The sequence below is a fragment of the Neovison vison genome, chromosome 3, assembly GCF_020171115.1.
Source record: "Neovison vison isolate M4711 chromosome 3, ASM_NN_V1, whole genome shotgun sequence".
NCBI classification, from domain to species: domain Eukaryota; kingdom Metazoa; phylum Chordata; class Mammalia; order Carnivora; family Mustelidae; genus Neogale; species Neogale vison.
In genome coordinates, this window is record NC_058093.1 from 140,437,411 (window position 1) to 140,581,127 (window position 143,717).

General features: G+C 48.0%; 1 protein-coding gene across 1 annotated transcript; it reads left to right on the forward strand.

Moving 5' to 3' along the window:
- The first annotated feature begins 5,947 nt into the window (after positions 1-5,947).
- Positions 5,948-108,688, forward strand: ALPK2 (alpha kinase 2). The gene is made up of 12 exons (XM_044240982.1): positions 5,948-6,056; positions 9,256-9,373; positions 36,340-38,062; positions 69,699-72,891; positions 76,445-76,592; positions 79,892-80,019; positions 80,120-80,155; positions 84,745-85,019; positions 86,255-86,343; positions 89,968-90,185; positions 95,237-95,285; positions 108,103-108,688. Exons 1-12 carry the CDS (start codon positions 5,948-5,950, stop codon positions 108,329-108,331), a joined length of 6,315 nt encoding a protein of 2,104 aa, XP_044096917.1. The 3' UTR covers positions 108,332-108,688.
- Positions 108,689-143,717: the final 35,029 nt, after the last annotated feature.

A 143,717-nucleotide genomic window follows, 5' to 3' on the forward strand; every position in this document is an offset into this window, starting at 1 on the left:
CAGTGTTTACAACATGGTGCAGCCCTTTATGGATTGGATTGACATTGGAAGACTGTCTGCACTTATTACTAAGTAAGATAAGCCAACTGCCTGGGAAGTATACACAATTTAATGCCATGCATGCAACATACAGATGACTACACACATGCATGGGTAAAAATTGTATAGATATATTTGTGGATACATATATAAATATAATAGAATATAAATGTAAATACAAACATATATATATATATATATATAGAGAGAGAGAGAGAGAGAGAGATGATGATATACATACATGGATAGAAAAATGCCTAAAAGTCTAGGAGACCCTTCCTTTTGAGAAGGTACTGAGATGGAGGGAGGCTTTGCCTTTATATGTATTTTTACAAATACAAATGTATGCATTTATAATCTGTACAATTGAAAGTAAACCAGTTTTTTTTTTTTTTTAATGAAGCAGGTTTGGGGCACCTGGGTGGCTCAGTTGGTTAAGCATCTGCCTTCGGCTTAGGTCATGATCCCAGGGTCTTGAGATCAAACCCAACATTGGGATCCCTGCTCAGTGGGGAGCCTGCTTCTCTCTCTCTCCCTCTACTGCTTCCCCTGCCTGTGCTCTCCTCCTCTCTGTCAAATAAATAAATAAGTAAAATCTTAAAAAGAAAGAAAAAGGAAGCAGCTCGTTCTGGACCCCACAGTTTAAAAAAAAAATAAAACAAAAAACCACACACACAGAAATAAAATCATGCAAATCTTGCGTTCCTTCCAGTTAGCATGTTACCTCTCCATAGTGTCTCCACGGCCCCCTCTGGTCATATCAGTAATTCAGTACTGGTTGTCCACATCTAGCTGAGAATGATAAATCTGTCTTCAGGGGTTCTAACCTTCAGAGAAGCCACGAAACATGAACCACAGCCTGACTTAACTGTCCTCTCTCCTTTACAGTCAGCACGGCGCTGGTGACTGAACCGTCTCGATGAGTCAAATAGCCTGTTTGTCAGTGTTGTAACCTGTGGGACTTCACTGTCAGGAAGCAGTCACCTGGGGAGGAGTCAGAGATGACACATAAGGTCCCCAGTGTCACCCCAGCTCTTCTTGGCAGTTTGACTTGTCCTTTCTTCCCTTTCCATCCCTAGCAGTGGACCCTGGGCATGGGAATGGGAGAAGCCGTGTCTTAAGATTATTATTACAGGTGAATGTTCCACGAGGAGAGATTTTTAGACATCTAATTGGTATATCACTTAAAAAAGTTATTGTGGTAACCCACAGCAGGAAAGGAAATTGATGAAACCAAGTGACGTCTTTCCCTAAAGCCTACTGATTATCACCTCAGAAACCAATTATGTAGCAGATTCTCCCTGGGCCATTTCCATAAGGATTATTCTAATCTTTAGAATATTAGCATTATCTCCTTTTGCAGATGAAGAACTTTGACCAGGTAAGTGGCAGAGTTCGATGCAGATTTGTCCCTGACCAGTGACAAAGCCTGGGTTGGATGGGTCCTCAGTTCTATGATGCTTACCGATGAGGAGAGTTTTCTGGACTCTGGGGCCCTTCCTCTGCTGCCCTCCTGGTTGTCTGAGTAAGTGTCCTAGGAATGTGGAGAGCCAGGGGAGTCACACACTTCTGCCCCGACAGCTGCTCCGAAGAAGGGTTGCAGAATGGTGTAAAAAGGACTGAATACTGACCTGTGCTACACCACGGAAGAACCTTGGAAATGTACGAAGAGAAAGAAGCCGGTCACAAAGGACCACGTAGCGTGTGGTTCGATTTACCCGAAATGTCCAGAATAGGCAAATCCACAGAGACAGAAAGTAGATTAGTGGGGCTGTGTGTGTGTGTTTGGGTGGAGGGACGGGAGGACCAGGACTCGAAAACTAAAGAGTGGGGGATTCTTTCTGGGAAACGAGAACGTTCTAAAATTGACTGTGGTGATGGTCGCACAACTCTAAATATATTGAAAGCCACTGAATTGCATACTGCAAATGACAGAATTATATGGTATGTGGATTACAGTTCATTAAAGCTGATAAAAGAAAAGTGTTGTAGAGCTCTCAGCCTCGCTGCCAGTTGTATGGGCTAGTTTTTTGGTTTTGTTTTTGTTTTTTTTAATAATCATCTGAGCACTTACATTTGTGCCTAGTGCTGTACTAAGAGCTCTACAGGCAATAACTCATTCGATCTTTATAACAACCTATGATGTATAGACCATTTTACAGATGAGGAAGCTGAGGCATGGAAGGGCTCTGACATGCTTATTGACAAGGCTAGTAAGGAGTGCAGCTGGAGTGTGAACCCAGGGTATCTGGCTCTGGAGCTCTTAACCCCCTGTGCAATGTTGCCTCTCAAATATGATAAATGGTTGTATTGGAACCAAAACTTCTGACTCTTACTCCACTGCCTTTCTTGAGTAGGAAAACCTACCCATGTGCCATGTCCAATCAATATACTAACTGGGGATATAAGATATGTAAATTGCATGCTTATCATCTTTGGGAAATTTACCAGACCAACAATAAATATCCCAAATATCCTTATTTGGAGGACAGTTCTAAATCTGACTCTCTATGCCTCTTTCTTTTGCCATTCTTCCTTCCTCCTTCCCCTCTTTCCTTGTTTCCTTTCCTTCTCTCTCTTCCCTTCCCTTGCCCTCCTTTCCTTTCCTTTCTTTCCTTTCTTTTTTTTTTTAAGATTTTATTTATTTATTTGACAGAGAGAGAGAGAGATCACAAGTAGGCAGAGAATCAGGCAGAGAGAGAGGGGGAAGCAGGCTCCCTGCTGAGCAGAGAGCCCGATGCGGGGCCCAATCCCAGGACCCTGAGACCATGACCTGAGCTGAAGGCAGAGGCTTAACCCACTGAGCCACCCAGGTACCCCTTTTCTTTTCTTTTTCCTTTCCTTTTCTTCTTTCTCTCTCTTTCTGAAGCTATACTTTTATGTGTCTGCCAATCCTTTCTCTGTATTTTATACTGAGTTAAACCAGTAGAGGAGGTCATGAATACAACTTGCACTTTCAGTTCTAAAATACCATAAAAAATTTAAAATTGGTCTTGGGTTCCATTCTTACTGCCTTATGCTTACATTTAGCCCTAACATTGTTTGTTCAATAATACTGAGAAATATTAACTTTTATCTCAAGTCAAACCCACAGCTCTAGCTTCCATCACCTGCTCAAACCTCTGAAACGGATAAGCAGACACACGGGCATTAAGCAAAAAGCTGCTGCTTTCTGCACAGGTTTGTGGTGGGGGGTGGAGGGGCAGCATTTCCTTGGCAGTGAAAGGACAGCACGTTTCCATTCATTTTCCGGGTTCTCTGTGCACTGTGGGACCCGCACTCATTCTGGCTTAGCCATCTAGTCATACAGTAACTCAGCCACACTCACCACGTCTTCTCCAAATAGTGTTATCCTTGCGCAAGGTGGCTGCCATGACAGTTGTCCTTTGGAGTTATTTGGTTTTGAGACTTCTTTCAACCTAGGTGAGAGAGTTTTTCCATTAGGCATTTCTGTGATTGCTGAGTAAGTAGTAAGACATGTCAAATCTGGCCTTTTTATACAGATCGGAACCATCAACCATCAAATGTACTTATCACATAATCTGGAGTGCAGGTGTCTCTTTGCCATCTTGCAGATGGAGTTTCTTTCTGTTCTGTTCAACTAGATTACCATCTTTTTTTAAAATTTTATTTTATTTATTTATTTGTCAGAGAAATAGAGAGAGTACAGGCAGGCAGAGTGGCAGGCAGAGGCAGAGGGAGAAGCAGGATCACTGCGGAGCAAGGAGCCTGATGTGGGACTTGATCCCAGGACGCTGGGATCATGACCTGAGCCCAAGGCAGCTGCTTAACCAGCTGAGCCACCCAGGCACCCCACCAAATTACCATCTAGATCGAGAGGGGCTTATGATGCTTTTAAATATAACCCCTGTTAACCATAGTCCCCTCGGGTCCAGTCTCTGCACAGCTGAATTAAAATGCTCTATAACCAAAACCCACTGGAAATGCAATTTAAGTCTTTATTAAAGAGTGTCGAGAGGGTTCAATTACCAACCACAGAACAACAAAACTTCTTACAATCCTCCCTTCGGCCTCTCTGGCTCAATCTCCCACACTCCTCCCCACTACATCCCTGCAGCTCCTCAGGCTTCTCTCCCTGCCCTCGTGCTCTGTTCCAAACCCAAGCAGTCGTCTTCCGTTTTGATGCTAACATACTGCTTCTTCAGTTTTCTGGCTCTTTCTCCCCATTAGCTGAACCTTAGGTCAAAGCACAAGGTTGCTTCCTGTACAGGAAGAAAGGAAAGGAAGGAGAAAGGGAAGGGGGTGTATTCTCCTAAATTACATTTACCCTGATATTCAGAGAGCTTGCGTGTTTCAGTTTGGGAATTTTTTTGTTTGTTTCTTTGTTTGTTTTCAAGGAATAACCTTATTTCTAAACAAAATACTTAGAGATTAAGGAAATGCTGTGGAACATCAGAAGCTGCAGGACAGGCCTAAAGGGGAAGAAAGAGCTAGGGGTCATTCATGAGCTGAATGTTCCTGGGGCTGTGTCAACCAGGCAGGGCCGGCCTTGGGATCCCACAATGTGGGCCTTACACACTGATCCCCGCCCCCCGAAGGGCCCCCGTGCCCAGTTGTTGCCATCATTTTTGAACAGGGAACCCCTCCTTTTCATCTTGAACCAGGCCCTGCAACTTAGAACCAATTTCTAAACAGTTAAGAAACTGGTCCACTCATATGGAGAGAGGTCCCCCTCCTAGAATACAGTTGTAACCAGGAAGATCCAGCCTCCTCCACCCAGAGCTCCACTTGCTCCTGCTGTAGGACCTTCAGCATCCCTGGAATCACCATCTGCAGGTCTAAGTGCCCCTCTCCCGTCCACGCCAAACGGATCCTACTATGAAGGGGGCTGGCCTTCTCCTTAGCTTGGTGGCACATGACACTTGCTCACCAAGGTAAGGAGAAATGGGAACCTCCCATGTGGACGGTGTGAAATGTTATTTACAAGCATGGGGCTCTCCAGAGGATGGTTTGGGCAGAGCGGTGCTAGCACTGTACCCAGAGGATATTGTGGAAAGGATCCTCTGGGTTCAGACAGACCTGCCTTCTTAGGGGGTGTAAGTTGCACACTGCACAACTCTGGGGATGCCCTGTACACTGACAGTGTCAGCCGGCACTGCTGCGAAGGACGCTCAAGGGCAGCAGTCGCTTGAGCTGTGTGACCTTGAGCAAGTTGTCACATCTCTCTGGGCCTCCGCTTCCTCCTCGGTAAGGGGCAGGAGGTGCTAATCACCATTCAGGGAAATTAAAAGACATGAAATGAACTAACACACATGGTGACTAATCAGGTGTTAAATGCCTTCTTATATCCGGGAGCCCAGACTTGCCCAAAAATGCTAGGCAAAGGAGCAGTACTTTCCCCGTTTCAAAGTACCCCCTCTTTGAGATTCATCTGCATGCTATCAGCTCCTCTATTGTGGAGGCAAGTGTGGCTGTGTCCTTTTTGAGTCCAGTGAAAAGACTTTGAGGACAGGAAGAAAAGAGAAAGGAGACATGGCAGTGGCTGCAGGCTTAGGTGATTCTCTCTCAGTCTGGGCTCCAGCTGCCTGACCCTCCTCGAGGACCCATGGTTCTCCACTGGGGCTGCCCTCCCCAGGGAAACCGACGATGTCTGCAGACATTTTCAACGGTCACGACTTGGGGGAAGGGTGCTGGTGGCATCTGCTGGGTGGAAGCCAGGGGTGCTGCTGAGCACTAGAGAGGGCCCACGACAGCCCCCTGCAGTGAAGCATCTGGTCCTGAGAAAACCAGCCCATCTGCCCAAGTGCCAAGGTCCAGCCTTCTCCAAGCCAGGGAGTGGTGCTAGCTCCTTCCCTCCCAAAGAGCCACCAAGAAAGTCAGAGGTGTCCCGGAGCCACTGGTGTGATGTCAGGGATTTTTGTTTTTCAGATTCACGTGGCATGAAAGGATGACAGACTCGGGAGAGCCCCAGAGGCGCACACTTTGTTTTCTATCTACATTGCTTTCCCAGAAAGTTCCTGAGAAGTCAGATGCCGTGCTTCGCTGCATTATATCTGGTAACCGTCAGCGGCTAATTACCCTCTGAAATCTCCCTGTGGACTAGGGTTTTAGGGTCACAAAGAGGGCATTATTAAAACATCATTTGTGGGAAGGATCTGGGAAGTTTGGCCTGAGTGGCAGGCAGAACATCTAAACCTTCTATGACGATTTTTCTTTTCTGGAGGATTTCTTCGAGTAACTTCCTGGACACGTTTTAGTGTTCTTTTTCACTTCACATTGTGGTTCTTGGTGAGAAGACTCCCATACCGGTTATTTTTTCAAATAATACACTCTTCATTTCCTGTGTGCATAGGAATGGCATGAATAACTTTGCTTCAGACAACTTACTGAATTCTTCCATTGCTTGTTCCTTGATATCCCCAAGCTGGCTAGATGCATCTCCGGCTGCTTGCCATCTTCAGGTGGCCCAGTCAGCAGTACTGAGGCCACAGCCAAGGCAGAGGGTGCCCAGTGGAGGAAAAGCAGGGACCTGGAACTGGAACTCTCCCTGGACTGGAGAGTGCATAACCCAGACCCGAGTCCAAATAGGGACCCCCAGTGGTAAGAAGGATTTAGTATTAAAAGGAAATAGTAGAAGCAAAATAAAAGGATAGCGAAGTACCTTGTACCTTGTGAGCTGTTTTCCTTCTTGGATTCTGTCCCTACTTTCTGAAATGTAGAGGCACCAGTGGTCTTTCCTGAGGGTTCACAGAAAACTCTTCTCCCCTGAGATCCCTTTTTCTAGAGAAAAAAAGAGCCAGCTTCAGAAATGGCCAGGCTTCCTTAGCCAAAGTCATGATAAAATCTCATCTCTGGTCTGGGGGCTGGGGTATACAACTGTGTGCTCAGGCTCTTTGATGAGGGCAGAGCCAAGCTCCCCCCCACACACACTTCTTGGTGTTTGTCCACAGCCTATCGTAGGAGGGACAGGCACAAGTCCACCACTGGGCCTTCATACTCGGGCCTCCGCGGCTCCTCAGGAAGGCCCACTGCTTGGACATGCCCCAAACGTGGCCACCAATCCCCCCACACATTAGCCAGGTGCTTGTGAAACATTCTGGAGGTGGCTCTTAGTATGTGACCTGCAGGTGAGCGTAAGAAAACAAGGGTAGGAATTTTGGGTGAGGTTTCCAGCAAGCGGAGGGAGAGAAGAGAACCGCCCACAAGGTCTAAGATACCACTTCCCTGTGCCGGTCTCATTTATGGCTGATTATTCAGATCTATACTGCACAGAAGGAAAATACCAGTCAGCCATGAGAAACAAGGGGCATCAGCCAGTCCTGATCAGTCTGAATTAAAAAAATAAAAAATGGGAGTGCAAGTGATTAGAATGACTTTCTCAGGCCCAGTTACATACGTACTTTATTTACCTTCTTCTTCTTCTTTTTTTAAAAGATTTTATTTGTCAGAAAGAGAGAGAGAGCACAAGGATGGGGAGGGACAGGCAGAGGGAGAAGTGGGCTCCCCAGTGAGCAAGAATCCCAATGAGGGACTCGATTCCAGGACCCTGGGATCATGACCTGAGCCGAAGGCAGACATTTAACCGACTGAGCCACCCAGGTGCCCCTATATACCTTCTTTAAAAAAAAAAAAAAAAAGAGTCAATTATACACAAAAAAGGAGCAATTAGATGCTTCCTAAGGAGGAACCTAATCAAACTGACTGAAAGGGGGGACGCAAGGCTGATAAGAACAGGCGGAAATGAATTATGATCAGCAACGTCCTTGATGGTTTTTCAAGGAAGCTCATTTTTGGAGGTTTAGTCATTTGCCTGGAAGGGACTCAGCCAAGACACCGGTAAAGAAGGATGTGTCCTTGCACGCAGATCTGTCTGTTCCCGGTTCTGGGGACTGATGTGGCACCTAAATGGGTGGGGGCAAGGAGTAACAACCGCAGATGCCACCAAGCACATTTGTGGTGTTAGCACAGAGGTAGCCTAGCTGGGAGACCCCGAATCAGACAAGACACAGAGAGGGAGGCCGGGCTCTGAGCACACTCAGCTCCTGTCCACGGCCCAGGTCGCAGAAGCACATGGAGGGGCACCTGGGTGGCTCAGTGGGTTAAGCCTCTGCCTTCAGCTCAGGTCATGATCTCAGGGTCCTGGGATCGAGCCCTGCATCGGGCTCTCTGCTCGGCAGGGAGCCTGCTTCCTCCTCTCTCTCTGCCTGCCTCTCTGCCTACTCGTGATCTCTGTCTGTCAAATAAATAAATAAAAATAGTGGAAAAAAAGAAGCACATGGAGTTAGTTCTCTCAGTGGTCTCGGGGGCTGCTCACCAAATACGCTGAGATAAATCAAACTGAAACACAGGAAGGCTGGATGTAGAAAGTGTCTTGTTTCCCAATACTGGGCTTTCCTCCTACTCATATGGCACATTTTGATACATTTTCAATGATACAGAGGCTCGGGGGGTAGCTCCTTGAGACACACTGGAAACCTTCCTCCTCCTGTCACAAGGGGGAGGTGGGAATCCCAAGAGGTGACTGGAATTCCTGGGGTTTCACCAGATGAGTCCGCGAGCATCACAAGGGCCAGGCGAGCTGCTTCAGAGGGAGAAGGCATAGGGCAGTTCCCGTGACGACCTCACTCAGGTACGCACAGTCCCAGCCTGGGACACATACACCCCAGACTCCTTCACCCTCAGGAGGCCGCATTGACTCCTCCCGTCCGTTCTTCCCTCCACTGACCGTGCCATAACAGACGCTCTGCTCTGAGCACTGCTAAAGTATACTTTTCCAAAGGTTGAGGCACTTCCATGCAAATACGAAACAAACATTTCAGTGGTTTTGTTCAGTTCTTTAGTAAAGAGGGAACTGCACAGTGGGAAGTCCTGGTCAGAGGACATTTGAGGAATTAGGTATTTATAGGCAATTTAATAAAAAAATGTTAGAAGATTGCTGACCTAGGTAAACCCCTGGGTAATGTCCTGTAGGTCAATAAGTCATGACTTACAGAGTAATTTTTTTCTGCCAGGCAAAGATTACTTAGATCTCCGTTGGATAAAAATCGACCAGTTTACATGTAACTTTACTAAATCTGGGAATTTTAGTCAGTCATTGCTTAGCGAATGATGCATTTGAGTCAAGGGAAGGGAGATTTTCCGGTTCCCCGGCTGACATACTTTATCATGCTCACCCATTCTCGTTAGTGGCTTTATGATCTTCTTTCCTAAAAATACTTAATGTAATAAGAATATTCTTATTTTCTTCATTATCAGGTCAGCCCAAGCCAGAGGTCACTTGGTATAAGAATGGCCGAGCCATCGAGGAGTGTGGCATCGTTTCCAGCTACGAATTCTTCCAGAATCAGTATATTCACATGTTACACCTCTATCGGTGAGTCAGCGTGCCTCTGTGGACCATTTGCAAAGGTCCCTACATTCTGTCATTGTCATTCTGGGTGCTATCAGGTAAGGCCAAAAGATTGGCTCCTGTTTGCCTTTTTTTTTTTAACATATAATGTATTATTAGCCCCGGTGGTACGGGTTTCTGAATTGCCAGGTTTACACACTTCACAGCACTTGCCATAGTACATACCCTCCCCAATGTCCATAACCCCACCCCCCTCTCCTGACCCCCCTCCCCCTGGCAACCCTCAGTTTATTTTGTGAGATTAAGATTCTATTATGGTTTGTTTCCCTCCCGATCCCATTTTGTTTCATTTATTCTTTTCCTACCCCCACATTGCATCTCCACTTCTTCATATCAGGGAGATCATATGATAGTTGTCTTTCTCTGATTGACTTATTTCGCTAAGCACGATACCCTCTAGTTCCATCCACGTCGTCGCAAATGGCAAGATTTCATTTCTTTTGATGGCTGCATAGTATTCCATTGTATATATATACCACATCTTCTTGATCCATTCATCTGTTGATGGACATCTAGGTTCTTTCGATAGTTTGGCTATTGTGGACATTGCTGCTATAAACATCCGCGTACACGTGCTCCTTTGGATCACTACATTTTTATCTTTAGGGTAAATACCCGCTGTTTGCTTTTTATATCCTAATGTATGATGCTGTGAGCAGGTGACAGCCGGTGCACCCAGCTGAGCTCTGCCTGGCAACTGTTCCCACGCCTGTAAGTTGCTGCCGTTGATGGAATTACAACTTTATCTAGAATTGTATTCAAGGTGTCCAGCCTTTTTCATTCATTAAATGAGGTTTTCGTTTAATCTTGTTCTCTCCGGCAAGTCAAGAAATTCAACAGGGTTTGGGCGCTGTCATCCGGCCTTTCTTGCGAAAGGGTAGGAAGGAGGCGTGGCTGGCGGCGACCCCACGGCACACTGGCACTGGTGATGGTGGAGGGCTGGAAAGCAGGCCTTACGGCTTTATTTTAGGAAGTGGTCTGGTTCAGTGCAGTGGTGTCTATTCTTTTTCGTTTCCCCAAGAACTATTTGTTCGGATGAAATCAGGAAGCTCCGTGTGGAAGTAGAGAAGATGAGAACAGCTTTGGTTGAAGCTGGGTGGAGAGTCTGTGCTCTTGGGCCCCAGTGCTTCTGAACGGGTCACGATGCTCCTCCCGGGACTCTGAGGAGCCCGGGGTCTGCAGAGTGTGGCACGAAAGTGACTGGTAGGCACACACACGTGCCGATAGCCTTGGATCTGAGAATAACAAAGGTTAAGACGCGGGTGTGAATTCTGGCTCTAGTATTTTCTGGCCGGTGGCTGTAGCCAGCCTTTGAAACTCTCCAAAATGGAATTTCTTTATCTGCAAAATAAAAGGACTGCTGAGAGAGTCAAAGCGAAGTTCTTGCTATGTAGTGGTTGTTCAGTAAACAACCACTTTCTTATCTTCTCACCCACACTTTTGTATCAAAGTATAATCAGAGATCATTTTATCGTGGTTGAAGTGCTTGACTCAGCTGGCTTACAGAATATCTAACCTGATATTCAAGACATTCATTTATTCATCTTTAAAAAAAAAAGTATTTATTTATTTATATATGAGGGAGAGAGAAAGAGTGTGTGTGAGCAGGGAAAGGCGGAGAGAGAAGCAGAGTCTCAAGCAGACTCTGCTCTGAGCTCGGAGCCCGTTGCCGAGCTTGATCTTACAACCCTGAGATCGAAACTTGAGTCAAAACCCAGAGTCAGGCGTTGCACTGACTGAGTCACCCAGGTGCCCCCATCTACTACTTAATTCTTTAAACAATATTCATCAAACAACTATTACCTGGCAGGCATGTTACATAACGCTAGGGCTAGAAATGGACAACACAGATGTTGTCTCTGCCTTCACGAAACCTCAAGTCCAGCATAGAAGACCCAGGGTGAACAAATCGCATGCCGTTTTCCCCGTTGCTCCCCAGTATACTGGGCTCCAGACCAGTTGCCCCTTGCTGCCCCCCATCCATGGAGCAGACTTTCCTGCCTCTTCAGTTCAAATTTGCCAAGACCTTCCCCTCCCTCCTCTTCATCCTGTTCAACTCAGAATCCATCTGTATGGTTCACAGTGATTGTAGTTACCACGGCTCTGTCCAGGCTCAGACATTCTCTTCTCTTTTGCACAGACCCTCCCCTTGGTGCTTATTTATTGCTTCAGATTGACATAGTTCAGTAGACTCTGGGTTTTGGGGCAGGAACCTTCTCTGTTTCACACTAATGCATCGCCCAGGGCTTAGTACAGTGCAACATACGTATTTAGTAAGAGGATGGGTGGGTGGATGCTTTAAATATACCATAAATAGGCATGATGTTAATTTAGATCAGTGTTGGCAAACTTTTTCTATAAAGGGCCAGATAGTAAATATTTTAGGCTTCGAAAGCCAAATGGTCTCTGTCACAACTACTCAACTCCACCATTGTTGTGTAAAAACAGCCATAGGCTATATATATATATATATATATATATATATATGAACACAACCATGCTTAAAAAAAATATATATATAGCCTATATACATATATGTGTGTGTGTATATATATTTTTAAAAAAATATTAAAATCTTAAAATATATATAAATATATATATAAAATCTTAAAAAAATATATACACACACATATATGTATAGCCTATATACATATATACGTGTGTGTGTGTGTGTGTGTATATATATAGATAGATAGATAGATATAGATTTTTTTTTTTTAAAGCATGGTGGTGTTGTAATAAAACTCTGTTTACAGAAACAGGGAGGGGACCAGATTTGGTCTGTGGACTATAGTTTGTCAGTCCCTGGTCTAGATATAAGATCCTTGAGTAGCTACATACTGTACTTCTTTGTATGTTTTCCATTCTTGCCTTTGTCCCTCTGAGCACTCAGTCCATATTTCTTGATTAATTTTAGTCTCACACTAAGCTAAAATATTATACTCACTTTTTTTAACCAGAAGAGAGACCTAATGGGTGAGTATTCTTTTCCTGACGGAATGCCATTTAAGAATTGAGGTTTGTTATTTATGTTATTTGCTGTTGATACGGGACCGGAAATGTAGGCAAAACCAGTTTGTGGGTAAGGGAGCTAAGGGATGAAGGAATAGGAGGGCCGTGATGAAGCCCAGGGGCAGGTGGGCAGGTTAAAATGGGAAGAGAAATTTAGGAAGAGACCTTGAGCTGCAAACGGGGCACGGAGTCCTCGTTCTCGTCCTGGAAGTGCAGCAGGGCACTGGTTTACGGGAACAGCTGAAGATGTGAGATGACAGAATGTAGTCTTTCCAAACTCCTCTTTTGCCATCTTGAAAAGTAGCTGCCTTACTAGAAAAAGCATTCAGTCATGGTGCGAGGAGTATTGGTGGACAATATGATAATAGATGAGGTTGTACTTTTTCTGCTTAGTAGTCAGTGTGCTGGGTACTAATCATCTTTTGAAAGTTCTGACTTTTTGTACCTGTAAAGTTCTGAACCATAGCTGCCCATGTGCATCTCCCAGGGCAATTTTAAAACTCCCTAATGCTTGGCCTTCAACCTTGACTAGTTCAATCCGGACCCCAGGTGATTCCAGTGTAATTGCCCAAGGTGAAAAATTCTTGTTTATATATTTATGTATTTATGTACTTACTTATTTATTTATTTAATCTCTACACCCAATGTGGGGCTTGAACTCACAACCCCAAGATCAAGAGTTGCGTGTTCTTCCAATTGAACCAGCCAGGTTCCCCCGAGATGAAAAATTCTTTACATCCTAAAATACCTGCCAAGTCGTTTGACTTCTATGAGCGGTTAGGCAAATGAACGGTATTTTGTGCCAATGCCTTTCAAAGATTAAACGCTGGTTGTTCATTATAATATTAGTCTCAAATTTTCTTGCCATCATCAAATCACCATGAACCACAAGATTTAGTCATCATTCCCCTAAAGAAAAGTACTTTTGTTTTTAACCTCCCTGAGTTTAGTCTTTGGGTCATTACATCTCCACTCTTGGATGTTCCAAAGCTCCCATTCCTGTGTTTCCCAGGGTTTTTTGTTTGTTTGTTTGTTTTCTGGTTTGACAGACCTGGTCTGCATTTCCACTGTGGGGTCACGAGCTTATGAGTTGACCTCCCGATCTTCCCTCTTTCCTCACCAGGCATGGTCCTTCTCCGTCCTCCCTGGGTCCTCCTCCACATGCCCCTCTAATCTTGTCACACCACATACTTCTGACAAGTGAGACAGCTCGGGGGAGACTGGTCAGTGCTGTTGGGACCTTTGCATACCACAGGTCAAGTGTGCTTGGCAGGCAGAGGAGTGGAAAGTAGGGAGAGCATTCCAAGGGTGAGCGATATCAATAACAGCATGGTTTTCACTGTAGGATGAAAAAGAATTTTTTTTTTTTTTAAGAAGATGTGGAGGTTGGGAGGAGGGGAGGAAAATGCAACTAGATGTTTTCTACCTCATAGAAAGCAAGTTGCAAAGAGCGCGTACACAAACGAGGAATTGTGGTCTCTTCTGAACATGATATAAAGAAAGGCAGCTGAACAAGAGATAAAAATCTGTCCAGGAACCCACACCTAGAGAGCGACACCCCTCTTCTCAGCAAGGAGGCCTCTTAGCGGTCATGATCGTGTCCCGCAGCGCTGAGCACAATTACAAGAGAAGCAGAAGGGAGGGGGATGGTGGGGAGGGTGGACTGCGCCCCCCCGAAAGCCTGGAGCAGAAGGAGGGGTGAGGCGGCTCCTCCCGCCCTTCCTCAGCTCAGCCCCGGCCCCTGCAGAGGACCTGGTGGGGACCGTGGCCACGAGGCCTGCACAGTCACCGCGAGCCAGTCTACTTATGATGTGTGCGGGTTGAATGGTGTCCCCCCCCAAAATTCATGTTCACCTGGGATGTCAGGATGTGACTTTATTTGGAAAGAAGATGTTTTCAGCTGTAATTATTTTTTTTTTAAAGATTTTATTTATTTATTTGACAGAGAGAGATCACAAGTAGGCAGAGAGGCAGGCAGAGAGAGAGAGGAGGAAGCAGGCTCCCCGCTGAGCAGAGAGCCTGATGCGGGGCTCGATCCCAGGACCCTGAGATCATGACCTGAGCCGAAGGCAGCGGCTTAACCCACTGAGCCACCCAGGCGCCCCTCAGCTGTAATTATTTAAATGAAAGTGAGATCATGGTGGATTAATGTGGGTTTAATTCAATAACTGGTGTTTTCATAAAAAGCAAAAAGCAGACACAGAGGGGACATAGCCATGTGAAGATAAGCAGAGACCACAGGGACTCAGCTACAAGTCAGGAAGTGCTGAGGATTCCCTCCTCACTACCAGAAGCTAGGAAGGGGCAAGGAAAGAATCTTCCCTAGAACCAACCTTCAGAGAGAGAGCCTTGCCCACACCTTGATTTGGGACTTCTAACCTCCAGAACTGTGAAAGAATACATTTTTGTTGTTTTCTTGCTACCCTCTTTGTAGTACTATGTTACGGCAGCTCTAGGAAATGAGGACATGGTGTATCTGAACATTCTAGAAAAAACAGTGCTGCCGTTTGCCTACCCTGACTTAGGGCTGACCTTATCTGACAATGTAGTACTCCTTCCTCCCAGTACCAGCTGGGTTCATCTGGACCTCCTGGGAGGCATCTATGGGTCTGGAGCCAGGAACATTTTTCCAGTTATGCTTCATATTGGATATCGATTCCTCAAGAACTTGAAGGAAAAATCAGTATGAGGGTTTCTTGGGTCACTTGTGTTTTTTCTCCCAGGGGACATTCGGCCATGTCTGGAGATATTTTTTATTGTCTCTGCTGGAAAGGAATGCTGCTGGGATCCAGAGAGGAGAGGCCAAGGGTGTTGCTAGACATTAGACATGCCTGGGGCAACCCCCCACAACAAAGAACTATCCAGTCTACAATGTCAATGGCGTTGAGGCTGAGAAGCTATGTGATAAGCCACCACAAAACAGAGGGCCTTGAATCAGCACTGGCTTATTATTTCTCATGGTTCAGTGGGCCGGCTGTGGTTCTTCTGCCGGCTTGGCCCGGCTCACCCAATGCTCCCTCCGACCACTTGAGTCAGTTGGAAGATTGGTTGAGCTGGAAGGTCCAAGACAGCTTCACCAACAGGTCTGACCATTGACGCTCGCTGTTGACTGGGCCACCTCAGCTCTCCTCCATGTCCTCCAGTAGGCTAGAACCTCTTGAGCTCCACTGTAACGCCAATCCCAACACATCCCCGGTCAGAGCAAGACACCGGACCCAATTTCAACATCACGAAAGTAGGTGCCACCCCTTTAAGAGTGGAGTGGCGAAGTCAGAGTGCAGTAGGGACGGGAGGTAGTGGATGGGAGGAATTCACGGCAAACTGCGCAATCTACTACCCTCTCTATCCATCGAACACCTACCTAATTAATCTTTTAAAATCACCTACTTGCAGGCCTCTTTAACCTGCTTGAAAACAACTTTCTAAGCCTCCCTTTTTGCCTATAGAACAATTGTTATCATTCTTAATACATTTATTGATTCTGCAAACATCAAGGGTACCTTGTTGGTTCTCATCCCAGCCCGAGGTAGGAGGAAGCCTGGTGGTAAGAAAATGTCTCGCCCCTGTCTTCTGTGATCTCACAGTCCAGCGGGGGAAGCAGACACGTAAGAGGACAGTCAGCAGAATGAGTTGGGGTTTTTTCTCCTGACCCAAGCCAGTTCTGACACCAGCTGCCTATTGTTGAATCCTATTCCATTCTGACACCAAATACTCAGAGGGAGCATCTGACCCCATTGGTGTAAGACCTCACTCCCTCAAGACTGCCCTCCTACCCCCACTTCAGACACCAGATTACCCACATTTCTTTCTGACTGGCTACAGAGTCGGGGGGTTCCCACGATCTCCTCCCCCTCCTTCAGGTTCCATGGTTTGCCTGACCAACTCAGGACTCAGGGAAAACACTTGACTTACAATTACCATTTTTTAGAAAGGGTACAATTCAGGAACAGCCCAATAGAATCACTACGTAGGGCAGAGTGTGGGGTCAGGGTTGCCAGGCTTGGTGACCTCTCCAGCTATGTCACTGTCCCAGAACCTTGATACATTCACTGACCTGGACCCTTTCTGAACCTGGTCCTTTAGGGGGTTTTATGGGTCTTCCATTATGTAGATGTGACGGATTGCATCAGTGGCCCTTGGGATGAACACAGTCACGAGCTCCTCTCCCTCCCTGGAGGTCTGGGGTTGGGGCTGGAGGTTTGCCTTGGTCTTTCTGGGACCAGCCCCCTCCTGAAGCTACTTAGGGGTTCCCAGCCACCAGTCATCTCATTACCATGCAAAAGACATCACTCCCGAGATGTCAAGGGTTTTCGGAGCCATGTGCCAGGAACCTGGACAAAGACTGAATATTCGTCTTTATTTTACCACACCAAGCATGTGCTAAGACGGAGGGGAAGATGAAAGCATCCTGGAAGACCAGAGTCAAGGCAGTGAAGTCAGCCTCTCCCTGGTAGGGGTAAGTGAGGGCCCAGTGCGGATGCACTGGGAAGTTTTCTCCAAGGTTCCCCAGCACGAAGCCCTGAAGTGCCTGGAAATGTGGTTGGGAGGGAGGGGAGGACCATGCGAGCCCTGGGATGAGAAAAGCATGAGCAAAGGCACGAGGGCACGGCCTCCTGGGGTGACCGGGGTGCATTCAGTCTCTGGCCGGGATACTGGTAGGGCCTGGCGGGGGAGCAGCATGCAGGGAAGGACAGCCAGGAGGGCGGGCAGGTGCTGGACCGAGAACCTACGTGTCCTAGCTAAGCGGTTTGCACCCTTGTCCTGAAAATGATGTTCAGACTAGGAAGGAGTTTGTGGCAGCAGAGGGTCATGGGAACATTTGCATTTTTAAAAACCTCCCTCTGACTGGGACCCCTGAGGTCAGTCGGTTAAGCAACTGACCTTTGATTTCACCTCAGATCATGATCTCAGGGTTGTGAGATGGAGCCTGGCTTCCACTCTTTGTTGGAAGGCCAGCTCCTTGGGGCAGGGACTGGGATTTCTGTTATCCCTTATCCCTACAGCCTCGTGTGTTTGCAAATGATGACAAAATTCTCCAGGTCCTTCCCCAAAGTCCACACTTTTGCTGTTGCTGTGCTCTGCCGCTTATTAGTGGTGTGGCCTGGAGCAAGTCAATTAACTTCTCTGTACTTTGATGTCTTCATTAGACGATTTTTTGGAGATTATCCATGCAAAATGGTCAGCAAAGCATGTATTACGCATGCAACAAATATTAGTTATTAACTATTAGTTAATTAGCTATTAATTATTAGTTAGTAACCAGTATCATTTTACTGTTCACCCCCTAAAAGCAATGTGTTTCCATGGTTACCCTGTATCACTCTGCCCTAGCTTACAGGAGCTGTATTTAGAGCCAGGATACTTTGATGTGAATAGTTTTGAAAAGTGTTAGAATCAGTGGAGCATTTTCTTTCTTTTTATGTTTTTATTTTTAAAGATTTTATTTATTTGTTTGACAGACAGAGATCACACGTAGGCAGAGAGGCAGGCAGAGAGAGAGAAGGAAACAGCTCCCTGTTGAGCAGAGAGCCGGTTGTGGGGCTTGATCCCAGGACACTGAGATCATGACCTGAGCTGAAGGCCAAGGTTTAACCCACTGAGCCACCCAGCCGTACCCAGGGGAGTATTTTCAAAGACCGGAAACAACTGGACATTTAACAGGGGAGCTGGAACCCAGACCCCGGTTGAAGCTGCTTTTCTCATCCATATTTGTGCTCAAAACCCTGTTTGGTTTTAGATGGCACATTCTGTGATTTTAGCGATACCTTGGACTTTCTAGTTATTCCTCACACCTAGGTGGACAGATGGATGCCAGGAGCTTTGGGATACTGTTATATTCTCGAAGCCATTCTGGTTTGTAACAAAAAGTTTTTTACAAGTTTTTTTTGTCTGAGTTAAAGACTTTGGTTTCTGGAGGGCTCTTGCTGGACATGATCACCCAGAGAAACTCAAAGTCCTTCCAAACATTGAAGAAACTTGAGTTGTTGGTTGAGAGTGAGTCTGGGCAAGTGAGTATTAGGGAATTGGTTTAAAACCTCTCTATTCCAGCAAAAAACCCTTCTGGCACACATCCTGCTAACAGTAGAATTGTTACCATCAACTTTACTTACAAAGGACAGGAGGTTATTTCCACCATGTAAAGCAAAGATCTGAAGCTGGTTTGTCTGGATTGACTGATTATTTTTTTTTTTAAGATTTTATTTATTTATCCGAGAGAGAGAGAGAAAGAGACAGTGACTTGGGGGGAGAGGGAGAAGCAGGCTTCCTGCTGAGCAGGGAGCCTGACTCAGGGCTTGATCCCAGGACCCTGGAATCATGACCTGAACTGAAAGCAGACACTTAACCGACTGAGCCACCCAGGTGTCCCTGGGTTGTCTGAAGTAAATCCCAGATCTTATGCATTGTATCATCTTCTGCAAGTTATGCAGCCTCTCTGAGACTCAGTTTTCTCATCTGCAAGAAGGGGATATGATAGTACCGCTTTATGGGATTGGTATGGGGATTAAATCAAGATGTAAGATGAATTTAGTATGCTCTATAAATAATAGTTATCTTATGCTATCTCAACATGTCCCCACACTGAACTGTGATTTTGGAACTGATTACAAATAGGGCAACTTGGAGATAGGAAAGGTGACAAAGCTTGGCAGCATTTTCCCTCTGCTATTTCCCTCTTAGAGGATAAGATATAAATAATGTGTTTCATCAAGGAACCATCAGGTAGAGGGGTGCCTGGGCGGCTCAGTCAGTGAAGCATCTGCCTTTGGCTCAGGTCATGATCCCAGGGTCCTGGGATGGAGCCTCACATTAGGCTCCTAGCTCAGCAGGGAGCCTACTTCTCCCTCTGCCCCTCCCCCTTGCTCATGTTCTCTGTCTGTCTGTCTCTCTCTCTCTCTCACTCTCAAGTGAATAAATAAAATTAAAAAAAAAAGTGGGGGAGCCACTGGGTAGAAATAGGGATGACTGAATCTTGCTATGTCTTGACTAAGATAGAAAAGGCATTTCATCTGCAGTTGGAAAGCATTTTGTGAACTTCATGTTCCTGTGAGCTTAAGTAGGTGTAACAAGTCTTAAGGATGACTGGTCGAACTTTCAGCACCATGAAGGCCTCTGTGTTCCCAGGTCAGCATTCCTCCTGAATGAATTCAGCGTCGTGGTCATTCCTCAGACCACGCCTAGAGTATTTCTTGAATGAGTTTTGAGGGTCTGACGAGAAACTCCCATTTAGTCCCCAGGGTAATATGTCTGTGCTGAGAATCCGCGGCCTGTCCTCACATTCTGGTTTTGACTTTGGTTAGGTAAGTGTGTCGGAGGAGTGAATGGGACCCTCCTCTTTGGCTGGGGGCTGGACTTGGGCGGTTGGTCTCACTATGGTGTTGGCTCTCAGGGCACATTATGCTAATATGGGAACAGGTGACAGATTGATCCAGGAGCCCCTCCCAAGATGCTGGGATGGAGAAAGGAGCAGTAATCCCTGGAAATTGGACATGGGCTCCATGTCTTTGTAAATACCACTCCATCATCACCTTCTGAGGTGAACTTAGAGCAGATGGTAACATTAGGGAAGTTCTGGGCCAGTTGGGGTTCAGTCTTAATTTGTAATCACAGAACCTTGGTCCAGCACTTCTGATGATTGACAAGATGGGGAGGCTCACTGCTGTCGCAATCACAGCATTAGTCCTAGCGGTCATTTCACTGAGTTCTGTTTTAACGGTGAGCATCATAAAGAAGGTATTTGATGAGGGCAGACCTCTACTTGGTGGAAGAGCTGGAACCAAATCAGGCCCTGTGAGTCCCAGGATGGGCTTTGCTCCAACCCTGAAGGGAGGGGCTCAGGGCAGGGGGTTAGGGGTGGTAGGGGGGCAGGACTAAGAACAAAATTTGGTTTGGGAACATGTGTCCTTGTCCCGGCCAGCACAGCCTTATTTTCTCTCTCTCTCGTGCCCTCAGCCAAGGGCCTCCCATGAAATTTACCTCTATCTTTGCCCCATCATGCCTAGGAGCTTTCCATATCTCTGACTCTATCCCCCTCCTCCCCTTTTAGTTCCTTGTGAGCCTTGGACCCTGAGCCTTCTCTCTTCCTGCCTCCAGACTGCATCACTTCTGACTGCCTGATCTGCCCTCTCCCTTCTCCTGAGTCCTAAAAGTTCGGGCCAGTCCCAGCACCTCAACCTCTCAGTTCCTAAGACTAAATCCAAATGATTTCTCAGTGCTCCTTTGCAGTCCAGCCCTCTTCCCCTCTCTCCCACGCATCTTTACACAGCAACCTATCTGCCTTCTATCCCTGGTGACAGGTTTGTCTTTTCTATAATTTTATACAGATGAGATCATAGAGCATATTCTCTTTTGTATCTGGCTGCTTTTGCTTGCCATAATTATCTTCAGAATCATCTGCATCCTTTCTAGTGTCAGTAGTTCCTTCCTTCTGTCATTGAACAGTGTTCAGTGTTTCATTGTTTGGATCCACCAGAAGTTGTTATTCTGTTCACCTGTGGATGGACACTTGGGTTGTTGCCAGTCATGATGCATATTTATTTGTATTTGTGTTCATTGTGAGCATCCCCCAGCTGGAATGTAAATTCCACAGGAACAGAAATGTGTTCAGTATTCCCTGCTGTGTCTCCAGGGCCTGCTCTGTGCCTGGCTGTCATCAGACGTTCAGTGAGGATTTATGGGATAAATTACATAATGGATTCAAGAGCTTTTGTTGTAGTCTCCACAGTTTTGCCAAGAGAGTGGGAAATGCTGATAGGGTTCAGGCACACTTCCTCAAAATATGTCACCTTGGCATATTAAATAACTTAAACTGAAGGAATTATTAAAAATGGCAAGAGGAGGAAGGTCTGAGCCCTCTACCCCCTCCGCCAACTGTCCCCTCCCTGTTTCCCTGAAACAGGTCATGGAACTCCTGTGTGAAAGGTACATTCCTTGTGCCCGGAGGACAGAAACCATTTTTATCACCAGATACAGGGAATTTGGGGCGAGAGGAGATCTGTACAAACAGCCCTGGAAAACTCATTCTTACCTTCTAGTTACTTCTTCACCATTTGCTACCTCTAGCCCAAACCCCTTTGTCTTATCAACTCTTCACAAACTTATTATTTCTTTGCCTAAAAGGTATAAAAGCTTTCTGTTCTTGTCACTTCTTTGGGTCTTCATTCTCTTGTGAAAGCTCTCTTATACGTGTAAAAATTCAATAAAATGTGTATGATTTTCTCCTGCAAATCTGTCCTTGTCATTAAATTTTCAAACCTATCCAGGGACCCTAACAGGGTTGAAGAAATTTTTTCCTCCCCCGCAGAACCATTTCATGGTTCCTCCCCATGAACATGGGGACCTGATTTTAATTACTGTGTCTTGGTGGTCAGCTGACTATAACTTTAGAGACTGTGCAGCCTAAGGGGATCATTATATAATTATAAAAGACCTCCCCCACACCCCCAAGAGCTGTAGGAGCAGGCAACTATGTCAACAACCCCTGGGGCCATTTGAGCTCCAATGAGTCTGAACTTCTAATCATTATGTGGCTGCCCCCCTCTCTGTCCTTGTCATTTCCCACTCCCTGGATTGCCATGCCAGTGGGGCAGGGGTTCTTCCTCCTCCCAGCCTAGACCAGCTTTCCTACAACCTGGGGCTACTCCTCCCAGGTGCCTTGTGACTCCCTGCTTTCATGCTGGCTGCCAGGGGCCTCACCTACTCACCCACAAGGTCCCAGGACATAGGAGTGAGGCAGAGGCACACTGAGATGGCCCCAAAGAATGACAGAGAGGGACATCACCAGCACCAAGGATGCAGTGCAGCAGCAAAGAGAAGTGACCCAATTGTCCCGGTTTCTTGCCTCCCAGGCAGCTTTGGAGAGAGAAGTTCTCAGGTCTGGTTTTGTGCATTCCCCCTTCCTAGGGTACAGTGGTTGGTTTTCTAAAAAAGCACAACTAGCTCCAGCACCTACAGAGCTGCCTGCGAGGGAAGCCTGTCAGGTACTTATTGGGAACTCAGCTCAAAGTGAGCAGTGAGTCAAGTGACAGCTGATATTTTTCTAAGAATTCACTAAAGGGACTTTCACTCTTTAGAAACACTGGGGTCCTGAAGCTGGATGCGAACCTAAGACCATGCTCCTCAAAATTTATTTCAGAGCAGAAGCAGCAGCCACCACCCCCGGAGCTCATTAGAATGCCTGAGTCCTAGCCCCTACCCCTGCCAATCAGATTCTGCATTTTAACAAGGTCCCAGGGGATTCTGTGCACAGTGACACAAGGAAGCCCAGCTCTAAGGATTATCCCACTCCTGGCTCTCTGTTACACATGAAGAACTCTAAAAAATATGACACTCAGGTCCAGTACCTAAGAAGGGCAGAGGTGATTGGTCAAATCCCATTGATTTTTTTACTTTATAGATCACCTAAGGCCCAGAGAGGTCATGGGACTCATCCAAGTTCTTAACAACTGGTTAGGAACAAAGCCAGGATCAGAAGCCAAAAGTTCTGTCTCCCAGCACCCACAGGTCCTATTATATTACTCACTGCATTTCCCTCTACCAGAGCTATCCTCCAAAAACAAAACCTACTTACATGTGTGCTGCGGTATAACTCAAAAAGAAGTGATCATGAGAACTGACTTCAAAGATCAAAATTAATGGAGGGCCTCCTGTGTGCCAGAGCCATTTAAGACCCTGGGGACCCAGGAGGGAGCACAGTGAAGTCCTGATCTTATATCATATATAAGATCGCATATATTAGTCGCACCAGCAAAACCAGTAGTGTCAGGTGACAAAGAGTAGAGGAGGGCAGGGAAGGGATGGAGTCTCAGGAAAGAAGGTGTTTTCTGCTGAGGTTCCATAGCACAGGTGGGAAGGGTAAGAGTGGGACAGTGGGGGAGATTAACCTGTGGCAGAGTGTTCCCTTCAGAGGGACCAGAAGGGGCAGAAGGAAGCTGGAGGTGGGAGCATTCAAGGTCACTGTGGCTCCAGAGAAGACAGGGCAGAGTGAGGAAGACGCATAGGCAGCAATGCCATGATCCAGACAAGAGAGGAAGTGGCCCAGTCCATGGCTGTCCTGGAGCAGGTGGCAGGAAGCCACCAGGTTCTGGATCCATCTGCCAGGAGTTCCTGCTGGATTGGATGCAGAAGAGGAGTGAAAAATGGGACTCTGACGTGTGCCCCATGAACGATTAGTGGAACGGAAGGACGAATTTTTTTGAGACAAGAGCAGGTTTGGATAGGAAATTCCAGAGTGTGATTTGGGGAATGCTGGGTGTTTGATGAGTTAGCAGCCCTGGTCTTGCAGGATGTGAAGTTAGCTTGCTCTTACAAAAGAGCTCTGGGTCCTGCAGTGTCAGGAGGTGTGTTCTTGGTCCTGCGCTCAAGATGCCGTGTCTTTCATAGACAGATTTACAACTTAATATAGGAGTTTTTCTATTGTCACAATGTACCTTGAGATTTTTGGACACATTCTGGGCATTATGCTAGCCTGGTTGCGGGGTAGGGACTATTTCCAACCATCTTTCAGTTTTCTTTTGATAAGAGGGTTCCGTTGTCTATTAACTAAGCCTGATGGTAGTCATGCTATAATTGTTTGTTTGTTTGTTTGTTTTCCTTTCTGAAGTCAGTTGGCTTCTTTCTTATTTAAAGACTATCTGGGGGCGCCTGGGTGGCTCAGTGGGTTAAGCTGCTGCCTTCGGCTCAGGTCATGATCTCGGGGTCCTGGGATCGAGTCCTGCATCGGGCTCTCTGCTCAGCAGGGAGCCTGCTTCCTCCTCTCTCTCTGCCTGCCTCTCTGCCTACTTGTGATCTCTCTCTGTCAAATAAATAAATAAAATCTTTGGAAAAAAAAAAAAAAAAGACTATCTGGTCAGCCACCACTACACCCAAAGGCTCAAAATGCTGTCAAAAGCTTAGTGCTTTTATGCCAAAAAAGAGCCAAGAAATCACTCCTGATACACGCCAAGCACAGATCCTTCCTCTTCCATCAAGTTACCAGCTCCCCTACCTCTTTCACAACCACACATGCGCTAACATCCTTTTTAGCTCAATGCCTCTGAGCTCTGGCTCCCCTTTAGAGTCACCTAAGAAGTTTCGAAACCACCCGTGGTGAAACCCGTCACCTTTGAAATGCTGCTTAATTGCCTTTTTTTGGTAGAGCCCTGACCCTGGTATTTCTCCCCCTTTTAAAATATTTCACTCTTTAGAGCAGTTTTAGGTCCGGTGCAAAGCTGAGCAGAAAGCACAGTTTCCATAGCCACCCTTGACCCATCCCCATGCGCAGCCTCCCCCACCATCAACAACCCCCACTGGGGTAGTAGCGCCGTTACTCATCAGTGAGCCTACAGCAGCCACCATTATCACCCCGAGTCTGCGTCTTACGTTAGGACTCACTGTTGGTGTCGTACAGCCCCTGCTTTTTTTTTTTTTTTTTTCCAATTTATTTATTTTCAGAAAAACAGTATTCATTATTTTTTCACCACACCCAGTGCTCCATGCAAGCTGTGCCCTCTATAATACCCACCACCTGGTACCCCAGCCTCCCACCCCCCCGCCACTTCAAACCCCTCAGATTGTTTTTCAGAGTCCATAGTCTCTCATGGTTCATCTCCCCTTCCAATTTACCCAAAAGCACCAGCCCCTGCTTTTTGATGACCGCGTAATGACACGATTCAACATTATAGTAATCTACGGAGTGCTTCACTGCCCTAAAATGTCCTCTCGCCCTGGTACTTTTAGAAAGCACCCTTAGTGACTCTAACATCCAGCCAGCCCTGAGAGCTCCCAATTCCCAGCTTCCTGTGCACGGGGCCCTGCTGTAAGCCCTTCTAGGAATAACCTCCCTTCGTCCTCATGTCGTCCTCTGGTGTGCGTCCAGTTACAGTACTTTCGTAGCTTGTCCACGTTGCACAGTGAGTGGGCAGCGTGTGGACCCCGGTAGTCTTGCCACTAAGTCTGCCCCTTCACCCTTGTGCTGTACTGGCTTTGCAATCTGCCTCTCTTCTCTGCTCAGAATTACACTCGGGTGAAGGCGAAAAGTAGAATTTCCACTGCCGTTCACTCAGGCGCCATGCCCCTGAGCAGAACTCTGTGCCTTTCAGCCCCCAGCTCCTGTCCTTTAGGGCCCTCTCCCCACCAGCTCATTCCTTCACTGTCCCTCACACACGATCTGCTCCTTCCAGCTCTGGTACGTCTGCCAGGAATGCCCTCCCCACTTCCCCACCAGCCAAAATTTAATCCTTCCTACTACACTCAAGTTCCATGCTCCTGGCACGCTGTCTGAAGATCCGGGCCACCCTGACCTCTCCCCTCCTAGCACCAGAAATGCTCCCTGCCTCAACTGTGCTTTTTGGGATTCAATGACACTAGAGTTTGCAAATTGTGTATTGCTTCCCATATAACACCCGAAAGTCTTATCTCTCTGCAAAAAGCTCCCCTGGGGAAGGAGACAAGTCTTATGCTGTCAATTTCTCTCCCCTGGTTTCTGCCTGTGGTCTCGGTGTAAGTATTAATAGTGTCCCTTTTCATCCTCAAAACTGTTGTGTTTAAATAATAAATAACGAAAGTGGCCCTGCCTTTTAGCCCACTGTGCCCTCAGTCTCACCTTGAGGCTGTTTCTTCTGCCTGGAGTGATCAGCTCCCTTCCCGACCCCAGCCAGATACCGACTTCCCTGCCAAAATCCTACTGTGTATTTCGTAGGCCTGCTTCAGCATTTTTTTTTTTTAAGATTTTATGTATTTATTTGAGAGAGAGAGTGAGCAAAAGAGAGAGAGCACAAGCCAGGGGAGGGGCAGAGAGGCATACTCCTGCCTGATTCGAGACTCAATCTCAGGACTCTGGGATCATGACATGAGCCAAAGGCACTGGCTAAACCCACTGAACCATCCAGGCGCCCCTGCTTCAGCTTTTGAATATCCAGGAAACCTTCCCTCATTATCTTGCACCCCTGACTTGAATCTCCATAATTGATTGGATTTTTAATTGCCCTTACCACGTACCATCCTGTATTGTAGCCGTTGGTATATCTACATCATTTCTTATGGGCTGAGAAGCTCCTAGAAAGGGCCTAGGAATTTACCATCTTTATTGTCTACACAGAGCCTACTATAGTGCCTTACATGTCATAGTTGTTTCTTATAATTTTTTAACTGTGTTACATAAGACGCTCACATCTTCCCAGGGCCTCAGTTCCAACATCCATGAACTAAATCATCTCTCTATCTGTCAGGGTCTAACCAGGAAGACAAAAACTATCTTCGGGGCACCTGTGTGGCTCAGTCAGTTAAGCATCTGCCTTTAGCTTAGGTCATGATCCGAGGGTCCTGGGATGGAGCCCCACCTTGGGCTCCCTGTTCAGCCAGGAGCCTGCTTCCTCTCCCTCTGTCCCTCTCCCCACTCATTCTCTCTCTCTCTCTCTCTGTCAAATAAATAAATAAATAAATAAATATTTAAAAAAAAAAAAAAAACCCCAACTATTTTCGAACATTAAATGTGGGGTTGTACAGGTGAGTGATCCCAATGCGGGTCACCCAGAAGTGAGCACCTGTAGGAAGCCACCATTCCCTAGGCTGCTTGGGCGAGAGGAGGTGGTAAGGCAACTAGCTCTGGGTTACAAGGCAGAAGCTGGAACCCTGTGGGCCTGTCCTGTGGGAGCTGGAACTGCTGAAGAGGACAGAAGGAATGTCCTCCTAGAAATCCCACCTGTGGGTGACTTTTCCCTTCTCCCCCACTCTCCAACCTCCTGCCTCCCTGTAGTCCAATGCAGAAGGACGACAGTGGCCCCGGGAACCGGGGAGTCTGGGCCTAAAGGGTCAGCACCAGGAGACAGAACAGAGCAGGGAAAGGAGCAGGGGTTAGGGTAGGGAGGCAGGTGGGCCCAGGAGCCACACAGTTCCAAGTCCCCATTCAGTCTTCAGACTCGTGGTTCAATAAATCCATTGGATAAATGAGTAAATTGGGAAATGTATATGGAAACTCCTCATCGGTGTTGAAATGTATCTCACTGCTTATAGAAAATACGATCAAGAATTGTGTGTGTTGGGGACGCCTGGGTGGCTCAGTTGGTTGAGCGGCTGCCTTCGGCTCAGGTCAGGATCCCAGCGTCCTGGGATCGAGTCCCACATCGGGCTCCTTGCTCAGCAGGGAGTCTGCTTCTCCCTCTGCCTCTGCCTGCCACTCTGTCTGCCTGTGCTCACTCTCTCCCCACCTCCTCTGATAAATAAATAAAATCTTTAAAAAAAAAAAAGAATTGTGTGTGTTGCTAGTATTAGAATTCTTCTATCTCTACAACAAACTTAGCTTGAGGGCATGAAAAAACCCAAGCCTTTCTTATTCCTTTAGTCATTCTGAATAATTCAATCCATCAAATTGATAGTAGCAAGCAAGTAATAAGATACAGACAGTCGGTGTAAGAGAATATTTTGACCTTCACCTGGCGCTGTGATGGCGACAAGGACACGGATGTCATCGTGTATTTTCTGAGCCAGACACTCTCCCTGCTCCCTGCTGCACGGGCAGGCAAGGCTCAGAAAACCCACAGGGCGCGGAGGCCTCCAAAGTCCCCCCACCCCCCACATTCCTGGCTGCCCCGGTGAAGACATCGCTGACATTTTGTTCCCAGATACTGTTTTCCTCCCCTGGAAAGTGGCACAAAGTAAAACAGAACAACACCTGAAGCCCAGAAAGGATTTCGTGTCTTACCTTCAGCCAATAGCTTGAGCTCTGGCTCCTACAAACTCTGTCCTTGGGGCGTCTGGTCAGATGCAGGGTTTGTTCCAGCAATTTTAATCTTGTTGGGAGAGTTTTCTGGGGAGCAGAGGAATGACCTCCAGGAGACAAAAGGGAAAGAGAAGCAACTGAGCGGGGGAAACCCACTTTTCAGTCCACATGGGAGTAAGTCGTTTGTTTTATGTGTGTCAGTGGGGTGGGGAATGAAGAGGTAGATGACAGAGTGTGTGTGAAAACCCAACCCCCCAGGGGGGCAGTAAGGGTGGGGATTGGAATGTAGGGATTTCAAAGACGATCTGGACTGATAGGTCTGTCACCCCGGTAGCTAGAGGAAAAAAAAAATGATTCCTTCTCTTTTCGCACCTGTTACATTCTATTTCCCAACCCCCTATTTTCATATTCTTGCTTGTCCTGTGCTCTCAGTTCTCACTCACATTTATAATCCTTGTTCCCAAAGCACAAAACAGACCATCCTAAGTTGGCGAGATCCCAAGGAACTTCTAAGGTTGGCACCCTCCCTTCCACTCCTGGATTGATGGACCCAGCCTTCTGCCCCAAATTAAATCTTGGAGCCCCATGTACTAAACATTAAATCAGAATCTCTAAGGGGTAGTGGGACCCAGACATAGGTCTTCTTCCTCTTAGTAGATTAGGAAATTGAGGCCCAAAGAGAGGAAGTCATCTGCCCAAGAGAGCACCTAAGTGATTACAGTGAGCAAAATGTCAGCCCTCCATGCTGCTGCCCACTGCCAGAGTTCAAGAGCCCTCCTCTGCCAGCTATTTACTGTGAGAAAATTGCTGAGAGCATTTTAAAGCTTGGTGAATAGCTTTAATTAGTGGTTTTCAAAGTGTGGTCTATGGACCCATAGGGGTCCCAATGGCCTTTCAGAGAATCCAGCAGATCAAAACAATTATCACAAAAATACTGAAACATTATTTGTCTTTTTCACTGTGTTGACATATGGAGTGATGATAAAAAGCAAAGGATGGGAAAACTGTTGGTGGCTTAGCATGAATCTAGGCAGTGGTTCCAAATTATACTAGTTGTCCTAGAATTCTTCACTGCTGTACAGCTGTAGTTAAAAACAAACCAAAACCCAAAACATTTCACTTGATATGTTTCTGATGCATAAGTAAAAATTGTTAATTTTATTAAATCTTTTTTTTTAAAGATTTTATTTATTTACTTGACAGAGATCACAAGTAGGCAGAGAGGCAGGCAGAGAGAGGGGGAAGCAGACTCCCCGCTGAGCAGAGAGCCTGATGCGGGGCTTGATCCCAGGACCCTAGGACTGTGACCTGAGCCGAAGGCAGAGGCTTTAACCCACTTAGCCACCCAGGTGCCCCAATTTCATTAAATCTTGACAAAGCCCTTTAACTGCCCTGTAAGGAAATGAGAAATATGCTCAAAACATCTCTGCTAGAGGGGTGCCTGGGTGGCTCAGTAGGTTAAAGCCTCTGCCCTCAGCTCAGGTCATGATCCCAGGGTCTTGGGATCGAGCCCCACATCGGGCTCTCTTCTTAGCGAGGAGCCTGCTTCCCTTCTTCTCTCTCTGCCTGCCTCTCTGCCTACTTGTGATCTTTGTCAAGTAAATAAACAAAATCTTTAAAAAAAAATATCTGCTAGATTTCCTTGAGAGGATAGTCATCTCGAGGGAAAGCACCTGTATGATTGTTTAAGTTGCAAGCTGAACTAGCCGCTTTTTCATGGAGTATAATTTTTGCTCGAAAGAACAATGGACAAATGATTCTCAATCCTCAGATATGTGGTGAACATCGTCTTGAAAACAAACAAAGTAGACCTGCCACTTCAAGGAAAACTGAAAGTATTTGTTGCTAGTGATAAAAATCCAAAGTTTTTAAAAAGATACAAACTTCTAATTATAAAATAAGTAAGTCCTGAGGCATGGTGACTATAGTTAATAATGCTGTATTGTGTATTTGGAAGTTGCTAAAAGAGTAGATCTTTAAAGTTCTCATGACAAGAAAAAGAAATTTGTAGCTATGTGTGGTGATTGATGTTAACTAGATTTCCTGAGCTGATCATTTCACAATGTATGCAAACCTTGAATCATTATGTTGTACACCTGGAACTAATGTGGAGTTATATGTCAGTTATACCTCAGTTTAAAAAGAAATCCAAGTGTTCAAGCTATCACTGCAGTCCCTTCTCTGAACTATGAACTTCCACTTTCTTCAGATACTCTTTCTGCCTCTTTCATCTCCTTCTGGGATTCCCTTTATACATATGTTGTCTCTGAGATTCTGTCCACTTTTTTTCCATTCTTTTTTCCTTCTGCTCTGAAAACTGGGTAATCTCAATCCATCATCTTCAAGTTCATGGACTCACCTCTGCTCTTGAGCCCTCGAGTGAATTTTTCATGTCAGTCATTATACTTTTCAGCTTCGAAATTTCCAGGTAGTTCTTATTTACAATTTCTGTCTCTTTACTGAGACATTGTTCTCACATTTTCCTTTCATTGTTTAGACATAGCTTCTTTTAGTTCTTTGAACATACTTAAAATCGCTAACTAAAATCTCTATCTAGCATGTCCACAGATGGTTTCTATTATTTGCTTCTTCCCTGCCCCCCAACCCTGTATGGGCCATGCTTTATTCTTTCTTTGCATATCTCCAATTGTTTTGTAAAGACTGGACATTCTAAACAATATAATGTGGCCACTCTGGAAAGCAGATTCTCCCCCTTTCCCACCATTTGTTGTTGTTTGTTTAGTGACTTTTCTGAGCTAATTCTTTAAATCCGTATTCTTTGTTGTTTGTGATTGCTGAAGTCTCCGCTCGGTTAACTTCAAAGGAGATGTCCTTAGATACCTGGAACCAGTAAGTCTCCCACTTTTTGTTGAGGAGCTCTGTGCACATGGTGGGGCATGCCTTCAGCACTCAGCCAAGCAGTGGACAACTCTATCTTAGCCTTCACTTCCTGCTAGCACAGAGCCTTCAGGTCAATTAGAGTTGAGAGCTTAATGTCTTCTCAGGTCTGTCCTGAGCATGCATACAGCCCTGGACAAGCTCACAGCCATACACATGTGCACGGCCCTCTGGATTCCCAGAAACTTGCTGGAGATTTTCAATGCCCTCTGTGGACATCTCATTCCCTAGCCTTCCCTTTTAATCTTTTTGGTTAGCCTGTTGTTTGTCTCACCAGTTATCTCGTGCCTCAGGCAGCCGTGATGTTAAATAGTTGCCTCTGAATATTTTCCCAACAAATGTCTCAGGGAGAAGGTTTTTCCTGCTAGTTGAACTCTGAGTCTGAACACACAAAGACAGTCCTATGAGTGTGATTGTTCAGGGAGCCACCAGACAGGTCTGATGACAATTCCCTGGGAATGGGGCTTTGCAGTTGCCCCAACACTGTTCTGCCCCTTCTGGTGGCTGCCAGACTGATGATTTTTACCATGATTGTCAACACTTGGTTTACCAGACTCCATGGAGGTGGGGATAAAGGGTAGGACAGGGAAAGTGACACCACCAGAAAATTTGCTATTCTTCCTGAGATTCAGCCATTTTTCTTGAATAAATCCTCCTCAGATTTTTCAATTGACTTTCAGAATTCTGAAAAAGCTGATTCAGATACATTTTGCCAGCATTCTTATTATTTTTATGGAGGAGAAACGTTCAGAAGTTCTTTACTCTGCCCTTTTACTGATGTCCTCAGCCCTTCCACTGCTGCCAAGCAACTTAGCACAGAATTGACTTACATTGTTATGATCAGTTAATATTTGTATTATTTCCCTAACCAGAAATTTCAAAAACTTATATCCTTCATCAGAAGCTTGACAGTTTCCCAATACTTCCAAATTATCAGTAGGAATATTAATTAATGTGATTTAAAAAATGTATAATGAAGTGTGTTAATGTTTAGGAGATCTCATGAACCAAGTTCCTCCAATTGAACAATAATGTGATGTTACAAAATCACATCTGAGTAAAGATGTATGTAAAATGCAGTCAGAGCCAATGGATTTTACGTAACTTGCTGATAGGGTTTCAGATCCAACATTACAACCACTCTTGGTATAGTATCAAAGATTTTCTACAATCATATGAAAAGACTATTAAAGTACTTCTCCTTTTCCAACTACATAGCTGCGCAAGGCCAGGTTTTCTCCATATACTTCAACCAAAACAATGTATTATTACATCACAATGCAGAAGCAGATTTTTAAAAAAAAGCTATCATTTATTAAGCCAGATATTAGATGTGTGAAAAAAATATTAAAAAATGACTCTTGGGAAATTTAACTTTGTTTAGGAAAAATACAGGTATTTTCCTATACATATGCTATTATATATCATATATGCTGTTTATGCTAACAGTAATGAGCTTATTTGTGTTATTTTTAAATGAATAAACATTTTCAATTTTTCTGTTTTAACTTCCATATGGTAAATATTGATAGATATAACCCGTAAACAAGCATTCTTGGGAACCCTCTGTTATTTTTGAGAGTCTATAAAGAGTTCTTGCTGCTCAAATATTTAAGAACCTCTGGTTTAGACCAACCCATGGGGTTCAAGCCCAGAAGAAGCCCCATCCACTTAAGGTCACATGTTGCTCTTTTTCTTTAATATGGAAGTGATTAATTTAGAAAGAACCTAGAGGATTCCAGCAAGACTTTTATAGTAAGGTGGAGGAATGCTGCTGCTTCCTTCAGTCAAAAGGAAAGATCCACGAGGAGGGAACGCAAATAATTGTTCAGAGAATTTTTTCCGGGATGCTTCTGCATTCCTGTCAAATCACTGTGAGGCAACACAGGTCACTCTGCCAGCATCCTGCAGATTCTAAAGCCCAACCCTACTCATACCCCCACTGGAGTCCCCTCTTTGAGCTTCTCTTCTCTTCCAGTTGCCACCGGACGGCTCAGCGCAGAACTGACCTACAAGGTTCTCGCAGAAATTCAGATGATCTCCCCCAGTAAATTTTTAGTCATTTTAGGGCTGGACATGACGTGGTACGCATCTCCTTGACTCTGGTTTGGCACTCAACGTAATACTGGGCACCACAATGAACTCGTCACGAGTGTTGTCATTTGGCCAATGAAGATGAAAACTTAAGACAGAAACACTTTATTTGCAAAAATGATCTCTCTACATTGGCCACTTCCCTTTTCTGAATGTGAGTTTTTTAACATGACATACCGAGCCTGGCTTCAGAGTAGAAGGCTCTGGTTTCCTAGCCCCCTCCACCACTTACCAACTTGGTCACTTCGGGGAAATTACTCAACCCACCCCCCCGACCCTCTGTTTTGCACGCAGAGGAATGGCACACACATTGTTCACTAGTGGGGACATTCAACAAATGCCATGCTTGTGGCCGAGTTGCTCCCTCTCTTCTTTAAGATGCTTAGAGATAATGATCAAGGACATGTCAACCACAAATCATGTCTCTGAAAAGAGGTCATTAGCCAGTGAGAAGAATTCTACCTAATCAACTTCTGAGAGGTCAGTTATATTTTTCCTCTTAAGTAAATTAAGATGGTTTGTAAATCTTCTATCGGCTAAAACACATACTCCATAAAATAGTACATTACTAAATTCTAACATTCTCCCCTTCGCTTATTTAGTCCTTCAGAAGTGAAATATATTTAACTCAATCATTTTCTCCACATTTTTCCTAAAATTTCTTTAGTTTTCTCTCCTTGGTTCTTGAGAACCATCTCTGTTCCCCGCCTTTAATGCTTTCTTACCTGGTCCTCTGGCCTCTCTGTCTTATTTTCTTCTCTTCCCTTCTGTTTTTTCCATAAGTCTTGGTGCTTTCAGGGTGGGTGGTTTCTCTGGCACTGGGATCACGGTCTGGATAAATCAGGAAATTGGAATCACTTGGGATGTTCCAGTAGACCATGGTACTGTCCTATGCTCCTTTTAAGTCCAAAACTGAGGATAGGTCTCCAAGAGCTAAGGAAGAAGAGGCAAGATGGCAGTGGTGTGGGCCATGTGAATATCAAACAGAGGCTCCTTTCTCTTTATTCAGGTTGAATTCAGCTCGATTGAGATCTTTGTGTAAGTATGAGGACGAGGATGAGGCCGTCTCCAAGGGCAGGCCCAGGACAATTTGTAGCAGAATGTGTTTGGGATTTTTTTTTTTTTTTTTAAGATTCATTTATTTATTTGGGGCCCCTAGGTGGCTCAGTGGGTTAAAGCCTCTGCCTTTGGCTCGGGTCATGATCTCCAGGTCCTGGGATCGAACCCCATGTCGGGCTCTCTGCTCTGCGAGAAACCTGCTTCCTTCTCTCTCTCTGCCTGCCTCTCTGCCTACTTGTGATCTCTGTCTGTCAAATAAATAAATAAATAAATATTTTTTAAAGATTTATTTATTTATTTGAGGGGGGAGGCACAGAGGGACAGGGAGAAGCCGACTCCCTGCTGAGCACAGAGCCTAACATGGGGCTCGATCCCATGACCCTGAGATCACCACCCACGCTGAAATCAAGAGTCGGATGCTCAATTGACTGAGCCACCCTGGCACTCCTGTTTAGGGTCTTTAAAAGCAGATTCTTAGGCCTTTTACCCATGGGTTTCTGTTTCAAAAATTTTAAGCAGTTTCCTGATGATTCTTCTGCACACTTCTTGAGAACCCGAGGTAATCTGGCTTTAGAACTCTCACATCTTTTGTTTGTTTTGAGTTATAGTTGACATACAACATTGCGTCTGCTTTAAGGCGTGCAACATATTGATTTGATGCATTTACGATAGCCATAGCAGTGTCAGCTCCCGTCTCTATCCCATCGTGTAAATATCACTTATCACTTCCATGTTCTTATAGAATATATGTGGCATAAACTTTCTGCTTTGCCAAGCCCCTTCACATTGATTTTTCTCATGTGAACTTCAGCATAACCTTGTGAAGTCGACAGGAGGGGCAGGTACTATTTCCTCTAGAAAATCACCCTAAATTCCACTCTCCCCATGCTGTTGGCCAAGGCAAACCCAAAGATCAGCAGTGGCCAGCCTCACCCACCCCTGACTGGCTTCTACTTGGGAACCAGATTATTAAAGACCAAGATATTAACAAAATTGCAACTAATCTAGGATTTTTTAAAAATGAGGCATGTGTGAGCAGGTACCCAACTATTGAGGGCTCATGAGCACTTAGGAGCTTGGAGAGATGCAGGGAAGCAGACCTTCAGGGAGAAGACAGAGAATAAGACTCTTGCCATTGAGTCTCTAACACTGAGCCTTCTGGCTTAGATACTGGTGCACATTTTACACAGATCAGTCAATAAATATCTAAATATGACCTCTAAATCTGGCCAGACCCATAGCTGCCGCCTTCTGAAAATGCTGATTGACTTCTGAGCTGCATAATGCATGGAGTGAGACCAGCAATGTTACAGCTGCACTGAGGTCCAATGAGATAAATGAGTATAAATTATAACAAGTGTAACAAGTGTTTATCCGGACTGCAGAGCCTGAAGGGAGGCCCTAGTGGGAAAGGTCACCGAAGCCTGTTAGGTTGGAGTCAATAAAGGGAGGGGCCACGGGAGCACCGTCTCTCCTGGAGCAGGGAGAGCAGGCTCAGCATGATCTAGGATCCAGTTTCTTCCCTGCTGGGCCCAAGCCGAACGTCTGGCTTGGTCCAGGTAAGTCAGGATGGCATGTGGACACGAGTTTCCAGCCAGAGGGGCTCGTGGGGTGGGGTTTGGACTTCACAGTCATGTAAAATGTTGAGAAATGGCACCATTCTTCAAACACATAATCCCAGCCTGATACCTTTATAGCTTCCTGGCAGGAACCTTGCCTTCTCAGCACAGGCTTAAGAAGAGCAATGGCTTATGCTGGTCCACTGCATGAGGTCGAATTCTTCAGCTGTTTGTGTACAAGGTCTCCCTCCAGATAATATTTTTTTCAAATCCCCATAGCATAAAAAATACTTAAAATACAAGGAGAGAAGAAGAAAACTAGAATATCAGATGCTTCCCCATTCATCTGAATAATTCTCAGCATTTTTCAAGTTGGGGCAAGCATGTGGAAAGTTCTACGGGAAAGTGTGGAGCTTCCTGGATTCTCAGCGTGAGCGCAGCTGGAAGTCAGAAGCTGGTTTCCGGGGAGCTCACAAGCCCCTTTGCGGGGAGACCACAGATCCCCTTGAGGGTGCAGCAACAATCATGGGGGTTTTCTGGGTGCCATGACGTGAGAAAGGTTGGCATATCCATCCAAACACGGCAAACTTACCTGTGTATTCTCTTCATCCCAGCTGTAGCCCAGATGACGCTGCTGTTTACCAAATCTCGGCTAAAAATTCTTCTGGAATGATTTGCTGCTCTGCTTCTGTTGAAGTCAAGTGCTCAGCAGAGAACCCACAGCTCTCTCCTGACCCGAAAGATGGCGGGGGCACGGGATGGAGACATGCAACAGAGGCATGTGCGCAGGAGAAAACAGATCAGCTCGATGAGAAAGAACATCCTCGTGAGGGGGAGGAACATGTCTCCACAGGTACTGCCATGTCAGCTGATTCCCCCTCCTCCAAATTCAGCTGTTCCTGCTCACTGCAGGCCAGCAGTGACCCTCATGCCTCCAGCTCGGAAAATCCCTCGGATGTTAAAGGAACGAGGCCAACCAAAGAGGCTCGTGATCTGGGTGACGCCGAGGAAGTTGCAGACCGGCTGCTTTTTTCTAATTTAAGTCGTATTCCCACCAACCATAATGTATATTGCCATGGGACAATCCATTCCAAAGGATCGAGGCTAACGGATGCCTTACACAGTGATGGCCCTCAGGAGGGCGTCTCGGACTCTGGCCAAGCAGACCCCACAGGACAGAAATACATCAGCTTCAGTCTGCCGCTGTCGGAGGGGACTGCATCCGTCTGCTCAGGTGACAGGGCCGCGATCAAGCAGCAAGTCAGCCCACAGGTGTCCAGCGAAGACTCTGACAGTGACTATGAACTTTGCCCAGAGATAACCCTAACCTGCACCGAGGAGTTTTCAGATGATGACCTAGAGTATCTGGAATGTTCCGACGTTATGACGGATTACTCTAATGCAGTTTGGCAAAGGAACCTGCAGGGGACTGAGCATGTTTTTTTATTAGAAAGCGATGACGAAGAGATGGAATTCAGTGCGTCTTGCCTGGGTGGGTGTGAGCATCTCCTCGGTGAAATGGGTTGTGGGTCTCGGGTGTCGGATGACATCGGGCCTATGGAGGCCACCACTGGCCTCTGCGGTTATCACTCACACCCCCAAGAAGTGGGGGTGAGGAGCAGCCAAGCCTCCACCCACAGTCCCTCACCCCTGCAAACGGGGATGATTCTGACTTTGGGACCTCACTGGGACGCGACGTCTGCGGTGACAGACCTGGGGAGATATAAACCACCCGCTGCTTCCGAGGCCGCTGAAAATGATTATCCAGGAATTCGAAGAGAAACCAGAGACAGCCATCAGGCAGGAGAGGAATTCACCAGTGACAATCTGCTAAACACAGATAAAGCAGTGATCGAGACGGCGATGCAGCGCTGGTCTGGTGAGTTAGAAAAGCCAGGGGCGAGCCAGGGGTTGGAGATCGCAGCCGAGGGAAGAGTAGGGGATGAGGGTTCGTTGACCAAGAGGGGCTCAGAGAAACCTGCCAGGCTGAGGCGGCCCAGCATGAGAGGAAAACCCAAGAAACTGAGTCCCAACCTGAAATCGAGTACAACAGAAAGCACCTTTAATCTCTTCTATCCCAAAGAACCCGTTAAGCACCCACGAACCCAGAGTGATAAAAGAGACGGTTCTTGGGCCAGAGCAGAAGCTGACTGGAATTCCCAGTTCCCTGCAGGACAACGTGCTAGTCCAGTCCAAGCAGAGGGAGAAGGAAAAACCCCGCCAGCTCCCCCGGGCTCACTCCCCCAAGGAGGTTACTCAGGCTTCTCAGGAGAAGGGATGCCCGTCCAGAACCTGATTGAAACAGGTGGAGTTCCAGACTGGAGTGCTCATGCTCAGGTAAGACTCCTCTTTTTAAAAATTACCAGATGAAAGGTATTTGTGTGTGTGTGTGTGTGTTTCCCTTCCCTTCGTAGTCATGATCACTGTGCCACAGTGCAAATCAAAAGAAGTCTCCCAGTACCATGAGGGTGCTTGTGAATGACAGCTGCTGCTGCTGGGAAGGAAATCTGGTTTTGAAAAAAGGCCCAGATAAACCCTAAGCCATCCTAATTATAGCAAAAGACAGATAGGAGTAAGAGGCACTAATGGGATTCTGGACAGCTGGAAAGAGAAATTTGATATTTTGTCGACTGCATGTGTTTTACCAGGCAAGGTCCCTATTCAGAACGTTTTTCAAGCAAATGTTTTGGGTGAAGAGTTTAAAAGAAAAAACAATTCTCTTTAGTCATTTTTCAGGAGCGCTTTGAAAACGATAAGTGTTGGTTTTAATCAGAATTTATAGTAAATGAAAGATTTCGGTGCGTCTCATTGATGTGTGGAATCTGTTTCGCAGAGCTGGGGGAAGTGGACAGAGTCAGTTTTCTGTGCCCCAAAATCAAAGTAGATTTTTGAACGAATGTTTGTTTTGTTTTTCTTAGATCACAAAGTATTAGAGAGGCTAAGAAAATACTGCCAGGGAATAAATTTGTTTCACCCTATTACTGATTGGGGGGTATATTTGAAAGAGATGGAATTAAATTAATAGGAATAAGGCACAAAAGATATTGTGTTTCATATGTGAATTTCTTTAATTTCAAAGGGTCCCAAATGGGCTTTGGACTGATGTTGTGCTACATGGCCACGATTTTGTTTTTGTAACTAACCACCTAAGAAAAGTTACTCAATTGTTTTTACCACCTGTGTTCTCCCTCCTCCCCAAATTCATAATGGAACCTAGTGCTGTTTTTGCAAATGAGACAGATTCTAAAAAAAATTAAATATTCCCAAACCCATTCATAGTTACTGCACTCTAGCTATGAAAAAGTAAACATGTAATACATCGGTTTCTAAAGACCCAGTCCTGAGATAACCAAACTAAAAATCTCCAGATCTGAGGTAGCTTTTTCCTGACCAGATTGTCTGCTCCACCCGGCCAAACTTGCCACTTACAAATCACACTTATACTTTATTTTTTGCAGGAGAACCAGCTTTATGCTATTTGGTTGTTTAACACCTACCACTGGGGTGATCATATGCCAAGGCCCACAGATGGGGATGCCCAGGATAAGTTTATGGAGATGGTTTGGCCAAAGATTAATACAAAATGAAGTTGCAGTATTAATTTTTTCATGTCAGTAAACATAGCATTTTCTTTTCTATTCATAAAATGCTCTTCCTGGCTTAACTAAGTACCTTGTTAGCGTTGTTTCTCCACACTGAGCATTTCATTGGGCAGATTGTCTTCATGATGAAAGGTGACGGGGGTGAACGGGTAAAGCGACACTTGGAGAGGAGGCGGCTGGTGACAATGTTAGTGTGAGACCCACCACAGGGGGAGGCTCCGGGTCTGGGGTGGGTTTTGTGTTTTGTGGCGCGACTCCAGCAAGTACCTGAGACCCATAAAGGTGACTCTTCAGAGAGCTCGCATTCTGCAGGTGGTAAGACTGTCCCTGACTATGCTGTGCTCAGTAACCGGGCCAGCCTTGCACTCAAGGGCGACCAGAAACGTGAATGGAAGCTGTAGATGCAGGGGTGGTTCTGTGCAGCCTGAAGTTAGAGATGGGAGCTCTGTATCTGTGGCATTTTTTACCACCACCCCCCCCTTCGCTTAACAAAAGCAGAAAAATTCTTCCCCAGGGCCAGGGGCACAGTGAGAGCAGATTCTTTTATCCATGCAGAAAGTTACTTTCTAACTGTGGGAGATGCCCCAGTCCCATACATCCATACAAGATAGAAGCCAGATTTACAACAAAGGGCTAAATACCATTATAAATGTGACACAAAACCATGAGAAGGTCCCTGGGGGCTAAATCAGACATTTTAAAAATACTGCTGGAAAAAAAAAAATTGGTGGATTTTTTGATAAGTCAGTCAAAAAGACATTTTAAGTATTTATTCTCAGACACCTGAGGCTTTGGGAACTTAAAATTCGAAATGGTTAAAAATCCTTGGTTGGGGGTAATACTGATGGATCTCCCCACTCTTGACTCTTGGCTGATGCACTTACCTTTAGGTGCCCTTTTGTAGAAACAGTGACCGTCAGCTTATCTTTTAGTAGTTTGTCTCCATCTGTATATTGCTTTTTAGCATTCTGAGGAAAAGTCCATACCTCTCAGTCTGCATTTTAAGAACAAGGAAAGAACCAAATATTGGTTCTGCCTACACAGAGGTCTCCGGGAGTATTTACTTCCTGTCCTCCCCTCCTGCTTTTACAAGGTAAGGCCATCTTGTCCTGATTTGTGTGGAAACAGTATTTACCCAGGCTGGGATTGGAAAGCCCCCAGTTTCTCTCCATTTATGGAAGATTCCAAAGTTAATCCCAGTTTGGGAGTGGAAAACAGAGAGGGTATCCCGGGCTAACTTGAATCATCTTCAAGGATCACACCGCCAATCCCTCACCTTGGTTTGGGTCTTGTCTTACGATCCAACTCAGAGGCAAAGACCTGACGACCTGCCCGGCTTAGGTTTCCTTCTAGCCACACGGGGGTAAGATCATCCTCACTCTTAAACCAGAAGCACTGTGTCTGCCCTTCTCCATCGATGCCCAGATGCACCCCAGAGAGATTTGCATTTCTCTGTGGGGTCATGGGATCTCAAGTGTACAGTATGAAAGTACAATCTTCGGTTTTGAGAGTTAAGAATCTTCCTGATCAGGAGTGAGCACTAAGCACAGAAGGTGAGTGAGCTCCTTGAGGGCAGGGGGTTTTGGTCACTGTATTTCTTGCACGGAGAAGTCCCAAGTCCTTGGAATCATGCTGGCCACACAGTAGGCACTCAAGAATGGAAAGAATAAGTAGCCATATGGGACGAGATTTAATTCCATTAATTCTGTAATGATCACTGGTCTCAACCACTTTATGGCCTTTGATGTCATAAATATTTTCTTTGGTTCCCTTTACATACCAATTTTCCCATTACTAAACTGCTTCCCATTGCTCTTTGGGCCTGGCAATGGATTACTTTGTACTAAACTGTAAACACCTTGCCCTTGGGGTCCCTTTTGAATGCTGGCGGTTCACATATAACCTTGGCCTCGTCAGTGCCTTATTAGCTTTCCCAGACCACTGGCTAGACCCAGGAAGACCTTACCACATCCCCCTAGCATTCAAGACCCTCTACCATGTTGTTTCCATCTACCTCTGAGTGGCAAAGCAGACAAACACACTGGTTTCTTTATCTGAAAGACGAAGCATTCTCTTAGGCTTGTGGTGTTTCTTCTGTCTTCTTGCCTGGAATGCCCTCGCTTGGCTTGTTGCCAGCTCAGCTCCTCTCATCTTTCAAGGCCAAGATCCTGCAGGTACTTCAAGGGGCTCCACACCCCAGCAGCACAGTCCTCCTCCCTTGTTAGGATTTCTCTTTCCACCCAAACACAGCATTCTTACGCAAATAAGGTATAAGGTAGGGCAGCGGGCTCTGGACCTGAGTTTGGGTCCTGCCTTTCTACTTTCTGATTCTGTGACTCTGGGAAGAACTACTTAAGCTCTCCTAGGCCCAGTTTCCTTATCTAAAACAGAAATAAAAATAATAATAATGATAATAATAATAATAATAATGCCTCACAGAGTGTTGTGAGGATTAAAGTCTTACTAAAATGTTTATCACAGTACCTCTTATGCAGTTAGCATTTAATGAGTTACCATTTTTATTTTGCTTATTACTTACCTTTCATCTCTCTACGGAGCACGGGGCTCAAACTCACAAACCCAGGATCAAGAGTCCCACGCTCCAGTGACCGAGCCAGCCAGGCCTCCTATGGTTTACTTTCTTAATACGTATGTCCTTCGCCCCCCATATTAAAGGCATATCGAGGGCTGGCTGTGAGTGGTTTTATACCTTTTTAAATTGAAACTTGTTTTGAGATAATTGTACTTGCACACACAGTATCAGAAACAACACAAGGAATTCTCATACACTTAGCCCAGGTTTCTTGGACGGTAACATTTTATAACACTATAGCCCAAAATCACAACCAAGATATTGATATGGATACCATCCAGTGATCTTATGCAGACTTCCCAGTGTTTTTTTTTTTTTTTTAAAGATTTTATTTATTTATTTGACAGTGATCACAAGTAGGCAGAGAGGCAGGCAGAGAGAGAGGAAGAAGCAGGCTCCCCGCTGAGCAGAGAGCCTGATGCGGGGCTTGATTCCAGGACCCTGAGATCATGACCTGAGCCAAAGGCAGCGGCTTAACCCACTGAGCCACCCAGGCGCCCCAGACTTCCCAGTTTTGCTTGTGTGTGTGTGTGTGTGTGTGCATGAAGATCTCTCAAAATCAATCACTTGTGTGGGCTCATGTGATAAATGTGGTGTGAAACTTCATGCTAATCGGAGTTCAGACTAGTAGCTAGGCAGGCAGGTGGTACCGTAAAACAATTTATGGCAGCTTGAAGTGGGCATGGCCATCCCGTGACAGGCAGGACACATAGTAGGTCGGGGTATGTGTGTGTGTGTGTGTGTGTGTGTGTGTGTGTAGATTTAGATATATATTTTTTACATAGGAAAATATTAAGCAGATAATCTAAACCTCCTTGTAATGTAGTTTTCATCTCTGGGACAGAGCAACCTGAGGTTTGAATTCATCTGCATAATAAAATGCATCACCCCCATAACAACTGTTTAAAAGGGCCTCCAGAAAGCTGATAAGCCAGCTCTCTGCTGATGATAGGAAGGGCCGAAGTTTATAGTCGCTCATCTCTTAGCACGCGGCAGTCAGGCCTCTTGTCAACACCACTGCAGACGGGCAAGTAACACAAATATTTGTTTTGTTTTTAATCACGAAGCCTACTGTGCCACTTCTGCCAAACGCCATTACTGCTCCGCACCGGCAGGATCACCAGAGGCCTAGTTCCCGAAGTAATTGTACTCAAGGATTGTTAAATAATCCGCGGAAAGTCCTACAGCCTTGCTACTCCCAGCGTGGTCTGCAGACCGGCTTGTCCAAGTACATACCCTCCAACCCAGCCCCAGCCTCGCAAAATGTGCATTTTAACCTGATTCCTGGGAGATTCCTATACATACTGAAGTTCCGAACGCTCTTGTCTACAGGCGGGAGATCATGCTCAGATTAGAAAAGACCCAAGCAGGGACGCCTGGGTGGCTCCATTAAGCCTCTGCCTTTGGCTCAGGTCATGATCCCAAGATCCTGGGGTCGAGTCCTGCATCAGGCTCCTTGCTCAGTGGAGAGCCTGCTTCTCCCTCCCCCTGCCGTGCTCTCTCTGACAAAGAGATGAATAAAATCTTAAAAAATAAGTAAATAGGCCCTAAACAATTTACAAAAAAACAAGAACAAAAAACAAAAAACAAATCCTAAAGCAGAGGTCTGGTGGTGGACCTTAACATAGTCTGGTTCCTGAATCCAGCCCCGGGAGATTCGGATGCCCTTTGGTCCAAGCGTGCCTTGGGTGGTGGGGGTTTTAAAAGCTCTGGGTTGGTTCTCTGTACCTGTAAGGGCCTATTTATCTAGAGCAGCTCCATCCTGACCACCCCCCCCTTCAGGGAACTTACTTAAAAACAAGTCCCAGGGGCGCCTGGGTGGCTCAGTGGGTTAAAGCCTCTGCCTTCAGTTCGGGTCATGATCCCAGGGTCCTGGGATCGAGCCCCGCATCGGGCTCTCTGCTCAGCAGGGAGCTTCCCCCTCCCTCTCTCTCTGCCTGAATCTCTGCCTACTTGGGATCTCTGTCAAATAAATAAATAAAATATTTAAAAAAAAACAAAAACAAAAACAAAAACAAGTGCCAGAAACCAGTCCCAGGTAACAAAGCCTAAATACAAGGGCAGGTTAGGTCAGGTGGAGATAACAGCCGGAATGCAGGGATGAGTCAGGCCGGTGGAGACATCCAATCAGTGGGGCGTGCATACTGTCTCCCTAGCTATCAAGGAGTGTGGGCCCTGACTTTTCGGTGCCTTTTGGGCTCCAATTCTGACCAAAGTGATAGGCTAGTTCAAATAGCTACTACGGGGTGAACTGTAATTCAGTTGGCCACCCGTTTGTGACCTAGCATGACTGTGCAGCTTTCTCTGTGTGTTACAATCTCATTGGCCACCTGTGTGTAGCCAGGCCCAACCAATGGCCTTTGCTCTATAAAAGTTAGTCTGTGAGGCAGGGAGGGGTCTCCTCTTTGCAAGAGACAGCCCTGGCTGGTCAGTTTGACTCTCGATGCTTGGCGCGAAATAAATCTTTGCTTGACCTTCGCTTTGCATCAGTCTTGCTGCTTTGCCCATGGACCCAACAGGACCTACAAATCTGAGAATCTTAGCTGTGCTTTAGAACCATCCCTGTTACTCTCTAAATGTACAGATGCCTAGGCTCCACCCCCGGAAGTCCTGAGGTCAGTGGTCCTAGGGTTCTAGGGCTCAAGCTTGCAGACCTGCAGCCTTTAGGGGAATGGGAGGGTCCTCTTGGGAGGCTCAGGGTTGAAGCCCCGCAGAGTGAGGCCGCAGGGAGATAAAGGTTGTACAGCCCATGAAAGCACCGTCTCAGGGATTCCGGCGCCCCTTGTCCCTGACTTCTCTCCAGTCTCCGCTGAGGAGTCCGGCGCCGGGTTACTCGGGACTACCTTCCAAACAGGCAATGGGTGTTCTCCACCCCGAAGATCTGCTGCCCTCGGGCAGTGTGTGCATTCCTGCAACACCTCGTATTCTGTGAGAATCACACCCTCTCCACGATCAGGGCTTCTGGGGGAAAACAGCATTGCCTGCAGGTCGCTTCCTAAACAGGTCGTCAGAAAACCAGAGACAGAAGCAAAAAACTGTGCGTGGGAAGTTCCCTCAGACAGTGCAGGGGGGCGGCCCAGGTGGGCCGGTGGTCGCCGGGGCAGATATTAGAGACGCACAAGAGAACTGTGTGGACATGCTGGCAGCCCTCAGGTTAGGCAGGTGGGAAGGTGCTGAGGGTCGCGGGGACAGAAAAGGATCTCTGTGTCTGCGTGGCTGGGGGGCGAGTGCCACCGGCCTCGGGACACACCCCCCCCACCCCCTCCCCCCACTGCCTGCCAGCCTAGAGTGCTCCTCTCAGGAGACAGGAGTGCAGGACAGGCCTCTTTTTTTTTTTTTTTAAAGATTTTATCTATTTATTTGATAGAGATCACCAGTAGGCAGAGAGGCAGGCAGAGAGGAAGGGAAGCAGACTCCCTGCTGAGCAGAGAGCCCGATGTCGGGCTCAATCCCAGGGCTCTGGGATCCTGACCTGAGCCGAAGGCAGAGGCTTTAACCCACTGAGCCATCCAGGCGCCCCACAGGCCTCATTTTTAATTGTATTCAAAGACGCCTAGAGAGCGTCTCTGCTGCCAATGCAAAAGCTGAGCTGAAGGCTCTTCCCCGTCTGGCTGGAGATTCTCTACTAGACTCAGGCGCCTGGGGGTGGGGGTGGGGGGGTTGGCCTAGGACAGATCACGTGGGAACCAAGGCAGCACCTGGTCACACCCACGTCATTGTCCTACTCACCCATCGCAGAGGGGGGTCGAGTCACAGATCCTGTGTGTGGCCCAAAGGCGCCCGGGGCCCACGGTCTGCTTCTGCTCGGGGCTCAGGGCAGTGCGTCTCCACTGAGAGGGCCTGGATTACTGGCACCGGAGTCACCTGCGCGGTGATTTCAGATCTCTAAATCCTACTGGGCTCTCCGAACCAGCGCTGGGGGTGGTTCTCGTGGCAGAAAAATTCCAACCTTGGTCTTCATTAGACCGAGATCTCGAGGGACTACTACCCCTGGGGGCATTCCCAAAAGGAATCAGGGATTTTGGAAGCAACAGGAAGTTTCAGGCTTGTCAAGTGTAACCCTTTTGCCCTAAGAGGGGGGAAACCCCTCATGATTGGGATGTTTCTCTGCTTTCTAGTTGGCTGGGGCGGAGTGCAGCCTGTTCCTCACCTGGCCCACAACTGAAATGAATAGGGATCCTGATTTATTGTAACTAATCCAAAACAGGTGTGCTGTCTCCAGCTGAGCTTTATTTTAAGGAGTAGTTCAGGGACAGGAATTTGGGCGGCAGCAGTGGAGGCGGAGAGAGGAGGGTCCGTGGCTGCTTGGGTGGGTTTTGCTTGAAGCCAGTCTCTCTCCAAGGACTTGGATGGGAGCTGAGTGCCGGAGACATGCCTTGTTGGTGTTTGTTGGCTATGAGGGAAAATGAACTTGATAATGGGATAGGAAAACTGTTGGACTAACCATCCGTCTATCAATAGAAATGATAAAGCTGTGGCAGAAAAGAGTGGGTGCAGCCCCCACTAGATCAATAGGTAAATCAAACCAAGTAGAGAGTATAGAATCAGATCCAAGAATATATTGGAATTTGGTTTATGATGGAAATAGCACCTCAATTTTAGGAAAGAAACGTCTTCAATGCTGACACAATTAGCCATCTACGTGGAGACAAAAAAATAAGCCTTACAGTGGACCCCAAATAAATTCAAGATGGATCTTTGAGTTAAATATATATATTTTTAAAACCCAAAACTATTGAAAAAAATATTGAGAACTGTTTTTATGAACTTGAAAGCCATAAGATCTTCTTGGGACACAAAGGACAAAAAAGGAAGAAAACATTGATCATTTTGGTTACATCAAGTTAATTTCTATATAACAAAAAAAATGTCACAAACAAAGTTAAGTGAAAGTGACATACTGGAAGAAATATATAGGACAGCTGTAACCAATGAAGATTAATTTCACAAATTATATAAAAAGCAGATAAGAAACATTTCCCTAACAATTGAATTTTAAGCAAAAGTAAAAGTAAGTACGAAGCTCATAGAAGAGGATATACAAATGGTCACGAAACATGTGAGATGTTCAACTTCATGAGTAATTAGGAAAATATAAATGTTAAACATGTAATATCTCTCACCTATCAGGTAGGCAAAAAATTTACAGGATGGGAGATAATACCAAGGTGTTGAGACTATGAAGAAATGGGTACTCTGTCAGCGAGCGTGTAATTTGGTGATATCTTTTAAAACTTAAAGAGGGTATTACCCATCATCCTGCAGTTTCACGGGCCCAAGGAGACATGTACCATGATGTAGAGCAAGAAAGGTATATTACAAAATGATTCACACAACATGGTACCATGTACCCCCCTCCCCGAACCAACCCATAACCATACACGTCATTTGTACCTACACATGGGAGTACATAAAATATCTTTGTTAAGTGTAGAAGGATCCACACCAAAATGACAACCATGGCTACTCCAGGAGCGACACAGGAAGTTTGCATTGAGATAGGGGATTAGGAATGTTAGAGTTCTTAAGGAAATGACACTCGTTTCTTACTTGTATTATTGAAAACTACTATTTTTTTTTTTAGATTTTATTTTTTTAATTTTTATTTTTTTTTATTTGACAGAAAGAGATCACAAGTAGGCAGAGAGGCAGGAGGAAGCAGGCTCCCTGCTGAGCAGAGAGCCCTATGCGGGGCTCCATCCCAGGAGCCCGAGATCATGACCTGAGCCGAAGGCAGAGGCTTTAACCCACTGAGCCACCCAGGCGCCCCGAAAACTACTATTTTTTAAAAGGCAAATAAATGGAGGTCTAGGAATCTGTGATTTGGGTTCTGGTTCTGCCACTAACCAGTTTCGTGTCCCTGAGTTCATTTCTCCCCTTCTTTGGGCTTTTCCCCTCCGTTTTTCCTTAAACTGAAGAGGTTTGAACATGAGGGTCTCCAAGTTTCCAAGGTGGTTAAAGTCCTGTGAATCCCTAATTCCACTTCAGCTGCCAAAATAAATACCAAGTAGAGTGGAAGAAAACGTGGACCTTAAGGTGAGGAAATCCTTTCTAAGCACAAGGAGGAAAATTGGTAAATTCTGCATATGGAAAACCTTATAAACAGAATGTAAAAACAGATAAAAACTTAGAGATGTGTAGACAAAGAAAACAGCGTTAAGAAAGGATGAACAGCTTAATCCCAAACAGGCAAAGGAATCACAGTCAATTCATTAAAAAAAAATGTACGATTACATCATAAACTTATCAGCTGACTTCCTTCACACCCTCCGTTTTTAGTGATTGCTTTTAAAGTGATACTATCTCCAGCTGATAAGACTGTGAGGAAAGAGGCTTTCTTCTTCACTGCCGGCGGAAGTGCGAATTGGTATCATCATTCTGGGAGGCAGATCGGCAATATTCACTTCATACCTTTAAGATGCAGACTTTGGCCCAGTAACTCACCGTATGCAGTGATCAGAGCAGTTAAGACCTAGCAGGATGAGAACGTTCATTGCAGCGTGACTTGTAATCATGAACCTTTGGCCACAATCTAGATCTTTAATGGGGAAAGGGCTGCTTCAATGTGGTGGTACAAAATCCTTTGGAACACCACACAGCCATTACAAATCATGCTTTGAAAGCATTTAAGGAGATGAGAAAATGCTTGTCAACAAATGACAAAAACAACATATACGTACTCTCTTCCCCTGAAAAACTTGGTGTCCTGACGGAAAGCTCCAGCTATCCCCCTGCAGTCCCATGGAAAGCCCTGGGCACTCCTGTTCAGTGCCTTTACACCTTGCTCCAATTCTAGCATAAATGAGTCAGTCTCAAAATCACTCATTGATGGGTGGCTTTTAAAAGGAAATAGCCTCGGGGGCTCCTGAGTGGTGTGGTCAGCTAGGCCTCTGACTCCTGATTTTGTCTCGGGTCATGATCTTGGGGTCCTGAGATCGCGCCCCGTGTCAGGCTCTGTGCTCAACGGGGTGTCTGCCTGAGGTTCTCTCTCCCTTGGCTCCTCCCCACTCCCTGTGTGCTCACTCGCTCTATTTCTGAAAAATAAATAAAGAGAAAAAGAAATAGCCTCTCTTCTCTTCTCCCAGCTACTTTATAGTATAAATAAGCTCCATTCCATTTTTCTTGAAAAACACTTAATACTACAACTTTTCTCAGTCCCTTAAGAGGCTGCCCCAAATCTAGCAAGACAACCTTCCTCTTTGATCAGTGAAAATTAGTTCTCTTCGATGCTGAAAATTAGATGCTGAGTAGAGGCCCCAGCAGCATCCAAGGGGCTTGAAAATGAGTTAATATTGTTAAAAATAGAACCGATAAATAAGGATAAAATCGCCTTTCTTACCTTTTTCCTATAACCATATATGGTGAGACTATATTATGTGAGACGTCAGGTTTCCCCAGGAGGAAAGCTACTCTGTAATGGTAAGCAAGGTGTCCTGACTGTTTGCGAACCCTCCCCCACATTCATGTAGTAAAGCCCAGCTCCTACAGTGTTGGTATTTAGAAGTGGGACCTCTAGATCTAGAGCTCATGAGGGTGAAGCTCCCATGATGGGGGCTCAGGTCCTTATGGGAAGAGGAAGAGAGACCAGAGCTGGCTCTCCCTCCCCTCTCTCCCTCCTGCCCTCCCCCCACTTGGTATGTGTGCATATGCGTCTCTTTCCCTCTCCCTCCCCTTCTCTCTCCCTCTCCTCCTGTCTCCCTGTCTCTCCCTCCTTCTCTCTCTCTTTTCTTCCCTTCTCTGTCTCCCTCTGTGTATATATAATGTTTCTCTCCCTCCCTCCCCTTCTCTCTCTCTCCTTCTGTGTGTGTGTGTATTTATAGGTATTTCTTCTCTCTCCCTCCCTCTCCCTCCCTTCGCTCCCTCTGTGCCGCGCAAGGACACAGCGAGAAGGCAGACTTGGGCAAGCCAGGGAAGGAGTCCTCACCACGCTGGGCTCCAGAACTAGGAGAAACCCCTTTCTGTTGCTTGAGCCGCCCCGTCTGTGGCATGTTGTTAGAACAGCCCAAGCCGACTGAGACATCCGGTCACCCTCAGAGTTCAGAGCCCCAGGTAATGTGGGAGCCGTTCGGGGCACTGATGTAGTAAATTACTACAAAGCAAGCCTGGAGTCCCCAAGAGCTTTCATTTGTACCTAATTTAAATCAGAGGCTATTCACTGGGAGGTTGGACGTTCTTATAAATGATGGTTTGGGTGTTGTTCTGTTCATCGCATGACACAGGACGCTTTAGTAAGACATTTTTCTGAAACGGAATTTTTATTTACCAAAACCCAAGCAATGAGGCAGTCAGAGCAGGCAGGTGTGTCATTAGAAAGCGTGACGGAGAAGCTGTGGTGGGCGGGCACTTTCCGATCGTCATCTCAAGTTGCGTCCCTGTCACACTCTGCACCGGCTGCAGGGAGGAACAAGTGTTGTCTTCCGTAAAAATAGTAACCATTCATAGAGGGTTCGCATGTTCCCAGGACTATGCTAATGCCCTGCCTTCGGTAGTAATCCCTGTAATAAAGATGCGAGCTGGCCTACACAGCTCAAAGAGGTTAATTAACATGCCCGCGGTACATCTATTTTAAGGGACAAAACTGGAATTCACACTCACTAAGGAAATCCGATCAGCGCGGCACAAAGGGAGGCTGAGGGTTACGGGGCCAGTGCATTCTGACAGATGGCAGAGTCAGAATCGTTCAGGTCAGAGAACCCCAACTGAGGGACCCCAGCACCCGGGGGGTGTATGAAATTATCGGATTGTCCCCACGGCACTGTGCCCTATGGCTCCTCCGTCACTTATATTTCCCTACAGCTGCGGGTGAAGACCGTTTCTAGCTCCCCCTGCCCAAGGTCTTTCTTCACGGCCCGGAAGGTTTTCTGGCCACACAGGACAAGGTAGCTGGAAGGAGGAGACCTCATTTCCCCGTAGGATGATTCTAAGGCAGGGGCCACACAGTTTTGGACCGGTGCCCCATAGGGTCTGGTTCCTGTGTCCATACCCGCCACCTGTTTGGTCCCATGCAGTGTGAGTCACACTCCTCCTCTCCTGTGCTCCCTGAGGTCACCTCCTGATAGGCTCCCTACATCCCTGCTGTTGAATCAAGGTCAGCTTTTTGGAGGGGACTCCAATGAAGACCACTCCCTAAAGCTTCCCATTAAAGGTTGCGTCTTGCATCCCTATAACACCGAGGGAACTCCCTTTAAAGGCTTGACTGTGAAGGCATCTGGCTGATTCCTTAAGGCCCAGTGTTCAACGTCACTCATTTCGCAACACTTGCAGAATCCTAATGCCCCGCCTCACCGTCCTGCCCCGATGCTCTCCCTTCGCCCAGCCCTATGGCTCTTCGTTTCTCTGACTTTATGGCCTTTACTGCAAATGACACCAGATTAGATGGACAGTAAAACTGATCCATGATTCCTCACGGGCCAGGGGCGAGCCTTCTGGAACACACACAGGGCCTGAGAGTCAGAGATGCCCAATACATGCTGAGTTGAACTCTGACACGTGATCGGACAGGCCCGCCTGTGAGAGGGGATTTCAACTCAGCACATGGGACAAGACCTTCCGGGACTTTGTAAACCAGAGTCATAGGAGAAGATTTGAATTGTAATAATTCATTTCAAACCACATAACGGTATGACTGGAAAAGTAGCGTTTTAGTTTCCTAGGGTTACCGTAATAAAATACCATAGACTCGCTGGCTGAAAGAATGGAAATTTGCTTTCTCCCAGTTCTGGAGGCTGGATGTCCAAAGCCAAGGAGGTAGTTGGCCCAGTAGGTGTCTTCTTGGGCCTCCTTCTGTGGGATAAGGATGGCCACCTGCTCATTGCATGTGTCTGGTGTCTGTCTACGTCCTAATCTCCTTTCTTGTAAGGACATCAGTTATCTCAGGCCCCCCCGAATGACCTCATTTTACCCTAATTACCTCTTTCAAGGCTCTATCTACACACATCACGTCATTCTGAGGTACAGGGGTTAGGACTTCAACATATGAACTGGGACAGGGGGCACTTTTTAGCTCCTAATGAGTAGTCTGTAAATCTCTCCTAGACCATTTTGAGGGCATATGTCAATAGGAATGAAGATATGGAGAGTCAGTACTTAACTATCTAAACCAGGAAACTCCACCGTTCTGGAAAAGCAAACACGCCCGGTTCCATCTTATGGAATGAGGGTGACAGATGCTGGCTGGGGGGGGGGGGTACCCCAGCAGGTGGTCCAGGCCTGTGAGACGCTATAGGAGGCTGAACAATGCGTCTAAAGATGGAGATCTATGCCCCTGTCCCCAGTTCCTAGAACTTGTGACTATATTACCTTACGTGGTGAAAGGCACCTTGCAGCCAGAAGTCAAAGGTTTTGATTTGGGGATATTACCCTGGGTGGTCCAGTGACCCAGATGGAACCACAAGGGCCCTTCTGAGTGGGAGGGAGAGAAGAGGGTCAAAGTCTGAGAAAGATTTGAAGTCCCCACGCTGCTGGCTTTGAACCTGGAGGAAGAGGCCAGGAGTCTGGGATGGCAGGCAGCCTCCAAAAGCCTGAAAAGGCAAGGAGCTCTCTTCTGGAGCCTCTAGAAGGAATGCAGCTTTGCTGATACCATGATGTTAGCCCGGTGAGATCCATGTTGGACTTCTGACTGCAGAACTGTAAGGTCATAAATTTGCTGAGAAACTACTACGGACAGAAAGGGTAATTTTTTTTTTAAAGATTTTTATTTGTTTATTTGACAGATAAAGATCACAAGTAGGTAGAGAAGCAGGCAGAGAGAGAGAGAAAGGAGGAAGCAGGCTCCCCCCTGAGCAGAGAGCGCAATGTGGGGCTCAATCCCAAAATCCTGAGATCATGACCTGAGCTGAAGGCAGAGTCTTTAACCCACTGAGCCACCCAGGTGCCCCAGAAAGGGTAATTTAAAAACAGAGTACCTCAAAGCAAGTCTGGGGATATCTTTCTTCAGGTTTTTTGCTTCAGACATCAGAGAAGGAGCCCATTCATGACATAGACTTTGCAAATTCCAGTTGTCTTTGGCTTAGAAAATCTGATGTGGAAGAGAAAACAAGAAAAATGGCCATCTTTGCCCCGGAATTTGGCTTAATTTAAAATAACTATAACAGGGCAGCCTGAATGATGGGAGGCAAAAAACAAAACAAAACAAACAAACAAAAAACAACAACAACAACAACAAAAACCCAGGGTGCCTGGGTGGCTCAGTTGGTTAAGCATCTGCCCTTGGCTCAGGTCATGATCCCAGGATCCTGGGATCGAGTCCTGTGTCGGGTTCCTTGCTCAGCGGGGAACCTGCTTCTCCCTCTCCCTCTGTGCTCTCTAACTCTCTCTCACTCTCTCTCAAGTACATAAATAAAATCTTCAAAAATAAGTAAATAAAGTAAGTATAACATTTGGGAACTCAGGAAGACTCTGAGAGTAAGGACAGAGCCACGGACTCCACAGCTAAATTACTCGGGAATTCCTGGGTGCTGTCTGGACTCTGCCTGGAACATCTCCAGGTGCACTGACTCAGGTGTGCCGAGGAGCTGAGCACACAGGTGAGGGGGCTGGGCTCCAGAGAAGGCCACGCCCCTGTGCACCTTCTGACCTCAGGGCTGTGTAGGAGGCCGGGAACCCCTGAGCAGTCTCCAGGGCTGGGCTCTTCCAACCAGATGCCAGTGCATTTGGAGCCCCGATAGTTCTTTGTCACGGGCAACAGTCCTGCCCATCGTAGGGTGTGTAGGAGTGTCTCTGACCGTCTTACCCCACCTCACCCCTCTGGCTACTTCTCACCCCCACCCCAGCTGCCAACGAAGAATACCTCTAGACTTTCGTGAATATCCCCTGGGGGAGGGGCAAAAATGACCCGAAGTCCATTAGCTCTGGCTAAAGGCTGTACCCTCACCAGCGACAGGAGAGAACAGCGAGGCCCTCTAAATCCAGGCTGTGCAACAGAAACGTCACGCAAGCCACATACATAATTTTTTGCCTGTTCCCAAGTTGAGCAACCATCTCCACTCTTGGATTCCAGAATGTTCTCATCATCCTCAAAAGAAACCCTACCCATTAACAGTCATTTCCTCTTCTCTTCTCCCCCCAAGCACTTGGCAAACCCGAATTAATTTCTGTCTCTATAGATTTGCCTATTCCGGATATTTCGTAGAACCAGAATCATACAGAATTTGACTTCTGTGTGTCTGCCTTCTTTCGCTTAGAATAGGATTATCCAGGGTCATCCATGTTGGATCATCTACCCACACTTCGTTCCTTTTCACGGCTGAATAAGATCACACGGTATGGATAAACGTGGTATATCCATTCTTCATCCATTCATCAGCTGATGGACATCTGGGCTGTTTCCACTTTGTAGCTATTATGCATAATGCTGCTGTGAAAATTCATGTGCCAGGTTTATGTGTGGGCATATGTTTTCAGTTCCCCTGGGCGAATACCCAGGAGAGGAGTTGCGAGGTGACTTTCCATCTAACTTTTTGAGGAACCACCATTCTGGTTTTCCAAGCAGCTGAACCATTTGCATCTCTACCCATAGTACAGAGGAGTGAGCCACACACGTAAATTTAATTTTTTTGGAAGCTACGTTTTAAAGTTATAAGACAGGTGGAGTAAGCTTTAATTTTTTATTAACTGAGTAATTTAATTTTTATTAATGAAATATAACTGAAATATTATTTCAGTATATAATCCATATAAAAATGAATGAGATATTTTACTTTTTTTTCCTGGTATTAAGGTTTCAAAATTTTACACTTGTGTTGTCTTTCAGTTTGGATGCTAACTATTCACTGGAAAACACTTGATCTGTATTTAGCTTTCACAAAATTAACAATTGAAAGAATAGATTCATATACCCAGGACACCTGGGTGGCTCAGTGGGTTAAGCCGCTGCCTTCGGCTCAGGTCATGATCTCAGGGTCCTGGGATCGAGTCCCACATCGGACTCTCTGCTCAGCAGGGAGCCTGCTTCCCTTCCTCTCTCTCTGCCTGCCTCTCTGCCTACTTGTGATCTCTCTCTCTCTCTCTGTCAAATAAATAAATAAATAAATCTTAAAAAAAAAAAAAAAGATTCATATACCCAAATTGTTCCAAACTGCCTTACAAATTTTATTATAGATCTCGCACATGTCAGCTTTTGGACTTACATGTCACTTAATTAAAATTATATCAAATGAAAAGTTCAGTTCCATAGTTGCACTGGGAACATTTCAAGTGTTCTTTAGCGGCAAATGGCTATCTTCTGGATGGGACATCTCAGTTCTAAGTTATTTCCTTTATAATTGTGATTTTTTTTTTTTAAAGCATACTGCCCCAGGCCTCAACCTTGGTTTCTTTTTTTCCTCTCCTACAGCTGATTCAGTAACAAATTATCATTTTCTTTTTATTTTGAAAAATAGACTTTTTTTTTCAGAAGAGTTTTTGGCAAAATCGAGCAGGAGCCACAGACAGTTCCCATACGCTTCCTGCCCTGCATATGCACAGCCTCCCCCGTTACCAACATCCCCCACCAGCGTGGGTCATTGGTTATGACTGATGAACCTCCACTGACACACCATTATCACCCAGAGTCCACGGTTTATGACAGTGTTCACTCTTGGTGGTGTGCGTTCTGTGACTTTGGACAAATGTATAGTCACGTGCACCCACCATTATGGTATGTGGTTCTATTTTGTTTTTAAGAAAGGGAGTGAGGAGGAGAGAGAGCGAGCAGGAAGAGGCAGAAGGAGAGGGAGAGAACCTTAAGCAGGCTCCACACCCAGTACAAAGCCCCTGACTTGGGTCTCAATCCCACGACCCTGAGATCATGGCCTGAGTTGAAATCAAGAGTCGACTGAGCCACCCAGGTGCCCCTGTGCTTCCATTTTTAAAGGAAAGGGCTGTTTCCTGAATCCCATATATCTAGCTATGGTCTACCAGTTTGGACCAAGCGGCAAAGAGCTGCGATTGCCACCCTGTGAGCCCCTTCAGCCTCGCAGCCCTAACCCCGTGGAGCCTCTACGTTCAATACCAAGTTCCAACGTAGTCTCCCATGGCCAGGGCCTTCGTGTCCCAGATGGCATCCTGGCAGCCTCGCTGCTTGTCGGGCAGGCTCTTGTATCACTTTAAAAACAACAAGCCACCCCGCCCCTGAGCTGTCTATCAGGTTACTCAGGACAAAAGGGGACACTTCCCAGTTGTCTTTGAGGTCACAGGTTCCTGGGCTTGGGAAATCAGATGTGCAATTGAAGGCTGGAGCCGGGCTCGGGGGAGCGACTGCTTTCCCCTTGAAAGTGAGTTTTCATTGTAAGATGTCTAAGGACTTACGTCTGAAGGTCAAGGTTCAGCAGGAGCATCTGCCCAGGTCAGGGAATCTGTGGCCCACTCCCTCAAGGATTTGGGGCTCATATAGGATGGTGCTTCTCACGTTCTCGCCTGCACGCAGGTCACCTGAGAAGTTGTTGGAAAGCAGCTTCTGATTCACCAAGTCTAGGGCGGGGTCTGGGATCCTGCACGTCCAGTAAGTTCTAAGGGATTTCCAGTGACCGCACTTGGAGCAACCAAGGCTTTCCCCAGAAAGTGCTCGACGTGTCCTGCCTTTCCCTTCCACCCTCCGCCATCACACTCAACTGCCCAATAGCTAATATTAGCTCGTGCTGATGGAGTTCAAATATGTGCCAGGCACTGTGCTAGGATGTCGGTGGGTTAGCTTCCTGAATTACCTCGCAACCCAGCAAGATACATCCTGCGGCTGTCCGGGCTCTGGGTCGGAGCAGGGAGGGGGGATGGTAGGGTGCCTCCTGGCTTTAAACGGAGTCTGGCTGACTCCAGGGCCTCAGCCCTAACCACATTACATAGCCTCCCGATTCCGTGTTAGGTCTGAGCTCCTTAACTGTCTTTAGAATGAAAACAAACTCTGATAACTGCGAATGCCTCTGGTGACTGAGTGGGTAGCGGGGGTAGGAAGGGCACTTCCCGGTCATGCATGCCCATTCTCCGTGTACCTTGTGAATGTTGTACTGTGTGTGTGTGACCTACTGCGATAGAGTGATGAACACTTTGAAAAAAACTAAGCCTGTGGCCTCCATCGTCAGAGCCATATACCACTCGGGGGTCAGTATCAGACCGGTTCCCAGGGCAAGGGCATCAGATATCTTTCTCCAAACTGGGCATTCGCCATCACTGGTGAATTGACGAAGGTTCTTCAGGCTCTAGCCATAGCCTTCCCATCCTCTTCTAAGACCCTCCCCACATGCTACTGCAACAGTCTTCCTAAAACCTGGACCTGGGAATATCATTCCCTTGTTTAAATCGACAACACCTTCCTGGCTCCAGCCAAACCTTGGTGGACCCTCTCTCTACAGGACTAAATCTGAATGCTTTGAATGACACGTATGGATCTCCATATCCGGGTGGTAGGCTCTTGCCAAAGTCTCCCGGCTACCTTGCCCTTCCCATGAACCCCATATCCTAGTCATTCCAGATGAGGCAGGGAGGGGGACTTCCCTGCCCCAGCGTCTTATTCATGCTGTTTCCTTGACCTGCTCTCCCGAGGGCACACTGCCTGATCCCCTTCACCTTCTCTGCCTCCTTACATGGAAAGTAAATTCCAAGAAGACAGTCTTTGGCTGCTGATGTCCCCTTTCCAGCAGCTGTGATGAGGCCTGGCACACAGAGAGCTTTCTGTAAGTGTGTGTGGAATAAAGGAATGAAAAAATTAAGAAACATAAAGGCACAGGCAGCCCATAAATGGATTCTGGCTCTTTCCCTGATATGCTGGTCCTTTCCCCTCTCCCTGAAGGAGAATTCATTTCCCCCATAATGTTTTATTCCTACCTCTCTGCTAGCATTTACCTTACAGTACAGCTGTGTGTTCGTTCAACTGGGCCGCTACTGTGCAGAGCCGTGTGGAGGCAGACTCTGGGTCTGATTCATCTGTGAGTGCCCAGGACAAACACAGCGCTGAGTTAGATCTCATTCAAGAGGCAAGACAAACATGAACAATCATTTTCCCCCACCCCCTCCAATCTGCTGCCCCCACCGCATTTGCAGAGCTGAGGAGGGGGAAGGGGGCGGGCGGGTGGTAAAATTACAAATTCCGTAAGTTCCCCTTTCTGCTGATGCTTGAAAAATTATCTTTCTGAGTCAGCACAGGTATTTTGATATTGCCTTGAGATTTCAGGCGTGTGTGTGTGTTTTTTGTTTTTTTTTTTTAAGTGATGGCTTAAAAACAAGTGCTTTCACATTTACCATCAAACTGATGGTGTTGGGTGGGAAAAGAACCATCATGAGAACCGCTCCCTCCCTCATTGTTTACATGTCTAGCTCCGTCCGGGCCCAGCTCTGACAGTAAATGCAAGAACTCCCTAGTCACTGCCTGTCCATCAGCAGCTCGGAGAAGGTCCAGCTCAGGCCTGGCCTGGTCCCTGGAGGGACATTCTGAAGTGGCTGGCACTGATTACAGGGATCCAGAAGCCAGGCAGCAACCAGGGATAGACTCTTGGTTGTTCTGAATTCCACCCTCCTGACAGACCCCTTACCACGGAAGCAAGTGGGCCCCCTAGAAGAGAGCCAGCCTCCCTAGAGCAATCCTGTGGCTAGAACATCATTCTAGCAGGGGGCAAAGCATCACTGCTGAGCCAGCTGGAGACTGTGGGGGAGGGAAGGCCAACAGGACAGGCCCGGAAAGGAGTGGGTTGCTATAGCGGGTTGAAAATTGTCCTCTCAAATGTATGTCCACCTGGAACCTCAGAATGTGACTTATTTAGAAATGGGGCTTTTGCAGATGTAATTAAAGAGGAGGTCAAAAGACTGGAAGGAGGGGCGCCTGGGTGGCTCAGTGGGTTAAGCCGCTGCCTTCGGCTCAGGTCATGATCTCAGGGTCCTGGGATCGAGTCCCGCGTCGGGCTCTCTGCTCAGCAGGGAGCCTGCTTCCCTCTCTCTCTCTCTCTCTCTGCCTGCCTCTCCATCTGCTTGTGATTTCTCTCTGTCAAATAAATAAATAAAATCTTTAAAAAAAAAAAAAAAGACTGGAAGGATTCTTCCCTAGAGCTTTCAGAGAGAGCATGGCCCTGGGGACACCTTGATTTCGAGCTTCCGGCCTCCAGATCTGAGAGAGGAATGCGTGTTGTTCTAAGTCACCCACTTGGTGGTCATTTGTTTCCGTAACTCGAGGAAACTGATGCGGTCGCCAGGGGTGTGTCCAGGGATATGTCTGAAAGAAAAATTTCTGTTTTTCCATTTCTGCCTCTAGGACCCACTTCCAAAGTAGCTCAGGAGACAAGGGTTGCCTCAAGGGCGAGGTGAAAATGGTCAAAGGTTGTGCCGAGGAAAGCAAACAGCTGGAAAGAAAAAGGCATCTGTTCTTACTTTTGTTTAGGCGGGACAATGAGTTTTAGCTGGATTTTGTCGAGAGAGGAGTTTTCTAAATTCCTTTCTTCTCAGATTAGGGAGCCGTATGTCTGTACACACAGTGGGAGGGCGTGAGGGTTCGGACAAGTGTACACAGCCCTTGGAAGGTGCCCTCGGAGATGCTGGGACAAAAGGCTGACAGAGTCAGGGCCCGGAGGGACACGTTTGCCCAGACTTCACACCTCCTGGTATCAGGATTCTGCCTGCACCAGCTGAGGGAAACCATGAGCACGGATCTTTCCCCTGCTTCCATTTTGGGACATGGAGAGTAGTCTAGCACCCATATACCAGTGTGGAAAACTCTGACACCAGCTGCCACAGGGACAGGAGCAGAACCAGGCAGAACCAAGGACCCGGGAATTCCCTAAAACAATGTTCAAGTTATTGGATCGGAGGCAGGCCTAGGCAGAGAGAAAACTGTTACTCCCCATACAGTCCTCAGCTTCCTATGTGTGATGGAGAGCTCCAGAGGAAGACAAGATCAGTTCTAGAAAAACAACAACAACAAAAACCCAGGGCTTCCATGTACGCATGCTTCAGGGAAGAAATATATGAATTTTCAATCCACTGTCAGGACAAATATCAGCTCAGAATAGTTTCTGCTCTCCTGACTCGAATCACTGCACCGAATCCCAGACCTTGTCTTTCTTCCTTGGGTCTCCCAGCATTTCCCTAACAACTTCAGCTTCCTGAAACTTCTTTCTGAATCATTCTGTTTCCTCCCATCTACAGTGGGAGAGTTGACATTGGTGGCTCCCTGAATTTCCGGTCTAATCACCACATTCCTCTTTGCTCTCCCCCTGGCCTTTGATTTCCTTCATCTTTACCGTGCAGGGGTTTTCAACTTAACCCTTCAGCTGCACGTTCTCGCCGTACAACGCCGTGTCCGTAGTCACTTGGACATGGCCACCTTCAGTGCCTTGTGCCCACTGGAACAAGTGTGCTGATTCTTCTGGACACTCTTGTTTGGAACCTCAGTCGCTCACGGGAGAAACAAGAGGTGCTTCTCCCTCTCTCTACTCAAAAAAGAACGGATGGCTTCAGTTTAGATCTGAAGAAGACCAAGCCCAACCAAGCAACCAATTATTAGAGATGAAGACTTAATTTTAGTAGAATACGTGTTAACCAAAGCACAGGACCCTCGGCAGTTTTTCGAGTAGCAGATCAACATCTCAACAGAGAACGAGAAGAGACCCAGACTCCGAATATGCAAAACCTTCCTGGGTTGGCAAAGACACCCTGACCCAAGAACAGACTGGATGGATGTGACCTCTTTTATTTGACCTCTTTCCTGCACATCTGCTGTGGGCCTCGCACAAGGATGAGTAAGCCTACCTAGGAAATTTGGCCTCTGCTGAGCAAAGCTGTCTCTGAATCTAATCGGGTACCATGCTGCCTGCTGGGTATCTGTGCCCTTCTAGAACTGAACTCTCTGGGGAGACATTTTCTAACCAGAAGCCACACCTGGGCACAGATCTCTCCTGCTACTTACAAGAGACAGATGGCCGAGAAGGGAGTCTTCAAGCCCCATGCTTACATTTTCTCCTGATTTTTGGTAATGACTATCCAAGACAAGTGACCTGCCTATATTTACATTTATATTCAGATTTTCCATGTGCCCACTGCCATCTCAGCTGTGCCCCACGAAGCCAGGCTGAACAGACAAGATAGGAGTGTCATAACCATGACACGTATTTCCTGTTTCTAAAGTTTACAAGAACTTGCTTTGTACAGTGTATTATTTTCTGGGCAGTAACAGTAATTGCTACTATGTCGGTTTTGATTTTGCTCACAAATTGTAAAAACTGTAAAGAGAGAGACTGATTTGAAAATGCTCTCCTAGAACCCGACTAAGGGTTCATTGCCCCCCGCCCCCGCCCCGTGTTATTCCATCTGAAATCTACATAGACGTTTCGGGCTGTGGGAAGCAAACGGTGCCACACAACTCAACCCCCCGCTTACAACCAATAGCAGGAATTCAGTCTGAGGCTCCCGTGGGCCCCGGGGAGGAGACTGATGGGCTCAAGGGGGTCTGGAAACCCCTGCAATGATACACAGAACCGTGTAGGTAAAACAAGATTTGGGGGAAGAAGAAGAAGCCAAAACTTTTCTCAACCCCAAAAAGCATTAGCAGAGTTGGGGGCTCTACCATTTTGCTCTGTGGCTGTGAAGATTTTCATCAGCTTGGACTGGGACTGTGAGCCTCCAGAACTCTGTGGAGCAGCGCAGCCTACTGGAAGCACAGGCCCTTCACTTCACCCAGGAGGGAGAAGCCCCAACTCTAGAGGCAGGACAAGAATCAGGACATGGGGCCGTAAGGTGACCGGCCCACCGTCTTCTCCCTGGTCCTCTCTAGGGGGCCCACGGGCTTCTTCTGGATCAGGTTCGTAGGTATGACGGCAGGCTGTGTCTTCTGCTCTAACAGCTCTCCTAGCTCACGGAGAGGATTAGATCTGGAAGCTTGACGAGTCCAAGGGAAATCCAGCCCCGAGGAGAGGGTGAGGTTTAAGCCCCCTTTCAGTGTTTGTGATGTTTACAAGGCAGCGGGACATAGAACACCAGGGACATCCGAGTCAAGAGATACCCTCCAGCCTCTCAGTTTACTGTGGAAGAAACGGCCTCCGAGGGGTCGGTGACTTCTCCAAAGCCACTTTCCATGGCGCCGCAGATCCAGGACCCGAGCCGGGTTTCCGCACCGATTCCACTTTCCTTTAACCTTCTCACCCAATCGCCGCGTCCCCAAGACTGCAGAAAACCGAGAGACTCTTCAGAAAAGGAATTTGAGAAAAATCACAGCCCTTCCCAACTCTGTTTCCCTTAGGATTGCATAACTCCCCGCCGACCTCCAGACACACCGGGGCAAGGATGAAGGCTGCTTTTCTGACTCATTGTGTTTGGCAGCTGAATACAATGGAGGTCTTCTCGTGTGTTGCGATAGCTGGTATACTTGTCCTTAACCTTGCACAACCCCAAGTCCCAAAGGTGTACTTTTCTATGACATTTTACAGATGTTACCTGTATTAACATACGTAAAGGACTTAGCACAGTATCTGCCCCATTTTAAGGGCCACACAGGGCTGGGTGATTGGTAGCGAGGAGAGCACCTGCTTCCCACACCCGAGAGGCACGAGGAACAGGCGGATCTGACTCACACGTGATGTCCTTTGCTCACACCTTGTTTCCACCAAATGTACAAGAGGCCCTCGGCCCTAGGAAAGGACACATGTTATGGAAACCCAGTCCCTCCCAATAAAAAGATCCAACTGGCATTTTACCAACTCTACTGCTTTTCCAAGAAATCAGGATTGGAGCGCCAGCTTCTTCTGGATCAGGTTCGTAGGTATGACGGCAGGCTGTATCTTCTGCTCTAACAGCTCTCCTAGCTCCAGGCTGCAGATTCCTGGTCTCTGGGAGGGAATGGAATGCAGAGGAGCAGGTCGATTGACAGGGGTCACGTTTCGGGGTGAGGATTTCCGACAAGTGTCCTCCACATTCTTCTGTGTTATTTAACCGTTCAAAGCCTTTAAGTGATGCTCCTTTCTGGGCAACCCGGCAACTCCTAAAAATAAAGTCAAGTTCTGAAATACTCTAGCTTGCCCATTTCAGGGGCTATTTCAGGGGTGCCGCCCCAGGTGATGTGGATTCGCTCTACTGAATGACTGAAAGGCTGAATGTCGCTGTGCCCGCAGTGGGGGCTCAGCAGACACTGAGGAAAGGGGAGGCGCAGGGCGAGGCTGCAGCCGCCCCGGGTGGCCGGGAGAGGGGAAGGGCCCGTTAGACGGTTCCTGGAACCACGAGGAGGTAGAAATTGATGATGCGTGTACAACTGGGGAAGAACATCGTGCTATTTATGTCTAGGCCAGATAAGGAAGAAAGGGCATTTAAAGAACATTTTAAAAGAAGCAGGAGTTAGAGAAAGAAAATTATCCACCCCCCCAACACAACCCCCCAACCCCGCAACATCCCCCCTTTCCACCCACCCACCCCCGCCCCTGCAACCAGCACACATCAGCCTCTGGCAGTATTCCCAGCTGATGCAAGGATCCGAGTGGCTTGACCTTCCTGGCCCTGGGGGGTTGACCTTGGCCTTTAGAACCTTGGCCTCTCCTTTGATGATCCATCTTCTCACATTTCCCCATTCCCCTCCCCCACATCTTCAAGATCACTTTGCCTCGTGCCTTTTTGATCCCTTGGCACTTAGACCAGCCCCTCGAGTCCCCTTTCCAGGAGCCATACCCTTGCCCTTTGTGACATCAGCCATCATACTAATGTCTGCCCAAAGCCACCCACATGCCTCCAGAAGGTGTCCAAGGCCAACCTCACATGCCCTTTCCTTCATCCCTCAGCAATATATTTCCTTCTTGGGTCCATAGGAGGACTTTTAGCCACAGCAAACAGAATGGCCAACCCTGGCCTTATTCATGAGGACCTTTGCCATTCACTTCACTACAAGTGTGGGTAGAAGGTCTCACTGTTGTCTTAGTTGCTCAAGGACACCTGTGAGCTCCCAAGTCTTTTCTCTCATTCTGCTCCACTGGCCACAGCTTGTTGACTTTCATTTTTGTGCTGCTGTCCTGTTCCCGGCAAGAGGACAGCTCAACACCAGGCATCACCGCTTCATGACAGGAAGAAGGATGGGGGAGGCAAGGTACCTGCTCTGTCTGTGCCTTCTATAAGGAAAGCAAAAGCTCCTCTGTAGTCCCTTAGCAGAATGCCCCTTGTGTCTTGTTAGCAAGAACTGACCCCTTGGCCCTGTCTCCCTACGCATCTAGCTGTTTATGTGGTTTTCCAGCTTTTTTGGTTGGAGGTAGCAGGGGAGAAGGGGGTTGGGGATGCTGTTGAGTTAGTCAACCGCGATGCCTACACACCGCTCAGTAGAGAAGATACCCAAGACTGCAGAGAAATGTCCAAGAATCATCTGAGAGTTGATACAAGTAATATAAGGGTGCGACATCGGGGAGCGTCTGGGTGGCTCAGTAGGTGAAGAGTCTGACTCTTGATTTCCACTCGGGTCATGATCTCATGGGTCATGAGGTCGAGCCCACATCATGCTCGTGCTCAACAAGGAGTCTGCTTGAGATTCTTTCTCTCCCTCTCCCTCTTCCCCTCTCCCCCTCCCACATTCTCTCTCTCAAAAAAAAAAAAAAAAAAAAAGAGTGTGACATCTGGTCTTCACACGGCGGGACCGTATCCGTGGAGTTAGAGGAGGAGAGTTAGGTGGTGACCTTGTTTCCTCTCCTGCAGCAGCACCAATAGCTAAAATCTATCCATCTGGCTGTTGGCTTGACTTGTCATAATTGTTATTTATCTTTTCCACGTACATCTTGTCTCTTCAGCGGGATCATAAGCTCTTTGGGAGGAGGGATCTTATCTCTTACCACCTTCTATTGTTAGTGACTAAGTTAGTCTCATGGACTTGGTTGGCATTGAGGACACTCTCGTTGATGAAGACGAGTGTAACTCTGAACCTCACGAGGCAGATGAAGAGACGTCACAGCTTTCCTAAGGGATCCTCCTGGGGAGGCGACAGTTTTGAAAAGGCCGGCGAAGGAAGCAAGGCGTTTATAGAATGAGAGGGTGTTGCTAGAGAGGGGTCTGGAAAATGCGGTAGGAGCAGAGGGTAGGTTTTCAAGGGCAATACTGCTTTCAGGACGAGGTTTGAAGTGTTACTAAATTTGGTCCACCATTTTCTTTCCTTGTCTTCATTCATGTGTTTATTCAAGCAGCAAGTTAACGGAGCCCCTACTGTGGGCTAAGGTTCTGGAAATTCAGAAATGAATGACAGAGTCCCTGTCCTTAGGGCTTGTGAGGAAGCTGGCGAATGAACAAGGGGTCATGTTGCATAACAAGGACCATTACAGTCTTCTACCCAAAATGTCTCGGGACCCCAGGACTGCTAGCTTTCACATTAAGCAGGCGTTTCCAGCCTCTTGGAGGTGTTTGCATGAACTTCTCTTGTTAGAAAACCCAAGTTGGAAAGGGCTTTCCAGCCAGACAGACTTGGCTTTAAATCCTGGTTCTGTCATGGACGACGGGAGATTTCTAACCCGTGAATATCAGCGACCTCATGTGTCGGTTCTCAACGGACTGCCCCTCGGCTCGCCGTGCGCCCTTCCCTGCATGCTCACTGAGAAGGGAATTTCATGAACCATTTCTCTGTTCAGGGAAGCCCGGTGTGAAGCGTTCTCAGCAGAGGGCGCTGGAAGGACACTGCAGGAGGAAGACGGTGCTTTGGCATTTTCAGTATGGAGTGTGTGTGTGTGTGTGTGTGTGTGTGTGTTTTCACCCCACAGAGCTGGCCCAAGCACGGGGCTCAGAGCATGGCCCATCTGCTACCTTGTAGGCCTGCCCTAGGGAGGGTCTTCCTGCAGGCCACTCTCCTCGGGAGCCAGAGCTCTGCATGGCCCCCTCTTTGCACCAACATCCGGCCTCCTGTGGCCCCAAATACACGGGGCTGCCATTCCCGGTCTTTACTCCTGCCACATGTCGCCCACCCACTGTGAAGGCCCCAGCGCCTGCCCCTGCCAGGGCCTAGACCACCGCTGCCTGCCTCTGAGCTGAGCGCTGACTGCCTGCCCCCTGCCCACATGTGAACGGGTGGTCTGTGGCTCACAGCAGTTCCAGACCGACTCTGGTCTGGCTAACCCAGCGAAGTTCTCTGTCATCTGGTGGCCTGTTTCAGACCTTCTCCAGCGAGGTCTGAGTAACTAAAAAGCTGCCCTTCCTCGGTGCTTCCCCTCCCCTTAGAGCACAGTGGGGTCTCCCCTCCCCCTAGCTGCGGTTACTCTTCCATGCAACTAACAACTGTAGATTTCAACCTCCCTTCCTGGAGGTACTGTGTGGTTGCCGTCTCCTGACTGGACCCAGGCCGTTCACCTCATCTGTGAAGAAGACACGATAGCATCAGTCTTTCCGATTTACTTGACCACTGAAATGAGAAAACCTATGTAAAGTCCAGGGCTCACTACTCTGCTCACCAGGGCCGCTCAGTTTTCTCTCGGTCCTGGCCACTACTTTCTTTTCACAGACAACAAGGGAAGCTAATGTCAGCCAGAGTCAGGGATTCGACAGGATGGTGCCGACAAATGTATGGTTAGCCCTGGAGGAGGAGACTGAGGGTCAGAGAGGCTCAAGAGGTTACTTGGGGTCATATATACAATACTGTACTGAGCTGAACTCAGGTGCCCAGACCTCGGAGTCCACACTTCTCCCACTGCACTGGGTGTCCTCCTGGAACCCCAGACCCTCCCCATCTTTTCATCTGAGTGAGAACAGCTTTCTGGCCACCGACGCCTCTTGAGTTTCAACACTTACTCTGTAATGAGAACAGCCGAGCGGCAGGAGAATCACTTGCTGGGGTTCTTTCACAATGACCTCCCTGAGAGATCTCCTCCTAAAAGAAAGACCTGACTCATTTGAAAGGTGTGAGTCTGTGGTTTCCCTCTTTCTCTGAGTCAGTCTCTGAATGAGACCCAAGGAGCCTGCCCTTGGAACTGTGTCTCAGCCTTGACAAGCATACACTGGCCTGTTAAAAGCTCCACTTTGAGAAAATCCCATTGTTTCAAATAACATTTATGGAATTTCACATCAGCAGTGGACTGTTTGTGTGGCTTGTTGCCTGGACATAATTTCCAAAAGGCCTTTGTTAACAGCAGTCTTTGTTATGCTCACTGATGCTTCCCTGGTGCTTAGAAGAGAACTTGGAACGTAGTAGATGCTCAGTAAACGTTTGTCGAGTAGATGAATTTACACAGTCAAGGATTTGCCATACTTCTTTACCTATGTGGGGCTTCACTAGGCTATTTTAAAATGGGACTTTATTTTTAAAGCAAGAGAGGGGAGGAGAGAATATACATTAACAGGAACATGACTGTTCTGGAAATTAAGGCAAGATACCGTGGTTATGTGTCAATGACCAAACTCTCCCTGATCAAAACTTATTTGTCCTGTGACTCATTCACTCCAGACACCAGTGCCTTCTAGGTGTTAGCCTATAACTCTGGTTTTTGGGTTTTTTTTTGGGGGGGGGAGGGTAATAAGCAATAATGGGTGGTTAAAATCCCAGTAAGCAACATAGGGCTTTTTAGTGGGAGCCCTTTGGGAAAAAACTGTCCAGTGCCTGGCAGAGAGTTCTACACAAGGCAGCTACTCCATAAATGTCTATTGGCACTGAGGATAATGTGATGATGACAGAATCTTAAAATAAAGGACTGACACCGGTAGCAAAAATTCAGGCCAGGGAAGAAGGCTCAGGAAAGGGTCGTGGTGTTTTTAACTGGACAGTCTGCCTTCATTTCTCAAGTCATGACCAGGAAGCCACCCCAATTTTCTTTCTTCATATTTCAGTATATTTGTACTACATCTCATTATGAAAAAACTGAATGAAAAAGGCAAATGGAAAGAGCATAGAGGTTCAGGTATAGAGGTGAAACCATACACATCTTAAACTTCTTGATACTAAGAAGAAAAAAAAACAAAACAAAAACCCTTGCTTTGTGTTTCCCAGAAGTGATCTTCCTTGTTTTCTTTTTTCCATTTTAAGGTGATGGGGGATATAGAAAGAGAATAAGTACATTTTTCTTTTTAGAAACACCGGGATGTGATTCAGTAGTGCCCCAGCTTCTGGTTAAAAGACTTTTTAAAAATAGAGTTTTCCCAAAGTCAGGAGCAGACAGGAAGTCCAAAGCCCTTCAGCTTGTAGAGGTTTCATGGGTGATGTTGGCTTGAGCTCCCTGATCATGCGTGGTTCATTCATTTACTCCTTCTTTCAACAAGTGCTCGTGGTGCACCTGCCGGGTGCTAATTGCTGTAACTAACAGCCTCGAAGACCACATAGAATGCGAGCTCCTTCCCGACAACAGGGCAGATTGCCTGTGCTCTATGCACTACCAGGGACACTCCCTGATACGCTGCAGGCGGTCAAGAAACATTTGTTGAATCGAAGATGGTCCCAGCCCTCATGGAGTGTATAGCACAGGAAATGATATTGAGTTTCTTCTTGCTCCTGAGGCCCTTTTATGCCAATAAGTTCAGAATTAAATGAACGTCAGGGTGGGTTGAAGGAGGAGATGAGAGGGGAATCACTGGTGACAGCAGGCAGCCTTGGGGGAGTGTGGGGGGCGCTGTGGCTCTGCTGGTCTCTCTCCCACTGGTAGTACGTAAAGGGACTGACTGCAAGGCAGAAGACCCAGGATTCTCCCGTGTGGTTTCTGGGAGTGAGCCTTGGGACTTGGAGCCACACTGTGCCCAGAAACATTCCAGGTTGGCTTTGTTATGCCCTGGGAGACTCTGTCTCCTCTCCTTTATAAGCCCAGCTATCAGTTTCTGTACTATCAAAAGGGGTTGCTCTAAAGCGCGGTCCTGGAGGCAAAGACGGAGGTACTTGCCAAAATTTAGCAGCAATTCCCTTTTTGTTGCCTGGGCGTGATTTTGACGTGTGTTGAAATAATTGATGAAATTAAAGTTTTAAGAGATAAGAATGTAGTCTAAGATCTTGTTGCTTCCTTCAACAATAAACGATATCATACAACAGTCAGGGTTTACTCCTCACAAAGTGAGTTTCCTCTCTCCTTACCGCCCTCCCCTCCCTCCCTACCTCCCTTCCTTCCCTTCCTTCCTCCATCCTTCCCTTCCTCCCCTTCCCTTTTTCTTCCTTCTCCCTCCCTCTTTCCTCCCTCTCTCCCTCCCTTCCTTCTTTCCTTCTTTCCTTCCTCCATCCGTTTCTCTCTCTCTCTCTCTCTCTTCCCCTGAATCTTCTACTTCTCATGGGCATGGTCTGCCTGCCACGGGACATCTGTTTTAAAGTGGAAGAGACATTGTAGAATTCTATAACCTTCCTGGGGCAGAAATAATTGAAAGCGCTGGTGACCAGACATAACCCCGTTACTTCATTAGAAACAGGTTCAAAGGACAGGCCTTTCTCTGTTCTTTAGTAACATTATTAGCCAGCAAGCTACTGTCCTATTTTGGGGACAAAGTTTATTCATTGCTACTTTACAAGCCTTATATATTTCATTTGTTATGATCATGTGAAATGTATCTTTCTGGAGAGATGCACACAAGCTCTGGTGGCTTAACTTGATCAAAATAGTTTACATTCAATTTATTTCTGTCTTTCCTCCTGAGAGACAAGAAAGCATCATCTGACGACTGTCGGAAGGCTTTTTGTTTAAAAAGGGGAATTTGACCAAGGGTCCCCTGGAACACAGTTGCTTAAATGTGCATTTCTCCAGGAAGTCTCTAATAGCTAGAGAGGGTCTGGGGACCGGCGTTTAGATTTCAATCATTCCTGCTTCTTCTCTTGTCCATTATTACAGTCATCGAGGATGAACATTCTTGGGCTCGCAGGAATGCCCAATTGTGGGCTCTCCTAGGAACAAGTCTATTAATATCACTTTCATCTTCCTAGGTGCAAATTCGGGAAACAGTCAGGGAGAGCCTTTATAGCCAGCTGCCAGCTTTCTCAGATCCTGCTGGGGAAGAGTCTGCATTTACTGGGACCACAACAAATTCCTTCCCCAACGCAGGAGGGATCGATGAGGAAGACACATCGTTGGCCCGATACTTGGAGCTAGGAAGCTGTACTCAATGTCCACAACACGGAGAAAAGCAGGACAGAAAAGACCATGCACTTGGAGGTTCCTGGCCAGAACCAGGATATGAGCTGAGCATCCCAGATGCCCATAATGAAAATACATCCCCTGGGGAGCTGTCAGTGCTTCTCCCCCAAGAGGGCAGTGCTGACCCCTGGGAGCCCAAGGCTCTCTCTGTTGCTTCCCCTGAACCCGAAAAGCCCAGCCTCACCCTGGAAACTCCATGCGATGAGCCAGGGGGCAGGGAAGCAGCAAGCGTGTTGGAGCGTCTTGAAGCACGAGACCAAGGAACACGGGACACAATGGATTCTCCTGCTGGAGCCTCAGCTGATAGATATTTGCCTCCGGAAACTTGCTCCACGGACTTAGAGCCGGCAGAGATTCAAAGCAAAGTATCTGATTCACGTTCTCCTGATAACGAGACGCCGGGCATCCTCTCCCACACGCAGCATTCTGAGCTCCCCCAGCGCCCGTGCAGGAGCAGCAAGGGGGGAGACTCTGCCGCGCCGCCTCTTTTTACCAATACTTTTGCCTGGAACATTTCGCAGAAGGCCAGCGAAGGTGGCACAGGGGAAAATTTAGCAGAGACGGAGAACGTCACCTCCGCGCTGGTCTCCGCAGTCCAGCCTGGCCGGGAGAGGCCAAGCCCCGGCGGCTCCGGAGGGTTTGAGGAAAGACAGCCGCTGTGTTCCGACAACAGCTCTTCTGTGCAGTTTCCAGAAGGCGGTGACGAGAGCCCCAGGACCCGTGCCCCGGGCACTGCAGACACACCAGCCGGAAATGGTTCGGTGGTGATGTTTCCTCCTGAGAAGCCGGTGTCTTTAACTGCTAATCTTGAGGGTCTTCAGGTGACCAGGGAAAGTGGGGACACATCAACCGTTACTATGGCCACCAAAGTCCACCCAGCCAAATACCTCCCTGTTTCAATCGCGGAGGACAGTCACCCCAATGGTCCCAGGGAGAGTTCCCCTCAGGCTCCGGAAGGAAATACTTGCCAGCTTCCTTCCAATGCACAGTTGGGCCATATTTTTAATTATTCCACAACAGCATCTCTAGAAGAGCCCTTTGGCCTGGCTCCCGGGGGGCCAGAAGTCCACATGCACGTTCCTCAGCTCCCAGAAGGAGAGGGTTTCTGCCGCACTTGCCCTCTTCAGACTGATAACGATTCTGGAAATAAGAGCCCGGCCGTGGACGGAGCAGGCCGGAGGAGCCTCGAGGAGCATTTCCAAGACAAAGAAAGTGAAACAACACAGAGGATCCAGCCAGAGAGCTTACCCCCAAAGAGTTCTCCTCCTGAAGATGATCTCCAAGAAAGTTGGCCCAGGATGCCTGTTGCCCAAGGGCAGATAAACCCAGTGCCCTCGGACTGCTTATCAGCAAACTCCAGGGAGGAGAGAGGACAGAGCTCAGGCTCGGGGACTAGCGTGTGCGAGGCGGCTGAAGCCGCTGTGGAAGTTGGAGGTCAGGCTCCAAGCCACATTTCTCCTCTCTCTAATATCCCCCTGGAAGAGTCCGGAGGGAGCAGGCCAGGACTTTGGGAAACAGGAAGCAAGCTCAAGATTATAACTCTGGAAGCTTCCATTCCAGAAGTCTGGCCACCCAGACAACAGCCAGGTTCCGAGTCCAAGGAGCTGGAAGCGGGTCCTGACGTTCTCAAGGCTCACGGCCCTCAGGATGAGTCTGGCTCAGCACTTGCCATTGACAGAGAAACGCTCGTTAGTGGAAAATCAGCCGGTCGTGCATCCTGGAGGAGTCTTTCGTCCGAGTATTTGAGCCAACCCAGACTCCTAGAGTCATCAGTGGATCCTGTGGACGAAAAGGAATTAGATGTGGCAGATTTGCTATGCGAGCCTTCGAAAACTGGAAAGAGGGAAAACGTTGATGATGTGAGCCAAAACCGAAAGGGCAACCGAGTCCAGGCGGATCACGCTGCTTTCTTTAAACGGTTTCTGACCCGCCTGAAGGTCGTGGAGTCCTCTGTGGACCCCACGGATGCGGCAGGTGAGACGGTGTGTGCCCGGGCTGAGACGGCGGGGCCTCCCACGTCCTCCGTGTCTGTTGTCAGCGAGGACAGTGAACAGGATGCTGGGCCCATGGGCCGGAGACCGGCCGTCCGGCCCGCCGTCTTGCAAGTCCCGAGTCCTGACGAAGGTCGGGGAGCATGTCCCCGGGCTCATGGAATCGGCCAAATGCAAGTGGGCAGCGAGAGAAGCTCGGGGGAGGCTGAACGCAGTAAAAACGACAAAGCAGAGTCTGTTTTCCCCCCTTTACCTCTTTCTGATGGGCCTGCAGTGATGACTCACGCATGTGTTGGAGCGGACATTCGCGACTCCTCGGGTCAAATTCACGATGTCTCTGAGAAGGGTGTAGTAGGGCCCAGAAACCACCCCTACACATTTTCTGACTCAAAGGACAGAGGAGCCGTTGAGAGTGAATGTGGGAAACATCCACCGTCTCCCAGTGCTCTCCCTCGGTTGCCTTTTACCGCCTGTCCTGAAGGAAACATCACAAACTTTTCAGAAAGACACAAAATCCAGGAACCTACAGGGGAGGAGCCCTGCACCAGGGAAGGCACATCCACCGGCGCATCGGGCTTGCCTGCTGTGACCTTGGCCTCCACGGCAGGTGGATGTGTGTCGGAGAAAGCTCCCGAGATACTGCCGTCCTCATGCCAACAGGGCTCCAGCCTGGGCTCTGGGAAAAAACCCAGGGATGAGAAGCTCGGGCACATGGCCGCCCAGACCCTCGGCTTCCCCAAGTCCCCTGCAGCAGGGAGTGGCTCCGGGGAGGTCAAGAAGCAAGAGGCTTCAGGGAGAGGACCCATAGCCGAGGGCGTGAAGAAGAAACTTCTGTCCAGGGTGGCCGCCCTGAGGCTGCGTTTGGAGGAGAAGGAGAACGTCAGGCGGAGTTCAAGCCTTCTCAGAAGGATTCCTGCACCTGAACCACCGGCATCAGGCACAGATGAGAGACAAGATGCGGAGGAGCCGCCTTGCAGAAGAGAGGGAAAAGGTGAGGCTCCGTGGCTGTTGCTGTTAGCGTTTGGGCTGGCGAGCCGGAGGCCCAGCTCCTGTATGCAGATTGCCGGGCTCTACCTCCAGAGTTTTTTGATTCAAGTTTCGGGCTGCAGAAAGTGGCTTCTTTCTTTCTTTCTTTTTTTTTAAGATTTTATTTATTCATTAGAGAAAGAACACACAAGCAGGGGGAGAGGCAGAGGGAGAGAGAGAAGTAAGCTCCCCGCTGAGCTGGGAGCCCAATGCGGGGCTCCACCCCAGGACCTGGAGATCATGACCTGAGCCGAAGGCAGACGCCAACCATCCGAGCCACCCAGGTGCCCCGAGAAAGTGGTTTCTAACAGGTCTCCAGGTGATCTCGAGAGGGAACCGCTAGAAGAGGTTGCTTGGAGGTAGGTTTAACCAAGGGAGTGTGATTAAGATGACTTTCTGTTTAATTATCCTTTAAAAAATATTTTAAAAGATAAACAGAAGCATTCATCAGTGTAGCTAATTAGTATAATTAAATAGACCACACACTAAGCAGGATTTACAGAAATAAACATTTAGGTACAATTTGGGAGTCTCCTCTTTAATTGGTGATTTTCATTAAAAACAGCTTAATTGAATCCCGGATTTTCTTCCAAATGTGAACATAAAATTTCTTTCCAACTTACCCTCCTCTTTGTCTGAGTCTAAAGTGCCCTGGGGACTCCGTTCCAGGTTTCAAACCAACTGAGTCTCAAAGCGCTATAAATGCCGTCACCGTCACCGCTGCTTTGCAACGGCTCAACCCCAAACTCCACCCCTTAACCCGAATTTTAGCCTCTGTTATTTCAGAGCTCTTCTTTCCCTCCCCATGGGTGGGAGGAGTCAGAAGAGAAGACACCGCAGCCAGGGATGCCATCTGCGCATGCGGGATCTTGATGCTGGGGGCCCCCTTAACGCTAAGGGGGCTTTGCTCCTCCTGCCCGAGTGTTCAGACCTCCACACTGATGCTCCTTATTCCCGTGGACACCGCGGGCCCTCTGCACCTGCTGCAGGCAGGATTCAATACAAAACTCCCTTCAGAACGTTTGGGGGCATCCAGCCAGGTCTCTAGGAGACATGTGTTAAAACATTTAAAGTTGGGGCACCCAGGTGGCTCCGTCGGTTAAGTGTCTGCCTTCAGCTCACGTCATGATCCTGGGGTCCTGGGACCCAGTTCCAAGTTGGGAATCCCAAGTTGGGAATGCTCAGTGGTGAGTCTGCCCCTCTCCCTCTGCCCCTCCCCAGCTTGTGGCTCTCCTCTCTCAAATAAAGAAAATCTAAAAAAAAAAAAAACAAAAAAACACCAAAAACCCACATATTTAAAGAGGATGGAGCAGTATTTTATAAGATTTCTAAAGTGGTTTCAGCCCGAATGGAAATGTCTATTTGGAATCCTTGTCCATGGTTTTTCGAGTTTCTGTAGGAACAAGGACACTGCAGGTAAGTGCGGACTGGTGGAGCTTGTGCTGGGTGTCCCCAAGCCCCCCTGGGTCCACGCAGTGCTCTTCTGGGAGGGAGGCTGCGCTCTCAAACCACAGACCGGGCAGGGAAGGAGTTAATATGTGGGGGGTGTTGTGCCTCAAATGACTCAAAGAAATAAAACTGAGTAACCTTTCCTGGGGACATTCAAAGCTTTCTATTCTAGGCTTTCCACTCCACACTTGGCCAGAATACGCACAGAAGAAAAACCCAGCCACACCCCCAGGCTTCCCTGTAGCTCCTTCGTTTCCATCCCTCCCTTCCTCCCACCCAAAGAGAGGTCCTTTCGGAAGCCCCGAGACCTCTTGTCCAAGCCAGCTTTCTCGCTCTCCGGGACCCTCATTTTGTCCTGCTGCCCACTGTATGCCCTTCCCTCTGTCCCGCCAACTTTCTGTGTTCAGAACTCAGAATGCGCGGTGGACAGGGTTGGCTGCTTTAGGAACATTCAGGTACACACAAATCATCATGAAGGCTGCCCCTGCATAAGTGTTGGAAGGGCCCTTGAGGAATTAGGTCCCAGAGGAGGAGGCAGGCTGGGTCTGGACCGAGAGTTTGAGACCAATGGCCTCAGGACCTAGCCCAGCTAGCCCCATCGGCCATTTGCACTGAAATGGAGGTTGCCATCGATGAGCACTTGGTATGTTTTCTCTCTCCCATCATATTGTCAGTATCTTCAGCTACTTCCTAGTTGGGGGACTTATTCCCTGATCAGCCCATTATCACTTTCTGGGTAGAAAATAAGCTTTTAAATGTGCCTTCTGTTGCCCACATGTCTATTGGAGTCAAGGAGGGAAGAGAGGCACCTTTAATCCATTGGCGACTTCACAGTGGGATTCGCGGGAAAGGGGCAAACAAAGCGTCAGCATCGAGGACTTCTGGCTTGGCGGTGGATTACGTCATGTTCCGGGTTAGCACAGCTGCGGGGTTAGGGAAGTCGGTTTGCAGAAGATTGACACCAGGTTTCCAGTAACCTTATGGCCAAATCACTCTGCCCACCTGGCTGTGTCCGCCGTCCGTGTCCTATTCTAATGTCTGTCCTGCCGCCCAGTGGCTGGCCTGGGCAATGACACATTTCCCCATCGGGCAGCGCGCTCATCCCGGGTTTAATTTAAAAAGCGAACACTTTTGTAGCAACATGGACGGGACTGGAAGAGATTATGCTGAGTGAAATCAGTCAAGCAGAGAGAGTCAATTATCATATGGTTTCACTCATTTGTGGAGCATAACCAATAGCATGGAGGACAAGGGGCGTTAGAGAGTAGTAGGGAATTTGGGTAAATTGGAAGGGGAGGTGAACCATGAGAGACTATGGACTCTGAAAAACAGTCTGAGGGGTTTGAAGTGGCGGGGGGGTGGGAGGTTGGGGTACCAGGTGGTGGGTATTATAGAGGGCACAGCTTGCATGGAGCACTGGGTGTGGTGAAAAAATAATGAATACTGTTTTTCTGAAAATAAATAAATTGGGGGAAAAAAAAAAAGCGATGTTCAAAGAGCTCAGGCTAACCCCCGAATGGTTTCTTGCTCGCTCCTATTTCATTCAAGAAGATGCCTCTCTTTTGCTAATGAAATTGATGTCAGACATCACTGCACTCCGTTAGGATATTTTCAGCCAAGACAATTCAGAGATAACCCACCCATCTGGATTTTATTCTGCTCCTAATCCCCAGCTCGGATTTTGACCTGGACCATCTGGTGATCCTTTAAAAGCATTTCTATTTGGCCCAGGTTTATAGGCTAGGTATCCCCAGCCCCCCACCCTCTTCTTTAAAAAAAAAAAAAAGTCTCTCACATTTCACTTTGTGCATTACAGAGCTCACTCGTGGAGTGTTTTGTAATGAAAAAATGAGGTGGATTAGTTCATTTTTCTGACTGTTTAGGTATGCCACTTCTCCCCTCAGACACTTGGCTTCCTCATCCGTGAACGGAGGGTAATAATTATTATCCCTATTTTGGGGATTGTTGTTAGCATGACATATGACACAATGGCAAAGTCTCTTCCCCACCATGAAGTCTTTCTTTGCAACTGTTGTAAGAACACTGACCTGCAAATCTCTCCTTCACAGCTCCGATATTACTGAAAAAGATCCAAGCCGAGATGTACCCTGACCACTCCGGGAATATTAAATTAAGCTGCCAGTTTGCAGAAATTCATGAAGATTCTACTGTCTGGTGGACAAAAGATTCAAAGTCAATAGCCCAAGTGCAGAGAAGGTGCGCTATTTGCCCGGTCCCTTTTCACTGCTGTTGCATGTTTCACAACGTAGTTCTAGAAGAAAATTATTATAGGAAGTGAAAAGGGAAACTGAAGTCGAAACCCCACAACCCAAAGTATCCAAGACGAGTAAGTAACCGAAGATAGATGTCTAGAGAGAGGAAGCCATGGAGGGTTCTTAGCCGGGCTCTGCCATCCCTGAGTTTTGGGGCCTCAGAAAGTCAGGAAACTTTTCATGAGGTTTTTAGAATCAGGGAAACGGGTCAGATCATCTTCTAGTCGGAGGTTCTGTGGTCCCAAGAGTACAGAGCTCTCTTCTGCATGTCTGTGAATTTGGCTGTGTTCTCTGTGTCATAATTCCCATGAGCCTGACAAATTCCAATGCTGAAAAGGTGAACCCAAAGAAAGAAGAAAAGGAAAACTACCTCTCCACCATGAGGTCGTTGAAAGTAGCAGCTTGGAGGGTGATAAACAGCCCTTTCTGAGATGGGAAAAGCTGTTTGTTTCTGGGATGGAGAGGAGAAAGAGGAGGGAGAGAATCGTTGCCGAGAACTCCCGTGTGGAATGAACCTGGCGAACGGCTTCCTAGAACGCGGTGCTGCCAATACACGCTCGTTCGGGTGAACTGCGGACCTGGAGCTTCATCTGACACACTTGAGGGGGCGTGGCTGCTTCTTAAACAGATCGCTGGGCTCCGTGGAAACGACTGGCACTCCAACAGTCCTCAGGTGCTTTTAGTGCCAAAGGAGGTCCCTGTTCAGCTCCCTGAGTCTCGGAGGTTCCTACCCCCTTCATCTCGCCACAAGTCGCCTGAAAAAGGAAGCACAGCCGGAGAGCTTTCTGTCGAATGAAATCAAATGGGTCCGCTGGGAACCCATGTCCGGAAATTAGGTCCCAAATGCAACCACGGCAGATTTGAGCTACAGTTTCTTTGCCGTGACCTCACTCCAGAACATCTAACTGGGTTGTCATGGATGGAATCACATTTGCTGCCTAAAACGCTGCCCTCATCTCGCCTGTCTTATGTGTGGCTTCCGAAGAATTTTAATGGAGAATAAATGACTTGGTTTTAAAATCAAGGCCGCTCCCTAGAGCTTTATAGAAAGGAAGCACTCATTATTCATTTAAAAAACTTGCTGTCGTTGTGAGCCAAGGATAATTAACCAGTGGGGGTTTCTGCCATCTTGCTCTGAGCTTAGAATTGGCACCGGAATCCTTTGGGTCCCTTTTCCATTTTGAGATGTCTTTAGAAAACCCAGCTTCCCTCTGGGGAGCATTTGGCAACAGTAGGCTTGCCTGTACCGGCGACGCGGGGCCAAGCCTTTACGATCTTAGCCGCTCTGGCTTCCTTCCCTCTTGGCCACACTGGCTTAGGTGCACCCCTTGCCTCTTCTATGGTATATGGAGGATATTTGGGAGGCTTGCGTCCTCTGTATATCAAGAAATCATTTACATTAGTTCGAGTGGCTTTTTAAATGTTATCGAATTTCTTTCACCTTAATTCCAGTCCCTCCAAGAAGTATCTCACTGCCTTGTAAAACATCATTTCCCAGAAGCTAAAATCTCTCAAGCAAGTATAATATAAACACACAGCCAAGATCTCTTTCAGCTCATTAAATAATGAAGAACCAGGAAGATGGTAAAGCCATTCAAAGGAACATTTGAGGAATGGAGATTTATATAGTCTGTGGGGCAAATCCATAATACTTTTGCAAACAGGTACAAAACTGGTTAATATTTGACAGGTAATAAACACTGAGGGTTATCTTTTCTCCTAGACAGAACTTGTAAGTTGCAAGTTAAAAATGTCTCTGGGGGTTCTATTTAAACAGCAAAGTCAGGCACAGGAGCATTCTCCCATTATTAAATTCTCCTTGGGTGACATGTGAAGGGCAGGAAGAGGCCTCCAAGGTTCTCCGTCAGGTGTCAGAGGATCAGGGAATTTGGGTCAGAAGCCACAGAGAGAGACACCACCCCAGGCCTTCTGTGACTCAGCGTTTTGTAGCCCAACAGGAAATCTTCCGCTGGTGACTGGGACTGTCCACTTTCCACCATGCATTCAGGACGCGTTCAGAGGCTGTCTCGGTGGATGATGCATTATCATTTCATGGGCTTTTCTTTCAAGTCATTGGTGCATGAAACATGTGTAAATCAGAGACTTGATGTCCACTGAAAAACCAACCGAGCGTCTCTACTTCGGGGGCTAAGCAACTGAGACAGGATAAGTGGAATCTGGGTTTGAACTGTGAAATGACCCAAAACTGAAACAGACAAACCTGGTGAATGTTTAACAACATTCCGAACAAAACTACAACAATATTTAATGTAACTTTTTGGCTACAAAGTAAATTTTTAGTGTGAGACTTTGGAATGAAGATTGCAGCGTTAGCCATAATTCCCATCATCCCAGATTTGAGGGGAGTGATCCCAAATCACTTGAAGAGGCAGCGTCTTGAGATCAAGGTGAGGACTCCAGACTCAGGCTTTCTTTTTTTTTTTTCAGACTCAGGCTTTCTTGGTTCAAGTCCCAGCCCAACTCAGCTGTGGGAACTTAGGTCACGTGCTTGACCTCTGTCTGCCTCAGTTTTCTCATCTGTGAAGTGGGGATAGTAATACCACTTCTCTCATTACATTGATCTGTGTGTGACATGAAATAGATGTTTAAGTCATCAGTACGATGCCGGATGCATACCAAGTGCTAAGTACACGTTAGCTATCATCATCATCGTCACCACTGGTTTTTCTGTTCATAGCACGGTGCCTGGAACTTACAATGTTGAATGGGTGGGAAGGTGGATGGATGGCTGGTATTCAGTCTGGGGGTATCCTATTTAAAAAAAAAAAAAAAAACCTCAGCCACGTGTCCTTATTTACAGCAGAGACCTCCTTTCTCTTGTCCCCTATTGTGTCTGTGTTTAGATTTGGGTTTGGAATTTTCAGGTCTCCTTCAAGCACAGGGCACCTGGATTGGTAACATAATTGAGGTGAATTCTGAGCAGAAATGTTAATGACAGCCCCCAGAATCCACATTTCTGGTTCATTACTAGCAGCAGCCAAACCTCCCAAATGTTTCTGTCTTAATATTGCATGTTGGAGTGAGGATGTTAAGCCAAAATCGCGCTGATCGTCCCCTCAGATGAATGAAGGATTTGAACAGCTCATCGAGGTCTTGCTCTTTAGCCAACCCACTGGCCCAAAACATGAGGGCAGGGAAGCATGTTTCTTTCTCCGTAAGTGCATTAGAAACCTCCAATCTCAGGACGATGAAGCGTTCAAATATTCATGCCCCCTATTGCAGTGCGGGTGACAACTCCATTGTGTCCTTGGCCATCATGCAAGCTGGTCAGAAGGACCAGGGCACCTATGACTGCTGCATCAAGAACAGTTACGGAAAACTGACCACTGAGTTTAACCTCACGGCTGAAGGTAAGCCTCGGCGGCTCAGTTTCAGGCGAGCTCTAACTCCCCTGCCCCCCAGTTCAGAATGCCCATGCGTACTGAACACCCTCTCTGCCTTTTCTTCTAGTTCTGAAACAACTCACGAGTCACCAGGATCTGAAAGGTAAGCCAGTCTTCGGTTGTCCAAGGACATGGGCCCTCTGTAAAAGCGTGAAATAGCTCCCGGAATCAAGGGCAGAAGCAGTATTCCTGCTGACTCTTCCAACCAAGTAGGAGAGAGCACAGGAATGACTGAGACACGAAAGACAATTTCAAGCTAGTTGCAGGCCTACCATACGTGCGGGACGTGACGACTGTCCGGAAGTGTTAACGGAAGATCAGACTGCAGGTGCGGTGCTCCACGACACCTTGGTGGGCTTTGAGGGAAGAGTCCTCCCTGTAAGCCTCAGGCTGGCGTCCAGGCCCTCTGCAGGCTGTTTTCAGCCTCTGGCACTGTTGTAACCTGTTCTGCATCTTCAGTTTGCTTGGCAGTTTGACTAGCCCATCCGATTCCAAAGACAGCCCAGTGTCGAGGGGAATAACTTCGTTTGCATCTTAATGAAAATGAGAGATGGGTTTGGATGCTTTCCTTTGGCGTTTGGTGCTGGTATGGCACCAGCCAAACAGGGGGCTCCTGAGCAGTCACCTGCCGCTGGGCCACCTAGTGTAGCTTGGTGGAGTCCATGCTGGGCCTGTGTTTCCTCTTAGGGAAAATTCCCTGCCCCCGCACACATGCCCATCCCCACCCAGTGGCTGCTGGGAAATGTTTAACAACCTGCCCAGGGTGTGTGGGGGAGGGTGCACTGATTTGTTGAGTTTTCTCATTTCTGTGGTGTAAATACTATCACCATGGCCAATTTTTACTGCTCATGTGAGATGGAGAAAACACGGAGCCAGGAAGAGATGCCCACTGGCAGCGGGAGCGAGCTGGCTGCAACCCACCCATGCACACCCACCTGTGCACATCCACCCGTGCATGACCACCTGTGCACACCCACGTCACTGACCATAGCTTTTTGCACCTCGTAGGAGCTTTGGTGACTTTTAGAAGAGATGTGAGTAAAATGGATAACTCAGTTGATTCAGCCTCATAAAGTAATTTACCTTGTGGGCTGATTTTTAGACAAACAAGAACACCTGAAGACGGGGAGGTCTTTGTGGAAACAAGACAGTAAATGCGATTATGATGGAGGAACACCTAGTTCATAAAGGGCGAGGAGCTGGGATCCTGACTTAGAAATGGTCTAGCAGGGACGCCTGAGTGGTGCAGTGGGTTAAAGCCTCTGCCTTCGGCTCAGGTCATGATCTCAGGGTCTTGGGGTGGAGCCCCGCATCAGGCTCTCTGCTCAGTGGGGAGTCTGCTTCCCCCTGCCTCTCTGCCTACCTGTGATTTCTCTCTCTGTCAAATAAATAAATAAAATCTTTTAAAAAAATAAAAAAGGAAATGGTCTAGGAAACACGTATCATGATATTTATATCATGATATTTATCGGCAACAACAAAAAAGCTCTTTGCAAACCTATTCAAATGCTACGTACCTGTCTTTAGTGTGGAGTATGCTTGTATGATTTCAGATCCTTTTGCCATGTCTGCCCCCCTATCTCCCCAAAAGTCTAAATATGCAAAAGGATGTCCTTCCTCCTTATGCTTGAGAAAACAAAGTAACTTCCAGAAGAAGAGCTTCTCTGTGTCATCAGCTTAGCATTGCTGGGTGTTCACATGCCGGATACTTGCCACAACCTCGTTCATTTAGGTTCACATAAACTCATTTTTCTAGGTGTTTACCAGTTAGGAACTGGTAAAAGAGACCCCAGTGGGGATGAGCTGCTGGTCACCTTATGAAAACAGTGCTGATGTAGCCCTGTGACTCCAGCCAGAGCGTTTGGGTCTAGACCCAATGACATCACCTCCTCCCAGTGTCAGACCGCCCTGTGACTGGGGGGGTCCAGTGTCAGTGACTCACTGGAAAGTGAGGGGATCCCATACTTTCCTCCCCATCCCCTTGATCTTTCAGATAAAGAAGCCTCAAATGACTTCTTGATCACCTTTCTTGTTTGAGGGAGTCTCTCTCACATTTTATTAATTGAGTTCTCTAGAGGAGGAACAAATAATATTTTACAAGTTGGTCCCTAATTAAAAAACTAATAAAATCAAGCTCGTGGGAAGGCCCCAAATGAAAGATGGTCCAAATAAAACACAAGCAAGCACAATTTAATGATAGCACACAGGGCTTTCAAAGAAAAGTCCCAAGATTTATTTTTTCCCTTTCATTGTTTTATCTTTAAGTAGACATTTCTGTTGGAAATTATAGATGGAATTGTTAATTATACCTAATATAATACTATACAGAAAATGTCCCTTGTTATTTCTAAGCACATAGTCTGGACAACTTTTGTGTTAAATCTGATGCATTTCTAAGTACTTGGTACACACATTTCTGTTAAGAATAATTGAGTTTCAGGAATTTGGGGGGATTATGCAAGAAAACACAATGGGGAAATGCAGCTCATATTTATTGGGCTCTGATGTGTTCACACAAAACACGTCCTATGTTCACTAAATGGTATTAGGACCCAAACTGTTAACATGAACTTAATCATGTAACTAGAATTGAGATTTGGATTATATGTATTAAAAAAAAAACAAAACCCTTCTTCATTTTGTGATCCCATTTGAAAATTTAACTTAAGAAAAAACTATCCTCTTCTCCATAAATTAATTTCTTTTTCTGGTTCTTTCCCTAAGGTTGACATCTGTGATACAAGGATCTCCTTAAAAATCTGCCTGGGAGGCGTTTGGGTAGCCCAGTTGGTTGGGAGACCAACTGCTGGTTTCGGCTCGGGTCATGATCTCTGGGTCATGAGAAATATTTGCCTGGGACAATGTCCCATGGGCTTCCTGTTGCCCTACTTTTCCACCCCAGTTCTCTCTAGAGATCCAGGACAGGTTACTTGGCCAGAGGCTCCTGCTCGGCTTGGTGAAATCTTGGAGAGTCTTTCTGTCCACTCTCCACTGGCACCTTCAGCCCTTTTCCTATGTGAACCACTCCCTCCCCCCTCTTCTTTTTCTGTCAATAACTAGGCCTCTTCATTCATCCCCAGAGAGGGAGAGACGCAATCCCAAGCAGGCTCCACACCAGCAAGGGGGCTCCATCTCACGACCCCAAGATCATGACCTGAGTCGAAATCAGGAGCTGGACACCCAACTGTCTGAGTCCCCCAAGTGTCCCAAGAATAATTTTATCTCCTTATGCCTTTAATAGCTAGCTTCAGGCATAGACTGTTCTTAAAACACATGATCTGAAAATATTTTTAAAAGCAGAGAAAAAAATGTTTCTCTGTGCAGTCAAAGTAGAAATGTGAAGTGAGATTTTTCACACGACCCAGGATTTCTTTCTTCCTTAAACATTCAGAAAGATGTTAGTCTTTATCGACTTTGAGAATTGGAAGACATTTTTAAAAATCTAAACAAACTTACGTCACTGAAAGCCGTCTTCTTTTCTTCTGTTAGCCCATCAGAATGCTGACTGCTCGCCTCTAGTTTAAAAAGGAGCCTTCTGATTGCCTCCATTGTCACCTGAAACATGGAGAATCAAATCTGAAGAAAGCTGGTACTAGAAAAATAATTCTATTTATCTTTTTACAAATAAATCCAAAATGATTAGACTTTTTTTTTTTTCGGTATTTCTTCAGAGGCAGTTCCTTTTACTGTTTGGTTTTTGTCTGCCTCTTTCTTTCTTTCCTTTTTTTTAAAAGATTTTATTTATTTATTTGACACAGAGAGAGGGAGCACAAGCAGGGGGGAGCGGAGGTTGAGAGAGAGAAGCAGGCTCCCCACTGAGCAGGGAACCTGATGGGGCCTTGATCCCAGGACCCTGGCACCATGACCCAAGGTGAAGGCATGTGCTTAACCGACTGAGCCACCCAGCCGCCCCATCTGCCTATTTCTTTTGTCTACCACAGACATTCTCAACACAGGGAGGCAGTACTGCTCCCGAGAAGGCAAAAATTGCTTCTTAAGGAGGCAAAACAAAACAAAACCCTGTACTCCGATTGTGTGTGCAGCACAGATATACACATAGTATGTACACAGATAAACAGTACGAGTGTGGAATTAAAATTTCAGGGTAGGGGCAATTTGGAAAAAAGTCTAAAAAGACTCCTTTCAAAGGGCAATCATGAGAAGAAAGGTTGAGAAGCATCGATCTAACACATCTAATCACTGGTCCCTCCTCTGTTCTCCACCCTTCACCTGTCTTTTCAACTTGCTTTTAATGACCTTTCACGGTCCTTTCTGTATTTTCCAGGTCTGTCTAAACTGCTTTTCCTGGGGAGCCCAGGAAACATGAAATTAATCATGTAACTCGAATTGAGATTTGGGTTATATTAAAAACACCGCTTCTTCATTTTTGTGATCCAATTTTAAAATTTAACTTATAAAAAAAAACTGCACTGTTTCAACTTCTTTTCCTTGCCCCAACCAGTCTTCTCCCCTCTCCCTGGCTCCGCGGAGGCCTCGCACGGGCCTTCCCCCCACCCCTGGAGGGCTCACCCCCTTCCCCACCATCTCATCTCTGAGCTGGGCCTCCGTGGGGAGTGTGGTTTCCCGGTCCGGGCTCTGCGGGCCAGCCTTGCCCCCAGCCCTGTGTGGGAACACGCGTAGCCGAGAAGCAGCACTGGGGGGTCTGCTAACTAAAGGCGAGCTGTGTTTCAGGATGTGAAGAGATCGAATTCAGCCAGCTCATCTTCAGGGAAGACTTCCTTAGAGACAGCTACTTCGGGGACCAGCTGCGCGGTCAGATCGCCACAGAGGAGCTGCACTTCGGGGAAGGCGTGCACCGGAAGGCCTTCCGCAGCAAGGTGATGCGGGGGCTCACGCCCGTCTTCCAGCCCGGCCACGCCTGCGTGCTCAAAGTGCACAACGCTGTTGCCTACGGGACCAGAAACAACGACGAGCTCATCCAGAGGAACTACAAACTCGCTGCCCAGGTGGGTCCACCTGCCCGGAAGAGTCAGCCGGATGGGACTCAGCCCGAGTCTGGAGGTCCCTCCCTGGTGTCTGACCCCGCCTGGGATCCGTTCTGTTCCTAGGGTGCCCCATGAGGTCCTTGAAGGTTTGAGTCCACTTGGACACAGGACGTAAGCAAGCTACGCGGGCTGCCCGGATCCTCAAGCATCCCCAAGAGAGGAGTTTCTAGATTGCTTTGCTTTTTGGTTTGGTTTATGGAGGGGTGTGGGGTATAACCAGAAGGCCGAGGCTTCGTCCTGTTTCCTGCCTTTCTGAGTTTGAGCCGAGACTCCAGCCAAGTTCACGCATCCCTGTGTTACTGAGTCGCAGAATCCTGAGACAAGAATAGATCTGGGCTTCCCTCCCTGCCTCCCCTCCCGCTTGGGCCCATGTATTTCACGCTTGACGCCAGCTTTCGGGAGTGCTAAGACTAGCTCTGTCACAAGCGAGGTGCCCTGCTAACACTGTCCCCTGGAAAACAATTAGGTGAGACTTTGATGAATCTCCTGGGTCAAGCCACCCAGGATGGTCTCAGACATGCTGATGTCAGGTGGGACTTGCGGCTCATGAAGGCAGCCCCTCTTCTGAGGATAGGATTTTGCCAATTGTATTCCTTTCTCCCAATCAACCGTTCTTTTTTCTATTCTTTCACTTCATTCTCTTTCTGCCTCATGTACCCTCTGGTCCGGTCAGGGAAAAGCCCCAGCATCCAGACTCCCTCTTGGAGAGGCCCTACAGAGTAGAAAGCAGAATTCAGTTTGCTTTTCCAGGGCAAACAGTCTTGTCAAGGTGTTCACTACCCACAACCCTTGTCACACCCCTGAGGAAGACTTCAGATGGGAGAGCTCACAGGCTGCCCAGCAGGTCCCCCAAGCTTTACCTGACATCCTGCCCTGGGGCCAGTCCTCTTAGCCCAGGGTGAATTTCAGCCGTGCACGTTCTAGAACTTTTTTAGTTCAGGATGCCTGGCCCCAGAGACCGCTTGAACTTTACCTGGAGAGTTCCTGCAGGTCTCAGAGAGGCTCTTCCAGTGGACAGCTCTAGGTTGTAGCGATGCAGCGGTGTAGCAATCACTGTTACTTCTGGGCCCCCAACGAGGGGATGGCTGGGTTTGGGAATCCATTGGCTTGACCCACACCAGGAAACCTGATGGGCTTTACCGCAGCTCTGAATTTCCTCTAATCACTTGTCCTTCCCATGCGTGTGGGTGATGTAGGAATGCTACGTCCAAAACACCGCCAGACACTATGCCCAGATCTATGCTGCCGAAGCACAGCCTCTGGAGGGCTTTGGAGAAGTGCCGGAGTAAGTGTGTTTACCTGCTCTTGTGTTCTTACCTGGGATCTGTTGGGGACTTGGGGGGCTGGAGGGAGGAGAGGGTGAGAAGGACCAGCAGGACAAGCATTTCACCTGTCTGTCTGTCTGTCTGGGAGCTATGAAAGCACACGTGTGGGCTGCTGTCCTGCTCCCTACCAGTTGCCAGAGGCTTACAGAGAGATATTTGATACATATTCTTTAAATCAATGCACGTACGTATGTACGTGTATAAGGATAGATGGATGAAGGATGGGTAGATGGACGGAGAGATGGATTCAATAAGTGTATCATATTAAATAGAAAAGAATAGGGTAGGAAATGAATGGGATAAATGTATCGTGTTAAGCAGAAAAGAAAGAGTGTCTACTTCATGGATATTACAGTGTCTCAACAATAAGCCCGCCCAAGAGAACACGAGTCTATCACAAAGCAATTACCCTACGGTGAAAATAAAGTATGGTGCCGTGTCTAAGAAGAGTGGACTGGGGATCAGCAGTGTAGGAACGTACCACCCCTTTCCTGGAACCCTGCAGAGAGGAATCACACTGATTATTTTCATCTACTCATTGGCCAAATATGGACTGAACCAAGCAGATGTTTGGGGGTCTGGAACTTGTGGTTACTAGCCTGCTCCTCTGGTTGAGATCATGTGTGGGGGTTTAAGTGAAAAGAGAAAGAGGTATGCCAGGGCACATTGGAGATTTCAGATACAACAGCCATTTGTGTATCGGTAGAAACTTGGAGAGGAAGGAAGGAAGGAACCGTTGCCTTCATCGACCCTGTCAGCTCACAAAGGGGTAAACATACTCTCCCTGAGGTGGTGTATCGGGCTTAAAGTATAGAAAGCCCAGGGCTTTCTGCTCTTGGCCAGGAAATGCTTAGCGTACTTTTTGAGTTCATAGACATCTCTCAGCAACTTCAAGGAAAACTAACATAATGCAAAGAAAATACACAATTGCTTTCTGTTAAATCCCCTGAGACCGCAGTCTGGAGTGAGTGACGGCTCCGTGTCACGGGCCCTCGCACGTTCTCGCTCTTCTCTGGCCCCGGCCCAGTGTCTGCCCCCGTCAGTTCTCAAGGAGGAAGAGGGTCAGTTGTGTGAGCTGTCCGCAACGCACAAGACCGCGGCACCCTCGGGTGGGGCACACCCAAGTTTTGTGTGACTTGACACCAAAGTTTGGGGGCTTTCTAAAAAAAACAACACAAAATTATGGATATAAAGATCGGTGCAGGGACTTGAGAAGGGCTTATGCTCGCGAGGGACACGGGGCTGATGAGTGTCTCTGGCAGCCCCGCATATATGCCGCCGGCCTAAAGATAGATTGGGACATTTGGTGTGTAAACACCTGTCCCTTCCTTATGGGGGAAGAATTGGTGAGCGGATGAATGGTAACATATGGAAGGATGGGGGTCCTCGCAAAGGCATCTGCTCCTGATTCCCTGCTCACTGGACCAAAATCAGAGGATTGCGCACTGGGAAACACACACACACACACACACACGTACACACACACGCACACACGTGCACACACACGCACTCACACACAGACCTCTCCCCAGCGCTGTCCTTGCAAAGCAGGGGCTGTGCCTCTTCCGTGTTTGCTCTCCTGGTGAGTTTTCGAGATTCTGGCACAAGCTACTGGGGAGATGTTTACTGGGTGAAAAGAATAGGAGGGTGAGTCGCCAGTCACCACGGTGGGGCCGAGACAGAAGTCTGGGGCACGTGAGGAGTTCAGTTTGGGCTGGGTTCAATCTGAGATGCCATTTAGATGTGGATCGAAGAGAGCGTGAGTCAGGAACTCAGGGAAGAGGTCTGGACTGGGGATGGAAAGGTGGCAACTGTCGCCGTACGAACCGTCCTTCAAGCAAGGAGGTCACTAGCCGGTGTGGGCGGAGAGAGCAGAGCTCTCCCTAAAGGCTGGGGAGAAATGAGGCTCCAGAGAAGGAGACAGGAAGAATGTAGCCAGTGGAGCAAGAAGGAGACCAAGAGGAAGTGAGTTTCTGGAAGCAGCGGGAAGGTGCTTTGAGATCTCACTGTGTCCAGTGCCGCTGAGGGCACGTGAGACCCGGGCGCAGAGGAGACCGTTGGACTCGGCCACACGGGTGCTGCGGGGGCCCTCCGTTAGTGGGCTCGCCTCTGTGAGGGGGTTCCGGGGCGAATGGGAGGGGAGGGATCGCCCACCATGAGGCTAAACTGACCTGAGTTTGGGTGTCAGCGCTGAGTCAGGCGTCGAGGGGCGGAGAGCTGTCCCAGCGTGTCGCTGGGCCCCGGCAAGGATGCTTCTTAGACGGAAAAGCCGGTGGAGGAGGCGGGAGAACTTGCTGGCGAAACATCCCTGAGCGTTAGAGGGGTTGGCCAGACCCGGACACCAGTGGGAGAAGAGGCGTGGGGGGGTGGCGAGGAGGCGTCCTCCATCGTGGGGGGCGGGAGGGGGAAGCTCTCTTCTGAGTGTTTCAGTCTTCACAGTAAAACAGGAAGCGAGAGCGTGGCTGGGGAGGGGAGGAGCAGGTGTGAAATACCAACTAAGGTGCTCCAGCGAATGGGCTGTGCTGAAAACCGCAGTCGGGACGCATCCCTTCTCCCCCGGGGCCGCCGTCCCAGTTGTGCAGTGTGCCGCCTGATCTCCCTGCTCTGCCCTTGCCCCCGCACGGCCCCTTCTCTGCAGAGTGGCAGAGTCCTCCTGCCACAAGGATGTGTGATTGCGGCACTCCTCTGTCCAAGACCCTCCAGTGGCTTCTCATCCGAATGGTTTTTCAAATGGCCTCCAAGACCCCACAAGTTCTGGCTTCCCATTCGCCCCCTGTCCGCACCCACCTGCTCCCATCTCCCCTTTGCTGACCCTACTCCAGCCACACAGGCCCCTCCCTGCTCTTGGAACCCACCAAGAATGCTCCTGCACTGGTGCCTTTTCCCTTTGTTGCTCCTTCTACTTAGAATGCTTCTCCCATGGATACCCTCATGGCTCCCTACCCCGCCTTCCTACAGGTCTCTGCTCAAACGTTCTTTCTTAGCAAGGCCTCCTCTGCCCTCCCTCAGTAAAACAGCATCCCCCTCCCTGACCCCGGTGCTACCTAGCACCTTTCCACTGCTTTATTTTTTCACCTAGCCGCCCCTGGCACTATACATTGACTTGTTTATTGCCTGTCTCCCTCATTTAAATGTAAGATCCTTGAGCGCAGAGCCTCTGTGTTCTTTGCTGTTTTTTGGAACAGCTCAGAAGACTGAGATAGAAACCACTGAATGAGTATTTGCTGAATGAATGGAAGGAAGGAAGGAGGAAGGAGGGAGGGAAGGAAGGAAGGAAGGAGATTTGATGAATGGACACATGGCCAGTGGGTCACTGAGACAGGACTGCAATGCAAACATTCATTCCTATGTGGGCAGTCAAACTCCATCCCAAGGAGGGCTTTCTGACCAACTCGAGGCACAAATGAAAGACGGAAATATATCTTCCCTCCTGCTGAGCTGTCATTGTGGTCGGGGGTCTGCCTATATCTAGTACAGTCCAGGAATTTGTTCTGCACCTGCTTCCCCCAAGTGAAGACAGAATACCCTCAGTCTCCATTTCCAGGTGAGAACGTGATGTGTGGCCGTGCTGTCTTGCCTTCCAGGATAATTCCTATCTTCCTCATCCATCGCCCTGACAACAACATCCCGTACGCAACCGTGGAGGAGGAGCTGATCGGCGAGTTCGTGAAGTATTCCATCCGGGATGGGAAGGAGATCAACTTCTTGAGGAGAGACTCGGAGGCTGGTCAGAAGTGCTGTACCTTCCAGCACTGGGTATACCAGAAGACAGGTGGCTGCCTCTTGGTCACGGACATGCAGGGTGAGGAAAGCAGCCTGACCTGGCTTGCAGGGGTGCCGTGGGGCCTGGAATGTTCCTTGGGGTGTGGATGGGAGGAGAGGGAGCGGTCGGCCAGATGCCTTTAAGCATCTTTACCAGCAGGAGGTGCTACTAATGTCTCATCAGAAACAAGCCTGAAATGAGCAGCCAAACGGAGTAATAGAGGGCATTATAATAATTCACGCCAATAACACCTATTACCACAGGTGACCGAAGACTGGCTTGATTGCTCTGTCCTCTACAGGGGCAATTCAGAAATGTAGAGGAAAATCTGACTGTACCAAAAGATAAATTAAGACGTAATCGTTGGTTCTTAATAGGGCAGTTGCTTTAGATTTTCAAGTCCTGCTGGCTAGTTTGCACATTTTCAATTTATATGCAAATCGACGGGAGTGCATTTTTCCTATGAAGTGGGGCTTTGACAATTAGGGTACCCAGAGAGACTACCCTGAGACAAGCTGCAGTTTGAGGTTCCCCAAGACCTCCTTTTGTTTCAGCAATTTGCTGGAAGGACTCACAGAACTCAGAAAATCCTTTACACTCTTGGTTATGGTTTCTTACAGTGAAAGGGTACAGACTCAAATTAGCAAAAGGAAGAGACTCCTGGGGCAGAGACAGGGGGAGGCCCCGAGGGAACTTCCAGGTGTCCTGTCACAGTGGAGCGGCATAGACAGCACCAACGTCTCCCAGCAGTGATGTGTGTGGCCGCGTGCATGCTAACTGCCTTCCGGGGAAGTTCGCCCAAACCTCAGTGTTCAGAGATTTTACTGGGGATCCATCCCATTGGCATAACTCGTCCCAAGATGGACTTTGGTCTCTAGCCTCTTCAGAGGTCACACCACCGCCCCAGGTAGACAAAGACGGTCTTACCAGGCGGGTCATTCCAGGGCTTGGAGGTTACCTCTCAGGAGCCGGGTGGGGATTGAGCCTTTATTTGGGCAAGGTGAGTCCTTTCCTGCACACTCATGGTCAGGTACAAATATTAGGGAGGGGATCCCAGGCGACCCTGCTAGGAGAGAGGAGTATGACAGGCAGTGGACAGGCAGCCAATAGGGAGCCTTGGAACACAGCCAGTTCCCCGCTGCAGGTCACTAAAGGTCCTGCCTGCTGGAGAGACTCTGGGAGCTTGTGCAGAGCAGGCCGCTCAGAATTCTCTCACACAAGGAGGGAGGGAGCAGTGGTATTTATACACCAGTTGTCTTTCGCTACCAGTGGGCAGCTACTCCTGGTGCGGGTGTTAATGCCCCTGAACTTGCCACCTGCCCACGGACAAGCCAAGCTGAGCAAAGCGGCTCCCATGAGCTCAGGCAAAGAGATGCTGGTGGCACGGGGATGGGGGGGTAGCCAGAGTGCACGGAAGTGGTTAGGGTGAGGACAGTGGGTGGGGCACCAACAGTTTCTACCACAAAGGTTTTCCTTTTCCTCTTCCTTTCCAAATAATACTGTGAAGAAAAATCTGAGCTATAACCGTATGCCTGCCGTACGTCAGACCTTGTCGCAGGCGAGGATCTCCAGCCCTTGTTATAGCTGCTGGTAAAGAGCAACACGGCCTCCGGGGTCTGTTCCCACGGCTTCCTAGCTGTGAGCCTCGGGCAAGTTACTTCCCTCTCTGCGCCTCAGTCCTTTACCTGAGGGGTGAGGAGGTGGGGGGGGTATTGGGGGGCTCAAACAGGCTGGGAAGTCACGTAGCACAGCACTGCCACAGAGTGAGTGTTCCCCGATTTTTTAAACTTTTTATTTTGAAATAAACACAGACATAAGATGTTGCAAAAAGGTTCAAGGACATCCCCCTTTGCGTATGTACTCATTTTTTCCTATGATTTCTGTCTGATCTTCATAAGACAAAAGGAAGACATAGACGTAAGACAAACAGAAGACAGAAGTCTGAGAGGAAAACATTAGGACCCCATTTTACAGATGAGAAAACAGAGGCCTAGAGACAATGCTTTAATTGCCTGCTGTCACCCAGCTAATAAGCAGAGGAGTCTGAGACCCTACCCTGTGGCTTCGGACTCCAAAACCCAAGCTCTTTCCACTAAACCGCAAATTTACCAATTTGTGAGAGATTTCCAAGTATCTCCCGAAATTAGAGCATCCAGTGAGGGCCTTCTTGAGGGCCAGCTGGGAACTGCAAGGTCAGAGCCTTGCGGGTGGGGCCGATCTGCATATTGGAGGCTGCATACCCGCTCAGCTCCTTGGAGACTCCGCTGCCACACGTACACACACGCACGCACACGTACACATGCGCACGATCTTAATACACAGCTCTCTAGTTAGACTCCGGCTGTGTGGGTCTGGATTCCCCCCTCCATCTTTTCTCCCTCAGCGTTAATTTTGCAATAAGTATAGTTCTTCTGCTGAAAAGCAGCGCCCCGGAGCTCCGCGCAGGGTTCGTTTTGCTTCTAGGCACCTGCGAACAAGCTCCGTGGAATGTAACATCTCTCGGTGAACGGCGTGTGCGGTCCATGGCGCTGGCATGGTGTCTAACGGGGTGTTTTTACTCTCTGCTGCTGGGGGAAATCTCGTTACTGTCATCATCTTTGGGGAGGAGATAGCACATCCACTCTCTAGAGAACCCGTACATTTTCTAATTTGACTGACGAGATGCTGGCACTAGGATGAAAAAAAAAAAAAAAAAAGCCCAGACAAACCCAAACTCAACTATGACCTTCTCAGACTCTTAAAAGCAATCCCTTCCCTTGCTGCCGTAGCTGCTGTAGCTTGTTGACAGGATTGAGGGGGCTTCGGCAAGCTTGGGGATGAAAGCCCCGCGTGTGGTTGGGCCCTGAGATCCGCCCGTCGCTGAGACCACGAGGGTTCAGTCACCCCAAAGACCCAAAAACCCAAGTTCTGGAGAACAAATTCCTGATGCTGCCTACTTCCTTCCTTTCGCCAGAAACGACCCGCTATCCCCTGCTACCTCCCATGGCTGCACACTAGAATTACCTTTTGGAGATTTTGATTGAACTGCCAGCAAATTACTGAACTGAGACGTTTCCTTTTCAAAATTATATTCTCTTTTTCTCCACTGTGAGTGATAGCTGGTAATTGCGAGAGGCGGGAAAAGCGATCCACAAGTTCAAGGACATTTGCCAAATGACTTCTTGAAATTGGACTAAAATGCAGCTCAGAGCTGAGATTTTTAAATACAGAGCTCCACAAAAACAAGATGTCCGAAGAAGGCTTTTACAATTTGGTGCCCTTTTTCCTTTCTTTCTTTCTTTCTTTCTTTCTTTTTTTTTTTTTTTTTTAAAGCGCAGCCCCTGTAATAAAGGCTACATGAAGCACTTCTGCATACGTTCTAGTTGTTAGATTTGGGAGAATGAGGTGAATCAGTCGCCCACTGCAAAAGCGGCCTTTAAAATGCTCACTGGCCCTCCGAAGTGCCGGGTCTGATTAGCTCATAGGTGCACGCGGCAAAGCGGCTTCTGTCGGACCAGCCAGCCCGAAGAGCCGCATGGCCTGTGTTTTTGCCGTGCTCCGGGCAGAGGCTGCTGACTCAGAGCATTAACCCATTAGTGTTCCTCTCCTGGGCCTCTGAAAGCAGCGTTCCCAGCGTGGAGGCTCACGGAGCTTGGCGGCCATCACGTCTGACCTCGGGGGGGCCTTGGGAGAGAGAGGACGCTGGTTCCTTGGTCCACACCCCAGACCGGTTTCTGTGCTGCCAGGCCCCTCAGAGAGCGGGCCACCCGCAGGCCATGGGAAATACAGTGACCACAGGCCTGGGGGGGACAAGACGTAGGGGCGAGAGAGGAGGAGGCAAGCCAGGCAGACTGGTGGGGAGCACCGTGGACCCCATGCTCCGCCACGGAGGGCCTGTCACGAGACTGTAGGAGCGCCCTTGAGGCGGAGGCCCACTGAGCTGGAGCCCGTGCCCATGGCCACCACCCTAGAGAGACAGGAGCCGAGCTGCTCCCGGGTCTGGCAAGGAGAGTCTGGAGAGGCCCGGGGCCATCCACACTCTGGGCGTCGGAAAGACTTGTCTTCCTCCAGATCTGGAAGAGGTCAGGGATGCGGAGTAAGACGGGGACAGGGTGAGGGCCTGGCTCTTCTCTGTGGCCCCAGGTGACAGCGACTCTTGCCCTTCCCCTCCCTGCAAGACAGAAGGATTTTCTGTTTTCTTTATGTCCCTGGTTCCTCAGCCACTCTCTCGACTGCTACTGCTGGAGAAGCAGAGGTGAAAAGCCTTCTGTGTTCTTATGTTTCCATCAGGGATATTGTGGCTTTTTGCTGAACCAGAGTGGGACGCTCAGGCAGCCGTGTGGATGGCTGTGGTGTTGGTAACCGCCCCCACAGGGTTTAATGGGTAGAGGTTGGGATGAGTCAAAGGGTCAGACCATGGGTCACAGTGGCCAGCATCTCCAGGCCAGTTGTGACAAGTCTCCATGTATAACTCAGGAGTGCGTCCCTGGGCCTAGAGCCAAGCCTGAGAATCTTCCCTCCTTGATTGGGAAACCATCATTATGGAGATGGGAAATGGCTTGGGACAGTTCCTGTGCCATCTGCAACTCTCTCACGGCCGACCTCACCCCCCACCCGCCGCACACATGCACGCCACCTGCCACTGCGGTGACCCAGTGATGCAGACAGTCCCCCGTCGGAGCTCTTCTAGGGAGAGAGCTTGCGGGGCAAGCAGCGAGCTTCAGAGCCACTCGTAGGGCTGCTGGCCTGCCTCCTCCTGGAGCAGGGATGGGCCAGGCACACAGGGGGCATCGCTGCCCAAGCTACAAAGGGCAGAGGGTGGCGGTGGGTGGCAGGCCCCACCATTGGATCCCGTGAGACACAACTCCCCTAAGCTGCTGTCCGAGGGCTGCCGTCCCCCCATTATTATCCTGCCAAGCTGGTTGTATGTCCAAAAGACTGTCAGTGTCGACAGAAAGAGGCCTCTACCGCTGAAACAAGGAGGAATGTGTGTTTATGTAGGAAAGGAAGGCAGGGGGGGCTGTCACTACCCCTTCCCCGGGAAACCATGGCCGGTCCTTTCCCAGGAGCCCCGGGTAACACAAATCCCATTTCTGCTCTCTCTTCCATAGGTGTAGGAATGAAGTTAACGGACGTTGGCATAGCAACACTGGCTACAGGGTGAGTAGAAAAAACCCCAGCACATCTCATTCGATTCTGAGCTTCCAAAGCCCTGCCGGGCACACGCTGGGGAACTGACGGGGCCAAGTCGATTTCTTGTCCTAACTGCGGATGACAAATGTTCCTGGGATGAATTCAATTCGCTTCTCTCACGTACATAAAATATTTATGGGCTTTGTTCTCCCAGAGAAACACATTTGTTTTCTAACTTTGCAACAAACAAACAAACAAAAAAAGAACTCTAGGAAAACAAGGCAGGAAGAATCGCTTCCAGGAGAGCGGGGTCGGCGTTGGGGGGAGGTGGTGGTCAACGCCAACATGACTGGAATTTCTTTAAATCATGAACGTTCCATCTTTCTGCCTTTGATAGCTTCACTATTAGAAACTTCTTAAATTTCTTCTTTGCATTTGAGCGCAGTGAATTCAATTTGCGTATTTTTAATGTGTTCCCCACCCCCATCCCAAAAAGTCCTTCCTGAGGCTCCCACACTTCCCTGGAGGTGGTTTCAGGAGCAAATGGCAAGGGAAGAGCTGTGATGAGTTACTCTGGTGTTTGCGTGGCTTTGTTTCCCAGTTTAGTGTAGGGCACTGCTTGGTGCCCTGTGGGCTACGCCCAGACAGCCCTGTAACATCTTACTGGCGTATCTCTTGTACACCTGTGCCTTCTGTCTGCTTTGCTGGACCACCATTGAGAAAGCAGGCGATTTGTGGTTCTTAGTGAACATGAAGTTCTGAGTTGGACCCATGTCCTAAGACAGTCTGTCACAAGGACGAAATAGAGGGACAGATGACGTTTAGAAGCGGTGGATGGCTTTTGCATTATTACTGTTCAGGTATGGGGAGGCCAGTCCTTTTCTGGATGGAAAAGGAGACAACAACCACCAAGAAGGGTTTGTTGCTCATGGTCCCCAAGAGGGCTGGACCATGGTGTTCACACAGGGAAGCACCAGGCTCGGTTGGGAGGCAGAGGGAGTGTGGGGAAAGCATGAGCAACGACTTTGATTTGGTTTCCAAGGGAAGGAATGGGTGAGGCAGGGAAAGAAGGCTTGGGATTGGCCGGTGAAATATGTTAGTGGGCTCTAGGATGGGGTGGGGGGAGCGGGCTGTACTTGTCTGGCCCTGGGGCCATGAATAAAGCTGTGAGACCCCAGGAGAGAGGTGGTGAGAACAGGGCTTGAGATGGGCTAGTTTGCATAGGAAAGTTGTTCTCGGAGGCCAGTGATCTACTATCTCTAGGAACTGGCTAGCCCTGGGAAGGGCAGTCTCTCCACGGTAACAAGACCCCAGATGTCAAAGCATCAGAAGCAGAGTAAACAGAATGGTCCGAGTAGAGCTTACTCTCTTACAGCTGCTAAGTACTTAACCAAAGAACTTTCTGGTTATTTCCGCCCATCGACATCAGTGGAGCTTCAACAAGTAAACCCGTCTTCAACCTTAGTGAAGGGCAGAGAACAGTGGAGGGATGGGGGGTTAAAAGAGAGACTTTTTTAACCTCCAGATCATTGACTCTGACGCACTAAGTTCTCACTGACGACACAGAGCTTCTGACATGGGTTTAGAACTAAGGTACAGTTTGGGTTATTTTCCTTCCCAAGAGCGGCTCAGGAGAAGCCAGTTTTGTGTGGGGATTCTCTCCATGCTGCATCCCCAGGGCCGACTAGGGCCCTGAACGGCAGACAAATCTAGAAACTTGGTTGTAGCCTTGTGCATGTGAGGAGAGTGTGGAGGGAGGGGTACAGTACAGTTGGGAGAAGGAGGGTTTTAGAGAGAGATGGGTTAAAATCGTGATCACGCCATTTACTTGTGACTCTCCCAGTGGCAATCTCGCTTCTTCTTGCGTTATGGGAGTCTGTCTGGCCCGTGGTGTGGGCGTCCAGGCATCCTGCGTGTGCATGGGACAGGGCTATCTCGTGCCCGCCGTCCTCCCACTCACGGATTTAGACCTTTGTTCTGGACAATCTCCCCCACTGCGAGAAGAAAACATATGGTGCTGCTATTTATGAAGGGATTTTTCTGGACCTCAGAAGCATTGCCCAAGTAAAGCAGATTCCGCACTCTCTGTGGGACCCTGCAAATTCAGTCCAGCACGCACACCTGGTTTGAATGCTGGTTCTTATCTTACTGGCTATGTGGTCAGGTGATTTTTTATTTAAAAAATATTTTCAAGATTTTATTTATTTATTTATTTATTTACTTGAGAAAGAGAGAAATGGTGAAAGCAAGCGTGTAAGTGGGGTGGGGGAGGGGTGGCGGAGGAGGGAAATGGGCAAGCCAACTCCACACTGAGTGTAGACGCCGTCGTGGGGCTTGATCCCATAACCCGAGATCATGACCCCAGCGGAAACCAAGAGTTGGGAGCCTAACTGACTGAGCCACCCGGACATCCCTGGTCATGTGACTTTAAGTTCTAGAAGCCACTGATCTACAGGATGTGGACACAGAGGGTTGTCACGAGGAACCCCTCCTCCTGTTAATCCGCATCCGGGCCCAGAAGCTCAGTACACATGTGATCAATATCGGTTTCCTCTCTCCCTCTTGCCTCAGCCGGATGCCAGGGTAGGCAAATTTCATACCATTCTTTAGAACAACTTTCCACCAAAACGAAGCAGAAACCTGCCCAAGAAGTTTCAAAAACTAAGACAAGCTTAAGAGCATGATTACTTAAGACATCTTTTAAAAGCATCTTAACAGTTTCTGGGAATTCGTACATTTTGGTCCTCATTTAAAAAGAAATCCAATCCCTTGGTCTTGTTCTCAGCTTTAATGTGACTTATCTGGCTTGGGACAAGTGCCCAATATCCATTAGAAGAGCTGATGGATGGAGCCCAGGGCAAAATGTTGTCTCTAAAATGTTACTTATGGCCTTCCCTCCCCAGGAGTGGTCAGGGAGGAGACGGGAGAAAAGGAAGTTCTGAAGCATCTGAGAGCTTTGGAAGGGATATGAGATCATCTTGTCCATTGTTTTTTATAAACTTTTCCTTAAACTTTCCCTAAGTCCCAACCTTTTTTACCCCAAAGAAATGTTTCTTAGAAGCCCAGTTTTAAAAACTGGTAAAAGGAGGACCCTCAATTGGAGATCTCTTCAGAGGCCCCTGGGAACCCCTCTGCTCTGGACTGAGAACCAACAATTGGGACCAGCCTTCTTACTTCCCAGCTGAGGAGCAGGAGGTGCAGGGAAAGGCAGGCTGCTGGCAGGCACCCCAAGGAAAAGGGTCAGATCCTCAATATCGGAGCTGAGATTTGACTGAAGAGACTCTCCAGGGAAAGCCAGAGCTGCAGCATGGAGCGCAGAAGGCAGAACCCATAAGGTTCTCATTCAAAGGCAGCTCCAAGACAGGCTAAGGAGACTCCAGGGGGAAGGGTCGCAAGCCCAGGAAGAGGCTGGGGGGCACTGCAGATGCCAGACGGCCTCCGGAGAGCAGGAGAGAGGACTGACGGCTGAGGGTCATTATGCACTTTCTCTTGATCCTTAGTAAACACGCTGAGGGGCTGAGTTCATCCCTGCTGGAAAAGGAGGTGCCTGGGGAATGGGCACCATCCCAAGAAGCAGTGTTCCTGTAGGCAACATTACACGTGGTCTCTTAAGCACATTAGAAAGATACAAAGCATGAATGGGAGAAGCATGGGGAGGCTAGTCTAACTTACTTTACTAATCATTAATACAATCATAATAATAAACAGGGACATCTGGCTGTCTCAGTCCGAAGAGCATGTGACTTTTGATCTTGGGGTCGTGAGTTTGGGCCCCAGGTTGGTCTAGAGATTACTGAAAAAAATAAACTTAGGAAAAAACATTTTTACATAATAAGTGATACACTTGTGGTTTTTTTAAAAGAGCAAGAAAGAGGTCTCCCAAGTTTAGGCCCCACCCTTTTCTGGCCAGCAGTAGTTAAGATCTTTGGCACGAACAGAAGCCATTGTGTCATTTAAAGAAAATAGTCCCTTCCGTATCAATCTGCACTCTGTATTTGGGTGCTGACCTCCCGGGAAGTGCAACCTGTCTTGTCCTCCTATTGAGTGAAGGCAGAGGGAATGCGACGATTTTGAAGGCGGTTATTTGCCATCTCATAAAATAGAATGGGAACAGTCATGGCTTATTTGTTTGAGGCTGCTTTACCTCCTAGAACGATCCTTAAGGCAAAAGTATGTCCTGTCTCTCCTGGGAGCCAGAGAGAGGAAGCTTCTGGAAACCCATCACCTGTACCTCAGTACCCATGTCTTCCAGCAGTGGTGAGCGCGAAAACTTCAGAGCACAAAGAGTGGCCAACAGCACCGTCACCACATCTAATAACCCATGTTCTCTGCACACCCAAGATACTGACTGGACAGTCGAGTATTTTCCCCATTTGAAACTGCTCGGCGGTGGAGAGTTCTTGGAACGGGAAAAGGGAAAACACCTAATTCTATAACTAGAGATGGAGACATTTAACTTCACCAAATCAAAACCTGCGTAAAGCACGGGCAGGGGAGCCGACCCGCGCGTGTCCCAGTAGGTCCTGCAAACACGCGCCCCTCCCCCGCCGAGCCGGGGAATTTCTGGGGCGATGACATGATGGCGATTCGCCACCAGAGGGCACCAGAGCCAATATGTTTTCTCTTTATAGTCTCCAAAATAAAAGACCTGAGTTTACGCGGGATTAAAGAAAAACAAGAAGAGTGCGCTGGGCAGATTTCTTTCCAGTCAGTAAGCACTGGACCACTTCGGTCTGATAGGAGGGGCCCCAAAGGACAGTCCTCAGGCTGGCCAGCATCCAGTATCTCAGATTTCTACACTTGAAAGAAAGAAGAAGCCATGAGACGCATGGCAATGTCTAGTGTCCCTTCCACAGAAACCAAATTCAGGGGACCCCGCGGGAGAACAGACAAGAGGTGATGGGGAACCCCGTGTCAAGGCAGGAGCCTGATAAGGACAATGGTTCCAATAAAGCGGGCTCTGCTGGTGTCGGTATGTCCAGCTTACGTCCTACCAGCCCTGAAGAAGACGAAGGACTAAGACAGACTCCCACGGTTAGTCCAGCTGAGCTCCAGAAAAAGGCTCTGCCCTCACTGCCAAGAGCAGCCCACCGGGGAGTCTTGTGTGCCCACCGGCAGCCACCAGTCTGCAACCCTGGAGAGAACCTGGAGAGGAAGGACAACACAAGCTCGGGGGTGCAAAGAAATAGGATTTGTATTTGAGAGATGCAGCCCTACGATAGGTTTGTGCATGTGGTATGTGTGTGTGTGTGTGTGTGTGTGTGTGTGTGTGTGTGTACACGTGTGTGGTGACTCCAGGAAGACCACTAATGCATGAATCTGCAGGAGGGGAGGAAACAAAGGGACCTGAGGACAGAATTTCCTGACATCCCGTAAGTGCTTCTCACAGCAGGGCTGTGTCCCCACAGAACCCACACAGTCAAGCTGAGTTGCCAACGCAGGCTTTGGAGGACCGTCTCTCAGGTCCTGAGAGAGACACCTTACCCCATAACGATCTTCTTTCCCCCACGGCCCCCACTGTCATCTACTCTGGAGGGCAGTCTGCACCTTGTTTTAATCTGATCAAGCCTTTGGCCAGTAGAGCGTGTTGGCCAATGGCTGGTTTGTTTGGCCAGTCTTGGCCATCAAGGAGGCCTGGAGGCCCACGAACAGAACATTTACCTTTTTCACAATTTTGGCAAGGCTGGCACTACGAGCAATGCTGTTGGTGTACGTTCCGGGTCTCCTGGATCCCAGAGTCAGCAAGGATGTACCGTTCCCCGGAGTGGGGATAGCATGGCGGTCTCCTGGTCTTTGCCCAAAAGTCTTGCAAAGGACAGCTTGTTGAAGTGACTGAAGTTGGACCTGTGGTGTTCTCCCGCTTCGTTGGCACTAACCCCCAGCCCGGCCATCCCCAGGACTGGAGGGACCTGCAGCCAGGCTCCTTGTCATGAGCCATCCAGCTTCAGAGGCAAGTCTGAGCAGACAGAACATCTGAAGAGCTGGGTGGGATTGAGTTGGGCTCTGCGGGGCAGTCTGGGAGACAGGAGGGGGGAAATGGCAGGTGAGGAGGCACGGAGGGCCACAAGGGTCAGGGTTCACAAAAGTCTGGATGAAGACCGGACTGTGGAGAGAGAAGTTCTCGGAGCCTTCAGGAAGGTCCTAGCAAAGTGCCAGGTTACAGGGATGGAAGAGGGAACGTGCTGCAGAGATGCCACCAATGCAAGTGTGTCCGCAGAAGACTCGAAAATTTCTAGAAGGTAGCTAGAAAAAGGATTGGGGTGTGTGTGTGTGTGTGTGTGTGTGTGTGTGCGTGCCCCATAAAGAATGAGAGACTCACTGTGGAGTGATGTTCCAAAGGAGCTGAAGCTCCTCCCTGAGGCTTTCAGAGCCCGTCACCTACAGAAGGGGCGGCGGTCAGCGCCACCCCACCCTGAGCACACTGGCAGTGTGGCCTCCACCAGCAGCCCATGCCCGGATGCTCTCTGAGGGGACACTTGAGTGGGAATGCTGATGTCCTGTCATCTCAACTGCTGGGCCCTATGCCCTAAAGGGGCCGCCCTCTCTGCAGCTAAGATTTGAGGTTATGAGTGGCGCTTTGGGAATCATAGCTCTGAGACGGAAGACAGCGGATGCCCCTCAGACTGCCTCCATCAGAGCTGTCTGCTCTCCAGGATCCCCTCCGTGGCCCTCCGTGTCTTGACTCGAGTGTGGGTTTCGGATATGAAGGAAAGTTCTTCCTGCTTCCGGTGTGTCTGTGGGGACGGGACTCGTGGTCACAAGAACGGGGACCGTGGTGGATGCTTGGTTCTCCCTCACCTCCCCAGGGCCTCCCTCCTGCTCTCACTCCCTGGGGCTCCCAGCACAGAACCCCTCCTGGTTTGGTGGGGGAGGGGGTCCTCCAGCAGCAAGGGAGCAGGAACCATGCAAGACTGCAAGGCTTCTAGGATGCCCTTGCCAGCAGGACCAGAGAACCAGACTCGTGGGTCGCCTTTGCTTTCCTCTCTTGACGATTCCGCTTTTGTCCCCAGCCTGGGCGGATGTCAGGGAAGAAAGCGCCAGGGCTGGTTTCCATGGAGGCTTCCCAGGCTGCTGCTGAGCCTGGGGCCTGAGGGAGGAACCGAGAGGAAGCGGCAGGGCAAGACACTGGGCAGGCGAGGGCAGGGCAGGCGAGGGCAGGGCGGGCTGTCAGTCAAGCAGCGGAGCCTGGACAGCTTCTCAGGGACAGGGAACCCCTTGAGCAGCTGTGTGCACCCATGATCTGGCTGACCCTGGGGGTGGTGTGGGAGATGGCCCAACAGGGCCAGCAGCAAGGACAGTCCCCGGGGGGCTCCGGTCAGAGTCTGGGTGAGGTGCTGGGCCAGGGTTCCCATGGTGCCTGTGGGGTGGGGTGCCAAGGTCCCCTCTCCAAAGGGAGGAAGATCCCACAACTGGTGCAGAAAACACAAATTCGGTTACCTCACAGCATCCCCTCCCCCAAAGAGCTCCGTGACTCTTACAGAAGCATTTCTGAAAGGGATTGTGTGAAAACAAGATTCCTGTTGTCAAATAATCTTGGGAAACCCTGGGTGGGATAAATGTAGGTGTCTCTTCAGTGTGAGACTTTGTACAGTGTTTAAAGAGCCAGTGGGTGATCTCGAGGCCCAAGGGCGCAGGGAGAGAGATTACAGAGCGTTAATTGCGGTGCTCACACCACAGGATGAAATTTTACTTCAGAGCATCTTGTGGGATTATTGCTCCTTGGAACATATTTCGGGAAATGCCGACCCGCGGAACAATTACATAGCATGGGTCCCGAAGCCTTCCACGAACATCCTCTGGCCTCATCCCTCCTCAGAAGACCTGCGCTTGCCCAGAACATCCTCCGAATCTTTGCCCATGCCGTTCCCTCTGCCAGATAAACCCCCAGCTCTCCCTCCTGTGTGACTCCTGCCAGGACCCCCCTTGCAGTAGGGAAAGCGCCGTCTCCCAGGTTCCTGTAGTTGTTTATCACATACAATGTGATTGTTTGTGTGTTTGTCTTCCCTACAAGATGCCCAGCTTCTGGAAAAGGGCGGCGCACCTTATCAATCCTTATGAACCCCTCCCCCTTCATGTCGGCCATCTAGCTGGTGCCTCATGAAGGAACCGACGAAGAAATAGAGGGTGTTGGCAGAACTGTAGGAATTACCAGATGGTCCCAGAGTGAGGGCCTGGCCTGGGCCCCTCCTTTCGTACATGTAGATCTGTTCTATTTACTCATAAATCCAGCCCTGGCTTTGTTGTACACACGCCCCCCCCAAACCAGAGTTTTATTTCAATTGCTCACCCCTATCCTCAACCTGAATTCTGGGTCCTTGTAGTCATTCTCTGTAAATTAAAAGTTTCTTCAGAAAGGATATCAAACTAAAACCTCCGTTATAAATGGCCTCTGGCTTGCTTCTAAAAGGATTGCCCAAAGTATGGGGATTCTCTATTGCTGCTTCTGGCCCCGCAAAGTTTTCTTTAACAGGCCCCTCAGTAAGCCAGACAAAAACCTTAATTCGTTCGACAGAGCCAGAGCTGGGAGTCTCTGCCGCTTGTCTCCATCCACTTCCCCCTCTCCAGGTGTGTTTGGAGGTGATCCATGGCACAGGGAAGTCATGATGAGCCAAGAGAGAGAGAGAGAGAGAGAGAGAGAGAGAAGCCAGCCATGCCTTCAACTGGTGATTTTCGTATGAGTCTCATTAACAAGATGAGAGGAAAGAGGAAGAGTTGTTCAGCAAGAAATCGGTCTAGCATGACTGCCAATACGTAGCGACTGCCATGCTGAGTTGGGGCAGCCTTGTGGAAACAGGATGTTCCTAGAATGTCGTAGGACACAACTTTCCGAACAAACCATATGCCTGTGTTCCAATCTAAATAGAAAAGTGTCTCCAAGGTGCAGTAGGGGTGACTTGACGCCATCACACTTCACTTCATCTCCTGCCTCCTCCAGGTGGGGTTTCTGGACCAGCGGCATCAGCATCCCCCACCCCCCACCCCAGAGCTCCTTAGAAATGCAAGATCCCAGACCCCAGTCCAGACCTACTGAGCCCAAACCAGCATTTTAACAAGATCCCTGGGTAATTTGTATGCTCCACTCCCATCCCAGGGGAAACATAAATTAAGCAAAGTCCCCATTGGGTAATGTTCGGCGGAATGAATGTAGGTCCTATTTACAGAGGTCATGAGGGAGGACAGACTGATAGACATAAAGTGATGGGCTAGAAAATCATACCAATTTGAGGTTAAGGATAAAAAGATCCAGTTAGTAAAATTCCCCAGAGCTAAGCTTTCTATGGAAACGTGTGAAAAAGTTCAGCAAGGTCCTCTTTAAACCATTGTATTAGATTCCTGGGGACACCACAACAAATGACCACAGACTAGTGGCTTAAAACAACAGAAATATATTCTCTCACATTCTGGAAGCCAGAAGTCTGAAGTTCGGGCAGGTGTCTGCAGAGTAGGTTCCTTCTGGAGCTTGTGAGGGAGAATGTGCCCCACACTTCTCTCCTGGCTTCCCAAGCTGGCTGTCAATTGTCAGCCTTCCCAGGCTTGTATATTTCCCACTCGAGTCTCTGCCCTCCATCATCACGTGGTATCTCTGGTGTGCCTGTATCTTTTTTCCCCTTCTGGCTTAGACACCAGTAACATTGGCTTAAAGGCCGACTCTCCTCCAGGGTGAGTTCATTTTGATTACATCTATAATAACACTCTTTCCAAATAAGACCATGCTCTGAGGTTCCAGGAAGGATACGCCTCTTGGAGGAACCAAGTTCAACCTGGTGTCTCCATCTAACAAGAACAATAGAGGTGAATACCGTGGGGGTCAAGTTGGAGAGATGTCAGCCTACTTGAGATTCAGGGTCTCCTCTACTCCTGTTGGTGGCAGATGGCACATGGGGCTTGCAATGGGGACCAGAGGCAGGAGAACCTGTATTCCCCATTGCTTGGTAGAATGGGAAGCTTTGTGTCCTTTGAAACACTCTGAGTTAATTGATCTTGGAACGCAAAGGATGTTGGCCTGTTTTTTTCCTAAGGCATCGGCCATGGCTGTGAGTTTGAGAGATGAGGAAGTCATGGCATAAGTCCAGCATCCTTACTGAGACTAAAACTAAACTGAGAAAGGAGAAAGATTTTTAATTCTGCAGATGTTATATACCAGAAAAGATCTACAACTGAGCTAGGGAAGGGATGGAAGTTCATTATTGCATGACATGCCAAGTTGAAGGTCCAAAATTAGACCCAGAGAGAAAGAAAAGTTCAGAAATGTGGTCTGGAGACCCTCTGGGCCGAGGTGAGGCAGCTCTGGGGATGGGGCTGATGTCCATTTTTTTCCCTTGACCTTTACTGAAAAGCCTTCCCTGGACAGGTATGTTGGGAATCAGGTAGTGTCCTAGGAGAGATCACAGCCTGTGCAGAGATGTGAGGCATTCCTTGACTTCTGAGAAGTGGATGTAATTCTCCTAAAGATACAGGGAGGACAGAGATGTTTCTTCCCATAGTGAGGATAGGGTCAGGGAGGGCTCCACTGAAATGCACTTGAGGTGGGGGCTGAGAAAGGGGCTCCTAGACCAAGCAAAACAGCCTTCTCTCTCTAGGACCTTCACAGGTTCATGGCCATCTATAGTAAAAACCAGCCTCAGTCCCTGCTCCTCTGGTTTTCCGTGAGGACTCGAGAGAGGGATCTAAAGGAAAAGAAGGGGCCCGATTTCCAGGAACAGCTCTGGGCTCCTAGGGGCTGGTCGTGAAGGCAGCTGGGCTGCCAGGAAGTCCTGCTGCTCTGCCCACACTCAGCCTTTCTCATTCCAGAGCCCGGGAACCATTACGTCAGGGCTCCCTTGTTGCCCAGCATCACACACTCAGCGGCCAGACAGTGCTTAAGGAGTGACTCTCAAATTCTCTGGGAGGCACAAGTATGAATTAGTGATTTTTCTCTGTAGAGACTAGATGTTGTCTGAATGTTTAAAAGCCTCAAGGCCACCTGAGACAGGTGACCGTGACTTGTGTGACAAGTGCACTTAGACAGGGAGGCTGCCCCAGCCCATGACCTTCCTAGTGTGTATGAGGAGGGAAGCCTCCCTCGAGCAGGACGGGGTTGGGTTTCCCATCACGTCTGACAAGCACAGGCTGAGAGGCAGACTCGCGTCCTGCCTGGGTCCTGCCGGGGAGCGCTCAGGCACCAGAGGGATGCAGGGGGCTGACATTTCAGCCCTTCTTGCGGGGTCTTCCAGAAGATAGAGGCGTAAAGATGACGTGGTTGGCAGTGGAACTGTTTCTGCCCTGCTGGATTCAACTCCCGTCTCCAGACTTTTCCTTCAATGAGGGAGCTTGGCTTTTAGGAGCCAAGCCATTTTTTCACAAGCAAATGGACTGCGGGCTCGAGGGGGACAGGGCAGTCCTTCACAGCAGGGAGAGGCAGGGAGAAGGCTGGATTTGTAACAAACTTGTCAAGATAGAGCTGCTTCCTGATGTTCTGGACCCAGAGATGAAGGAAAGGAACGTTTTACTCCCTTAACAGCTTCAAACCCACTCGGATTTCATAGGGAAACGTGTACCATCCTGGTCCCCATTCATTCCATGTTCGCTCACCTTTGTGGTTCCTACCAGCTGATGGAACAGTGTGGATTTCTTGTTTGTCCTATTAATTAGGTGTGGCCAGAGCTCTCTCCCACCCAGGGGGCCTGGTTTTGGGGACATGCTCTCTGTGTGGTCTGGCGGGACCTGCTCCCGGAAGGACCCTGGGCTTCGTTGAACGCATGCTCCACTGTTGTCTCAAATGTCTTCCTAATTTTTGAACATGGTGCTATGGTTTCACTTTGTATGGGGCCTTACAAATTATGTCAATCATTCCATATACCATATACCATATACCATATACCTGCTCCCCCATTTACCTCCCTCACCCTTCAATCTTGGCTTCCACATCTCTTCCACAGGATAAAATGTTATCATACTGATCATCAAATAACTCGACCAACATTAACTGAATCGGTACAGCACGTCATGTGTTGAGCTGGGGGGTGGTCTGTGTGGATTTTCTCATTTGATCCCCTCAACGGCCCATCAAATGGCTTTCTTGGTGGGTGGGGAGATTGCAGGCCTGGAGATTTGTCCCCTCAAGGAGGACACTAACCTTCTGTGATTGGGATGTGAAAAAACAGTCATGTATAGTTTGAGTATCAAATGTCCCAACCCAAAGGAGGAACCCCTGAGACTACTCCGAGGCAGGTCAGGATGGTCCCTTCTAGAACCCACCAGTGACAAAGACCCATTTTCTTCTCCTGCTGGGGAGCCGGGCAGGGGGTGAAACAGGACAGAGCTCTGCTCTAGAAGGAAGACTGAGGGCAGCACCCTCCCTTGGCTTTTGTACCAACTTGCTTTGTTTTCTTGGCTGGTGCCAGAAACTCTGGGCCTAAATTCCTTTAACTATGAATCGAAAGGTCTAAACTAATTTCTTCCAGCCCCATATATAATTCCAGCCCCATGTATAATTTTTTATTCAGATCCTCTGAATAAGGATGGGGTGGCTTTTAGACCACCAAGACACCTAAATTTTGGCAAGATGGTCCGGCCCTCGTCACTACGACTAAAAGAAAAGGAGCAACAGCAGGCTATTTCAGTGGGGCCGTAAGCTCTAGAACACTTGTGCAATCCCAGGCCTTGGGTCTGTACTGTGCATGCCAGCGGGTCTCTGCCTTTATTCCATCCTACAGGGTTGGTTTCTCCTGCCGATGGTTGTGGCAAACATGCGCTCGCCTAGAGCAGGAATCAGTATATTTTCCATGTGCATTAGTCTCCCCTGTTAAAGCTGGTGGGATGTCCTGTTTTTAAAAAGAACGTGTCCTTCTACCCAAATTCACAGGTACAAAGGATTTAAAGGCAACTGCTCTATGACCTTCATCGATCAGTTCAAAGCGCTGCACCAGTGTAACAAGTATTGTAAAATGCTGGGGCTGAAGTCACTTCAGAACAACAGCCAGAAACAGAAGAAGCCAAGCGTCAGTAGAAGCAAGACTCAGCCCAACTCTACCCCCATCAGGAAGGTGGCACCAGGGACCCCAGCCGAAAAGAAAACCTCTCGTCCCCTATGAACTGCCAGCCACCCGGCAGTGGTCACACACAGTCTCGTGGGCGGAAATCTGAGAACACTCGAGAGAGAACGTGTAGCCTGCATCACACACAGCGGTGTGACCGTCCCATTTCTGGCTGCGCCGGTGCCACCCTGCTTCCAAGTCCACCACCTACTGGCCTCCCCAGAGTGATTTCGGGGCAGGACTTGTGACCAGATGTGCGGAGAGACGGAATCAGCTGTCCCTCCTGAGAGACGCTCCATCCTTGTGCCCACCGTTAGCATGTCTACCGACGTCACGTTATTTGTCTGCTTGTGTGTTGGCACGTGGTTGTGTTGTCAAAGACTTGGTGCTGAGGACTGTCTGTCCACAGCCCATCCCCACACCATCCCCCCTTCCTTTCTGTATACACAGAAAAACGTGAATTCCTCCATTGGGTCAAGTTGTCCCACTAGTGTTGAATGTGCTGTTGTTGCCAGAGGTGGCTGTGAATACACAAGGCCATTTCCTTCATTCTTCACACATCAGACTATAATTCTCTGTTTAATTAAATTCATATTTAAACAAGAGTGTGAGATGCAAAGTTTGGCACAGACATTAGCTGCTTAGCATCTGTGCTATATTCTGCCTTCCCCCAGGATTAGTAACTTGGTGACCTCCTACTCAGCTCACTGGAGCGCGACACAGATGCATCTGTGTTTTCTCCCCATTCCTATGTCCTGGTGAAGGTTCCATCACAGCTCCGCTCTGTTAAACCAGGGCTGACCCCATCGGAGGCCACGGGAAGAGGGCGCAGAGCCTGGCTGGGGCACCCCAGCTCCTGGGGACCCCAGGCCCTGCCCACAGCCCCCAGGGACTCCTTCCCAGCCAGTGGGGGGGGGGTCCCGCCCAGCTGCAGGGCAGAATGACAGTGGCCATTCACATCAGGCAAGAAGAAATGACAGAAAGATGGCTCATGGATACTTTTATGCACCCCAAAGTGGGAGAGAATATCTGCCCACCCCACTGGTTTGTTGCGGTTGTTGCGAATTAACAGACTAGTTTGGAGAGTAGTCTAAGGCTTATGGGGAAAGAGTGGAAAGTATGGAGGGTCCCCGTATGCTCCCTCATCCCCGCTCCGTTGTTGACCCCTATAACTGTCATCGTGCGTCCGTGGGACATGGTTATCACGCTTGAGGAGCAAATGTTATACCTCGTGACTCATCAGAATCCATAGATTACATTGGGTTCAACTCTCCCTGCTCTGCCTTCCTGGGTCTGACATACATGTGATGACATGAATCCTCCGTGACACTATCCTACAGAGTGGTTTCTCTACCCTACTGGCCCCCTATGCTCCCTAATTCATCTTTCCTGTCCCCCTGCCCCCAACTCCTGGTAGCCACTGGCCTTTGCCTGTCTCTGCAGGTTTGCTTTTTCCAGAATGTTCTACATACTTGCTGGACTCCCAAAGCCTTCTTGGATGGGTTTTGAGGATGATTTTAACTACTTCCTGACTTATCATTAGGTCACTTCTGAGCAGTGTGACCCACTCTTCTCAAACTGGAAGTGCACACGAGCCACCCGGGATCCTGTGAAAATGCAGGTTCTCGTTCAGCACATGTAGGAAGGAACCTGAGATTCTGCCTTTCTAGCACATTCCAGGGGCTCTCCATGCCGACCAGGGACTGCAGGGTGTCTACACCACAGGGCCCCAAACTATTGAGGGGAGTGGCTAGACCTCCTAGAATTCACATAACCGCCCCCCTCCCCCGAGAAGCACCGGTGACTTCTCGGTGTGGATGTGTGAAACCATAGGAGGCCCCCGCTCGAGGCCATGTGAGGGTCGGTATGGCCTCCCTGGAGGGGCAGCGTGCCTCCACAGAAGACGCCTGGCTTCTGCTCTAAAATATTGTTCTCCTTGGGTACCAGCTTTGGATTAAAAAAAAGAACAACAACAACATACATGGGATTTTTGTCTTTGAAAAGGGATTTGGAGGAAACCCTTCAGTCAGTCACGTTTCATCTTTTCAGTAAATCTGCCACTTCCAGCTGTCCTGAAGTGATTCCCTGGCTATAGATCATAAGATGCTCATTTTTCTATGAGGCAGCCTGCAGCCTGCTTTCCCCACAGAGATCCTACAAATGTATTTAGCCACAGAGTTCTAGAAAGTTCTGTTGAGCCCTCTCAACAGAGCAGAGTACTTTCTTTAGTTATCATTTATAATTATAAACATAATATCAACACGCGCAATAAAAAATAAAAATATAGAAAGGTACAAAGTGAAAAGTCAAGTCACCCTGTAACCATCTTCCCCTCTGGCTGGCTTTGGAGAGACGGTTGAAGGGAAAGGCTTTTCTACTCCCAGATTTTGCATTTGACAGTCAGCGCACAAGGTAGTTCTTTTGGTTGGAGGTGTTCTTGCCTCCTTTCATGGATGCTTAGATTTTTTTCCCCCCAAAAGTGCCTTTATTGTTTATTGTCATCTGACTTCATCTGTCTGAAAATATGGGGAGGACCAGGGCCACCAGGGGTGTCCATGGTGGGATGTGTCCCAGCCCGGGCTCCTATGGATGGCCTTCGTGGGGCTGTGTGGTCATCGGTCCACCACCCAAACCCTGACCTTCTGTTTTGAGACGATCAGTCGTTTTCCTTGCACAAATAAAGTGAGTGTGTGCAGTGGGCTTCCTTACACCAAAGATAATGGTTCTGGGGTCTCAGTCAGAAATGCCCACACCGGTTGTCATTGTTTTTAGCTCAGTTTGTAACCCGGTCCGTTTCCTCTGATTTTCCTGTTCGTCTTCCTAAGTGGGCTGTGTTAGGTCTGTAGACTGAGGCACTGAGCTGGGCCAGCCTTGTGGGTCCAGCTGGGGATTTTGTACCCAAGGCCCCGGGGTAGCCGTGTACATTAAGCGTCTCAGTTTCTTAAAGGGCTCAACTGTGGAGCTCTATGATAGGCAGATGACAAAAATAAAGGAATGTCTCATTAAAATGGGCTTCTGTTTTCAGCAGCAGGTTTATCACTAATGAGAATGGCAGAGAGTTGACACCTTCTTGCCAATGGGCATCAGGTCCCGGAGAGGTCTCATTTCGGATGGGCCAATGGCTGGCTTGTGTTCATAGTTCAGTTTCTCTGATGGTACTCGGCCTCCCCAGCCAGGCTCCTGAGAAGCCCCGTATTAGCAAGGGGTTTCAATGGATTCATATTAAAAAGAATGCCAAAGAAGCAACAATTATTTTCTAATCATAAAGCACTCTCCTGTCTGAATATCCAAACTGGGTGGGGGGGGGCGTGTTCACCTGGATGCAGGTAGGAGGAGCCGGCCACTCCCCCCTCATCCCCACCCCCCACTGGCTTGCTCCAAGCGGGGATGTTCCGCTCCGCTGGACCACGTGTGCCAAAGTGAGCAGATTGGCATTTCTCCCCCACTTGGATCTGCAGATGCCACTTGGGCTTAAATAGTTTAAAAGAAAGAAAGAAAGAAAGAAAATCAAAGTGACAGCAAACCTCCTCTGCCTCCCCGCACAGGGTATGTTTTCCAACGCTTTGCTGTAGCGGCTTTGGAATCCTTTGAGGGCCTGCGGGCGCTGAAACCGACTTGTGAAAGCCTTGGGCACGGTGGACATCCCGGGGACTGCGCGGTCCCCGGAGGGCAACCTTCGGCTTTGCGATACACTCAACGAGCAGTAACAAGGACTCAGCGCAGCACCAGATCAAGAAGTTGGAAAGTTCTGCTGCTTTCCACAGGAGCCCAAATGGTTCCAGAGAGAAATCAGCTCAGAGGTTTTCTCTCCCTCCTTTTTCTTCCTTCCTTCCGTCCATCCTTCCTCTCTCTCTCTCTCACTCTCCCTCTCTCTCTCTCTTACTTTCTAGAATTTATTTATTTTAGAGGGAGAGAGAATCTCAAGCCGACTCCACGCTGAGGGCCGCCCGACGCGGGGCTCCATCTCAGGACCCTGAGATCATGACCGGGGCCCAAACCAAGAGTTGGATGCTTCACCGACTTTGCCACCCAGATGCCCGTGGAGGCTTTTGTCGCCCTCAAAACCACATGTTCTGGATCGGATTTGACCTAGAAAAGCCATCTGTCTGCTTCTATTTTAGGGGAGGAAGTTCCACGTTCATATCAGAAGCAATTCTAATGACCCTCCGTCTTCCTCTCCATTCCGTCATTTGTTCTTTCTCTGTCCGTGTCCGGGAGGAACGAGAAGACGGTGCTCTCTCTGGTGTCTGTGTCAGTGTCCTGGGGCTGCCCTAACACGGGCCACAGACTGGGTGGCTTAAATAGCAAGAGTTTATTGTCTCCCAGTTCTGTGTCCTGAGTCCTAGATCATGGTGCTGGCAGGGCCACCATCCTGACTGGTGCCCTGGAAGGCTCTACCCCAGGCCTCTCTCCTGGCTTCGCCCGCGACAGCGGGACTCTGGTCATCACGTGACTCTCTCCCCACGTGCACATCTGTGTCTGAATTTCTCCCTTTTATAAGCTCACCAGTCATACTGGAGGAAGGCCTGCCCTGACGACACTTTAACTTGGTTCAGACCCTATCTCCAAATAAGGTCACGTTCTGAGGTCTTGTGGATTAGGACTTCAGTGTATGAGTTTTGGGGGAGACAATTAAATCCATACAGCACCCCTGCCTTTCATACCCACGCTGCGGGCAGTTTGTTCAGGCTCGGAGGCGAGGCCAGAGAAAATCAACATGGTGCCTGCACGACCCCCTCAGGGCCTCCCCTGACATCAGCCCACAGGAAGGGTCCCTGCTCACCGGGAGAGCACCCACACCTCCAGGCCTCGTCATTCCCGGAGAAAGATCTTCATTTGGGTGCCTCCGTGTCCTCTCCTAGAGTCTAGAGAAATCTCCCCCCTTCTCAAAAGCTGGAGAAGTAGCCACAGCGGCCACTGAATCCCAGGGCCCAGGGCCTCCTCCTTGCCCTGCCCTCCCGTGGTGGGACGTGACCGAGCAAACCATCCTCAGTGCCCCCCGACGGCTCACCCATTTCAAACCACTGCCCACCTTGCGGTTTTCATCCCCATCCCTTCTAGATGCCCCTGTGCCCACACACCCGCTTCTGAGACACTCCACGGTTGACTCATTCATTTTGTTCAGTGTTTATCTCCCCCATTGCAGTGTAAGCTCTATGAGGATAGAGATCTTCGTCTGCTCTGTTTACTGCTGGATCCCTAACACCCCAGAGTGCCTGGAACATGGCAGAGGCTATAGCAGAGTAAATACTTGGTGAAGCAGTCATCCCGTTCCTTTCATGCCTAGCAGTTTGCAGTGGCTAGTGTCTCCAGACTGTGGTCTGGATTACGACTGTTCTCTGGTTTCTCTCTGTATATCGGATATTCTTCCAAACACTTCATTCTTTTTGTTCATTTCAGCAGATCGGAGGTTGAGACTTGGGGAAAGCCCTCTTCTCCCCTCTCCCATTTAAGAATGTAGTAACACCGGGCACCTGGGTGGCTCAGTGGGTTAAGCTGCTGCCTTCAACTCAGGTCATCATCTCAGGGTCCTGGGATCGAGTCCTGCATCGGGCTCTCTGCTCAGCAGGGAGCCTGCTTCCATCTCTCTCTCTCTCTCTGCCTGCCTCTCCATCTACTTGTGATCTCTATCAAATAAATAAATAAAATCTTTAAAAAAAAAAAAAAAGAATGTAGTAACACCTCTGCCCACCCTCCTCTGTCCTGCAGCACCCTGAGCCCCCCACCTCGGGTCTGCTCACAGCCTCTTCCAGCTTTCCTTCTCCCACTGCCCTTTTTTGGTGGGTCTGTAAGTAACCCACAAAATCCTACTCTTAATCCCATCTCCCCGTTTACCCATGGATTCCAGAACTTCTAGGGAGTTGAGGCAGGAAGAGGTAGAATTAATCTGGGGTGGTGGTGGTGGGGTCTCTGTGCATAAGCCCAGGGGCTGCTACTCACCCAGGAGAATCAGGAACATGACCGCTTGCACTGTGCCACAGGCTGGCTGTGAACCTCAGAATGGTCACACGCAAGCAGACCTCTATACTTTCCAGTCCGAAATTCCAGTCCAGAATTGCAGGCCCAGCAATCCAATAGCCTATTCAACATCTCCATCTGCATTTCCAGCTGAGGTCTCAAACCTGGTCTCAAACTCTCATACCTCCAGCCCCGGACACTTGGCTTGCTCCTGCATCTGCTGCTCCGAGTCTCCTTCAGCTGGGACAATGGCAGCTCCATGCCTCCTGCTGGCCAGGCCCCGGGCCTGGCAGTAATTCCTGTCTCCTCTCCCCGCCATGCACCACACCTCGTCCACTACCAAATGCCCCTCCTTTCCCTTTAATTGTATCCAATACTGCCTCGATCCCTATCTCCCCTGCCCAAGGCCTCATCATTGCCCATTTGGCCTTCAGCAATGGCCTCCTAACCTGCGTCCTTGATTCTGTCCTTGTGCCCATTTCAGGCTGCCCCCCCGGAGAGCAGGCAGAGTGATCCCATTAAAACCAATATCCCGAGATGCTGTCTTAGGACCCTCTGCCACTCCTGCGGCTTCCCATCTCCTTCAGAGGAAAGGTCCAGTTTGTTACAGAGGCCAACAAGACCCCACAGGATCCCCCAGATCCTGTCTCACTTCCCCTCACCACTTGTTCATGCAAGTCCAGCAAACTTCCGGTCCTTTGCACTTGTTGTCCCCTGTCTGCAATGTTCCTCTCCAGATATCCACCACCTTCTGCAGGTCTTTGCTCAAAAGTCAGCTTCTCGGGGAGTCCTTCCCTGACCACCTGAGTTTAAGTTGCTCCCCGTCCCTGACTCCCTTATTCCCCTCCAGGGCTTTATTTCTACAGCCTTTATTACCACGTGACATAATATATGTTGTACTTGTTTTAAACTTGTCAACCTCCCTTGCACCAGAATACAAATTTCCAGATGGCAGCATTTTTTTTTTTTCCTGGTTTATTCATTGCTGCATCCCAGTACCTAGAGGATAGCCGGCTCACAGAAGACCCTGTGATAAACATTTGTTCACAGCATGAATATCTCTGGCCCATCCTCACTGGTGTTCTACTCTGACACAGGCTGGGAATCCTTATTTATCTCAAATTGATATGACCCCAAACTCTAGCTTCCTTTGTTACCTTGGCATGAGGTCATCAGAGCTGAAACCCTTCCAAAGCAAGAAGGTCACATGATGGGCCATAAAGCATCTGGTCTCTGAATCAAATAGACGGGGGTCTGGTCACAGTTCCAACGCTTAGCAGCTGTGGGAGTTTGGAGAATGCTTTCATCTCGCTGAACCCCAACTTCCTCATCTGATAAATGACTATAAGGATACCTACCCTTCGGGGATATGAAAATTATTTTATGTATAAAGATAACTGGCCTAGAGTGGCATTCAGTAACTATGAATCATTATTATAACTACTAAGCTTTTATATCTATTTTAGCTTAGAACTATTACTCATAGATATCTCTTAGTCACAAGAGAAAAATGAATTTTATAAATCATTTTGCTACTTGCTAGGGGAAAAAGGTATAACAAAAGATCACCTAAAATGACTTACAACTGGAAAGGAAGTATACTTTTCTCTATTATTGACATTAAGAGGAAAAACAAGAAATCTTGTCATAGGATGGATTTATGTCCTAGATTTTTTTCAGGGTTCAGTCTTCAAACGTCATTTCACACTGTTTTTTCAGTCCTGTGCTATGTAACCTTAGCCACCGTCTCTTCAGGGGGGCTGGGCAGTCGAAGTTCTAATACCTTGGCTGCACATCTCTTTAGAACTCACTCTGATGCGTCGGGAAGCCCTGGCTCCCTGGAAACAGTCCAGGAGTCACCGACAAGCCCGTCTGCGTGACCCTCATGCTCCTTTTAGATGAGGCTTTGATTCCCAGCTGCAGCAGCTCCTACTTTCCCTTTCATCTTTCGGAAAGAGGGGAATTTTGAGCAGGGCATGAAAGGAGGTGGTGGATAAGCAGAGAGGAGAAAGGAAGGTGGCCCCCACGGGGACAGTCTCAAGAGCCGAGGTTCAGAAGCAAGGAGAATGCCGTCCTTGGGCGACGGCGAGCAGACTTGCCTGGAAACGCAGGAGGGGTTGCACTGAGTAAGGAAAACGCGGGAGCAGGCTGGGGCATGAATGGAGGCCAGGTCTTCGCAGATGGCTCAGGAATCTGGGCTGGTTTTTGTGGCTTCACAAAGTGCTGGAGGCTTAGCCAGGGCACAGCCTGAACAGCTGGGACTTGGAGCCTGTAGAGCTTGCCTGGGAAGGAGGCAGGAGAGGAGCAGGGAGGAGGACACCTTACCGTGTAAAGCATCTCTGGGACAACATGCAGAAGGCCCCGGGACATGGGAAAGACATAGTGTCCAGAAGGGCTCAGAAATAAGAGCAAGGCAGAAAGCAGACTAGGGTTACTAAGTTCCAGTATCTGGAAACTTCCTTCTCCAGGTGGCTTCCCCAGCCCTGCACATGGGTCCCCTGAGCCCTGAAGGAGAGCGGGAAGGGTAGCCAGTGGCAGAGGTGGGGACGCCTGGCGCTCCCTGCTGGGCAGATGAATTTCCGCGGCGGGGGCGGTCCTGGCTACTTCTCGGAATCAATGGGCCCCAGGAAAGCTCAGCCCTGATAACTGATGCCCTGCGCGATGCTCTGGCTCCCAGGTGGCTGTCCTGTTCAGTCACGCTTTATTCTGTCCTTACATGTCTTGCGAACAGTGCCTCACGATCCGGTCCTGAAGGTCGATACAGACTTCACTATTGTCTCCACATCTGCGTTGTGGAAAACCAACAACTCAAACCAACCCCTCACTGCCCCAGACTGGGGGTTCCGATCAGACAAGGTTCGGTGCCTCTGAATCGTCTCCCTGCCCACCCTCCTGGGACAGGCTTGATGCGGAAGGAAAACTACCTGCCCTGGAGAAGGAAGGAGAGGACCCGAGGGCCCCTGCTCTCCGGCCCTCTCCCCTCCTCCTGGGGTGCCAGGTCCCTGGACACCTACTGTATGTAGCAGGGGGAGTCCTAAAAACCTCATTCCAGCAGAAGTATTTTCCATTGAGCCCCCTATTTTAATGATCCTGGGGGAAGTGGAGGACTCTGTCCTTATAAAAACTCTCCTGGGGCTCCTGGGTGGCTCGGTAGGTTGAGAGTCGGACTCTTGGTTTTAGCTCAGGTCGGGATCTCAGGGTGGTGGGATCGAGCCCCACACTGGGCTCCATGCTCAGTGGGGAGTCTGCGGGAGATTCTCTCCCTCTCCCTCCGCCTCTCCCCCGATACGCAGCACGCTCTCTCTCTCTAAGTAAATAAATAAATAAAATCTAAAAAACACAAAAAAACCCCTCTCCTAGTTGGTTTGGATTTTGAGGCTCTTGCTGCCCTCACAGTTACCTACAGAATAATCATGTTTTAAAAGGCAAACAAGTCATTTTCCTCTGAATTACTAGAATAATGCCTTTCATGTTTGCCTTTCATTGGATATTTTTTCCAAACCTTCTCTTGGCTCTCTCCTTATGTTTTAGATCTCTACTCAAAAGGCATTTTCTCAGGGGACCCTCCTTAACCCGCTCACCACGTTCTCAGTCCTGGCTGGGCATTGCAACAGCAGGAAGGTTCGTGGGTTCTGCGCCCCCCCACTCCCCAGAACTGCTGATCGAACTGGTCTGGGGTGTAGCCTGCGCAGTGGGATTTAGGGACTCATTTCATTACTTTTGGGGGTAGGATTTGATGCAAGCCTACACAGGAGATTAGTTCACATGCTTGCATTCAAGGTTCCAACATGTTCTTCCAGTACCACCAAACAATTCTGCAACCACAGCCCTGTGCCCTACGATTTCACTATATGCTGACACTATCTCCATGGAGATAGCATCAGATCCCAAAGGTTCGGGGCTCGGTCCCAGAAGACCGTCCCCACCGCCCACTTCAGATGCCAATCACAAATCCAGATTATCACCTGTGCTTCTGACTCATAAACAGGCTAGAGATCAGAGATTCCAAAGACCCCAGTCCCCTTAGGGTTCCATTAACTTGCTAGAGCAGCTCCTGAACTCAGAGAAGCATTTTACTTGCCGGATCATTGGCTGATTATAAAAGGATATAGCTCAGGAGCAGCCAGATGGAGGAGGTGCATATAGCCAGGTGGGGGCATATGGGCGTGCACCTCCCACGACCCCTCCAGGATGCCATTCTCCCGCCACCTCCACAGGTTCGCCAACCTGGAAGTTCTCTGAACCCCATCATTTGGGTTTCTATGAAGGATTCATCATATAGGCACAACTGGTTACATCGCTGACTCCTGGTGACTGATTTAACTTCCAGCCCCTTTTCCCTTCTGGAGGTTGAGGGCTGGAACCAAAAGCCCCAACCCTTTAGTCACGTGGCTGATATCCCCGGCAACCACACCTACATTAGATTAAGGAGGGGCTATCCATCATGTCATTAACATAACAAAAGACACCTCTATTACTCCCCTCACTTCGCAGATTCCAGGGGTTTTAGGAGAGCTCTAAGCCAGAAAGGGCGACAAAGACCAGATCTATATTTCTTGTTATAAGTCAAAGTGTCACACACACAAAATAAATAAAATAAAAAATAAAATAAAGACATAAAAAATAAAAATAAATCACAGCATCACAAAGTTACATATAGCTATGGACAAAGCTTAACAGTACTGTCCCCATCCCTGCGACTTTCCCTGAGATGGGGGGCATCAGTGACCAGTATGGCACACAAGAGGACACCCTTGAGTACTGATCCCCAGCCAAGTCATCGAGGAGGCATTCCTCCTCCATAAAAGGAAGGCAGTCATTTAGATGCAGAACTTTTCAGGAAGGAGCCTACACTCAAGCTTATTTTTCTGAAATGTCCAGTTCCACCAAGTTACAAGTGGTACCAAGAAATTTAAGCACCATGCTCAGAAATTGAGAAAGCAGCCCGTTCCATGCTTTTGAGCCCTACTGACTCCTGCTCAGTAAGTTGCTGCCTGTGTGACTGGAGATAAGGGGACCAAGTGCTCCCCTGTCACAAAACACTTTCTTCATCCTTTAGGCTCACACCCAGAAAGCCAACCTTTTGGGTGAAAATATTGCATCTCAAATGATGCACGTAGGCCATGTGAGAGGATCACTCCGGTCACCTCCTTCCGTGGGGTACCAGAAAGTTCAGCCCCAAGGCTGGTGGTCGCAGAGACGTGGAGGAAAGATGGCAGCCTGGCAATGAAGCGGGATAATGCCAAGCTCCATTCGTATACAGCTGTCTGTTCTTGAAAAACGTGGACGATGCCAGAAGCTTGATGACAGCTCAGGAGGATTAGTTAGGCATCTGAATGCCCCCTTTCTCAAGAGGGTAGCCAGTGTGGAGTGAGTTCCCAGCGGTGAGTTCCCAGGGGTCATTCATGGCTCAGCAGGTGAGCCAGCACTGAAGTCAGATCTGACTCGTGCCTTATCTGCCTTGAAGTAGGTGTTTTTGGTGATGTAGCCTAAAGCCCTAGCTTACCTTAGGCCTAAGAACCTAAGAACCTCCAGGAGAAATATCAAAGCAAGGGGGAAAGCAGGTGTTTTGGGTGATGACCCCCAAGATAAGCCTGAAGCCATAGTTTATCTTAGCCCTAGGAACCTCCAGGAAGAATATCAAAGCAAGGGTTGGGGCAGGGGTGGTTTGCAAAAAAGCCCTGCCCCTCCCCCTGCCCCCAGACCATCTTAGTTGACCTCTCTGTTTTACTGGGGTTTCCCTGTCCCTACCTCGCCTTTGACATCACTGGCCTTACAGCTTTGGACATGTTTATTCTCTTCATACTGAGGCGAGACAGAGAGACCTCCCTGTGTAGGTTACCCCATCTGTCAGCATTACACTTTCCAGGCTGCTTATGAGATGTTTCACCAAATAACCTTCGTGTTCTATTTTTATCCTTTCATCTTTATTACATAACAGCTCAAGAGAATTGCCACAGTTCATATAAATATATGTATATATTTATACCATCTAGAGACACACACAATGCGCAGTTGGTCCTAAATGCATGGTATGTGAGTGGGCGATTCAAAGGTCACTCTGCTTTCTCCCACGATGGTGAGTCATCACTTCCCTCCTTTTGTATAAAGCTGTGTGCTGGCTCTGACAACCAGACAGTCCTCATACTTAGCTGTGTTGGGGTCTAGGTTGGGGGGAGGGCTTTGCCTTTCATATCCCACCTCCAGCTCTGGGGGTCCACCCCCACCTATAGTTCTGACCAAGGAGATCTAATCAGAAGTCTCTAGGTGGGGCTTCCAGGAATGTTCTTTAAAGGGCATTGAACTAGCCTTCCGGGGAAGATGGAGTAGGAGGACCCTAAGCTGTCCTAGATAACACCCATACTAGTATAAGTCACCCAGAAAATGACCCAAGGCCTGGCAGAACAAACTCTCCCCAGGTAAGTGTAGAGAAGAGGCCACATCAAAGAGGGTAGGAAGGGCAGAGAGTTATCTGCAGGAGGGAGGGATGTGGTGGGTATAGAGGGGGAGAGGAGCAAACTCCCATGCTAGGCACCCCAGGAACCCACAAGGGGAAAGCAAATCCCGGTAACATTTGGCTTTGGGAAAACCAGAGGGGCCTGATAAGCAGTGGGGCTCAATACCCAGAATTTTAAGAATCAGCAGCTGCAGGAGAGCTGGGGGGTGACAGGAAATAATCCTAGCCCTTAAAGAGACAGCACAACAGCCCCATGAAGATGGAGCATAGAAGCAGCAGTTTGAAAAACTGGGTATACAGGAGGAGACTGGCTTACTAAGGAGATTTATTTACTAATTTCTGAGCATGTGCTGGAGATGGAGGGACCCTTCGGGAAACTTCTCCAAGAACAAAAGAGCTGGTGGCTTCATTGACCTCCCCTGCCCCCCAGCCCAGACACACAAACACACAGAGGAACCAAATCAGCAGGCACATACTCCAACTCACTTGCTAACAGTGTGTGCCCTGCCTCTGAGTTCTCCTGCACACCCGCTGCCTCCATTCCTGCCTGGGTAGGAGTTTTTCTGGGTGGCTGCAGGCCTCCTTCCACAGCAGACCAGTGCAGACCTTATGACCTGTCCCCCACCCCCAAGTTCTCCTGTGAACTCATCCCCTCCAATATACCCTTGGCCAGAGCCCATCCAAAGCAGTGTCACAAGCCTTGCAGTGCTCAAGCAGCCCAGATAGGAGCCAGCTCCACTCTGAGATGACTCTTGCCCCGGGGAGAGGGGAAGATGACCACACATACCAGTCCAACTGAGGCCACAGCAGAGAGCTGGGGGCAGACATCGGGTCAGACAGGAGCCCCTGCCCACCAGTGCAAGCTTCTTAGGGGACAGCACAGGGACAGCACTTTGGTGCTACTGCATCTTGGGCAAATGCCTGATCTGACTCAACTCAAACTGAAGGCAGCTCCAGACTGGCCCTCTAACAAGACAGAGACCAAAGACCCCTCACAACAGGCAAAGAGAGCCATTGCCAATGACTGGAATGAAGGACATGGGGCTCAACCACAATAGGAAGGGCACATACAACACATATAGGAGACACTCCTGAAGCGCCAGGTTCTGGAAACAGGGGATATTGTACCACAGGGCACTATAGGACTTCTTCCTCACAAGGCCACTACTCTCAAGAGCAGGAGAGATAGCTGACTTTCCTAATACATAGAAAGAGAAAGTTACAGAAAAAATGAGACAGAGGAGTATGTCCTAAATGAAAGAACAAGACAAAAATCACAGAAGTGACCTAAGTAAAATAGAAACAAGTAATATTCCCGATAGAGAACATAAAGTAATGGTCATAAAAATACTTACTGGACTTCAGAAAACAGTGGAGGACCTCAGTAAGACCTTCAACAAAGAGACAGATAACATAAAAAAGAACCAATCACAGACGAAGAACTCAATAACTCAAATTAAATATATACTGGAGGGAATAAATAGCAGACCAGAGGAAGCAGAACGGATCAGCAACCTGGAGGACAGAGTAATGGAAAACAATCAAGCTGAACAGGAGGGAGAGGAAAAAGAATAATTATTGAAAATAGACTGAAGGAACTCAGTGACACCATCAAGCGTAATAACATTCACATTATAGGCATCTCAGAAAGAGAAGAGAGAAAAAAGGGTCAGAAAATTTATTTGAAGAAATAATAGCTGAAAACTTCCCAAATCTGGAGAAGGAATAGAAATTCAGATCCAAGGGGAACAAAAGACCTCCAATAAAATCAACCCAAGGTATTCCACACCAAGACACATAGTAATTAAAATGGCAAAAAGTAGTGAAGAGAGAATTTCAAAAGCAGCAAGAGGAAAGGAAACACTCACATACAAAGGAAACCCCGTAAGGCATTCAGCTGACTTTTCAGCAGAAACTTCGCAGGCCAGAAGAGAGTGGCATGATATAGTCAAAGTGCTGAAAGAAAACAACCTGCAGTATTCTGCAGCAAGGCTATCCAGCAAGGCTATCATTCAGAATAGAAGGAGAGATAAAGAGTTTCTCAGACAAACAAAAGTTAAAGGAATTCATGACCATTAAATCAGTCCTACAAGAAATGTTAAAGGGGACTCTTTGAGTGGAAAGGAAAGACCATAAGCAGAAGTAAGAAAAATAGGAAGCATAAAAGCAGTAAAATGAAGTTTTTCTATAAAAATCAGTCTAGGGATTCACAAAATAAAAAGATGTAAAGTATGACACCGTATACCTAAAATGTGGGGTGAGAGGAGTAAAAATATGGGTTCAAACTTAAGCAACCATCAACTTAATATAGACTGTTACATGCAGAAGATATTATATGTAAACCTAATGGCAGCTGCAAGTCAAAAACCAGTAACAGATATGCAAAAAATAAAAAGAAAGAAATCCAAGTATATCACTAAAGAAAGCCAGCAAACCATGAGAGGAGAGAGTAAGAGGAGAAAGGAACAGAGAAGAACTATAAAAACCAACCACAAAACAAGAAACAAAATGGCAAAAAGTACATACCTATTAATAATTACTTTGAATGTAAATGGACTACGTGCTCCAGTCAAAAGACCAGGGTAACGAAATGGATAAAAAGCCAAGATCCATCTATATGCTGCCTATAGGAGACTCATTTTGGACCTAAAGACACATGCAGATTGAAAGTGAAGGAATGAGGGGAATCTGGGGGGCTCAGAGGGTTAAACCTCTGCCTTCAGCTCAGATCATGATCTCAGGATCCTGGGATGGAGCCCGGCATTGGACTCTCTGCTCAGCAGGGAGCCTGCTTCCCCCTCTCTCTCTGCCTGCCTCTCTCCCTTCTTGTGATCTATCTCTCTGTCAAATAAATAAATAAAATCTTTTTTTAAAAAAGAGAAAAAGAAAGAAAGTGAAGGAATGGAAAAGCATTTATCATGCAAATGGAAGTGAAAAGAGAGCTGGGGTAGCAATACTTACATTGGACAAAGACTAGAACAAGAGATAAAGAAAGACACAAATGATAAAGGGAACAATCCAACAAGAAGATATAACAATTGTAAATATTTATGCACCAGACATGGGAGCACTGAAATACATAAAGCACCTAATAACAAACATAAAGAACCAATCAATAATAATAATAATAATACAATAATAGTAGGGGCTTTAACACACCCATTTACCACGATGGACAGATCATCCAAAGACAAAATCAACAAGGTAACAGTGGCTTTGAATGACACATTGGCCCAGATGGACTGAATAGACATATTCAGAACATTCCATCCTAAAACAGCAGAATAAACATTCTTTTCAAGTGCACATGGGACATTCTCCAGAATAGAACACATATTAGGCCACAAAACAAGTCTCAACAAATTCAGAAAGACTGAAGGCATAACATCTATTTTTTTCTGATCTCCACATTACAAAACTAGAAATCAACCACAATGGTTCCTGGGTGGCTCGGTCATTAAACTGAGGTCATGGGTCCCAGGATCCTGGGACCAAGCCCTACATTAGGCTCCCTGCTTGGCAGGAAACCTGCTTCTCCCTCTCCTGCTTCCCCTGCTTGTATTCCCTCTCTCTCTCTCTCTCTCTCACACACACACACACACACACACACTCTCTCTCTTTCTCTCTCTCTAAATATTTAAAAAAAAAGAAAAGAAAAAGAAAAATCAACCACAAGGAAAAAAAAAAATGCAGAAAGACCACAAATACATGGAGGTTAAATAACCTGCTACTAAACAATGAAAGGGTCAACCAAGAAATCAGAGGAAATCAAAAAACACATGGAGACAAATGAAATTGAAAGTACAACAATTCAAAATCTTTGGGATGCAGCAAAAGCTGTTCTAAGAGGAAAGATTATAACAATACAGGCCTGCCTCAAGAAGCAAGGAAAACCTCAAACCTAACCTTCCAACTAAAGAGCTAGAGAAAGAAGAACAAGCAAAGCCTGAAACCAGTAGAAGGAAGGAAATAATAAAGATTAGAGGAGAAATAAACAAAAGAGAAACTAAAAAACCCCAACATAACAGATTAATGAAACGAAGAGCTGGATCTTTGAAAAGATCAATAAAATTGATAAACCTTTAATCGGACTCATCAGAGAGAGAGAGAGAGAGAGGACTCAAAATCAGAAATGAAAGAGTAGAAATAACAGCTGACACCACAGACATACAGAGGATTGTAAGAGAATATTATGAAAACTTGTAATGTCAACAAATTGAATAACTAAAAGAAATGGATAAATTCCTAGAAACATACAACCTCCCAAAACTGGGCCAAGAAGAATTAGAAAATTTGAACAGGCTTAGTATCAGCAATGAAACTGAACCAGTAATCAAAAAACTCCCAACAAACAAAAATCTAGGACCAGATGGCTTCACAGGTGAATTCTACCAAACATTTAAAGAAGAATTATATACCTATTCTTTTCAAACCATTCCAAAAAATAAAAGAGGAAGGAAAGCTTCCAAATTTTATTCTACGAGGCCAGCATTACCTTGATAACAAAACCAGATAAAAACCCTACCAAAAAAAGACAACTATAAGTTAATATCTCTGATGAACATAGATGCAAAAATCTTCAACAAAAGCTTCAACAACACATTAAACAAAATCATAGATGCAAAAATCTTCAATAATACTTTAAAAAAAAATCGTTCACCAGGATCAAGTGCGATTTATTCCTGGGATGAAAGGGTGGCTCAGTATTTACAAATCAGTCAACATGAGACATCCCATCAACAAGGGAAAGGATAAAATCCATAGAATCATTTCAATGCTGAAAAAGCATTTGAGGAAATATACAACAGCCAATTGTGATAAAAAACCCTCAACAAAGGAGGTGTAGAAAGAAAACACTTCACACCTGTCAAAATGGCTACAACCAAAAATACAAGAAACAACAAATATTGGTGAGGATGTAGAGGAAAAAAGAACCCTTGTGCACCATTGGCAGGAAGGCAAACTCATCCAGCCACTGTGGAAGACAGTATGGAGATTCCTCAAAGAGTTCAAAATAGAGCTACCCTATGATCCAGTAATTCCACTACTGGATATTTACCCAAAAAATATGAAACACTAATTTGAACAGACACATGCACCCCTATGTTCATTGCAGCATTATCTACAATAGCCAAATTATGGAAGCAGCTCAAATGTCCAGTGGTAGATGAATGGATAAAGATGTGGTATACATACACAATGGAAGATTACTGCATTAAAAAAAAGAATGAAATCTTGTCATTTGCAACCACATGGATGGAGCTAGAGAGTATACTGCTAAGTGAAATAAGTCAGAGAATGATGAATACCATGTGATTTTACTTATATGTGGAATTTTTTTTTAGAATTTTATTTATTTATTTATATGAGAGATAGAGAATGTGAGAAAGAGCTCCAACAGGGGGTGGGGTAGAGGGAGCAGGAGAAGCAGACTACCTGTTGAGCAGGGAGCCCAACACAGGACTCAATCCAAGGACCCTGGGATCATGACCTGAGCCAAAACCAGATACTTAACTGACTCAGCCACCCAGGCACCGTATATGTGGAATTTAAGAAAGAAAGCAAAGAAAAAAGGAGACAAGCCAAGAAACAGACTCTTGACTCTAGAGAACATACTGATGGGTACTGGAGGGGAAGTCGGTGGGAGGATGGATGAAGTAGGTGAAGAGGATTAAGAGTACACTTATGATGAGCACTGAGTAATATACAGAGTTATTGAATTCTATATCTATATATATATTGCTCACCTGAAACTAATATAATGCTGTCTGTTAACTATACTGTAATTAAAATTAAAAATAAAATAAATAGGGGATTGATCTAGCAAGCAACTACCCTTTTTGCCCTTCAGCCTTTAAGTTTCCCTTCCTGGAGGATGAAGTTGATAGCTGGTGCTCTCACAATCATACTGTGACCATGAGGACAGGACAGAGTGGCCATCTAGGATAGAGGACCCAAATTGCTGAGACATTGTAGAGACACTGTCCCAGTCCTAGGCTCTTTGCTTCCTGACTTTTTTTTTTTTAATTAAAGGAGAGAAAAATAAAGTTCTAGTTTGTCTAAATCACTTGTTATTTGATACATACTGTTATGTAAGTTGTTCCCGTTTAAAGATAAATTCTCAAAGTCATTCAAAGTAGAGGATCTCGTTGATACCTTCTCTTACAACGATGATGCTCACTTTGGGCAGCACATTCGAGTCCCTTAGTGTGATTTAAAAAACGTCCATGGCTGGGTCCCCCTCAGAGACTCCCGAGTAATTGTTCTGGGGCAAGGACTGAGCAAGGGGGTTTTTAAAACCCCCAGGGTGATTCTGATGTGCAGCTCCGGTTGAGAACATCTCTGTTCTCTTTCTCAAGGCAAGAGTAATTGGTTGATTGATTCTCTCCATTGCTCTCTCATTAAACACTAATAAGCACCACTGTGGGCTGCCCAGAGCTCAGGGACTTATCCCGATCCGGGGTGAGTGGGGGGTGTTGATTTGTTAAATCACAGGCAGTTGGTCCTGCCTGCAGAGTTTCTGCTTTAAGAGGTCTGGAGCAGCACAGAGAATTTCCATTTCTAGCAAACTCCCAGGTGAGGCTGATGCCACAGGTCAGGTGAGGTGTGGTTTCTTTTGTCCCTAAAGCCTCTTCCTTTTGTGACCTTTTCTGGTTCTGCCACCCCACCAGGCCCCAAGGGCTTTCTGGTTTGCTTTACTCTTCCTGCTCTATTGAAAGCAGAACAAAAGCTTTTACTCTTTTACTTTTTTTTTTTTTTTTTTAAAGATTTTACTTATTTATTTGACAGAGAACGCAAGTAGACAGAGGCGGGCAGAGAGAGAGGGGGAAGCAGGTTCCCTGCTGAGCAGAGACACCCCCCTCCCAGCCATGTGGGACTCAATCCCAGGATCCTGGGATCATGACCTGAGCCGAGGGCAGAGGCTTTAACCCACTGAGCTACCCAGGCATCCCGCTTGTTCTCTTTTAAAAGGTGAACCTTTTTTAGGAGGTAACAGCGCTCTAGAAGCTTACGCCAATACTCTTCCCTCCCCTCATTTGTCTGAAAAACTTCTACTTATCTTCCACATTTCCACTTAGATGTCACTTCCTCCAGGAAGTCTTCCTTTGAGCCCCCAAGTCTATGCCCTCAGAGCCCCTGGCACTTCTATCTCCTTGTACTTGGGTGCAACTGCTTCGTTGACTCTCTGTCCTCCTGAAGATGGAAACGTGTTTTATTTCCATATTCCCTCCTGTCATTTCTACCTCTTGTTCCGAGGTTCCCAGCCAAGGGGTAGCTGCTTCCTTTTGTGCCCTTTCATCCCCATGGGATATTCTTCAACGTCTGGAGCTGTCTTGGGTTGTCACAACAGGGAGGATCCTCATAGCATCTGGCAGGTAGAGGCGAGGGTTGTCGCTGAACATCCTACAGGGCTGGGGACAGCTGCCCAGAACAAAGAATTCTCCAGCCCCAAGGTCAGGAGCATTGGGTTTAAGAGAACACGAGGGCACACTTCCCTTCCAAGGCCTCGCTGACAGTGTAGGGGCCCCTGCCGTTTGCCCAACACGGATGCGTTAGCCAGCTCGGGTCCGATGGCCTTAGGCAGTCTGTAACTGGGTTGGGCCCAGGAAGTCTGAGAATTCCCCACATGCTGCTGGTGGGGAGAGTCACAAATGGCCACCCGAGTGCAGGCCAGAGGGACATGAGGATTGCTGAGCCAAGCGGGGGCCTCCCTCCTTGCCTCAGAAAGAGACAGACAGCTGCCGCCTTTGCAGGAGAGCTTCTTGGAAAGTTCCTCCTCCTCCTGGAAAGGGAAAGCCTCTGAAAGCTGGGGAAAGGGCAGAGCCCGAGTGCCCTCCTGCCAGCTGCTCTCAGAAAGGACTGTGCTTTCCTGCCGTGCCTCCCGCCAGGAACCCCGCGCATGGGCTCCCGATTCCTCGGGGAAATGAGCAGGGAGCCTTGGCAGGAAACGATCCCACAGCACAGAGATTTGACTGAAGACGTGAATTAGGCCTCACACTCCAAGAAGCACATCTTAAGCCAACCTGGCAGGGGCCCTTCCCGGGAGACTTTTGCTGTTTGAGGCTACTCAGGAGGCCTGGTCCAGCACTTTCTGTGGCCCTGAAGAAAAGAGCTGCTGCATATCAGTCCCTTGGGGGGCCTTTGAGCTGCACAGGAGCCTGGTAATGTGTTCACCATGTTTCAGAATGTGGCAGAAGGGAGGAACCTTCCAGAGGTAGACAGCATCCCAGCGGAAGCAGCTTGAGCGCCAAGAACACAGGATACTGGAGAGTGGAAGGCACCCCATGGGAGGGCAACAGACTAGAGAGCTTGGCACACGTTTAAGCAAATGGACTGCTGTTTCTTAAATCATAGCTCTTCACCTTTCTTCCTGACGATTGGATAACAGCTCTGGACCCTCTTCCTGGAAAAGTGCATCTATGCATAAAATGTCATTGTCAGCTTCAGGGGTTGAAGAATCACCCTGATTCCACCCCTGAGCCCTAGGATTATCGGATCCATCCTTAGGACAAGAGAAATGGCAGACTCCCAGGTTCGCATCTGGCACGAGATATCCACAGAGCAGATGTTCAGATGATTAAATACAAGGTGTTTGGCAGGAAAAGAGGCCAGTGGATGCCAGAGACAGGCAGCTACATAATTGTAACAGGACCAATATTGGCTAAAAGAAAATATTGATTAGTAGTAACATGGCCCAGTGAGTGGGTACATGACCCTGGAGACATGCATAAGATTCTTAACTCCACCACCAACCACTTAGTTATCCAACAAATATTCATCACACACCCACATGTGTTCAGCACTGTTGTAGGAGCAAGGATACAGCAAGGTCCCTGTCTCCACATGCCTGACCTTCTAGTACAGACACAGAACATAAATAAATAAGTCATATCAGGAGGTGATGAGGGCTGTGCTGGAGGGAGAGGCTTCACTGAAAAGGTAACTTTGAATCGAAACAAGAATGAGGCGAAGGAGTAAAGTGTGCATAGATCTGGGACACAGGGTCTTGAGAGACAGCAGGAAGTACAAAGGTCCTGAGGCAGGATTACATTTGGCATGTTTGAGGAACAGCAAGGGGTGGGAATGGTGTGGAGCGAGCAAGAGGAAGAAAAGGAAAAAGATGAGGTCTGTCTGAGACCAACATATGGGATCCTTGGATCTTATTGGCAGTGGGATGGGAAGCCATTGAAGGATCTCGAGCAGGAGAGTGACATGCTCTAATTTAGGTTTTAAAAAGGAATCAAGCTTCTGATGGAGAAAATAAATAGGCATAGTTAACACTCTCATTAAGGTAACAATTAGTTTTATTTCCTTGTCTTATCAGAGAAGTTATTACTTTTCAGTGGTCTTGGTCAGAGGTCAACAAGCTTTTTCTATAAATGGCCAGATTCTAAGCTTTTGGAGCCATATGTGCTCTGTCATGACTACTCAACTTCATCACGGGAATCTGAAACAGCCACAGACAATATACAATTGAAGTGAGCCTGGCTGCATTCCAGGTGACAACCATCCCAACTTGCCTGGAACAGAGGGGTTTTAGGGATCAAAGATGTTCAGTGCCAAACTGGGTTAGTCTGGGCAAAGGGGAATGGTTATAGGTTCCAATAAAACTTTATTTATGGACACTGAAATTTGACTTGCATATAAATTACACATATCATGAATTAGTATTTTTCTTTTGACTTTTTTCCCCCAGTAATTTAAAAATATAAAAGCCAAGCTTAGTTCCTATAAAAACAGGCAGTCAGGGACACCTGGGTGGTTCAGCCGGGTAGGGGTCTGACTTAGGCTGAGGTCATGACCACGCCCTGCATCTGGCTCCACGGTCAGTGGGGAGTCTGCTTCGTTCTCTGTCTCCCTCTCCTTCTGCCCCTCCGCCCTGCTCATGCTTTCTCTCTCTGTGAAATAAATAAATATAATCTTTACCAAAAAAAAATGCAGGCAGTCATCTGAATTTGGCACACAGGCTATAGGTTGTCAACCCCTGGTCTTGATGGCCCATCAGCAAAATGCATGACCACAACATAATGGTGGCCACCATGCCTGCCCTCCTCATAGGTCCCTCTTCCATCCTGCAGCCACGGATGCCAGTCTCCCCGCCCCCGCCCCTCCAGCCTCATCTTTTGCTTTGCTCATCACGCTTCTACCACACCGATCAGCTTAAAGTTTTTTGACTCTTCCAAACTCTGTCTTACGTGGGCTTAAACTCATGCCAACTCTCTTCCCTGAGAGTTCGTCCCCTGCCTTTTCATCTGGGGAATGGACAGCTCCTGCTCAGAGTAAAGCCTACATGCTAATTCCTGCACTTTCTCATCCATACCCCCCGTTATCCTTTCCTGCCACAACGGTCGACCAGCAGCCTGTGTCATGGCTTGGAGGGAAAGCTCTGCCCCAGTGGGAACTCACGGCTTCACTGAGACAATCAGTTCTGTGGCTCCGGGATCCGAACTGGAGAGACAGGGAAGGAAAGTTACGCGGTAGCATGTGGAGAAACTGAAAAGACACCCAAAGGTGGTAGGCAGGGGAGGCCAGGAAGTAGTGGGGGCCACTGAGACCCCCGAATTAGCAGAAGACATGAGAAAACAGTTATAGGGAAGCAGAAACTGTGAGGATGGACACAGATAGGATAGCAGCAAGAGCAGAGAAAGGGAACAAATGCATCACCATAATGGTAGCAGCTTAATTTAGGTCTGTAGCCTTGGGGGTAACCAGATAGCCCAGTCTCTGGAGCACTCATGCCTCAGTCCAGACAATTTGCCACTTTCCACTGAGTCTTCCCTGCTGATTGGGAGCTTCTGTGTGATTCCTGTCCCTTCACTGCCATGTGGCCGCTTCCAAACACCTTTCCTCAGCTCACTGCCTTAGACATAGCAGTTGCTAAAGAAAACACTGCTGTAGGATTAATTACTTGAGATAATCTAAGAAAAATTGCTTCTTGCAGTCAGAATTTCCTAATACACCACCTACATTTTGGCGTGGTTATCTGTGGCTACCTGCTTTGGTTCACACAGAGCAACCCTGGTTATGTTTTACCCAAGCCAGCACATTGCATTCTCTACTTGCTGAGCCAGAGAACCTACTGGGATCACCCAAGCTCATGCAGAGATAAAGAAGAAACCGGGAAAATCTCTGGCATAGGGTGTTAGTGCTCATCGAGAGAGACTGTAAACACAGCATCTGTCCTGTCCAAATAGTGGGCGATTCTCTGACTTCTTTGTATCTTGAGCCATTTGGAAGTCAAGTGGAAAAGCAAGACAAGGTGTGCTGCACAGAAGACAGGAAGCCTTAAGAAATGGGGAGGGCTTTAATTAGCTCTTGTCTGGGCTAAGTGTGCCAGAAAAGTGAAAAGGAAGGGACTTGGACTTATTCTCTAGGTTGAACAAGATTAGCTCTTGTCTGATGTATTTAACAGGTCAACAGACAATAGAACAATGAATTCCACTGCTCTCTCCTACCCCTTCAAGCCTTTGAAAGCGTGCTTTATCAAAATTAAAGCTGAACGGTGCCACAAGGGAAGCTCTGAATGCAATGGGTTTGGAATACTGAGCGAGCAAACGCGAAAGCCTGGTCAAGGACGTGCAGGGGTGCATCCGACCACGAGGGGGCAGTATCCCCAGTAGAGCTTGGTCCCGGGGAAACAGAGGGGTGTCCACCTCAGCCCAAGTTTGAGATCAGAGCCATGGCATTTCCCTGATTTAACAAAAAAAAAAAAAAAAAAAAAAGTAAAATTCCAGTTGAATGAGACTTTAAAGCCATTTTACCGGATCCTCTGAGAAACTGAAATTCTTCACAAACATGTGTCCCACAAACATACCTACACACACATGCACGTGCCCCAGTCACCTGCCTAATAGAACAATGTGCTCCTTTTATTTAAAAGGTGATTGTTGGGGCGCCTGGGTGGCTCAGTGGGTTAAAGCCTCTGCCTTCGGCTCCGGTCGTGATCCCAGGGTCCTGGGATCGAGCCCCACATCGGGCTCTCTACTCAGCGGGGAGCCTGCTTCCTCCTCTCTCTCTCTCTCTGCCTGCCTGTCAAATAAATAAATAAAATCTTTTTTTTTTTAAAAAAAAAGGTGATTGTTGGGGCGCCTGGGTGGCTCAGTGGGTTAAGCCTCTGCCCTCGGCTCAGGTCATGATCTCAGGGTCCTGGTTTCGAGTCCCACATAGGGCTTTCTGCTCAGTGGGGAGCCTGCTTCCTCCTCTCTCTCTGCCTGCCTCTCTGCCTACTTGTGATCTCTGTCTGTCAGATAAATAAATAAATAATAAATCCTAGAAAAGAAAAGGGTGATTGTTTTCTGTGGATGTTTGGTTGCCTGTCTAAGAGAGGAAAATCCCCACCAAATGACTTCCAGGTTCATAGTTCAAATGCTGTCTGGAGGAGCTTCCTGGGCTATGATCTAGAAACCTGCGGGCAGCTCAAGGTGGAAACTTGACATCGTGAGCACTCCTATCCTTCACTTGCCAAGGTCACAGATTTCTCTGTAACTGGACAGCTGTTCTGGAGCACCAGAGTGCTTCTGCCCTGGAGAGCGTGTCTCCTTCTCGCACCTGTCTATCTCACCGGCCACCGATGGCACTTCCTTCTTAAAGGTCCCCATGACACCCCATATCTACTTCAGAGGCTCTGAGGCTTCGCACTGCCATGACTCATGTGCCTGTCTGAGCCCTCGCTAGGTTGCCAACACTAGATGTTGGAGGAAGCATCTTACTGTTAAATTCTAGCTTACCACCTGGCCCATAGTAGGAACACACGGCTGAATGTTGGTTGAATGAATGACTGAGTCATCTTTGTATCCCGTGCAGTGTTTAAGTATTCTAAGTACACTATAATTTTGCGTCACATCAATCTTTTCATCAGAAGACAGAGGGTGATCGGGCTATCTAAAGCAGGCTATCTTATGACCAAACCCTTGGGAATCTGCAGAGGCCATCTACTTTTTTTGGTAAACCTGAATATTTTGGAACCTTTCCTTTTCCTTCCAAAGCTTGGAAGGGAACTTGGATTTCAAATAGAAGAAATGGTGCATGTTGGGTGCATGGGTTCGTACCCAGCAGCCTCCTGGAGCCTGTCCCAAGGGAGGGGCAGCTAAGAGGCACTGAGGCATTCCACAGTCACCCGGGATGAGGCTTCCTGTGACGGGAAAGGAGGGAGCAGGGGAGGAATGGGCCTAGTGGCCCACGGGCGTGAGCACAAACGCAGACTGCAGAAGGCATTGTGGCATTGTGATGCCAGCTCGCATCTTCCCCAAGTCCTCTGAGAAACTGCAGATTCTTCACACACACGACTGAAAAGTGCTCTAGTCCATCCCCCGGCCCCTGCTGAGGCCCCTCGGTACATCGTACGCTGCCCATTATGCTGCCAGATGACAAGGGAAACGCAGCTAGATCTTCAAGGACAGCATTGCTACCCAATGCAACAAAACGCCCTTGACCTCGAGCCCGTGGGCAGTCGGACCATCAAAATAAAGACGAGTGATTATTTTCCCATAGTAACAAAAAAGATGATAATGTCAAAGATTCAGTGTTTCTTCATCTGAAAAGAGAGGAAGGCCATAATGAAAGCCTTTGAATACCTTGTCCAAGGCTCTGTGGGGGCATCTAGGACCCTGAGGCCTAAGTGTCTTTGTTTAGACCTCTGTCCAAGTCCTGGACTGAGAGCCGCTCAGAGAAGGGACCCAGCCTCCTTCTCCTTTGTGTCCCCAGAGCTCAGTACAATACGAGGCACAAAGTAACGAGACCACCATGTCTTTCCAGTGAACGCCGCCTGATGCAAGGAACAGGGAGCCTCCACATGGGCCCAACCACCAAATTCTAGAATACCGCCTTCGGGAGCATTCCTTTAAACCTGAACGAGGCAGTTCTCAGCGGAATAAAAGGAAAGGGGACTCTGACAAGGCATCCACTCCCTCATTCAGCAAGTGCTGCTTGACCTCTGTGCCTACTCTTAGCAAGCAGTAACCTCAGAACACGGGGAAGAAGGGGCAAAGCCTGGGTCCGACTCGGCCACAGGCCAGTTGAATGGTCTTGGGCATGTCCCTTAGCCTTTCTGGGCTTCAGTTTCTGTGTTGGAATAAAGCTTACACTGGCATACAGTTCTAACATTCCAGTAGCTTCAGATTAAAACACACACACACACACCCCCAGTGGAAAATACAGATTTAAGAAGAGTTTAGGAGAAAACGTGTGGAAGAGCCATCTGCACCTGGTCAGCTGCTATGCTATGTCACAAAACCTCCTCTGGGGATGGCTGGGACACTGGACAGGCCCTAAGTGGCAGCTGTCACATTCGAGGCACACATTGTACTGAGATGAAAGGACGCTGAGGGCCTCGCAGTCCCAGCTCACAAAGCAGCATAAGGCCTGTGTCCTGGGGAGGAAAACCTCTCAAGGCGGCCGCCTGGGTGCTCTGCTGCCTCCCAGCTCGAGTGTAATTTTTTTTTTTTTTAAGATTTTATTTATTTATTTGACAGACAGAGATCACAAGCAGGCAGAGAGGCAGGCAGAGAGGGAGAGAGGAGGAAGCAGGCTCGCTGCCGAGCAGACAGCCCGATGTGGGGCTCGATCCCAGGACCCTGAGATCATGACCCGAGCCAAAGGCAGAGGCTTTAACCCACTGAGCCACCCAGGTGCCCCTTGAGTGTGATCTTGACTGCACTTCCAAGTGGACCTGTCCATCCTATAGCCTGTATTCGGAGTCTGCAGGGCTCCCCAGGAAGGCTTTATTAGAGAACGTGGGCAGGGATCATGCCTGGGGCAGCAGGAGAGATGGAAGCAAAGCTTCCTTTGGCTTCCTGTCTGATTCTGTCTGAACAAAATCTCAGGGCAAGTGGGAATGAGGAAGAGGAATGCCTGAGGCCATCCTGGGATTGTCCCTGAGCCTGGGAACAGTTTGCAGCCTGAGGCTCTGAGTCCATGAGTGCCACCGCAGGGGCTGGGTCACTGCAGACAGTCTGGCCATCCCCTTCCTAACCCCAACACGATCGCTGAGATGTCCCTTCCCTTCTACTTCATGGCAATGGTGTTTCACTGTTTGACTTTCTCAGCATTATGGGCACTCACGAGGAAAGATCATCGTAAGGAAGGGAAGAGGCCCTCCCTCAGAGTCCCCTGACAAAGGAGAGGGGGGACCAACTTGCCCCTAGCCACAGCTGTGAAGTAGGAGGTTCTGAGGAATAACCAGGCCAAGGAAGGTCACAGGCAGAGGACAGACCTTCAGCTTTAGGGGACCGCGGTGAGCTGTGCTTGCATTTCTAGACAACTCCAGGACCATAACCAGTCTCCCTTTGTCGTCCGCGGAAGGACCCCCAAACCAGTCATCTTTGCCCTGCGTTGCATGGGTCGGACGCAATAGCATGCATGGGGGTCATTTGCACTCCACGGAGCCCTCTGTCACTGCTCCTTCAGTTGGCGCGCTCTCTCCAGAAAACCACACACAAGGACGTCAGTGGGTTAATTATTGGGGGGGGGCGGGGACTGGTTCTCCTCTGGACAGTGAACAATGCCAGGAGGGAAGAAGTGGGAGATGGAAGGAGACGCAGAGCAGGCAGGGATGGAGCTTCCTCTTCGGACAGAAGCTTCTTGGGCCCTTGGAGCCTTTACAGTGCATCATAGATAGGGGGACTGCCCTCACAGGGTGCTTTTCAGCCAGGGACTTGGAGTTACTTTGTGAAGTTCTGCTCCTTGAGCTTCCTAGTAAATATAACTGGAGCAATCAGAATGGTCCCAGACAGCACGTGAGCCCGGGAATGCCCTTTACCAGAAGTGACGTCAGACGCATTTAATTTAAAAGCTCCTCCAGTGCCTAGGGCTGAGCCCATCACATGACAGCCTCTATATAGCATTGTTTGGTAAATGAATGGCTGAATGCTTGAATGAACTTATTTCTGATGGTTGCTCCAAACCCTTCAATTTGATCACACAGATCCCAGTTCATGTAGCCAAGTCACAGGAAAGAAGCTTCAGCCCAGCACAAACAGAACCTACTCCTTACTTGAAACACCTCTCAGAGGAAAAAACGTATTTCGAACGAGAACACCTGGCTGGTCCAATTATCCTGGAAACTGCTTGGGTTTAAAATGTTCCGATTTGCTATGGCAACTCACACATAGTTCATGTAACATTTCCCGATGATAATTCATTGAACTAGAAGGAAAAGGACTTACCACACAAATTCAGAAATCAGCCTCATCATCGGTTAACATCAGTAGGAATCCAATATGTTCAAGACTTTCTGAAAGGTCGGTTAAGCCATGTGTGGGTTTACTAGAAGGTTGTTTTCCTACAATGGGAAGTGAGGACCCACCCACACATCTTACTTAATTCTGTTCCTATAAGCCTCTGGTTTGTACAACCTGGACTCAACCCACTTTTTGTTTTCCAGATCTGACCCTTGCCTAACTACTCATTTCAACTCAACAAGCCTGGGTTGAACAACTGTGCCGGGCGCTCTGGGGGACTCGATCATATTTTTTATTGACTCGGGAAAACAAGAAAGTTCATCACCAGCGAAAGTATTTAACAACAGCATGTGAGAGGCCAAGTTCGGACGACAGGTTGGTTGTGAGCACCAGTGGGCCCGCATTTACCCAGTAATCACACAGGACTGGGAACTCTGCTGGAATAGGAACCTTCTTGCCCAAACCACACAGATGCCAAGGCATTTATTGAGCGGAAGGATTGCCTAACAGTAGCTATTTAGTGTGATAATGGCGTTTGATAGTTTGGACACAAACACCATTGTCACACTCCACAGCTCTGCTAAGGGAAATCTGTAACTTCACCTCCACACTCCGCCATGGCCACTGGTCACCATCAGGGAACCTTGCCAGCTCCACATAGTGACCTGAGCAGAGAAAAGAGGGATCACGAGTGGGGGGAGCATCTTGAGCAACAGAAAGAGAGAAAAAGGTCAGGCTTCTGTGTCTGGAACAGTTGAGCTAACAAAGCGACCCACTGCCTTGTGTCTGCTGTTACCACCCCACAGAAGGCCTCCCACTGATAGGAATGAAACTTCCTATGGAAATTGATGGAAAATCTGTTTGCATCAATTATCTAAGAGCGTTAAGTGAGAAGGAATCCCTAAAGGGAATGGATTTTCGGAAACAAAGACTCTGTGAAAAGCTGCATTATAAACTGTGGTAATATCACCAGATTCATGGGTCCTCCTCAGCTCTGACCTTCCCATCTATCTCAATCCATTGTCGTTAAATATGGTAAATTCTTCAGTCTAAGAAAATTAAAATGATGTTGCATGGGGATAGCGTTTTGATGTGCTGTAATTTACTCTCAGCAATATCTACTGTATACCAAAGTATCCGATGGTGCTCAGATTTTAACTCTTACCCGCCTTGGTCATTTTCCACCAATGTAGAGTGGGAGATGAAGGGACATAAAGAAAAGAGGGAAAGGGAGAGAGGGGAACGGTTCAATTTTTTGTTTACAATACTCATTTTCTAGCAAAAGGGAGTCTCCTATGAGTAAATCCCTTCTGGTTTCCTGGGTTTCCTGTTAAGAATGGTTTCTAACTGATACACGGACTCCTGTCCACCATGGAGAATGGGAGTAAATAAATCATCTTACCTAATCCTTGACTTTCCCCCAAACGCTAGAAAAGGCAAAGGTTGGGGGCCAGTTTGTCTTTTCCCAGGATAACGGAGTTATTAACCTTTGACCAGAACCTTGCTTTGGTCATAGAACTGACTCATTCTTACCAGCTGAATCTGCACCCTTCTGCATTTTTCAGTAAAAATAGCTTCTTATTCACATGCAGGCCATGAAATCACCCTCTTTGACCTAGAATGTGCAGTTCTTAGCACATCACAAAACTCTCAGTCTCCATGGGATGAGATGCTGAACCCTGCCTCTTTTCCCCCTTACCTTCTTGACTGGGTTGATTTGCTTATCCTCCTATGAGGTGCCTGACTTCCTTTGGTTCCAGTCTGTGACCCTCACTTGCCTGACAGGCTGTGGTCATTTGCAAGGCAACAGGAACGGAGCACTTGGCCCACGGGTAGACCAGCTGTCTTCAGGGGGAGCTCTTCACCTGGGCAGTTTTGGTATGACTCACACCAAGTACAAATTCTAGAATTCCAGCTAGCCCCAGTCTGGCCAGCCCTCAGCATCTGGGCACAGTCATGGTGGACACACTCTTGTGCTTCCCCCCAGAGCTAGGCTCATCTGCTTTGTCTTTGCCTGAGGGACTTAGAAACCCCCACTTCGCGGTCACTCATGGGATGTTGCTGACCCATGACAAGAAGATCCAGAAATCTCTTGGCCTCAGTCGGGAAGAATCACTGGGTGGAGAACAATTCACTGGTTAGAAGGGTCCCGGGAGGACATGCTTGGAGAGCCGTCCATCGGGCAAGAGCTTGGGCCCATTCCACCTCTCAGGACGTGAGAGCAGGGTCTGAGGACAACTGTACTTCTCCCGGTGGGCTCTGCATGCTGGAGGTGTCTTAACAATCTGCAAAAAACAGGAAAGGGAAGAAAGAGGGAAGAGGGAAGAGAGAAGAGAAAGTTAAGTTGTTTCAGATAAGGCTTACAAAACTCCTGTTTCTATTTATTAAAACTTCTATTTCTTTGGTCCAAGAACTTGATTGCAAGCGAAAAGCCCTTGAATGTTAGAAAAGATTTTCTTTTCTACCAATCTGCATGCAGATTTACCTGTAAGGTTGTCCACGGAGCCCCTGTTCATAATAGCAAACATTGCAAACCACCCATATGATAGGAAAAGGGTAATATATTTATAATATAACCTAGTCATTTGAGGTGACTTGGAAAGAGATTCAAGGTATGTGACTGAATGAAGTCATTTACAGAACAGTATACACAGCATGAGCTCTTTTCTGTGACAAAGCGAATACGCCCGGGGTGAAAACATTAAATGTTAACCTCGTTATCTTTGAGTGGTGGAATTATAGTTTGGTTTTTCCCCTTCTTTTGTTTCTCTGCATTTATTAATGTCTGCAATTAAAGTAGTACTTTTGTGATGAGAAAAATATTAGAATTTAAACAATTTTTTAAAATAGTTTTTCTTTCTTTCTTTGGTGGATCCCGTAATAAAAATTCCTTCCTGCAAAATGTTCTTCTGAAATTCAGAGGTTAGAGCTTACACTGCTTGCAAAGTGAGGGCTGTGCAGAGAGAGGAGCCTCAGGCTAATTTCCTAGCAAATTATTAGTGAAATACCTTATTATGCAGAACAACAATTTTATGGTCTTATTGCATCTGTCAATAAACATATTGATTGAGAGCCTAGCCTAAAAACCACAATTTTTTAAATGTTGTTATATTGGCCCTCATCTCTCATTGCTTGTTTGTTTCTGTAGGAGTGGGTAAACTGTCTATTGGCAAAGCAGTTTATAGGAGCAAGTAGAACGTTTTTGGTTTCTTCAAATACCAACTGATAATAACCCACTAATTTAAAAAAAATAGAAGTGGTTAATGCCAGGATCTCCTTGGAGATATATATATATATATATATATATATTTTTTTTTTTTTTTTAAATTTCATAGTCATTTCTCATTCTGCAGCTTTAAGAAACATTTTGTTCTAGTATTTTCCAATTTAACAAGTGCACTTAAATAGTAACCATTAACAAAGAACAGAATGTTTATAAGCTGGTTGGGGTTTAATTATACCTGTTACTTCCTGTGAAAAAAGTAATGCATCAGGCAACGATGTGTCGGATGTTATTCAGGGTAATGGAGCAGAGGCCAGTTCCATTTCCCACGGCTTAGAAAAGACAAGGATCCTCTGTAAGGACCTTCTGTCTTACTTCCTAAAAGAAGTCACCTGCTATGCATTTCTAAATGTCTAGCTATCAAAACTCAGTTTCTGTAGAGTGTCCCCATCTCCCTTCCCTTAGCCTCAAATGAATCTCTAGACATTTCCAGTTGCCGTGGTCCATTCTGAATGCTGTTTTCCCACTGAGTCTGTGGGTATGAAAAACAGGCTAGCCTGGGTTTGCTCCCTTTTTTTATGACATGGGTTTCTTTCCCTAAGTGGGGAGGGAGATTCCATGAAGGAGGAAGCCTTTGCAGGCCTAACCTTCTAGCAAATTCTTCAGCCTGTAAGTATTGTGTGTGCTTCACAGCTCCTTGCAATGTGTTGTAGATTGCAAAGTACAAGGAATATCACAAGACTCCCTATTCTTTCTCTTGTCAGATCTAGGCATGAGCAGCTTGTCTATGCTTTCAGATTTTGTTTTCCCAGGGGCTAAGAATGTTCTAGGGCCATCCCTGAGGACCGAGTGCTTCCACATCTGTAAAGTGTCACCTTTCTGCAAACCTAACCTATTAGCATAAAAAAAATTTTCTTAAAAAGCAAAAGATAAATGGAAATGCTTTTCTTAATTCCAAATCCACATTTACTGTCATTTCAAACAGATGTGTTAGAGGCATCAATTTGACTCTTTTAAACTGTTACAGTCTAGATGAAGGCAAAGGAAGTCAGTATCATATGCCCGAGTCTTGTCATTTTGAAAGTACATGGAAATTTTAAAATAGAATGTTCTTGTCAACAGGGAGCAAAGGCACATTTCTTTTTTCCATTGAAATCCATCTACAAGGGGAAATCTGGAAAGTTTCTTAGGCCTGCAGTTACTAGCCACGCTATCACCAGCCAGGGGTGGGGGGCAGATGGGGAAAACTCTCAGGCAGCTTGGGGTCTCAACAGACTCTTCTCACAGAGTCGCTGAGGCTTGGGGAGTCCTGGGAACCAGTTTTATTCCCGTGCAGGTGTCTGACTGCAAGGCTGCAAAGGGAACAAGGCTCCAGAGGAATAACCCCGGGGCTGGCTTTTCAGAAGCATCAGAGGGGAACACAGGGAGCCCTGCGGGGTGCTTGCCCCAACGCATGGAGAAGGCCAGGGGTTCCTGGCCACACGAGCCCCCTAATTCCAAATATCCTGCTCATGGGATCTTGTCTGAAGGCCTCGGTGTTACTGTTAAGTCAGACCATCCCTGGACAGGAAGTGGCTCCAGGGCACTCCGAGGGCACCGGTAAAAGTCGGGGCGTCTCTGGGCCCTCCAGTCCTCCCTAGTTCCTCTCCTCCTCTGGGCTGAGAGGAACCTCCACGGAGGTCCCCGGGTTCCTCGGGATCCCTGAAGAAAGTCATCGCGGCAGGCAAGTTCACACAGGCTGTGGCGAACACTCCCCGTCCGCAGGCGCCGGGCGGGCTTTCTGGAAACACCTGCGCGGGGGGCGCCCCTGCTTCTCAGAGTCGGCGGCCACCCTTCAAGCACGGCCTGATTCAGCCCGGGGAGCCGGAGGGGGCGCGGGGAGCGGGGAGCGGGGTGCTTACCTTCCAGTCCGCGCTGGGCCCCGCCGGGTCTGGGGCCTCCTCGGGCCCCGCCGGGCTGCGGGTCTGTGCGGGCTGCACGGGGCGGCCGCGAGCCCTGAGCGGCTGTGGGGTGTAGGCCCTTCCCCTCTCCCTTTATGGGATCCAGGGATTTAAAGTAAACAGTTCTTTCTGTCTCTGATAAGTCACATTAAATGATCGATTCGGAGGCTGGGAGGGCATGACCTTAGCGCACTAAGCCATCGTCACCTTTGGTCAAGCGCACTAAGCCGGGCGGGGAAGCCCAGCGCCCCCACTCGGCCGGGTGGCGGCCTGCAGGCAGAAGGGGGGCGGCGGGGAAGGCAGGCCGCTGCACCTGCCGGCCGGCCCTTCCCCCACCACCCCTCCTTGGAAACCTGCGTGGTTTCAGAAAGACTGCAGTTTGTGACATCGTCACCTCCTCCGATTTCAAGACCCGGAGAAGTCACTGGGCCATAGGAGGCTATTAAATAAATTAAATATATCCTTACTCATCCTACTTGGAGCTTGAAGAATATTTGGAAGCTACTCCCATTCTTCTCTTGAGCTGATCATTTCTGACGTAGTTACCATCTATTTGTTCACACCAATAATTATTTATTAAGCTCCTCCTTATCTGCTGAGCTCTCCTAATGCAAAGGTGAGCAAGACTGACGGAGTTTACAGACGGGTAGGAAGACAGATCCGTACCGAGGCAGGGAGCTCAACAACCATAGTGGGGCTGCTGGAGCTCCTAAATGGGCTCTGTGAGCTGCTATTATTATTTTTTTTATTTTTATTTTTAAAATTTGGGTTTTTAAAAAAATTCCAGTAGAATTAACATACAGTGTTGTATTAGTTTCAGGTGCACGATCTAGTGATTTCAACAGTTCTTTACGTAACTGCTATTTTTAATGTCTCTGATCATTTCTTTTCCTCCTCAGGCTGCTCTGTCACTTTGCTTTCTTAGAAAGGAAGCTACTTGATCCCCTCCCCAGTGATAAATGCGATGTGAAATGAGGTCTGGTTATCCCGGCCTCAGCGCGTGGTGATGGGAGGCACTGGGCGGCCTTACCTAGCAGGTGCTGTCATTTTGCCCCTCCCTTACTTATAGTGATTCTGTTTCGTTTCAGGTGCAAGTGGAAAGCAAAGTATGTGGTGTTTTTTTCTGCCCCTCCTAGCCCCTGACCCCAAGAACTAATCTCAAGAAATGAGCCCAGGAGCACCTGGGTGGCTCAGTGGGTTAAGCATCTGCTTTCAGCTGGGGTCATGATCCCACCGTCCTGGGATCGAGCCCCACATGGTGCTCCCTGCTTAGTGGGGAGTCTGCTTCTCTCTCTCCCGCTGCCTGCTGCTCCCCCTGCTTGTGCTCTCTCCTTCTCTCTCTGACAAATAAGTAATAAAATCTTTAGGAGAAAAAGAAATGAGCCCAAATTGTTGCTCGCTATTTGACCCTGCTACTTCTCCCTCAGTGCCTGTAGGGAGCCCCCTTCCTGGGTTGCCTCAGACCACCTGGGGTCCCCCTGTAAACTCACCCCTAGAAAAGACCAGAGTCTTAACCCAAGAGGCCTGAGGGATTGGCTGTGACCTTCCAAAAGCCCACACACACATTCCTATGGTAAAAGTCCAAATATTCAACCTGACAGGGGAACATTCCAGAGCCCTGTGGAAGTCAACAGGGCCCCGTGCGCTCCAGCTTTGTTCCACGGATGTGGTGGCGGCAGGATTGTTT

Coding starts and splice junctions, on each gene's coding strand:
- ALPK2 (XM_044240982.1), top strand. CDS start 5,948: ATGACAGACTCGGGAGAGCCCCAGAGGCGCACACTTTGTTTTCTATCT. Junction 76,593..79,891: donor ATAGCCCAAGTGCAGAGAAG/GTGCGCTATTTG, acceptor CCCCTATTGCAG/TGCGGGTGACAACTCCATTG. Junction 80,156..84,744: donor GAGTCACCAGGATCTGAAAG/GTAAGCCAGTCT, acceptor GCTGTGTTTCAG/GATGTGAAGAGATCGAATTC.